We start from the raw sequence: 144,179 nt of genomic DNA on the forward strand, positions 1-144,179 counted from the left end.
TTTAATCGAATCTGAACGTTAAAAATTAAAAAAGTTTGTAGTCCTGATTGCATATTGTGCTCATTAAAATAATCCATATAATAAATATTTTACAAATATATTCTTGCAAAAGCCAGTAAACCAACATTAAAGAAACAGCTGCCTCATTTAAAAAAAATACTTAAAATAAGTGAAATTTGCTTCTAGTAATTCTTTTATTTGCTGTCGTTGGGAAATGGATTATTTCACTTATTTTACTTGATTTTTAGAGTGTAAATCCACCAAACTTTGGACTCATTTTCAACCAGTCTTGTTTGTCTTGAGTGGACGATCTTCTAGTTACGATTATCAAGCACAATTCAAAATTCAACTCTGTTTGGGCAGTCTTTCATTTCCTGTTGATCAACGTAGCGTAACGGAAAGAAAAAGCCATAGAAAAAGCTCTAAAGGATTCGATCTTTTCAATGCTCCCTGATTACGGAAAAAGCGTGAGGTTTTATCACGAAGTGGTTCCACTCTGGAGGTTCTTCTGTCACCGAAACCATTGTTTAAAAATCATCAATAGGAAAAGACTTGATGATGGTTTGTTACCTAGAAAGTGTCATAAACTTTGTTTTTTTTTCTATGAGGAGCGATGAGATGCTTTGAGCGGACTGAGTGCACGAGTGATTGACTCATTCATGCCAATCAATTGAGGTTAATCCGATTTTAGCTTTTGTATGAAAAGCAAATTACAAAGCCTTTTATATGACGGAGCACTTTAGTGTGTTTTGTGCTGAGGAGTGAGACGTTTTTTTTTCATTTGCCGGGAGATTTTTACTTCGAAAATCTGAAAATCGTCGATTTTTCGTGTGCGATTTTAAGTGCCAACGTCAAACATGGGGGGACGACATTCCACTTTTCGGGGTCACACGTACACTTTGAACTCATCATTTAGTGTTTTTGAGAACCCTGTCATGAAAATAAATATACGTCTCTTGATATATAGTCTTTCCAGCTTGAGTTGGGGTTTGTTGTAGCGCCGTCTCGCTGTATTGTAACTTGACACTGACAAGGAAATTCCACTGCTGTTCGTTTGATAAATATGAACTGTGTACAATAGTCTTCAATGAGGACAAATATTTTCGAGGGACGAAAAAAAAAAGCTGATATTTTTTTCGCGTGTGTTTGATGTCGAGTTGACAGTTTGCTGTCATTGTTTTTTATTTGTATTATTTTTCAGGAAAGCTTTTAAGGTGAGCAATAATAGTCCTTGAAAACGAGAGTATGGATTAGGGGTAAAATCTTAAGCCTGGAGCCCAAAATATCTAATTTTACGGTCAGGTTTTCGCCAGGCTTCCCTCTCGCTGACTTTTTATTTTTCAATTATCCACCCTTCGTTGTTCTATGTTTTTCTTTTTGGCGGATCCTGCTATGTATTCACTCCCCCTTCTTACGCCGCAAATATACAAAGAGCAATGACAAGTGGATTGTTAAAACAAAGAAGTCAGCGAGAGAGAAGCTCTCCTGCTCCTGAGCCCTCACAAATAAGATGTGAAAGTTCAAGTTTGCTCCAGGCTCGGTCCCTCAAATCAAGTTAATTTGTTGGGTTTGGTCAGGCTTTAACACCTGCGGGCCTGGGTCAGCTCAGCTAGCATTTTTAAGACCCAATCTTACCTCTAGTAGGGCTAAGTCCCAAGATACTAGAACCTCCAAATTTGATGCGGATCAACACAAAAATATTCTTTATAAAAACTGATTCATATCCTAATTAGATAAACAAGGATCACTGACCATTTCTGAAGCTGATAGATACTTTTTTGTGACTTATTAGCAGAAAGGCTACCAGTTTTTTTCCTAAAATAACACCTTATCATGTAATAACAATGTCATTACTATGTTATTACCACGTGATAACCACTTGCAATTATTAGAGGGGTAAAATAGGTTCAGTCAAGGGCACCGAGTAATTTATATAAATAAGTTCTAGGCTAATTTAAAAGAGAAATTTTGAAGAATTGACTATTGCAATACGCTGAGCATTTCAATGATTTCTCATGCCAGTTAGAAATAAAATACCCTTGAAAATCACAATGACCCATTATTGGTGAGCTATTTTCAAATCAGGTCCGTGGGCTAACCAGGTGTTGTTATAGGGGCAACGTGGCACCTTGTTGGTGACCCCTAGTTTAAAACCTACATGTTACGTTTGTGGATTGGAAATGACAAATGTTTTTAATTTGTGTGACGCTGCCAAAGATCTCATTTGATGGAGATTTTATGCAAAAAATGTGAGACATTCTAAAGATTACTTTTCCATACCCCTGAGACTGAAATAGGAAAGTACGACAAACCTGAACGAGTTTAGATCTGTCACAATGTTCCCTGGTCATGAGAATCATTCGATATCTCGAATCACAGTACCCCGGACAAAGAAAAAGACATGTAGTTTGAGAATTAGAGAGATATTTTTCAATAAGTTGGCATTCCGTGGTTCCGCTTTATCAAGAAACAATCTCATGGAGCCAATTTGGAGGCTGAGAGCCAAAGCGCATCAATTTTTCTGGGCTTCATTTGGAAAATGTGTTGTTTCTCTGTGGATGTTTGGCACCAGAATAAAGGTCACCGTCACAATTTGCCGCCTCTGTCACTTAAATGCAGCGTCGAAATTCTAAACTCGGAAATGTGAACACAAAAAAAGGACATTTTCCACTGACTCATCTTCTATGACGTCGACGGGGATACTTGTTTTTGTACAGGTGCTTAAAATACCTGAAAGAGCTTGCATTTTAATGTGTTTTCAGGGACTGGAAACTGATTAAATTTTGGGTGGAGTGCTTGTAGATGCTTGAAATGGTTGCCCTGTCGGACAACAAGTGACGCCGACACTGCTAGGAGCTTTGGTTTGCCCTAGCATTTCTTCTTCCCGCGTGAGTAACGGCAGCTGGTATTAGTTTGTATGGCATCACCGCTCCCTACATGTTGCGCTCAATAGGTGTATGCTACACCTAAACAGGGATGTATGAAATGTGCATTACTGCAAGGATCTAATATCAATAATGGACATAGAGAGACCCCTCCCTACTTCGCACTTTGGTTATCGCTGGTTCACTCCTTTGCGGATTTTGAATTGAACTGATTTTGTCTTTATTGTCATTGATATGATTGTATCGTGCATTGTGTTCTGTTAAAAAGTAGAGACAGATTAAGGAGGGCACTCTGTGTTGAGTGACTGTACGCGACTGTGATAGGCTGGTTTATGCCGTCAGTCAAACAGCAACTGGGCCACGCCTCTGTAAACACTGCGAAGCATAGTGACTGCTAGCTTTTTGCAACTTGTTACATTAAAAAAAGGTAATAGAGCGCAAAGAAATAATGATCACCAGCGTGTTCATCGTGGATTATTATTGGGTTGACAGAAACTGAGGTGGCGTTGGGAGGCAATTGCGAGGCTGCCGGTCCGGCCTACTGCCACAGGTAAGCTAACAACCCTCACAAGCCACCCTAGCGGACCCTTTATCTCACCAACACCAGCTGCCATAAAACGGATTACCTGAAGCTACGATTCGCGGTAAACCACTGCATTCAGGACAATTTTATTTCAATCAACACGGAGATCTGGCTCAATCCGAGGATACCCGAGGCTAGCGCGGAGCTAGCCAGCCGCTCTCTAAATTGCTTTCTTACACTGAAAGGAGATACCCTGCAATTTCGTTTTACTTTTGTATGACTAAAACTTTTCATTCAACTGCAATTATGTGTTGTGTGTTATTATTTTTAGATCTATAATTACAATTTTGTTAGTTGTATACTCTTAAGTCGGTAATGATGTCATCTTGAGTTAAGTATAACCGTTTGGGGGCTTCTATGAAGATGTGTTTGGTCTAAAACGACCACTGAAGTTTGGGAGAGCTAAGAAATATTGGCTAACCGTAGAAGAAAATGCACCAGGCAAAGACTCAAGTTTTTAAACCAGTTGCAACCGGGGAGATGAGATCTTTCCATACTCTCCCGCTCAAATCTCGATTTCAATCTCGCTCATCCCCCATCTGCCTCTGTTTTATTGAGATAACAAGACATGGAAAAGTCCTGGTATGTTGAGACAAAGACAAAAGACCAATCCCGTGGAAAATACCAACACCTTTAAACAAAGAAAACTATGAGACGCCAAAGGGAACATCAAACTGATTAGAAATACACACCTTGAGCAAATACGTTTAAGCCTACTTTACAAGGTGCGACTCTACTTCTCAGATTTTTTCTTTTCACCGGTGGTTTTGGTTATCAGTAACCGCGAAAGCTGAGGAATCTTTGTAAATTATGGGAAATGGAAAAAATGAAGGTAGCGTTCCCAGTGGTAAATTTAATGGAAAGGACTTCCTGCAACTGAAAATATAAGATACATATTATCCTTTAACCCAGGAGAGAGTTTTAAACACGTACTGCTCAGATCCACAAATATATTCATGATTTACTCAAGAACTAGAAATCCTATGTCTTGATAAATGCAAACTCAAGAACACGTTTCACACTGGATTTCTTTTAATGGTACTGGAGAGATTGAAAAAATAGCCCTGAAAATCCTTAAAAAAATGTGCTTGAATTTGGCCATGAAAAAGGCATACGAATCCTGTCGTGTTTTCATGATCGTGAAAAGTTCATTGATAAATGTTAAATGTTATTTGAAAAAGAATAGTTTATTTCATCTGTAGTAGTACATAATAGAAGATAGCTAAAAGTAGTTTTTCATAGCCTGATTTAATATATATGTATTTTTTCCCTAGACTGCAAAACATTAACAATTCTTGCGGGCAGGGAACTAATTTTAAGGATGATTCTTCCTATTTTATAATATGCCATTCTTGTTTTGCTATTAAAATCAGAAAATAGTTGAGTTATTTTTCATAATTTTATTAAAGGGACAGTGTGTATTATTTGACCACTTGATGTCGCTGTAGTGTAGTAAAGGGATTTCCACCCTTGTTCAAGCTGAGAGCTACTTTTTGTTACTAATTAGCACAAAGGTCACACAGTTTGATATCAATTCCTACTACAAGAATGTTTCATGTTATTACCGTCTTCATTATTGGAAGCAGGGTTGTATAGACCAGTGGTTTTCAACCTGGGTGCCGTGGCAAACGAGTGTGCCGCTGGAATTTGCCCAATTTTATCTTTCCAAAAAAATCAGGCCATTATTCAGTATTTTTGCTGTTGTCAGACGAGGAACTGTAATAGTCATCCATATCAGTAGGTGACAGTAGATTTTTATTTAGTTTTTATATACTTATTATCTGCTCATGAGTTAGCACAGTACATTTAATAACTTAATTTTTTTAACAAAGCTGTTTAAGATTGCACTGTAAAAAAATCAAAACATAAAGCACATCATTGTTTTTTTTATTTTCTTCTTTGTATATACTAATTATCTGCTTATGAGGTAGTACGGTGAAATATTTGTCTTCATTTTCAAAAATTTTCGACAGACTGTGTGCCTCGGAACTTCTTTATAAATAAAAGTGTACCTTGGTTCAAAAAGGGTTGAAAAACACTGGTATAGACATCAGGCAACCACAAAAAAAAACAGTTTACTAGAAAATCACAATGACCCAGCTCTCGTGAACTATTTCCAGAACAGATCCACGGGCACCTCGGCTGTCCTAAGGAGGCACTCTGGTGCCCGCGGCAACCACGTTGGACACCCTGGTGTCGTGCAACTGAAAAGGAGTGCTAAAAAGCACAGGAATAAATGCAAGCCAAGGAGAGTCATTTACCAAAAAGCACCATTTAGCAACGTTTTTGGTCTTTGAAGGTACCCGTAGTAGCAAGATGGTGGGCAACAAGATGAGCCTCAAGTAATGTAAATTAAATGCAGATTTTTCGATCTAGGAGTGTAAAAAAAAATGCACGTTGAACGCAATCAGCGGCTAGCCGTGTTATAAAAGATCTCCTTTATTGAGTCATGAGACAGTATAGTGTGTTTGTTAATAAAACATCTGCAAAAAAATAAAATTGACTCTTCTCTCGCGCCCTTTATTCACATTTTCTTTGAAGTGTATCATCTTTCACCAAACACATTAATCTCTTTTTTTCTTATTTTCTCCCTTGAAACATTCTTTTCAGCTCCTTGCACTGTGTTGCTGTCATTTTTCATATTTACATTGCCGCCTCCAACCTGGTGAAAGCAAACCGAACTGCCGGAGAGGATTTTATTCTAAATTGGTTCGGAGAAGGAATCCATAATGGAGAGTGGACACTGCTTACAGGGCCTTGTAAAAAGTGTTCAATCCCCAAGAATTTTTCGACATCTGGCTATATTTTAGGCTTCAAACTTATGGATGAAAGAATCAACAATCCGGAAAAGAACAGAACGTATTCCATATTTATATTGTGCTAACTCATAAGAAATTGAAAAGTAAGCATTGCAAAATAATGGCTCCCTCTGAGGTAATACTTGGTACAATCTCCTTTGGCTGGGATCACAGACGAGTCTTTTGGGGGAATGTCATAGCAGCCATGTCCAAAGTCCAGCCGGAGGGCCAAATATGGCCTGTGATTAAATATTTATTGGCATGTGGCCTGTGTTTTCAAATGAATATGTGGCACGCCAGTAATGTTGGTTGGGTTGGTGGGTGGATCCCTTAACCACCATGGTTGTTGGGGGCACCATTTATTATGGTGTGTGACTTGGGCAAGAACAGCCTGTTGGTGGCTCGCTCCAGGCCAACAAATCTCACCCAGTCTCAAACCGGGGACCCTTCGTCTATTAGGCAAATGTGCTAACCACAGCACTACGGAAACACCATTAATGTTGACTGCAGGATAAAGTAGATCTGTACCACAAAAAACACAATTACACCAGATGATGGCAGTAGTCCTTTGGCTCCCTTTCCCTTGGTTTTATGTGAGAATTTAAACCCACCCTGTTATCGACCCGACGATTGTAAAAAAAAAAAAAGGAAAGTTGACTGTGAGGGCCTCCGCTTCCAGGCAAAAAATAAATTTAAGTTTTTTTTTTTTGGGACAGACAAAACACGCTGACCATAAAAAAAGTAACTGGAAATGAACACTGCGACAAGGTAAAGCAACTGGAATCTGTTTTAACGGCACTACAGCGCATTTTCACGAGACCCTGCGAGTCAAATAAAAGTGCTACAAAGGCGAGCTACGAGGTCAAGACGCTGATCCCCAAGCCCAGCAAACATTGCATGGGGGGTGAATTTATTAAAGACTGTTCAAAGACTGCCAGGCTCTAGAGTCTAGTTGGTCCTTACACATGTTCAGCTTACCATATCAGGCCTGCTTTCTAAAAAGGTTTGGACACCATTGCTCTAAAGGAACGAGATCTGGACTTTGGCTTGGTCACTCGAACACATTTATATTGTTAATTTTAAACCATTCCATTGAAGATTTTGTTTTGTATTAAGGGTCGTTGTCCTGTTGGAAGGTGATCCTGCGCCCCATTCTCAGATCTCTAGCAGAATCCAACAGACTTTCTGGCAGAATCGCACCGTATTTGGCTCCATTAACTCTTAACGATCTTCCCAGTCTCTGTTAAAGAAAAGCACCCCAAATCATGATGCTGCCACCACCACCATGTTTGATAATAGGGATCGTGTTTTCAGGGTAATGTTCAGTGTTACCTTCCGCTAAACATAACACTTCAGCCCAAGAGTTCAATTTTGGTCTCATCTGACCAGAAAACTTTTTCCATGTGTTATTTATGTCTTCCATGTTACTTGTGGCATATGCCACACAGGCCTTTTTTGGTATTCTTTCATTAATGGTTTCTTGCCGAGTACAACTAATTGTCTTACGCACAGATTGTCCCACTTCATCTTTGAATGCCTGCAGGTCATCCAATGTGATTATGGACCGCTTGGTTGCTCCTCTGATTAGTTTTGGGCCGAATGTTGAGAAAGTCTTGGTAGGTTTGCAGTAGTTTATGCTCTCTCCTTTTTTATATTATTTCTCACACAGTGCTCCGGAAGATGTGTAAATGTTGCAAAATCGTCTTGTATCCCATTCCTGCTTTGAACGTTTCCACATCTATATCCTGGAAATGCCTGATATGTTCTTTGGTCTTCATAATGCTCTCTGTTCTCCAGTGTCTGCTTTCACCGACATCTGAGCCCATCACAGAGCAGGTGCATTGAAACTTATACTTAATGCACTCTTGTCATTGTTAGTCATTTAGTTCGACAATGGATCTTTCAGAAGTCATTGGGGAACTTCTGGAGTCAGTTAACTGAGCTAAGAAAACAGGAGGGCTATGTTTTTGCAACACCTACTTTCCAGTTTTTGTTTTTGTAAACATAATAAAACCTGTTAAAATATGTTTTTTTACTTCTAGATGGTGTCTCACATGCTGTTTATTCTTAAAAAAAAAAGTTTTTTTTAGCTTTAAGTTTGAAGCCTGAAATTTGGCAACGTGATAAAAAAATTCCTGGGGGGCTACAACTTTCACTCGGCACTGTACTGACATTTCCCCCAGAGGCGTAACCTGGTATTTAAAGTTGTTTTTTACAATATTCGCCAGGTTTTCAAAGTTGAGATGAGGCTAATTGTTAATCAATTGGATATAAACCATAACAAGAAATAAAGATAATTGTGTTACTCCAGTAGACCCCCGGGTTACGGTGTTGCTAACTTGTGATATTTCCAGTTTACCATATGGAATATATTGTTCTCTGGGACCCTCGATATAACATTCTCCCCACCTTACAACTTCAAATTCTTTTGCGGACCCCAAAATTCGAACTTTGCAGTGTTTGCGTGTAAGACACCTGACTCCTATTGGTCAAGGCCATGTAAAATGCTGAGATGCTAATTGTGTCACGGCTGCATGAAAATGTCCATGCTTTATTCGCTGAACTCCCTCCCATAATGCTCTGTTCCTTGCTCTTTGTTCAATCTCATGTAAAAGAAACTTTAAATTAGTTAGCTATGGGTCCCAAGACTTGCAGCGGTGCTTAAAGTATAAGCAAAAACATGATAACCATGGAAACAAAACTTGCGAAATAAAGAAATACAAAAAAGGCACCAGTATCTGATTCCTCACTAAGTATCGATCGACGTTTAGGACAGGGTTATTAAGAAAAGGAATCCAGTTAAACTAAGAAAAATCGTTTAAGTTTATGACAGTATTTGCAAGTGGAAGTTGAAACAGTAATAAATTCTCTCTCGCTTTGTCTTCTAAATTCATATTTGGTTTATTTTTCACTCTAGATTTTGCTATAAAAAGCTGAAAGTTCATTCTCATATATCATAAATTGTTGTTGCACTGATTTTTAATTATTTTTTAACTTACTATTTAGTTTTTTTGTATTTTAGGAATTCTGCTGAGTTTTTTTTTTTTATAAAAAGTTGAAAAGGTGAAACTGTGTAATGAAAAAATAAAGGCTATTATAATATAAGAGTATGATACAGTATGAAAATTAAGAATAATCCATTTTGTGCATATTGTTTCATTATTATTGGTAATTAAAGAGTCCTTTGAGACCCGAACCGTAATTGTCATCACCAGTCTGTACCAGCTTGAGTCAGGTCACACCAAAGGTAAGTAAAACTTCATTTACATTTCTTTTTTAAAAATAATCATATTCCATCATATACACATATTTCATACAAAAGTAGTAATTACTAAGTAATATACTCGCATATAAGCAGACTCCCTAAAACTGCTTTAAAAAAAACACATAATGAAACAAATACATATACAAAATATAATAAAATGTGTATAATATTTGTTTTTAAATATGCAGATACTAAAACTCAATATCATGAAAATAAAGATAAAAATAAAACCATCTACTGCACCTTTAAGCAGCACTTATGTCATGGCCGACACCCATACCCGTCAATCTCAGCCAATTGCTCCCCTTATTAAAGATTGCAGGTCGCCTTAAACACAAACCATTAATGTTACAAATACAACGGCACCTATTTACTCATTACAATTCATGTAAAACAAAGATAATTTGCGTAAACGTTATCAAGGATAACATTTGCTAGTGTATATTAGCAATCTACGGTAACTTCGTCTGCTCCCAGTGATCGAAACGATCAAAATTAAGAGCCGTGACGGTCAAGACAAGCTTTTAAAAAATACTCTCTGTATAAAAATTGTTATACAGTGTTTGAAAATTGTATAACATATGGCGAACATTTATACCATGACAGGCGTGTGCGCCATTTTTATCTTTCTCAATCATTTTCTTGTTGAACTTGATCGTTCTCACGGTTTTCCACTTTTCCTTCCCCTTTTGCAAAATGGTCTTGGGACCCATTATTATCGGCAAAAAAGGCAATAAAACCCACTTAATCACAATAAAATGAAATGCGGTGTCTCTTAAACATTATTGTGACGGCGCCGGTCAGACAGGGAGAAGAGATCGGACGAGTTAATTATCTGTTGATGCTGTTTTTCGAGCTTTGCCCTAATAAATTTCATTCATTCATTAATTTGTTTAAAGAGAGAGCATGAGGACAAGGCAGAGAGCCTGATTTGGGTGACCTATTTTACGCCCCTTTTCTATTCATTTTGTTTAATCCGCATATAAACTGAGCCCCTGATTTCAGTGTAGTATTTTTTCGCCTTATATGTGAGTGTATATATATATATGTATATATAGGGTTGGGTAGGGTTACTTTAACTGGATTACTTTCAATTACTTTTGGATTACCCCAATACCAAATATGCTAATAAAAGACAAAAGAAACTAAATATGAATAAAATTACTAAATTTTGTGCAGGCTTGGGGAGTAACGGAATACATGGAACGGCAAAAAACGATGTTGGCAAGCTGTTAGGATTTATTTTCATTTTGTTTCTGTCGCATTTTATGTTAGTTTTGCCGGAGATCAAAGCCAGGAGAGAAAGCTTACCACGTGTTGTGAGTCATAATTTCATTCATATTTAGTTTTTTTTGTCTTTTATTAGCATATTTGGTATTGGAGTAATCCAAAAGTAATTGAAAGTAATCCAGTAAAGTAACCCTACCAAACCCTGTATTTATATATATATATATATATATATATATATATATATATATTTATATATATAAATAAAAGTATATTTTATATGTATATACAATTTAAATGTGTTTTTACCTGGCTATCAGGGGTTTGGAATGCATTAGCTAATTACCGTAGGTTTCTTTCCTCCAGAAAACGTCAATTTCACCTTGCGATTCCCATCTGAAACAAATGAATGTTGAATGTATTGTACCGGAGGTCTACTGTGCTCTTGAAGTATGTGGACAAAAGTATTGGGACGCACAAATTTTGCATGTATATCAAAGTCAAGGCCCACGGGCCACATCCGAAGTTTTTCAACCGTTCTAAGATGATCTTGATACATTATTTGGATATTGTTTTCTTTTGGCTTTATCATTGTATTGTTCTCAGCTCAGGGATGCTGCTGGAAATGTGAATTTCCCTTAGGGGATGAATAAAGTATCTATCTATCTATCTATCTATCTATCTTATTCCATCTTACACCGGGATTTATTGTGTAATTTATTCACTGTACGATGCTTCTCCTTGAATAAAGGGTTGTCCATGGATAATACATTTTAGCACTATATTTGTATTTCAATCCAATTAGATTTAGATTCATCTGCCCCCTTAAAGAACCCTACTAACATTTATGTTTGTGGGACCAAGAATTCAGACTGATTGGAAGGATCAGTGGGGCCTGTTGTTTTGAAGGGTAATGGCAGGTGATCAGGTTTTTCCCAAGGCTGGCCATCCTAAATCATTTTGTCCTGTAGCCTGATGAAGAATTGGTGTAGTATTTTTCGGACTATAAGGTGTGCCCTCAAAAAAGTCCCCTGTAAGCTATTTATTGAATGTATAAGTCGCACCTGACTTTAAAGTGTAGGAAATTAAAAGTAAAGGGTTGCATTTAAATAAACATCAGAAAAAAAATCATAGAATATAAGTATCAGGACATCTGATTTCACAACTAATTTGACCTCAATTTCATTTGTTCATACATGGTTACCGTATGTAAAAGCATTTCATATATTGTTATGCATTTCTGATTGTATTTACTGTATTTCTAGTACCGGATTATAAGGCACACTTTTTAGTTCCTGGCAAATTTTTGTTTTTTAGGTGTGCCTTATAGTCCGGAAAATATGGTAAATTTCAAAAGAATATTTCAGTTGAGTGGATAATGGAAAAACACCATTATGTTTTTTTTTATTAATTCTATTTAGGACACTTGCTAAAAAATCAAGTATAGGCTATTGGTGGCTGAATAATAGCTGCTAGCGTAGTTGATGGAGCTTTTAGCATTAATCTTATAAATTAAAAAACAATGGAAAATTGAAAATGATTCACATAATACACTGCAAGAATAATTAATTGTTTTTGTCATAAGTAGTGGGAAAATATTTAGCTTAATCGGGTACCTGTTAGCTTTAGTATTTGTATTGTCTAGGGCATTGGTTCTTAACTAGTCTGACCCGAGGACCCACCATGCAACCCGGATCAAGAACAAATTTCCACTTCTCAAATATATTCGATGAAAGGATGATGCAGTTAAAAGCAGAGATAGTAGAATATATTCATCTTTTTTTTTTTTTCAAAAAACAAAATGACCAGCAAAACCCCAAAAAGTGCCATTTTACTTGCATTTAAGCGACACCTAAAAACTGCTTGACATAGCCACCTACTAAAAGAAATTAAATTTTAATAAAGAGTTCACCTAAAAAATTATAATTATTTAATGGTGTTTTTAATAAAGATTAATTAATTGGTAAAAAGCCCAAAATATATTTTTTAAACCCTTTACTGTGCCTTCCAGCAGCCCTTTAATGGCAATCGTACACAATTTTCGTATTTTGCAATCGTTTCCTTCTTCGACTCGTTCGATGTTGTCACAGTTTTTTACTTTTCCTTATCACTAACTTTCTTGGAATCCATTATTATAAGAAAAAAGAGGAAATAAAACCAACAAAATCACAATAAAATGAGATGTAGTCCCTCTCAAACTCATGGATTGACTAAACAGGTAGAAGGGGCTGAGCAAGGTATTATCACTATCTACTGTTAAAGTCTAATTGACCCTATGTTTTTACTTCTTCTTTGCAATACTTTGCTAAAACAAAGGCCTGCGACCCACTGAAAAAGGGTCTACGCCCCACTTTTGGGTCCTGACCCACCAGTCTAGAAACACTGGTCTAGGGGTACAAATATTAGCAACCAGCATCAGTTTCGCAGCTGACATATCAGATCTTCTCATTAGCTTTAGGTGTCGTTAGCACAAAATTAGCAACTAGCATTAGCAACTTCTTTCAGTAATTGTTCGTGTTATGTGGATTTTCATACTAAGAAAATTGGTCTTTTTGAAAATTCAACATTAACACAGTGCCATAAGAAAATATTACTCTATTTATCCGATCATATTGCAATATACTTCCCAGGGTTTCGTTAGCGTCAATTAGCTTCAATTGAGAATTTAGAAAATCGTTAACATTCCATTAACTTAGCCAAATTTCAATTCGGCACTCCGTCCATTTGACTTTGAAACCCTTGCGTGACTGTAAACAATCCCAGAGAATCATTTTTTGTGTTTTGGCGAGCGACACTTTTAGCGGCTAGTTAAAACAATGCTAGCAACCTTCATTAAAAAAAACAATAAATCTCCGTTCTTACAAAAGCATGCCTTGCACAACACGCACGTGACTGTTCGCCATTTTATGGCTAACAACCTTCAACAGAAGCTATCCTAATGCTTGGCTAATGAGCAGCACTGCTGCGATTCGTGTTGTGCTAGCCGACAAAAAACAAACTAAATATGGCCAGCAGCGTACTGATACCGGGCACTGCTGTGATTAAATTTATTTACTGCACAGTGAGCATCAACAGAAATCATCCTAGTGCTGTGATAATGATAGCAAACTGAGGAAAAAGGAAAACATTCTCCATTGGCAATGTCATCGTTTCGCACCCCCTAGTGGTTGTTTCACAATTAAAATGTAGAAATTACAAGAAAAATAAATTGCCTTTGACTTGATACAATGTAAATATAAAAATATAGACAGATATCTCATCTCATCTCATTAGCCGTACCGCTTATCCTCATTAGGGTCGCGGGGGGGCTGGAGCCCATCCCAGCCATCTCCAGGCAGTGGGCAGGGGACACCCTGAACTGGTTGCCAGCCAATCGTATTGGGATCAAAATGTATTACTTCAAAAAAAGTTGTACTTTTTGGGGGGCGGGAGGGGAATTTATGTGCTGGGGTTATCCGTCCATTATACTTACTACTAAACGAATGGGTATCGGTTAAAAATTGGCAATCAAACTTCAGTACTAAAATAATTCCTGAAAAATGAAAATAAATTTGAGATAATATTATGAAATCAAATTTTCAGATATATTTTAGAGGTATTTTTTTATAAAATAAGAAAAGTAGAGGCGTAAAGATACTTGTTTTGCTCATTTTGATATTTTATTTGAACTTTTTTTTCTGAAAAAATATATAAATGTGGTAGGATTATCAAAGCATTTGTTCATTTGGAAAAAAAAAAAACATTTTTTCTTAAAATGAGATTATTTAGCTCCCTTTTAAATATCGTTTTCATATTGAAATTGGAAAAAATTATATACCAAAAGAACAACTAAAAAACTACATTTTCGAGTGCATTGCTTGTTCATCTGGCATATGATTTTGTAAAATTTAATAAGAAAAGTAAAATTGAAATAAGCAAATGTATCCGTCACAATTCTTTTTGGTCATTTAAAATATTATTTTGACTTTTTTTTTATTTTTGTAGGAAAAGTAAATTCTGGACTAAAAGCCGCTACTTTTTTCCTACATTTAAAACAATCTGGTACTAAATACAGTGCGGCTTTTTCCCCCTCAGGCAAAGGGTCGCAAGGCTTTCGTTGCTGGCTTAGAATTGGTGCAAACCAGGGGAATCCAACTGTTTAATCAAAACAAAGCATCATGATTTCTGCCAAATGCTTTGAATGTCAAAGTGCAAAAACCCAGTGAAGTCACTATGACTCCTTTCGGTAGCCAAATACCTGATCATCTAATTAGTGACAGGCATGAATTGATGAACAAAATTCCCATTGTCCCTATGGAGGAAAGCAGAACCAGCGGGGAAATGTCAAGGAGAAGTAACACAATGTGCCATAATGAGAAACCCCGCAGCTGTCAATCTCAATCAACTAGCGCAAAAGTTGACATTAATTAAACTGGTATTAACATATGCACAGAAAGGTATAACAAAAATCATTATACATAAATGCTTGGTATCTTTCGAACAAATAGTGTCACCTAATTGAATATATTAGTGTGGCAGCAGGGGACTATTTATTGTGTATATTTTTTGGACTAAAATGTGACATCATATTGGGCAGAACACTTTAATGATATGATTTTTTAATGTATTTTACTCCTTGGTGCCGTGGAGCCCGGCGATGATTTGATCCAGTTTAACGACAACCAATAAAGTTTATTAATCCAAAGCAATCCCAAGACTTTTGTCCACAAATCGAAACCCTCAATAAAAGTTGATATAAAAGCAGCTTTAGTGTATGTGTACACCATATTAATAATGATGCGTTTCCATGGAGCCTTTAATTGCGTCCCAGACAGGCTTTTTTTACACGAGCTGTCAGATGTTCCTCACCAGAAGGTCTTCAACTAAAGCGTCCTCTTCAAAAGAAGTCTTTTTCCTCCTTCCGGTCCGGTGTTTGATGCTACGGTCGCGACCAAAGCTGGGAAAAGTGGCGTCAAGTGTTGTTACATTTGAGTTTTGGGGTGTGCGAGTTGCACGAGATGCTCGCCAGCGAGGGGATAATGGCGTTGGCCCCCGTACCCTGGCACTCCACAAACATGGGGTCCAGGCACGCCACCTTGGCAGCAAAAAAAGCATGGATGCAGTGAAGAACCGCAAACAGGTTAGAGAATTCCAGTTCCTGCAGGAGGAAGCGAGGGGGAGGGTAAGAAATCCACAAATCAGCAAGGAAACAGCAAAAAAGTCTGTTTACAAAATTAAGGAAAATGTGGTAAAAAAGTTTAAAAAAACATCCTGTATCCCTGGCCGTCTTTAACTTCTTTGCATGGCCGCGAAAATGGCAATCCATAGAATGCAACCATTTGAAATATTTACTTCACAATAAATGATAATGCCAACAGATAAATAGGAATCCATAGATCTTATTTTGATAGATTATTTAATTGTATTTCATCAGAATTATTTGATCTTTTTTGATGATTGAAAAACATCCATCCATCCATTATCTGCACCGCTTATCCTTAGTAGGGTCACGGGGGTGCTGGAGCCCATCTCAGCTGTCTTCAGGCAGTGGGCAAGGGACACCCTGGACCGGTTGCCAGCCAGTCATAGGCAAGGTTGCGTAGGATTACTTTAACTTGATTACTTTCAATTACTTTGGGATTACTTCAATACCAAATATGCTAATAAAAGACAAAAGAAACTAAAAATGAATAAAGTTATGACTCACAACACATGGTAAGCATTCTCTCCTGGCTTTGATCTCTTTGATCTCCGGTAAAACTAACATAAAATGCGACAGAAACAAAATGAAAATAAATCCAAACAGCTTGCCAACATCATTTTTGCCGTTCCATGTATTGCATTACTCCCCAAGCCTGCACAAAATTTAGTAATTTTATTCATATTTAGTTTCTTTAATACAAAAGTAATTGAAAGTAATCAAGTTAAAGTAACCCTACCCAACCCTGGTCATAAGGCACACAGAGACTGACAACTCACTAGCCCATTCACACCTAGGGAACAGCCAAATAACCTGACAAACATGTTTATGGAATTTGGGGAGAAACCGGAACACCCGGAGGAAACCCACACAAGCACAGGGAGAACATGCAAACTCCACACAGGAAAGATGGTAGCTGGATGTAATTCCATGACCTCAGAACTCTGCCACGGATTCACTAACCACTCAGCCGCTTTGCCGCCTGTAAATAGGAATCCGCCTTAAACATTTCTGCTTGGACGTTGCTTTCTTGTAATTTGTTCGTTTTGCCGAAAATTACTCCCAATACAGTAGTTAGCACTCCCCTTTCGATTGACACTTTTTCCATGATGAGGGTCTGTTCATGCTTCTTTTATTCAACTTGCGTCTTCCTCGACACATATATTTCAATCTAACCTTTACTACTCAGGCGCCCCTGGCGGCCATTAGGGGAAAAAAATGCATAAATTGTCTGTATCGTTGCATAGGCCGCAGCGTTGAAAGCTTGGGGGAAAGGTTGAGGCTTATAGTCCAAATTTTACTATATTTTATGTTTAATAATCAGGTTGCTGTTTTACTTTTATTCGTATCATTTATTTAGTTATAACAACTACTTATAGATTCATAACTAGTATTTATTTCTTGAGGAATTATTATTTCATATAACTAGTTTTTTTGTTGCCCTACTTTTATCTCATATCTTGTATTTAATACCTTTATTTATAGCTATTATTTATGCATTTATAACTTTTTATTTTATTAAATTCTATTTTTATTATTATAATTATGTTGACATTCCTACCTATTTTGAAATTGACCTTTCATATGTTAAGCATATGTGCTAAACACCGCACTACGGAAACGCTTCTTATCATAATGAATAATTTGCTGTTCTTATGTGATCGGCTGAAATTTCTCCAGTCGTGTATGACATCCTTAGAGTGAAATTATAAATTATTTTATTATTAATTATGAAGTAAAAACAAATTAAATTTATAGTAAAATGAATGAATAAAATAAGAAAAATAATACAGAGAGCTAATTGCTCTGCCAGTGAACCAAAAACAACAGTACTATACCTAAAAGGAGAAAAATCTTTTAAAAAACAAAACAAAAAAACATCAAAATATACATAACTAGAGTGGCCTTGCCTTTGCTTCAATAGATTTGGACTCTTGATTTTGGAAAAGGAACTTGATCTTGCTTTTGCCGTCATCTGATGAGCCTTTCAGCTGAGAAAACTTGTATCTCCACAGGACAGCCTAGAAACAAAAAGTCACAAGACACAAATTATGGATACGGTGCTTGTGCCTTATAATGTTTACACATCATGCGTGGAATAAGGGGCTTTTTAGGCCCATTAGCAACATTTACCCCACTTTATGACAACTACGTTTTTTTGTGCCAATATTTGTTCATTATTTCCTGCCTAAAAAATTAAACTGCGGTTTTGGTGCATATGCTGAGTTACATCTCTAAGATTTTGCTTGTGTCACGGCTTCATTATAGAATAGAATTGTCTTTATTGTCCTTGATAACAATGTAGTGAACATTGTTTACAACGAGAGATGTACAGGGTTCCCCAGGATTTTTCTATTAAAACTTAAGACATTTTAAGACATTTCAAAAACCACATTCAATGAAATTTTAGACCAATTGCACCTATTCTGGCATACGGAGGCGGGAGCTAAGCCGTGACGTACCCGGGGAAGGTTTTAATAGATCCAATAGCTCTTGTTCTCAGCCAAGCTGTCCATCTTTGTATCACAGGTGATTCACACGCTTGTACACTCGTACCTCTACTTGGTCATTTATTTAGTTCTCGGAGTAGCTTTGTAACCTGAAACCTTTGTAAGTAGAGTGTTTTGTATCAAAGAGGGCACTTGCAACATCGATCAGAGGACGATTTGTAGGGGTGAGGTTAGTCCATTTTCCTCAGCCAAAAACTAATTTGGAGAAGTGTTTGAAGTGGATAGAGGCATGCTCAATGTGAAGACGATTGATGGGAACTGGAACAAAGTTATTTGTTCAACAGTTTTTTATTTTTATTAAAATGAAATTTACGCCGCTGTGGGGTCGGTTCTAACATAGCACTCAATGAGCCTCACAGCATGACGTGTTAATGGCACGTTAATTTGGTGTACTACCATGAAATAGAAACCTAGATATGCCTTAAAAAATCTGGAATGGGTTCGTTCTGTCATAGGTTATGAACTTAAAGTTATCTGCAAAGACAGCCTAAAGAAAACATTCCTCCTTAGATGCTCCAAGACACAAGAGCCAGGTGACATCTAAAACTCATGACGTTTTGTTGGAAGGGTAAACAATAAAGCGTACATACCAAGCTTTACATTTGCAGTAATTCTATGTGAAGTTGGTACGGGTTGACTTCCTCATAGATCGCCAACATTGCAAGGTTATTAGCGTCTTTGGACACCTTCATGTCATGAATATATCTCTGTATATAATATTTGAGACCTTTTTACACTGTCTTTTGAGATAAGTTTGCGTAAGCAAGAAGTGATACAGCTATGCTCTCAGGAATAGCGACTAAAGAGTCACTCACTGTTGTTTCAGCCACCTTATTTGATACTGCGTGTGATACAGGGATACCGTAACTATGGTAAGTGTGGCTTAGCCCGCTCTGTCAGATCTATCAATTGCGTACCCGGTGGCTGAGGTTTGGCTTGAAAGGGCAGCCGGACCGTGCTGGCCTCGAAGGAGAAATGGCCCCCGACCGCGGGTAATCCTGGACTAAGGGTGGGACAGGTGGCAGTGAGCAAGAAAGCGCGGGGGTCGGGGATGGGTAAAAACCGAGTATTGGTAAAATTGTAATAGACTTAAAAGAGAAAAATAGGACAACATTTTAATGTTAGAACAAATAATGGTTACAAGTGATTGGCATATGTGTTGTGCAATAACAACATTGCCATTAATATAGTGCAATGATGGTTAGAGAAAAAAAAAATAGAAAATTTAAAAAAATCATTACAATTATAGATATTAGCTTCTACAAATATTTATTCAAGGCAATCAAAAAATAGCAAAAAATGTACTCAAAAAGATTATTCTTTCGCTAATTTTACTACATTTTTTCCTCACTCTTCTAATTAATTTTACCATTATATTTAAAAAAAAATTAATTTACAAAAAAATTGACAAATGATCTGCGTTCATTCAGATAGGAAAATGCGAATCAAAAATGCTGATATGCTATTGGCTGAACTCCACCACACAATGCTCCATTTCTCTCTCTTTGTTCAGTTCAGAATTTCGAATAACAAACTTAATTTGTGTAGTCATGGGTCCTAAAATCTGCAGTGATGCTAAATTCAAAAGCAAAAAGATGACTGAAACGAAGCTTGCGATTATCAAAAAATACTCACTTAGGAATATGGCCGTAAACAATCAACTTTCGGCACAATTATGAATGATGAATAAGGAGTAATTTAATCCAACAAACACTTCCTAGCAATTGAAAGTACTCGGAGGTAGAGGTTTAATTTTAATTTGCTTTCTTTTCTCCCCTGTGCATCCACCCAATACCTCCACTTTACCAGCTCAAGTTCTGACACACCAAAGGTACATAAAATGTCCATTTTCCTTTAGATGTATATTTATCTAAAATGTTATTTAATAATATACGAATACATGTCATTTAAGTAGTGTGTATTATATACAATTTTGTAATTTCAATGTTTTTACCTGGTGTACCGGGTTTCCGGCACACATTAGCTAATTACCATAGGTTTATATCCCTCACCATATGGAAATTTCACTTTACGACCCCCACCCCAGAATGGATTCATGTCGTATCCCCTGGGGTTTACTGTACTTTGTGTTTCTATGAATATTTCATACGTGACTCCACGTGACGCCGCTTGTTGTGTTGCATACATCTCACTAACGCTGCTGCTGGCAAAAAAAAAAATAACAGTGGAATAAAAAGGTCATGAATATGAATGGGTGGGGTTGCTACGCTAATTGTGTGTGTTTGCATAATCTGGAGGCGGGAGTCTCGCAATCAGCTCTGAGGTTTACAAAAAAAACATCAGAATAGGAATGTATCAAATGGGATTGCAAAGCTGGCACTTAAGTAAATGTTCCTTTAATGCAAATCTGGCAATGGACAAAATAAGAACGTCAACTTGTTACAGATTCACTGGGTCTAGATTTTTATTTGAGTCCTCATAAATCATAGGCGGTAAACTGAACGGTTTACTGTTCATATGATGCACTTATCGTGCATCCAGTGTAAGGCATACGTAAGCTTTAAACTGCAATAATTGAAATCAGCATCTGTGCCTCATTTTATGACTGTCTTTGTTCACAGTATTTGTGATATTTTTTAATGTCAAATGGGAAAATGTACTTAAATTAAAGCAGTCTTCTCAGCAGATAGAAGGCAATTTAGCAGATTTTAATGAATAATCCTATAGTAACCAATTCTTAAAATAACAATATTTTTACATCTGTTGTTTTAGACAATTTTACTCCATTTAAGATTTACTTCTCTTATAAATTAAATTTTGTAAAATGAGTACAATAATAAAATGTTTTAAATGATACATTACTTTTGCGTAAATAATTAAGTTCAAATTATATATTAAAACCGTTAAGATAATAACGCATTTGTTCTTGTTTTAAAATGTAAGTTTTAAAAGATAAAAGCATTGTAAAGTAAAAATGAGCAACTTTTTTCTGACAATGGGAAGATTTTATTTTGTTTCTTTGCAAAACAAGTTAAAAATAAGAATGACATCAAATATTTAAAATATTTGAAAAATCTAAAAATTATAAATTGCTGGGAACAATATTCGGGCCTGGCGGCTCTTTTTTGCCATTCTGTCCAACAAAAAGTGAATTGCACTTATTCGGCCACGTTCTGTTATCCCCAATACCATATTGGTGGAAGCTGGGACCAGCAGAGTACACTTTTGTTGCACCTGTCGGATCTTTTTTTGCCGTTACCGTATTTTTAACTAAAATAAACCTTACCCGTGCGTGCACGAACCATGAACCCCAATTGCATATTGTGGCGAGCGCCATTTTTTTTGGGAGGAATGCCATTCGGGCCCACCCTAAAATGAAATGCATGAATGTAGCCACGATTAATTATCTCCGGTTGACAATAGTCGAGAGCAGGGGCCAGCGGAACGCATTTATTTCTGAGATCAGGCAGCGGATGTGTGCCATTTGGGCCCACCTAAAATGAACTGCTCTGCTTTGGTGATTGAATATCACCAGTCGACTATGGGCAGCTCTTTTTTTCTGTTTTTTCCACATAAAATGGACAGCAAATGTGTGGCCATGATCCATTATCACTAATCCCATATTGCCAGGAGCAGGGACCGGTAGAAGGCACTTTAGTTGAGCAGTGTGCGATTCTGGCCTGGTTAAAATGGACTGCACTGTTTTGAGCAAGACTTTTGACTAAAAGTCCAATATTAGCTAACTTGCATGGACTTGAACCCCTCGTATCTCTCTGATTTGATTTCCCCTTGTGTTCCTGCACTGAGCCTCCGCTTGGATAATGTTGGTCTACTTGTGACTCCAAGAGCCAAGAAGAAATCTACACGGCACGTGTAGGTGAGTGATCAGCGTGTCTGCAGCAGAATTCTGAGATCATGGGATCAAATCCAGCTACCAGCCTTCCAGGACGGATTTTGCATGTTCTCCTTGCACTTGCAGGAGTTTCCTCTGAGGACTTATGTTCTCACATTCCAAAAAATATGTGTGTCAGGTAAATAGGCAGGTCCAAATTGTCCCAAGGTGTGAATGAGTGAATGAGTTGTCTGTCTCTCTGTGCTCTGGCAAGCAGTTCAGGGTGTCCACTGCCCATTACCAGACAACTGGGATGGCCTGAGCAAATTCGTGACCTATGAGCGGCCCTTTTTCCACATTCTTTCCACCTAAAATGAACAGCAATTGTGTATCCATGATCCATTATCTCGAATCCCATATTGCTGCGAGCAGGGACCAGTATAAAGCATTTTAGGAGCGCATATTTTTCGGTTCAGGTTGCTGAAGCATGCCATTTGGGCCACCCAAAATGAACTGCACCGGTTTGGTTGCAATCCACTAACCCCAGTTAACCATTGCTGAGAATAGGGGCCGAGAGAGCAAAATTGGTTTATTTACCATTCTTTCTGCCTTAAATGAACAACATTGCACTGCACTGTTTTGCCCATTATTGATTATCCCTAGGTGACTCTTGCTGTGAGTGGTTGCCGGCAGAATGAATGATAAAAATAGCGGGAGAATTGTGGGGTTCATCAGTTTGCTTAAATTTTTTTTCTTTATCTTTAAAAACATGAGCCATCGTGATTTTGTTTACTCAAAATATCCACGTATTTTCTTTTTTCTCTTAAATGTTGATAAATACGCAGCATTGACCTTATTATTGCCAAAATGCCAACCCCCATATTTCACCATTAATTAAAATTCTATGGAGACACATTGGTCCAAGGCATCTGCAAAGCAAAGAGAACTCCCCGGTCCTCCCCAGACATCTGCTGATTCATGTTGAAGCACATATTTTATGTCTGAATTTATTGAATACATCAACACTAAGTGCTCTTGCTCCATTAAGAAGAGTACACTGTTGGCATCGTGCTCATCCAAATAAAAAAAAAACCTGGATTGTGTTTTGCTTTTATTTATCATAAATTACCTTTAAATAAATGTCTTGCCTTATTGCTATTTGTTGTTAACAAGAGGCTGCAGCTGATCAATGAAAATTGAAATTTGAGCGGAATTTGTATACATAATGCTGTTACATGTATTTGGTTACTCCACAACCCTGAAAACAAGGCAGTTAAGCCCAAGTGAGCAGAAATATATTTGTAATCCAACTTATTTCATCATTAGCATTTGCCAGCGAGTTCTGTTCACTTACCTTGGATGCGGCATCAAAGCACACAAAACCCATGCTGAAGTCCACCGTAAGTCCCATCAGGTGGCTCTCCATGATGCAGGCATACGTTTTACACTTCAAAGAAAGGAGATAACGTTAGCTTAGCGGCTAACCTTATCATGAGTCTTACCTTGCCTACCTGTATTCGCTCCACCTCCAGGTAAGTTGCCATCTGGAAGGCTTTTTCCCAAACCAGCAGCTCGGATTCCAGCTCCACGCTGAAGAACATGTCTTCGCCCGTTTCCGTCTGCACGCTGAAGCAATGCCTTCTCTTGTCCACCAGCTCGTTTTCCTGATGACAGAAAGCAGGGCTGTTTTTTGAGTCGCAGGCCACATTGGGTTAAAGAGGGTCGGGAGGAAAAAACAAAACAAAAACCTTTGTGTGAACCAATTCAGTTTTGAACGAGATACCTTACCAAAACATGAGGGGAAAAGATAATGAAGGCCTATCTCTATTTTTGGGCTTTTTAAAAAATGAAGTTTGCATTTTTTGCAAAACTAGGCAAAAACAAAAGACAAAACAATTTAGATTAGTTTTTTTTAGAATAGCATGCACAATTTCAAAATGTCCCTTTTACCCACATGAAATAAAAATATGGTTAAAATATGTAATAAAATACATCAATAAAAATAGTATTTTCAATAAGCAAAACAATTAAATATGCCAACCAAAAATGGTTGCTAACTACCATATCGCATGACGGAATAAATATAAAATAATTGTTTTCCTTCTTTGTTTTAAGATAAAATTAAATAATTCAGTAATTAGTTGAACAGATAATTTGCAAATATTTTTTGCAGATATTTAGTATTTTTTTCATTTAACTCTGTATATTTTGTAATGTTTTGTAGTGCTTATAAACCCCATTTTGACTGAAAGTCCTAGATTTTAAAATATTATTCTTTAGTGCTTGAATTGAAAACAAACACATGAATTTCCTTCCTAATAAACATAATTCAAATTAACCAATACCTTCAAAATCTTGCACATAATTTCATAGACGGTAAAACTTTTCTCTGCTCTTGTCCAGTCCCATGTCGTCACCTGCATAAAGAAGAGACATGAAAAGGGACTAAATGAATGCTTGTTGAACAATGTTATCTCTATAAAGATTGCTACATCCTAAATAATTAAACAACTCTTCTCAAAGCCTTTGCGTTTATTCCCCAATTCACACACATTAGCATATAGTGTTTACATCACTCTTTCCCGCATCTCCATTACCGCGCTTGTCATTATCGCCTTGTGCAAAATGATGAGTTGCTTCTCCTTCAAGGAAGCGCAAAAACTGATAACATTAAAAATAAATGCCTAAACCTACCGGGGGCGCAGAAAACTTGAAAAGAGAGGCCCCCCTCAAAGCCATGAACTTGGGCGAGTACATTCGGTCCTGGACCGAGTCCTGCTCCTTCTCGTCGGCCCATCCCATGTAGATGATCTGCGGGATGGAGGGAAGAGAAAATGGAGGGAAAATTAAAATACAGAGAAACAGCTTTAAAATAATACACCCGTTTCCAAATACCTGCAATCAAAAAAATATATATACTTCATCCTCAAAACAGTTAACAGCGACCAGAACCCTCTCCGATATGCGAAAATCTGGAAAGTAGAACCACCCAGCCTCATTTTTAACATGCGCTCTGCCAGTCCCTGCACACAGTAATAGTCGACCGGCATAATGGATCGCGGCCGCATGGGTGCTGTTCAGTTTAGGTGGGAGGAATGGGGAAAAAAAGAGCCACCACGCATGACACAAATTTGCTCTATGAGCCCTTGATCTCAACAATAGTTGACTGGGGATAGTGGATCACAGCCATAACACTGCGTTTCATCGTAAACAGCCCAACGCATCAGCTGCCTCAACTGCAAAAAAAATGCCAGTGCCAGCCCCCGCTTTCAGCACTTGTCAACCTGGGCAAATAGATCGTGGCAATAACTGCATTTCATTTCCAGAACGGCAGATCTCCCCACAAAAGTGCTTTCTGCTGCTCCCTATCCCCAGCAATATGGGATGGGGAAAATGTAACGCAGCAATGGCAAAAGAATAGCTACCAGGCCTGACAGAAGTGCACTTTGCCGGTCCACACTCACAACAATTATCGATCAGTAATATTAGATCACGGCCATGCGAGTACAGTTTTGTGAAGACAAAATGGCAGAAAGCCAGGCCTGCCGAAAACATGTTTTGAATGCCCCCACGTCAGTAATAAAAGATCACAGATTATTTTTCAAACTGTGATACAGTGAAGAGGTGAAGGGCAAAGTAACAAAGGATTACAGTATATTGCTGCTAAATTTTAAGTATACAATTTCAGAAAACGCAACTCAAATCCATCAGAGAGGCAATGAGTTCCAATGTTGTAAGTCTTAGGTATGACTCGCTTGAACCAGCAATCTCCTAGTCTCGGAGCGGGCGCCCTACCCCCAAGGCCACCAAGCCTTTATATAGTATATATAAAGCAAATAAGAATTAGAAAATTGCATCAATGTCCCCTATAATTTTCATTTTTATCTCCCTCCCCATAGTATAAATCTCTCTCCTAATTGGAATAGCTTAGTGCCATTTTGAAGGTTTATGTGTTTTTAAGAGGAAGCAAAGACACAAAAGAGACCTAATATACTCCAACCCAGGGGTCAGGAACCGTTTTGAACCAAAGAGCAAAGTTATTTTGTAAAAATGTCACAAAATACTGCAAACGAGTATGCCGACGTATTTACCTTCTGCTCAGACGTTGCTCAGCGAGTAGAAATTACTCTGAGTGCCTTAGAGTTTTTGGGTGTTTACAGTTTGTTTTGTGGTTTTTCATCATAAAGTGCTTCAACAGTGAACCATTGTTTAATGAGCTTCCATATAAAGGATTCGATGTACAGCCAAAACGGGGTCTGTTGGTGTGACACCTTGATTGTAAACTGTACTTGAAACTTTGCCCTATACAGTATACAATGGAGATCAAAATTAGAGAACAACTTTTAACAAAATTGAATAATTTGAAATAATACCATCTTGACTGTAACCACACTTTAATTACATTTAGTTGTGTCTATATCATGCTTCCACAACACTTTTTTCACAAAAGGACTGAAGGCATTGCACACAAAAAAATAATTTTCAGAAAACGCACTGATTAAAATTAGAGAACACACCGATCAAATTGACAGCACAATAATGATATTGGCATGGGAAAAAAAATATGGATGTTACAACAGTCAGCAATTAGTCAGAAGAGTACTGGCCTCCTGCTGTAAATGACTTCAGCACATCTGCAGCCACAGGATAGCACTTGTCTCTTACACTGCTCTAGTGCAATTTCAGTCTTCTTCCAGCCTCCTTCACAGTTCGGTGATTATGGTGGGTTTCTTGCCCATGACGTTGTCACCAATGATTTACCAGGGGATCAGCAATCTGGGCAGCCAATGCCATTAATTTGATCTTTTCACCTTCAAGTAAATTCTTTACCCGTTTTGCTGTGTGATGTAGAGCATTTTCCTGCATGAAGACTGCAGGCCGATTGGCCGATGAACGCAAGTGAGGAACCATGTGCTGTTGAAGAAGGTTCTTCACATTTGCATTTAATTGGGCCATGTAGCTATACAAGATCCCCAACTACTGCTGCACAAAACATGCAAACCATGTTCCTCCTCCACCTTTCACTAACCTTTTTACACACAGACAAATAAATTAAATTTATTTTCATCACTGGAGGGAACTCTGGACCACTTCTCATCTGTCCCCACAACATGCTCCTCAGTAAAGCTCGGTGCAGCTTTTTTATTTTATTTTTTTCCAATGAGAGGTTTGGTCACTGCAGGGCGGGCTTTCAGTGCAAACTGTATGGCAAGACAGATCCCTTCCATGTTTAACACTGAACTGGCGAGCAGTTCCAGCTGTAGTGTGGAAACGATTACTCATTGACATCCTCCGCAGTGACCTGTCCTCTCTTGCATTTGTCTTCCGTGGACATCCAGCCTTCTTGGGCAGCTTGAATGAGTTTGTAGTTTTGTGAAGATTCAATATTCTTAAAATCACAGAATTGGAACGATCAACTTGTGTTGCTACGGCTGACAGGGTCATCCCTTTGGTTTCAGGAAGGGAAGGAGCACCAAAGAACAGATTTTTATTCCGCACATCCTATGTGAGAAGTTTCAACAACACCAGATAAACCTCTATTACATTTGTTGATTTCAAGATGGCGTTTGACAAAGTACGTCAAGCCACTTTATGGGCCACCATGCATAAGTCAAACATGGGCAAAAAAATAGTTCAGACCATTGAACAACTGTATGCAGATTCCACTAGTGCAGTACTTGTCATCCGTACCATTGGAGCTGGGTTTTGAACCACAGTGTGAGACAAGGCTGCATTCTCTCTCCAACTTTATTCAATATCTTCCTGGAGAGGATAATGTCCGAAGCTCTGGACACTTGAAGGTACAGTTAGTATTAAGGGACCACCACATCACTAACCTATGTTTTGCAGATTATATTGCCGTATTGGAACTTCAAGACCTGGTCAATCGGCCAGACAAAGCACGAACCCAGTATGGGTTAGAAATCAGCACAGAAAAGAACAAAAGTAATGACCAACAATCCCCAAGGTACCACCACAAACATCACCATCAACCACAGAAAACTAGAACCGGTCGCCAAATTTAAAAAACTTGAAACTGTCTCATCAGAAAAGGTGTCAGAACCAGAAATCATGGCCAGGATAGCTAAAACCAAAGCCGCACTTGTCAGACTAAAACCCATCTGGAGGGACAGGAACATAGCAGTGAAATCAAAGATCAGACTCATGCAAGCTCTGGTTACTTAAGTCTTCCTCTACGCTTGCAAGACAAAGACTCTCTTATCAAAATTGGGGGAAAAAATCCAGGCCATGGAGATGCGACGCTACAGGAAACTTCTAGGCATCAGCTACTTAGTCCATGTGACCAATGAAACTGTGCGCAACACCATCAGAGGGCACATTGGACCCTACGAAGAATTGTTGTCAACTGTGTGCAGACAAAAACTTCAGTCTTATGATCACGTCACAAGATCATCAGGACTGACCTAAATAATTCCCCAGGGCACAGTCCAAGGGAGCAGGAGGGGAGGAAGTCCGAAAAAGAAGTGGGCTGACAACATTAAGGAATGGACCCAACTTTGCCGTCAATGGTGGAGAAGGCTGTTTAGAATTGCATGCTCATTGGTGCCCCGACGACCCATGCAGGTAATGGATCCGTGAAGTAGCATGGTATAGATAAAACAAAATCTCCTTCAACTGTTGAGCAGTAAAGATGGCATTTTTTCAGACATATTCAATTGTTTGTAAATTGTTCTCTAATTTGGATCTCCAATGTATACTGGACCGAACCTCTTACATTTTAACAGTAATGATCGGCTTTGTACCTGGTTAAACTGATTTAGCATGCAGCAATATAGTTAATAGTTATTAGTTATGAATAGTTATGAAATTCTCTTTTATCGCAGAGCCAGATTTACTCACGAAAAGAGCCATAGGTTCCCGACCCCTACTGAGGGCTTTGAAGCATTGCCAAAATTGAGGAGACAGAAAGGACCAGTCCAAGATTATTCATAGTTACAGGCTTAGTCATTGCAAGCAAGCGACAGCTAACAAGTGTGACTTCACACTGTCAATTAGATCTGACAAATGGGTCTGCTATAAAGTTCCAGTGATAGGAAAGGCCGTTGCATGGCAAAAGGTCACAGTAATGCAAAATGCTGTGCAATTGAAATAAGCTTAGTTTAACATCAAATTACCATTGACATTATATATTTCCTTATTGCTGTGCTGTTTTTATATTCTCAGGGCAAAAAGCTGAAAATAGTTTCCACGTAAAAAAAAAATAAACACAATTAGCTGAATCTGTAAGGAATGAATTTTGAATTTGCGCATGATTATAGTTCATTTGAGAGCAGACTTACGGGAGTTGACTCAAAGTTCAAACGCTAATGGTGCGGAAATGCTAATCAGGGCTGTGACAGCCACGAGGAGATGAAGGAGGGAGGTCGGCGGGGGTTTTGCGCTAGACAGACGTGACAAAAAGGATGAGTTGCCGACATCAAGCTAGCATGTTAGTGGCTGTCGCCCGTCGGATAGATGACAGTTTGGTTTGTGTCAAGATCCATGTTACCCGACACAAACAACACGGCAGACTGACTAGAAGTATAATTAAGTTTTGGTTTTTTTGTCTAGCCTCTCCATGGATTATGATGCAAAGACTTAACTCCCGTTGCAATGCGTCTGTGCCAATGAAGCGTGTCCTTTCTCTGACTGGCTGGCCTGCTTAGACTTCTAAATATGTTGTGCATTTAAAAAATGTTCTTTTTACCTGCTGGTTGACTGGAAAATTCCGATTGATCTTCTTCACCTGCAGAAAAAAAAAAACGTGAATGCGTTTACTGTTTTTTTGGGCGTCACCACCAGTGTTGGGCATGTCACTTTACAAAAAACACTGATATTTGCTCACTAATTTTTTCCAACAAATAATTGAATTACTCGTTAGTAAATGTAACCTGTCAACATGGAAAGTAACGCGTTCCGTTACTTAAAGAAAAAGTTGTTGTATGTCAAAGATTTTGCAATTTTCTGAGCAGTATTTGAGTCAGTTAAATAGAGAAGAACAGACAGGAAGTTGGGTTATGGAGCAAGAGATTTATTATACACTTGAAATGCAAAAAAACAAAACAGTAAACAGTAAAAATAAAATGATAATCAGCACAAAAACATGTGTAAACACACACAAAAAAGTACGTGAAAACACACAGTACGTACTCGAAAACGCACAAAAACGTCCATTGTGAATTCCCCTACGGGGATGAATAAAGTATCTATCGATAAAAACGCAGTAAAAGATACGTGACCACAAACAAAAATGTACGTAAAAACCCACAAAAAACGTACTTTGGGTTTACCCGGTTACTGAAAGAAACACCATTGCGTTATTCCTAACACTGGTCACCATAAAGGTGACATAGAATTTTAATATAACTGCAGACAAAACCCTTTTTAAAATGAAAGCATAATGCTAACTTTTGTTGACTGGGTAAGCTAGCATGACTTTAGCTTCTTGTGCTAATTTTGTTTTGTTTTTTACTGTTATGATGTAAATACACGCTGACATTTGACTTTAAAGTTGGTACGATTGTAATAAAAAATATGGAATTGGTTAACATCAAAATCATCGGAAACATCAACATTATCAAACTTTATTATTTGGTCCTGCGTCTCTACTTGACCACCAGGTATTAGGCTGTGTATTCTAAGTTATGCTATTGCTTTAACCGGTTGTTAGCCATTATCTTTGTTGGGAAATGACTAGTTCTGCATGTGTTGCAGGTTTTTTTGGGGGTTCTTTTCATTTTTTGGGTCATTTTCCAGCCGTTTTACAGTTGGGTTTGGTCGTTCAAGCATTTGTTGGGTAGTTTTTTTGGTCAACTTTTTTTTAAGGTTCGTTTTTTGATTACTTTTATTATCATGTCTATTTTCGGGATGTTGGTGCTGTTTTTCTTGTTCTTCAGTCCTTTTGAGTCATATATCACTCTATTTTCCTTTAACGGTTTGTTCTCTGGACAGTTTTCTGGCATTGTCTGTTTTTATTGTCGTTTTTGGTCACTTTTTTGGTCATTTTGTCGTTTTTCATTCATTTTCATAATATATACCGGAGCCATATCCCCTATTGGGAGGTGGCTAGAGTCAAGAACACATTCCTGACTCTTTCTGGGAGATTGATACAGAAGGGGAAGCCCAGGTGAACAAACCCCCCCCAATTCCAACCCCTAATGCCGAGCGCCAAGCAGGGAGGCTATGAGTACCAATGTTGTAAGGCTTAGGTATGACTCGGCCGAGGCTTGAGCCAGCAACCTGCCAGTCTCAGAGCGGGCTCCCTACCCCCAAGGCCACCGACCAAACCGAACTGTAATATACTTTTAAGTAATATGTACTTTCTTCTTTTCAGCACACCTGAGACTTTTCAGCAGTTTTTCATGCTTTCCAGTACCTTTTCATACTGTTTATTTTTGTTTCAGTACTTTTTCCACACTATTCACTAATTATTCACAGCTTGGTCCTTATTCCATATTTTGAGTATGTTTTTAGTTATTCTTTTTAGGACATTGTTTAAATTTCGTTCTTTATGGTACTTTTCAGTTTTTGGATCATTTTCCAGGTTGTTTTTGGGGTCGTTTCGGTCGTCTAATCGAGCAATTTCCAGTGAATTGTTGATCACTTTTTATTATACGATTCATTTTTTTGTAATTCTTTTTCAGGCGTTTAGTGATTGTTTTTGGGTTGTTTTTTTTCTACAGCAAAGAGTTAACAAGAGAAACTATGTTCAGAAAGAGTTAATGTTCACCATTCCATTCATGTTTAGAAAGTCAAAACTTGAAGTACTGTTAATACAGGTAATTAACCTGAATAAATACGATTTTTTTGTAGTCACCAACTATATGTGGTTTCTTCAGTTGTTTCCTGTATTACTGCAATTCATTTATCGATTCCTGATAATTGTATTGTATTCAATCTTTATATATATCTTTCTTTCCGTTTAATCTTATTTTGAGTTAAAAATAAAGATACCAGAGAACTTGGGAATGTTTTTATTTGATCTGATGCGGCCCAGCCTCACCAAGGTAAATTGAGTTTGAGACCCCTGCACTACAGAATTATATATAGTGGTCAAATAATACAAACTGTCCCTTTAATGTTGTACAAAATGTGCCAATTGAATGTTTCTATATTTTCTTGTTCTTTTTCAAGACCCGCCAAAGCTCTTCACTATTTGCTTCACACTTACCCATTCACACACACACACACACACACACACACACACACACATACTCACACATCGATAGCCAGGGGCTGCCATGCAAGGCTCCTACCTATCATTCAGGGGCAATAGGGGTTCAGTGTTTTGCCCAAGGACACATTAACATTTACCTCAGAGGGGCAGGAAATCGAACCTGCATCCTCTCGGTCCCAACCTCCTTAGCTACCGCTGCCCATTTCTATAATTTCTGTATTACTATTTATCTTGAAAAATCAGATCCTTTGGTTGCCAGCACCTCATTTCCTCCCTTTATTTCACACCACTTTAAATCCTCAACAGAGTACTACGTTCCACTTTCAGAAGCGCAGCAATTATGCAAGAATATTTTTTGCTCAATAGCCTTCATCCGTTGCTATTATCTCCACCTACACTTTTTCAATGGTCACCCTGGTACAAATTGCTGTCATCGTGGCAGGGGAACACCCACATGGTTCTCCGTTGCTCTTATAACTGGCCTTTAAATATCGCTGTGCTGCCGCTTATGAACCAGTCCCAGAGGTTTTTTTCTTTTTTATGTTATAATTTCCTTTCAGGTGCACATGGTTTTTGACTCTTTGCACTGAGAATGGAAGATTGTTTTACTTTATGAGTGATGTTAGTAAAGGCTTAATTGATTGATATTCAGGGTTGGGTAGGGTTACTTTAACTTGGTTACTTTCAATTATTTTGGATTACTCCAATACCAAATATGCTAATAAAAGACAAAAGAAACTAAATATGAATATAATTATGACTCACAACACGTGGTAAGCTTTCTCTCCTGGCTTTGATCTCTTTGATCTCCGGCAAAACTAACATAAAATGTGACAGAAACAAAATGAAAATAAATCCAAACAGCTTGCCAACATCATTTTTGCCGTTCCATGTATTCCGTTACTCCCTAAGTCTGCACAAAATTTAGTAATTGTATTCATATTTAGATTCTTTTGTCTTTTATTAGCATATTTTGTATTGGAGTAATCCAAAAGTAATTGAAAGTAATCAAGTTAAAGTAACCATACCCAACCCTGTTGATATTGTTGGTATTAAATATTTCCTTGGCACCAAATATATTACACAAAATTCCTTTTCTAGTAGCGTATTAAAGTACTTTTGCCTCCATATAAAAATTAAAATCACTCAATACTCAACTTGTCAATACAAATGCTCCTTTTTGCTTTGATCAAACAGAACAAAGTTTGATCAATTCTCAGCCAAGTTGGTTTAATTAAGCCAGCTAAAGTGTAGTTTTTTTAAATAATTGACATGTTTTAAGGGGAAAAAATATTCCATATGATAATGAAAATTGAATCAAATACCAAATAAGCTAAAGGCAGAGGGGATCAGGATTTTCCCGTGGTGGGCCCTCCTAAATCGTATTGTTTTATAACTGCGCCCTGAAAGTAGTGGGATGGAGTATTGGGGTGTATGAAAAATGTTTCCCGAAAAGAACATTTTGAATGTGCGCCATATTGTCCAGAAATTATGTTCCTTTTTTTCAAACATTGATTTATTTTGTGGGTAAATTAAATAACCCTGAATTTTTTAATGGCGAATCGTCTTGCGTGGTCAGATAGCAGTCACACTTGGACACCAGTCTTAATCAGTAACCTTTTTCAGAATCAAAACGCTCCTTCCATCGATGTAAAAAACAACCCAAGTGGTCACGATTGAAAATCAACATGGCTCAAGTACAAAACGGAAAAAAATCAATTCCAGCTGGGCAACAACACTCTTGTCGTCATGGCAACGACATTGCCCAATGACAACCTAACATCCTGTCTTTACCTCTTTAAAGGAAAGGGTTACGGCGCGTGTCAGCAGATGTACGAAACGTCGTCCGACCGTAATGGACTCTATTACAGGAGTGTGTTGTGCACTCATCTGGCAGTGAAGCATTTTGCTCACAGAAGGCCACCGGAGCTCTTGATTGCTTGGTGAGTCATCCCCGTTAGTACAGCGTCCATTCCAATTAGGCTATGCTACATTATTTACCAACTGGAGACAACGCACGTACCTGCATACAGGGAGTGCAGAATTATTAGGCAAGTTGTATTTTTGAGGATTAATTTTATTATTGAACAACAATTATGTTCTTAATGAACCCAAAAGTCTCATTAATATCAAAGCTGAATATTTTGGAAGTTGGAGTGGGGCTTTTTTAGCTTTAGCTATTTTAGGAGGATATCTGTGTGTGCAGGTGACTATTACTGTGCGTAATTATTAGGCAACTTAACAAAAAACAAATGTATACCCATTTCAATTATTTATTTTCATCAGGGAAACCAATATAACAGCTCAACATTCACAAATATACATTTCTGACATTCAAAAACAAAACAAAAACAAATCAGTGACCAATATAGCCACCTTTCTTTGCAAGGACACTCAAAAGCCTGCCATCCATGGATTCTGTCAGTGCTTTGATCTGTTTACGATCAACAATGCGTGCAGCAGCAACCACAGCCTCCCAGACACTGTTCAGAGAGGTGTACTGTTTTCCTTCCTTGTAAATCTCACATTTGATGAGGGACCACAGGTTCTCTATGGGGTTCAGATCAGGTGAACAAGGAGGCCATGTCATTAGTTTTTCTTCTTTTAGACCCTTTCTTGCCAGCCACGCTGTGGAGTACTTGGATGCATGTGATGGAGCGTTGTCCTGCATGAAAATCATGTTTTTCTTGAAGGATGCGGACTTCTTCCTGTACCACTGCTTGAAGAAGGTGTCTTCCAGAAACTGGCAGTAGGACTGGGAGTTGAGCTTGAGTCCATCCTCAACCCGAAAAGGCCCCACAAGCTCATCTTTGATGATACCAGCCCATACCAGTACCCCACCTCCACCTTGCTGACGTCTGAGGCGGACTGGAGCTCTCTGCCCTTTACCGATCCAGCCACGGGCCCATCCATCTGGCCCATCAAGACTCACTCTCATTTCATCAGTCCATAAAACCTTAGAAAAATCCGTCTTGAGATTTTTCTTGGCCCAGTCTTGACGTTTCAGCTTGTGTGTCTTGTTCAGTGGTGGTCGTTTTTCAGCCTTTCTTACCTTGACCATGTCTCTGAGTATTGCACACCTTGTGCTTTTGGGCACTCCAGTGATGTTGCAGCTCTGAAATATGGCAAAACTGGTGGCAAGTGGCATCTTGGCAGCTGTACGCTTGACTTTTCTCAGTTCACGGGCAGTTATTTTGCGCCTTGGTTTTTCTACACGCTTCTTGCGACCCTGTTGACTATTTTGAATGTAACGCTTGATTGTTCGATGATCAAGCTTCAAAAGCTTGGCAATTTTAAGAGTGCTGCATCCCTCTGCAAGATATCTCACTATTTTTGACTTTTCAGAGCCTGTCAAGTCCCTCTTCTGACCCATTTTGCCAAAGGAAAGGAAGTTGCCTAATAATTATGCACACCTGATATAGGGTGTTGATGTCATTAGACCACACCCCTTCTCATTACAGAGATGCACATCACCTGATATGCTTAATTGGTAGTAGGCTTTCGAGCCTATACAGCTTGGAGTAAGACAACATGCATAAAGAGGATGATGTGGTCAAAATACTCATTTGCCTAATAATTCTGCACTCCCTGTACACTTGATAATCCCGCGGCTCTAGTTCTAGTTGCAGGTGATGGATTTAATGATCTCCCTCTCACTCAGAAGCAAATAAAAAGTCGGTACACAGATGATGATAAGCAGAAGCAAGGGACATCTACTATTCAATTGGTGCTGCCGTTGTGTCATGCTGACTTGGATTCAGGGGTAAGACCTTAAGCCCAAGCCCGAGTCCAAGCCCAAATGTCAATCATTACGTTTGGGTCGGGCCAGGCTTCTTTCTCGCTGACATTTTATTTAGAATAAATATATGTTTATGAAAATGTGTATCCCAATTCACTAGAAAGGAAACTAGTACACAAGGCACAACCTTTGAGCAAAATTGTGTTCATCATGAATTTGTAAGTGATTTATATTCCTAATAATCTTTGGGTAATCTTTTTGATTAGCAGGCACCATTGAGTTGGAAAATATTTTGCAGAAAGTGGCAGTAGAGGAAAAAAAAAAATTGATATTTTTGTTTAATCTACCAATACAGTCTGCAATATTATATCTTGGCAATACACAAGAAGGAGTATAATGTAACCCTATCCAATTTTTCTGATCCCGCCATTTGAAAAAGACTTAATACATTTTTTGGACCTTTTTTTGGTAAAGATCACATTCATATAAAAAAGAAAAATAAAAAAATGACATAAAAATCCAAATATGTCCTTTGAGAAAGATAGTGAGAAACAAACATGCATACATCTGCATTTTAATCTATAAATAGACCATTTAATCACATTGCTTTTGCTCAGAATCAAAGCAAACACTTCACACCAAATAACGACAGCAACCAGATGATGAATGTGCTGTATCTGAGTCGGTTCAGGAGGATTCTCCTGCCACTGGTATCCATCAAAACCAGTAACATCTGTCTTATGTGGGGGAGCAAACCCCAACCCGAAAAAAACGACCTGGGGAGGGATGGGCACCACCAGGCTGTACTCGCCCAAGACAGAGCACAGGAAGTGGTACCACTACAACACAGGCAGTTAAGGGATCCGAGAACTGTGATACTACAATGATGTGAGGATACTAAACTAAAAAAATATTCAATGTACTAAAATTTTGCACTGTCAATTCAAAGTACTCCTTCCTGTCCATTATCCGTCCGTCATTGTTATTCTTTGTCCCTCCGCCTCTCTCTTTCTTTAAGTGCTGCGCTAAATGACGGACGGCCTTCAAATGTTCCTGTTCTACGGACACATAAAAAATTATGTATATGTTCGGGTTAGGGTTTAACTTCGATTTTATTACAAAAGACAGACTTTAAATTGTTATCGTAAATCACCTATCCATCTCCCAAGTCCTCACAAATAAAAGAAAATTTCGGGTTTACTTTGGACTCAATCTTGCAAATCAAGTTTATTTATCGGGCCTAGGGTACGTAGGGATTTAATACCTGCAGGCCTGGGTGAGGTTGGGCTGTATTTTTGAGGCCCGATCTTATCTCTACTTGGACTTTAGTTGAAATGACTTGCTGAAATTTGCACCGCTTCGGTTTCTAAAGGGTACAGGGAGAGAAAGCCAGGAAGCTCACTCACATTGTGCTTAGTAAGGGCCGAGATGTTGTCGCCGACAGCCTGGAGCCAGTCCAAGCGGTCCTCCTCCGAGGGGAACTGGAGGACGCCGCTGCACACGCCGTCCACAGCGACCACCTGGAAAGCGTTTTTTCTTTGGGAAGGAAAGAAAAGGGATAGGACAAAGTGTAAACGGGGAAATCCTAAACATTTATTCTGAGATTCTGTGAAGCAGTCGAGCAGTGATTTAGTGAGTCAATAATTTTAGTCACTGAAGCAGTGAGCAAACTGTTAGTCATGCAGTCAATGAGGGAGACGGTGAGCTAGTCAGTGAGTCAGTAAATTATTTAGTCAGTCACGTGTTACTTTGGTCAGTGGGTGAATAAATCAGTTAGTAGTTTGTGGATTAGTCAGTCAGTCGGGTGTACAAATAGTCAGTCAATCAGTCAGTGAGCAAATAAGTCAATGACTAATAGCGTCAATGCATAAAACAAGAAACCAGTCAATGAGGTAATACGTTACTAAGGTGGTCAGTCACTCATGCTATTAGTCAGTCAGTGAGGCTGTGTGTGAATCGGTCAGGTAGTAATAGAAACAGTGAGCGAGATAGAAAGCTAGTTAGTGAGCTTTAAACCAAAGCAACCTTCTGTTCAATTCCTGATATGAGGCTTAAAGATTGTTCTTATTTGTTTTGATAAAGTCCAACAAATCCCATGTTGATTAGCAGAACTGGCTTTTAAATAGCAGATGTCCTAGTAGTTTTTAGCTCATTAACCCAAAAGTTTCTACCCAGTTTCATACAGAAAAAATGTCATGCAAATTATCTCCAGCACTTCTATCTTTTCGCACTCGTGTTAATTAAATCCCAGCGCGAGCTTACGGATTGGCTGATGCAATGCTTAGCACATATTTATATAAAACAAACAAGTGGCCTCCATTAAGAGTCAATGCACATCCTTGCAGTGGAGCACTGATAGAAGTGTATCCAAGGACAGTCTAATGGCTCCATAAATCAAGCTGCCTGCATTTAATATGTCCCTCCGGCGGCAGATGGTTACGGTTGATGTCACGTTACTCGGTTTTGCAATGGCGACGTACAGTAACATGAAAAAGTCTAACCTGCACACGTCTGAGCCCGGCAGGTGCTGGGAGAGGCGTGAGTGCAGCAACGGCAGGAGGCGCAGGTCTACCCATCGTTTTTCCCAGCGGAGGCCCGGAGAAGTGGGCCACGACGAACAGGACAGTGTGTCCTGAAAACGCAACCCAGAAAAAAAACAATCGCTGTGAGAAATTTTGGCACACATAGGCAGCTGACTTTTTTATTTCTTTTACTAAACAGAAATAAATCAACCTGATATAGCTTCATTTTGTTAATTTCAAATATCAGATCTTGTTTTACATTTTATTTAAAGTTGGAGCTGCATAATTATGTGAATAATGGTTAACATACACCAATCACATCATTTATTTTCACTTTGTAACTGCCGTAATTTATGTATTCAGAGCTGTGATATATTGAAAATTATATTTAAAAATATGTAAAAAGAGCATTTTTAGATTTGGGTTAAAATAATTCCTTGTTGTATTTACGAGTGCCATTTTTTAGGTTGTTAGTCATTCTTTGACAGTTTTAGCACTTAAAAAAAATCAACATTTTAATACAACAATGAACATTACATGATTTTATTTCAAATGTTGTCAATTTCACAGAAAATTCCTATTTAGTTTGTACATTAGCATAGTAAACTACAGAAGATGCTTGCAAAAACAAGCCACTTCTCGCGCCTGGTGCGGTGGTGTCTGTGTCATCCTCAGACTGGGTCCTCTACCAGAGGCCTGGACGTTTGAGAATTCTGCGCAGTACTCAGTACTGCGCTCTTCTGGACTGAGGTTTCAGATGTTATTACTGGCATCTATTTTAGCCAATCCTCCAGTTTGGGGGTTATTGCCCCGAGTCCACGGGGTCCACGCTGGCCTTGAACTTCCACATCTGTTCCAACTGCTCTTTAAACTCTTGGTACTTTTCCAATTTCTTGTGTTCCTTCTTCTTGATGTTGGCTTCAGCTTAGACGGCCACAACTATTATCACCACCCTCTTCTGCTCTCTGCTCTTTGTCCACCATCACTATGTCTGGTTGGTTAGCCAGGAGCTGACGAAGCTCCTGTCCCAAAGGATCTTGGCCCCATTGTTCTCAGCGACCTTAGTATTTGTTAGTGTGATAGTGTGTTGATATGGGTAATAACTGGACAAATTAGCTGCAAAAATTGATGAAATACTGTTCACTTGTTTTTATGTAATTATCATTTTGCAATATTTCATAGTCCCATGGTTACTTTTGTTCCACTTAGCTCTCCAGAACAGTACAAGGTATTAACCTTTGTTTTTTTTAAATAATCGTATGTAAAAAGTGAAATGGGACTTCTTTTTATGCCAAAAAATGAAAGTGGCTCCATATTTTAAATATTGCAATTGATTTAAGGCATCCAAGCCATAAATCTGCCGAAATCACGAATGGTTTTGAATGTAAAAAAAAAAAAAGTTTAATTTTTGAGGGTGAAACTGTAAAAAATGATGGACAACTGACGCTTCACTTGAGATATTGATTGAGACCTCAAAATCAGGGGTCTCCAACGTGATGCCCGTGGGCACTAGGGCGCCCCCTAAGGACAGCCAATGTAATGTAAGACCTGTTCTGAAAATAGCTGAATATTTTTTTAGCTGTTGATCGTGTCCATTTAACTGTACTTGCAGTAATTATCCTGGTAATAAAATAGTGACAACATAGTAATAAAGGGTATTTATTGAAAAATGCATATCAACCTGGTTTCCTTTTGCCCTAATTAGAAACAAAAAGTAGCTCTACACTTAAAAAAGGTTGGAGACTTCTACTCCAGATGATACTCTTTGTTTAAAGATGCACTGGAAATGCATCGCACCAGCCTTTGTATTTGAACCGAGAGCATCATCTGGAGGAGTAAAAACAAACACACAGTTGGGTTTTTTTCTTCAAATGTTGTAGTTTTCATAAAAAAAAACCTTTTTTGTAATACGTTTTGAACTGGTGTAGTAAACTATGGTACCTCTGTGTATTCAATATTATTTGAAATCAATAATTGATTTAATTACGACTAGTACAAAAAAAGAGCAGAAAATAATCTCAGTGATAAGTCTTCATTCATCTTCCTCCGCACTTTTTAAAATCCACTTTACACCGTCATTTTTGCATTGAGGTGCAGCCCATTTTTGTATGAAATAGGCTTTAAGGATAAACTTCATCGGGCTGCAGTGATCGCCGCTTAGAGGCTGCAGATAAAGACGGACGAGTACCGTGTTATTCGGATGGTAGTTCAAGTGTAGGCCGCTATCACACAAAGGAGACGAGGTCCCACTGCTCTGGTCGCTGGGAATGCCTGCAAGAAAAGACAATAGAGAGGACCGTGAATATTTTTTTCAATGGGAGAACTGCTACCCTTGAATTTGTATGCAATGGAGCTGCCAGTTAACCTGGCCTATATCTGCTTATGAAAAGACTTTTGTAAAGCCTATCAAGTCTTATGGCAGGTTGAGACCTTCTGATGCAAGAGCAAATCAAGCGTGCCTCGTCGCTAGAGGTAAGATCGGGCCTAAAAAAAATTCCAGCCCGACCCGGTCCACGGGTATACAAGCCAAAAACAGCACCAGCCTGACCGAATAACTTAATTTCAGGGACTAAGCCCGAAGTAAACCCGAAGCTGCCAAAGTCCAGCTCCAGTTTTGATTAGCCATTTTGATTTATTCTATAGAGTGAAACTCACTTTATATTGTTTTACAGTTGACCTTTGTTGTGACTAAAATACTTGAAGTATAGTTAGCTATGTCTACATGGTCTCAGGTTATGAGAGTTAGATTTAATTTATTAAACTCACTTTAAACTGTTTACTGCAGATTGTTATTTTATCATATTGTTTACGGTTTATTTCTGTTGCACTTCAAGTTTAGGATTAACCTGTTGCTGGTGAGGTGCAATAAATTTTACAAGGTTCGAAAACACAACTACATGTCTGTTCTTTATTTCACTGACTCAAATACTGTTCAGAAGATGTCGAATTCTACGACATACAACAATATTTTTTAAAGTAACGGAAATAGTTTATTTCCCTGGTCACTAGTTACTTTTACTATAGAGTAATTACAATTACTAACTCAGTTAATTTTGGGAAGAAGTAGTGACCATTAGTGACAGAGTTATGGTCAAGAAACCCATTACAATCACCAAACTGTAGAGGAGGCTGGAAGAAGAATGGACCATAATCACACTCGAGCAGTGTGATGGACTAGTGCTATACTGTGGCCGCGGATGTGCCTGAAGCAGAGGATTGTACACTTCTTACTAATTGCTGATTGTTGTAACCTTCAGAATCATTTGTCTATGACAAAGTCATTGTTTTTCTCTAATTTTGACCAGCGTGTTCTCTAATTATAATCAGCGTGTTTTCTGAAAAATATATTTTTAAATGAAATGCCTTCAGTCATTTTGTGAAAAAAAGTGTTGTAGTGCCATGATGAACAGAATAATGTCATCTAAGTGTTGAACGGTGAAGATGGTATTTCAAAAGTATTCAATTTTGTTCTCTAATTTTGATCTCCTGTGTGATGGAAATTGTATTTATGGGGTCAAATATTTGGGAACACGATGTATAACTAAGCAGCAAGTATAAATTCTCATTACTTGTCATCTGTAGTGGACTTACACATGCAGTCCTCACTGAGAGGCAATTTGAGGAAAGCTGGCGTCTTCTTGAGGAAGGAAACAGTCAGGGTCACTTCTTCCCCGGCGTTCCTCAACACCTGAACCTGCCACACACAGCTCATATTTTTAGATGTGTTGCAGGAATTTGTTTATTTCTCCTTCACGTCACATTCAAAGCCAGCAAATTGTTTTTTCCCAAAAGCGGAAGTTGAGCTAGAATGCAGACAAGGAGTTAAAAAAACTTACCACTTCCTCGTGCCGATAGCTCCTCACGTTGATTCCGTTTATCTGCAAAGGACATCGGCGCGTAAGTGTAAATACAGTCTTATGCACCGTCACCAAAATGATTCATGATGGCAAATGTGTCTTACGCAATACCTGTTGGAAATTACGAGTAGGAAATGTGCATCCTTCAGTAAGGGGACATTTTTATCGCAGCTAAATGATGTATCTCCGGCGTGGAGAGCTTTTCTATTTGGAGGGATGGTAATGGGATCTTACATCAACATTATTGCTATCGGGATTGTTATTCTAGAGTGGCAGACTGCACTTGAACTAGTACTTTGCTTTGCGTCTTGCTATAACCAATTGTTAGCAAGGTAGCATTTGATCAATTCCCAATTGAAATAGTGGCAGAGTGCAGGGCATGATGTAAGAGCCTTATCAATCTGCCTTTGGGCCTTTTAGAGTTGGTTTGCTATCTTTCTATGTGTTAGTGTAACAAATGTGAGGAGTTTAGTATTTTTAAAAATCAATTCAGAAGATTTGGTTTGTTGTTAGTTAGGGCCACCATCTTCATTTGTATACGTTCTTGGCTAATTTCTAACTTCAAACCAAAATAACAAAACATTATCAATTCGTCTTTTGTTGTACAAACAGAGTTGTTCTCAAACTTTTTTTAAGGATGATACTGTCTTTTTTTTTCAGGCAAGTATCACGGCTCCTTTTTTTCTAAATGATAAATATTTTAAAAAATAGTTGTCATAGAGTAATAAACATACTGTTTAGATGTAATAAAACATTAACTAAAATCCGTAAAATGCGCATGATCTGTCATGCTATTTTCTAAGAAATAATTTTAAATTTCAAATACCCCTTAAACCCCTACTTTTGAGTACGTCCATGAATGGACTAGCATATTCTACACATAATATAATTTTGAAAGTTTTTGCTTTTATCATTATCTTTTATAGTGGTTTTACTAATACAGTCATGGTTTTGTGGTTCAGAAAATCAGTTTTAAGGGAGCACCAGCATTTCAGTCATTCTCAGTTTTAAGCGATTGTATTGATTTCCAATCAGGATAAAAAATTATCTGTGTTAGCATGTTATTGGCATTCTATCTTTCAGAGAAAACCTTGGCACTGCAGCGAAAATGTTGTGGAATCTACTTGCTAATTGCGCGTAGTGAAAAACATCGACTCATTTGGAGAAAACACATCCGAAACAGCCCAACTTTGAACAAATGATGTATGACTTCACCAGCTACACACAGCAGCACAACCCGATCAATGGCCACCTCACAAAAGAAACAGAAGTTTATTTTCGAACGCTAACCGACTCACTCAAAGATCTCATCTCGTCTGCTCAAATTTATTTTGACCGGGGTTGATTGTGATAAAGGATCTATTGATTAAAAGGCACAATTCATGGTCTCATCTTCAAAAATTGATGTCAATTGGGGATTTTTTTTAAACGAGAAAAAATGGCTTGACAACTTTCGACCAATCTTGTTCACAGCAACTGCGGAATGACCCACTTTTAGTTGTTGTTAGTTTGGGTGCAATCACATTACCACATGCCATTAAGTTCATCAAATGAGATGCTTCCAATTTGTGCCAATGGTACCTGGAGGATGCTATCGCCAATGAAGAGCAGCCCAGAGAGTTCAGCTGGAAAACAGGAAAAGGGAAAAATAATTAACAACAGCACCTGAAGAGTAAAAGAGATCCGGTTTAAATGAAAAAAAATGTCATTTTAGAACCAACTAGTTACCTTTTTGTTCCTTGGATATTTTGGATATTACCACAGGGATTTTATGCTCGGCACCACCCTGATAAACATAAAATGGGTGTTAACAAAATTGCACCAATGAATATTGTTCCCTTTCTACACACAGCAAAGTAACTGATAGAATAAACAATTAGATACATGAAATTCCCCATTGGGAGATTTGCTAAATTCACTTTTTTTTTTTTATTTCATTTTTTTTCTAGTAAAATGAAAACCCATATCCCTAAAATGAGCAAACTTGTCTGATGTGGTAAATAGTACTGTAAATCATTTTGCCGTTTTTATAATGGTAAAAATATTTCTTAGAATAAGCCAAATTAAATGTCATTTTTTTCTTCTTGTTATATCCAAAAACATCGTAAAGAACCTCAAAAAGAGAATTATTCTTAAAACCTTTTGTTAGAAGTGCAATTGTGTACTTAGGCTCATTCTGTCCGCAGACGACACCAACATGTTTTTTAGTGATGATGATTACACTGAACTAGTAACAACTATTACAACAATTATTATAGAATTGAAATACATTTAATAAAATGAATGTATATGAACAACTTATCATTAAATGTAAACTAGACCAATGTTTTGGGCAATTTTAGAAACAACTTAAAATTACCTATTCTGATTGATGATGTACCAACTGGCAATGTGAGTTTAAATAGATTAAATATGTATATATATATATATATATCTCATCTCATCTCATCATCCGTACCGCTTATCCTCATTAGGGTCGCGGGGGGGCTGGAGCCCATCCCAGCCATCTCCGGGCAGTGGGCAGGGGACACCCTGAACTGGTTGCCAGCCAATCGCAGGGCACACAGGGACAGACAACTCATTCGCTCATTCACACCTAGGGACAATTTGGACCGGCCAATTCACCCGAAATGCATGTTTTTGGAACGTGGGAGGAAACCGGAGTGCCCGGAGGAAACCCACGCAAGCACGGGGAGAACATACAAACTCCGCACAGGATGTCTGGAGCTGGATTTGAACCCACGACAGGTTCCCATGACATGAACTGTGCCGCACAAGCGCTAACCACTGCGCCGCCGTGCTGATATATATATATATATATATATATATATATATATATATATATATATATATATGGCCCTGGGGGCAGGGCGCCCGGGACTGGGAGGTTGCTGGTTCAAGCCTTGGCCGAATCATACCTAAGACTTACAACAATGGTACTCATTGCCTCCCTGCTTGGCGCTCGGCATCAGGGGTTGAAATTGGGGGGTTTGTTCACCGAATGACTCCCAACACATCAGTTGGGTTGAGCGAGGGGGCTGGGTAGCCCCCTCCTTTGTATCAATCTCCCAGAAAGAGTCAGAAATATGAACTTGTTCCTCACTCTAGCCACCTCCCACTAGGGGTATATGGCTCCGATATATATATATATATATACACATACATACATACATATTTCATTCATTGATTCATTATCTGCACCGCTTATCCTCAGTAGGGTCGCGGGGGGTGCCGGAGCCCATCTCAGCTGTCTTCGGGCAGTGGGAAGGGGACACTCTGAACTGGTTGCTAGCCAGTTGCAGGGCACACCGGCAATTCGCTCGCTCATTCACACCTAGGGACAATTTGAACCAGCCAATCAACCTGAAATGCGTGTTTTTGGAATGTGGGGGGAAACCAGAGTGCCCGGAGAAAACCCACGCAAGCACGGGGAGAACATGCAAATTCCACACAGGAGGTTCAGTCTCATGACCTCATAACTGTGCCGCACACGCGCTAACCACTGCGCCTCCGTGCTATATATATATATATATATATATATATATATATATATATATATATATATGCACTGTATGTGATTCACCAGTAGTGGTAACTGAATTCAATACTAGCACTGGAAATAAGAACAGATGGACAATTTCCTTCCAATACAATATCAACAATGTATATATATATATATATATATATATATATATATATATAATTATACATACATACATACACACACACACACACACACACACATGTGTTACTATGTAATATTTTCAGACTGTTACCTGTAACAAAACTATTATTATTACCCCGGATAACCGGAAGATAATGGATGGATAGTTAGATGGAAAGATGGATGAATGGGAAAGATACTTAAAAACATTGTAAAATAAAAGTAATGTTATTTTGACAAAATCTGCCAATAGAGTAAGAAAAAAATCATGTTATCAAAATCATTATCATGATGACAAAATTGACAGTCAGTATAAAGTATTCCTTTCATTCCGTGGTTCAGGAGGTAACACAGGTTATTCATTTTGGTTAATAACTTTGCTGTAGTTGTTTACTGTATTGATAAGTTTTTCAACTTTTACAATTTGTTTGCTATTTTGTTCAAGAAAAATTACAAAAATAACTTAAAATGAGCAGAAATTATGTATCAGTGGAAGATTTGTTTTCATTATTTCTTTTGATCAAAATAACAAAATATGTATAAATAGCAAAGGTATGTCTAAAATGTTTTTTCATTTTAATCTCAAACTGCTTTATCAAAAAGTTATTTATTACATTTCCCTGTAGAGCCTCATGGGCATATAAAAAGGAAAATCAATAGTTATCTACTGCAACCTACAGACATTGATGAATGTTAGTTACGTGGCAGATCACTGAAAAGAGCAAAACTTTAGAACAAATGGCATGCTTTTCTGCTAAGTTAACATTGGGAAATTTCCTGCAGCGGACTGGACAAGGTCTAAAGGCACACTAGGTTGAAAAACACTGGCTTAAGGTACATTTGACCTATTACCAACCGTAATTTGAAGTTTGAAAAGTGTGCCTTATAACCTAGTGAACCTTATGTACAACAGAAAAGGTGGAAAATAATGGAAATGCATATAATACTTATGGGTGTGCATTACCATACAATTGTTTACGGTATGCTGTTGTATTTGCGCAATAGTTGTGTAATTACTGATAAAATCGATAAACATCGCTGACCTCAATCACAAAACATTGGATGCAACGGGAATCGAACCCACGTAGTGGCAGAGCCTACACTGGTACTTTACAACTAGACCATAAATAGTAAAGATAACAAAAAAAGGCAATAGAGCTTATCTCATGATCACACTATTTTTAATCACATTGCAAGAAACATTAATTTGCATAGCACAATCTGGTAGGTCGCTCCGCTTCTTTACCATTGAATGTTATAGAATGGAGAAAACAGAAGGCTTTTCAACAAAACACAGTACAAGCTTTTATTATGGGCTATACAAATAAACATGAGCCGACATACATATACATATCATACTGCAACATTATTGGCAGACAGGTTATTTTTTACCTTTGATGTTCTAGTGGTAAAGTGTCAGTGCTCTCATTTATTGCATTAATATATAAAGTTCTTAAAGATCACACACAGCAGCTTTTTCTGTAGTCTCAATGTCATGTGCCATATAGTCCGGCACAGTGTATGTCTGAAAAATATATGACAAAAGACTATTTTGGGGCCTGTACTTAATAGCCTAATAGTGTGGAAAACATGGTAAAGTGGAACCTCGGTTTTCGAACGCCTCTCAGTTCGAAAAAATCGGTGTCCAACCATAAATTTTGAGAAATTCTTGCTTCACTGTTCGGTCAAAAAATCGGAGTTCGAACGCCGGTAATGCGTGAGTGCGTACGCTAGGGTGCGATGTTGAGCGGCGTACGGGTGTTTTAGCCCCTTATTATGCCTCCGAAGAAAGTCAGTGCGAGCAGCAAAGTTGCTACAGGTGAAAAAGGAAAAGTAGTGCATACAACTATTGCATTTAAGAAAGAAACAATAGCCAAATATGAAGGAGGTGTGCGAGCGCCTTCTGCTGACCACCACAAAGGTAAGAAATCCTATTCATAAAATTACGATAACGCGAACGTACGATTAGCCTGGGTTAGCTTTAAGTTTACGTTAAACATTCAGGGTGTTGGATCGGAGCCCAACATTGAGGGTGTTGGAACGGAGCCCCCTTTCCAATGAACCGCTCACCACTTGTTGTGGAGACCTGGGTGCTAAATGACTTGTAAACGACCTGATTTTTTTATTTTTACACGTTCATGTTAGCGTAATCTTTCGTACGGAAGATTACAAAAACGCGGCCCTACGATTAGCCTGGGTTAGCTTTATGTTTACGTTGAACATTCAGGTAAACATTCAGGGTGTTGGAACGGATTAAAACGATTTACATTATTTTTAATGGGAAAAATGATTTCTGTGATCGAACAAATTGGTTTTCGAACAGGGTTCTGGAACGGATTACGGTCGAGAACCGAGGTTCCACTGTACATGTTTTGATCCACATGCCATCCTAGCGACCAAGCCTTTTGTGTGATTAGAATTGCAACTTTGCTGGGAAGTCAAATTATCATTCCATCTATCTGCACCACTTATCCTCAGTAGGGTCACAGGGGCTAGAGCCCATATCCATTCAAGCAACGGGCAGGGGACACCCTGAAGTGGCTGCCACCCGGTCGCAGGGCACACAATGACAAATAACTCACTTACTCAAACACACCAAAGGACAACTTGGACTGGATAATTAACCTGACATGCATGTATTTGGGATGTGTGAGGAAACCGGAATGCCTGGGGGAAACCCAAGCAAGTACGGGGAGAACATGCAAACTCCAAAGGCTGGCAGCTGGATTTAAACCTGTGACCTCAAAACTGTTCCATGGACGCGCTAACCACTCAGCTGTTGTGCTGTCGGAATCAAATCTTATTAGAATAGCCCATATTCACAAAAAAGTCACAAAAGCTGTACAGACCACTATTACAACATCCCCTGATGTGAAACCTACACAAGGGCAAGGAAAAACTAAAAAAAAAACCTCAGCATGAGGAAAATTAGAGACCTTGAGAAAAGGTCACACAACCAATCCGCTCACATTGAAATTACCTTGATGCTGAGGCCGAAGCCGCCGATGGTCTGTCTCCGGAGGGTTACGGTCCTTTCCTATAAGAAAGAATTGTGAGGTTTAAACATTTCATCACGGTCATTCTTTAAGCATCTCTGTCTCTTCCTCCAGCGATTTATCCATCCACCCTTTCTTTTTTTCAGTTTGTTTTACTGCCATGGTGACACCAACAATGAAAAGCCCGATAAAACAGGAAAACATACGGACAAGGGAGGCGAAATGAGATTGTGCAGTTGTGGCACACTGCACACACTAACAGTTTCTGGAAAGTGGAGAAAAAAATGAAAGAGAAGATAATTGTTTGAAATAAGCGGGAGGCCCATTTTAGCCCGAGGCTGCCAGCACAATTTAATTCCTCCAAGCTGTTGTTACGTGTGTTCTACTTTTCCAGCAATCTTTTTATATTCGGTTCTACATCACAACTACCTGCCAATAAGCAACACGTCAATGAAAATTTGAAACAAGCTCAGTGTGATACCAGTTTTAAAAAATTCCCCACAAACGTGATTTCATTCATTTTATTTCAATTGTGTAACGATAGTTGCAAAGGTTTGAGTGACATATTTCTGGTATTCCCGTTGTAAAGCTTATCAGTGCCGTCTAACGGAAAGCAGAATCTTAACATGCCAGGTCCTCTCAGCTCCTTTCAAATCCACAAATCCCGTCCAGGAATGTGTCACATTGATAAAAATGGAACGGTGCTTGGGGTGTACAACTCCCATTTTGACTAAGATTTTGTGGGATATGTGGAGCTTAGACTGCATCAAGTCTGAAAACGAGAGTGTTACAAATAAGTCGCCTTTCTAGTTTGGTTTAAAAACTGAAATAAATAGAAGTAAATGAAGTGCTCCGGGCGTGAAACAAAAGATGTTTGGCAGTTTTATCATAAGTGGACCACATGGCTTGTGGGTATTTTGTGATGAAAATACTTCTTGATGGAGATGATTTCTGAATACTGTTGCTAGGGGCGACCATTTATTCAATCTTTCTCCTTTGAATTTTTAAGAGAGTGATTGTTGGGTGAGTTGGCAGCAACCTAGACAACTTTTTTCTGGTCTTAATTTTAGACTGACTATATCTTGTTCATCTCATCTCATCTCATTAGCTGCACCGCTTATCCTCAGTAGGGTCGCGGGGGTGCTGGAGCCCATGCCCATCATGCAGTGGGCAGGGGACACCCTGAACTGGTTGCCAGCCAATTGCAGGGCACACAGGGACAGACAACTCGCTCGCTCATTCACACCTAGGGACAATTTGGACTGGCCAATCCACCTGAAATGCATGTCTTTGGAATGTGGGAGGAATCCGGAGTGCCCGGAGGAAACCCACGCAAGCACGGGGAGAACACACAAACTTCGCACAGGAAGTCCGGTTGCTGGATTTGAACCCACACAGGAGGTTCCCGAGACCTTAGAACTGTGCCACACAAGCGCTAACCACTGCGCCGCCGTGCTGCCCTAATGTTATGTTAATGTTATTTTTGTGATTTAATATGTGATTATTTTCAAAATGTTGTACCCTTTTTCCAGTTAAAAGAGCATAAGCTACGAAGCAAAAATTCACTTTTCTCTACTACTATTTTGTAATTTTGTTGTCTTTCAATATTTTTCATTGCACTTTATTTTGATGTACTTGAAACTTTTCCCAGACTCTAAGCAATGCTTTGTAAATACTTTTTATCATGTTTTTTATCTTGTTTTTCTCTTTTAAATATTTCATATTCAATTTTGTGAGTGCCGCGTATGATATCTTTGTGAACAATGTACACTATTTTCTAATCAATGACGTTAAAGGCAATTCTAATTTTAAACATCCATTTTAAATAATGGACCAATAGTACGGACCAGATTTAGCCCGAAATCCAATGTTGAAAAGATCTCTGGTGTTGGGTAGAAAGAATAAAAGTAATCTACATTATTAAATAAAGTATATATTATATCTTATTACCTTTGACCCATGGGATTCAGTTCACTTTATTTTGCCTGTCCTAAGACGTATAAAATTGATACTTTGTGATGTTCATGCTTATGTATAGATACGTCTCTAAGATCCCTGTCTGCTATTGGTCAATGTCATATTAAATGCTGGTCTGCTATTGGGTTTCGTCACAGTATATGTTACTGATCTATATCGCACAATGCCTATCTTTTTATTCAGTTCAGACTTTGCAAATCTGTGATCCAATTCTACATAAGACATAAGACATACGAAGAAGGTACACACATTGCTACATTCGCTTAGTTGCAAGGTGTTAACAATTGATGATTGAAACAATTTTTAAGAATAAGCAGTGGATTAAAACAAAGAAATGACAATTCTCGCAAGTAACAGTTTTGAAATCGCCGTCTCATCCCCTCTCTGCATCCACCTGCAACGCCACTCGACCAGCTGTATAACGTCACACCAAAGATAATTTACACATCATTTTTTTCTTTAAGTGTATATTTATTTATCATGTTATTTAATCATATACACATATACAACACATAATTAGTACTTACATCAGACTATTTTGTTATTTTAGTGTTTTTATGTAGGGTACTGAGAGTTGGGAAGTCATTAGCTAGGTATTACCACCTCAGAACGGAAATCATGTTGTGTACCGCGTTTTTTTTTGTAAGTCAATGCTTAAATGTGTCTTCTTAGGTGTTTTATTTTTTGCTCACAAGTAACTTGGTCTATGTAAAACAGGACGATTTATAGACCCAAACACCGCCTAACTCTTAAACCACGCTCTCTTGAATATGCTAATTTCCCCATTGCATTTGACTATTTGAAGTCGCTTTATTGCTCAGTTTTTGTTTACTTGCTGTAAGTAAGTGTGTGAGTCAGGTTCAGCGCTTACTTACGCTTGAATAGAAAGGTTCCCCTGACACGCAGATGACATCTTGCTCCTGAATGGTCAGAATATCTTTCGACAAGTGCAGTCGGATATTAAAGGGCTCCTCGCTACCTTCTTGCATCAAATAAATCCCAGTCTTTGTCTGCGAACATTGAGAAGGAAAACATCATTCATCAGGGGACAAATGAAGTGACCAAAAAATGAAACGTCGGCAAGGCCACCTTGGTTTTCAAAGTGAGAATAAGATGACTTTGCCATACGGAACCCCAGAAGTGTCACAATGCCAAAACCATTCATAGTATTAAAGCCCAAGTGTGTAATATGTGGCAAATGGATGGCACTGTATTGTCTAATGCAAACGAAAACCAAAGCCAAAAGCACAGCGTAGCAGCAAGATTCCAGACAATCACGGCGGTGACTTCCATAAGAATTCCACTATGTAAAAGAAACACAAATTTCTCGATATTTGAAAATGAAGATTGGTATCATATGTATTTTTGCCTAGTATTAAAATCAATGTTTTTTTTTTTACTGATTGAAAGTTTTGTGTATCCCTAGGAAGCACTAAATTTTACACACTGTCCCTTTAACAATTCCCAACTGAGTTCAAACAGCTCTCCACACAGGAAGATTCAATCCTATGACATCAGAACTGTGCCGCCGACGTGCTAACCATTCAGCCCTATAGATATACCCAATGTTTTTGCCCTACAGTGCGGAATAAGGTTTTTTTGGCCTTTTTTTAATGGCGTTTTCCCCACTAATTGATATCAACAAATTAAATAAAATTCAAACCTTGCAGTGTTTTTGCGCATGTAAAATTGAATCTCTAAAAAGTCTCTCGCAATTGGTCAGCGTCATATGAAATGCTGGGTTGCTATTGGTTTGCATCATGACATCATCAAAATGCCAATATTCCATTGGTTGAACTACCCCCCACATTGGCTTTCTCTTTGTTCAGTTCAGAATTGCATGTGCTTCGAAAAGACTTTGGGAGCCAGCGAGTGAATATATTATTTATTCTACTGTATTTACTATGAGTCATACGCCTTACGATAAGGCTGAAGGGGAAGCAAAAACATGATAACCATAGAAAAGAAACATGCAAATATAAAGAAATACAATGAAGTGACTTCCTACCCTCGTTAAAATGCATGACCGTAACCAAACGACAATCGGAGACTATTATTAAAATTAAAGAGGCTATTCAAACAAGGAAGTGATAAACCTCACAAGATATTGTTTTGAACTTGTTTTCATTTTTAATCTGCGGTCACTGTCTCCTCTCACCTCTGCATCCAGCTGCTACTCCACTAAGTCAAGTCAAGTTTATTTGTATAGCCCTTAATCACAAAGAGTCTCAAAGGGCTGCACAGACCACAGAATATTGCAAATAACAGACTATTATTACACCATCACCTGATCTAAAACCTATATGAGGGCAAATAATACACAGATATTGTCAACATAAAATATAGGTTATTCATATGCCATAGAATAGAAGTGTGATTTAAGCTTAGATTTATACATTTCCACTGAAGTTGCAGATGGAATCTTAGGGGGAAGAGCATTCCACAGCACCAGGGCCCGAATGGAGAACGCTCTCGAACCTGTGGATCTCTTCTTGGCTCTTGGGATCACTCGTAGACCATCATTTTCAGAGCCAAGACTCCGGACCGGAACATAGGGGGAAATTAAATCTGAAAGATATGAGAGAGCAAGTCCTTGCATGATTTTGTATACTACCAACAGAACCTTATACCAATGCAAGTCACGTCACAACAAATGTAAATAACGTTTAACATTTCCTTTACTTGTAAATTGATTCATAGCACTAATGTCAATCATATATATATTATTACACCTAAGTAGTACTCATTTCAACGTTTTTATCTTGTGTACCAGGAATTCGGAATGCATTAGCTATGCATTACCATAGGGTTTTATCCTACACAAGACCTTATATTCCCTTTGTGATCCCCACCTCAGAACAGATTCATTTCATGTCCTGGAGGTTACTTGAAATGACACACTTTCTCTTACAATGAATTGTAACACTTTTTTATAGCAAATTATCGTCCAAATTATTGCATTTTGGCGCTCCAGGGCTTCTGTAGATGATGCACATGAACACAATCCAAAAAAAGCAGACTTGTCACTGCTTGAACGTGAGTAAAGCACCAGCACATTTGAGCAGGTTGTGTTGTCACTTCCGTGAATAACACAAGCAGCATGACTGTGTTTCCTTTCGCGCATTTAAACACGCTTATTTGCATACATTTGCATCCCCCTACCAGGCTAATAAGCGTGTCTGTCTCCCCTTGACTTGAAAGGGTTTAAAATAAAGAGGGCACCTTCACCTGACACGGAGAAAGAGCCATGCGTGTCAGCGTGCTTGTAGCCGGTCATCGCCTAACAAGGCCATGCTCTATGCGTGCAATATGTTAGCGCCGCTGCAGCAGGTCACTTGTATTTCACGGCTAATGAGCAGCGCCGAAGAACTGGTGGGCTCCTCACCTTCCCACCCCAGATGAGGGCTGACGGATGGGTTTAGGGGATGCAGGAGCATGCATGGTCTAGGCTATCTCGGACGGGCGGGTGCGCTAGAGCGCATGGTTAGTAAGACAGAAAGGGAGCAACACTGCACACGGGCGAGGGTCAGAGGACGCCATGCCTGAATCAGCACTGACGACCCGAGTCGGAGTCCGTGTCATTCCTCATTGGCCTCATCTTGCCTTTTAATCCGCCGCCTCGCTAGACCATCATTAGCCACGTGGAACTGTGATCAGGCTTTCTTTTCCTTATTGTATACTGTTCTGCATACAGTACCAGGTTCCTAACCTTTTTTAACAATCAGATGCAATACAAATGATTTCAATTATGACAATTTACTCACGTATAAGCCAAATTTAGAACAACAAAATGGAATACAGTAATCCCTCGCTGTATCGTGGTTTCAATTCTTTGCAGATTTTGACTGAATTTGTCTTTATTGTCATTGACATCAATGTATTGTGCATTGTGTTCTGCAGACAGCACACATCAAATGCCATCACGGGGGCAGTTTTTGTGTGTGTGTGTGTGTGTGTGTGTCAGTCTATGAGCACAACTGTGATAGGCTGGTGTTGTCACAGTCCTGCACAAAGGTTCGTTTCATTTCTCTTCCTCTTGCTCATCCTTACCTTATTTGGCCACTCACTTCCTGGCTCTACTTGTTTTCTCTTCACTAATTGAACCCTCTGTTTCCTCTGCTCTGTGATTGTTCGTTACCTATCTTGTCACTACCTGAGCTCTCTTGTCACCCCTTGGTTTTTCCCAGTGTACTAAACCCTTACCACCTTTCCAGACCACGAGTACTACCTTCCAAACCCTTGGATTGTAGTCTTTGCTAAAGTGAGTTCACCAGATCACCAACCCCTTGCCTGCCTCTCGGACCACGATTGTTGCCTCGCTCCTGACTTTCTGCACACCTGACCCTGTTCAAATAAAGATATACATCGTTGCACTAATCTGTGTTTCACGCTTTTATCCTGCAGAGAAAGCAATAGCAGTGCTATAGGTCCGTCCAACTGCATGGTTATGTTATATGCCACGCCTAGAGGACCTGGAGCCGAAACTTGGGGGAAAATGCTACATTCGTCACGGTTGTGTTTTAACGATTGCAGAGACCTGGCTCAATCAGAGGATACCCGTTGCTTGCGTTTAGCTTGCCAGTCACTTTCAAGATCTTTGTCTTACATTTAAAGGAGAAGCCATCCAATTTCATTGTAGTTTTGCATAACAGCAATAAGGACCATTCATTCTGTTTTTTTGTAGATCTATAGTTGTTATTTTGTTACACTTCAATACTCACAGGGGCAGCACAGCGGCGCGGTGGTTAGCGCGTGTGCGGCACAGTTCTGAGGTCATGGGTTCAAATCCAGTTACCAACCTTCCTGTGTGGGTTTCCTCCGGGTGCTCCGGTTTCCTCCCACATTCCAAAAACATGCATGTCAGGTTAATTGGCTGGTCCAAATTGTCCCTAAGTGTGAACGAGCGAGCGGATTGTCTATCCCTGTGTGCCCTGCGACTGGCTGGCAACCAGTTCAGGGTGTCCCCTGCCCACTGCCCGAAGATGGCTGGGATGGGCTCCAGCACCCCCGCGACCCTACTGAGGATAAGCGGTGCAGATACATTATCATGGATGGATGAATACTCACAGTCAGTCTCGAGATCATTTTGACCTTTAGGGGCTTTTATGAGGGATGTGGCTACTTTACGGATTTTCATGTTTTGTGGAGGATTATTCCGAGCATTAATAGCAATAACCAAGGTAATACTTTACTGTAATCAGGGGGTCAGCTTGATTATGTCGCATGTGGCCCAAGGGTTTTAGTCTGCCCACCCCTGCTAGAGAGTCTCCCAAGGGGGTCTTGTAACTTCTTAAACATCAGCCATATTGGATGACAATTAGTGGGATTGGAAACAGTGATTACATTAATACAGATAATTGTTGTGCTGTTTATGGATTGTTTGCTGGCCTCAATTGCAAAATGTGATAGAGATTTTTCTCATACTGTGAGAAAAACGGACCTCACACATTTCTCGAGATGTTAAAGAGAGCAAGCTCAAGTTCATCTGGGTTTGCTCAGATGACTTTGTATCAGGTAGTACAACAGTGATTAATGATTATTAATTAACTCACACGTCCAAGAACTAAATGATGACCATTGATCTGAGGTGATTTTATTTGTCCCAGCCAGCCACTAACAAACTGGTTATACGCTCTGAGGCTTTTACCGGATCGAAGCTTGTTGTGGGTGTACTGTACGGGCTTGGCCGGTAAATCAAGGATTTACGATGTCCGGGTATGAAATTTCCGGGAAAAACACAGAGATCCGATAACAACTTGGTGTTTTACATAAAACACAGGTCTATGTGGTTACCGTATTTTCCAGACTATAAATTGCTGTTTTTTTCATAGTTTGGCCACCGGTGAGTTATACTCCGGTGAGGCTTACATGTGAAATTATTAACAAATTTTCATATAATTGAGTTTCATTATTTTTACTACCAGTACTGTATATAATTTAATATGTTGTTTTCACACTAAACAACAAGAGGGCGCTCTAGGCCTGTGTTGATATTTTCAACATTGCCCTGTTTATGAGAGGGACCATTTTCGAAGCGGAAGGGGGAAGCGGTTTATCATCTAGCACCTCCCGAGTTGGGGGAGTTGTTTACCGGTAAAAGTGACATGGAGGATGAAAATTTAATTGAATTTATTGATTGGGTATGAAGCTGATAGTTTGGTAAGCACATTCTATTCTATGCTAGAGCTATCTCAATAACTCTTGGTATATTACGTCTGTACTGACATATTTGAAGGTGTTTGAGACATGCACGTACGTGTAACGTTAGTATACTGAGCAATTGTTCAGCATGTTCTCTATTTTTTTTTTTAAATTACCTTTTAAGATTACATTAATGTTTTTGGTGTTTGATTTTATCAAATACATTTCCCCCCCAAAATATAAAATACGAATTGTATACTGTATGTTTTTTTCTTCTTAATTGTGCATTTTATGGCTGGTGCGATGTATACTTTGGAGCGACTTATAAGAAAAATATGGTAACTACTCTAAACTTTCTTTGCAATGTGTAAACTTGTTAGTTGTATCCTCTTACATTACTACCTGTAATCCATTATGGTGGTCGTTTGAAAAGTCACACAACTCTTGCAAGTAAATTGAGATGTGTGTCCATATTAAGTCATGATTGTATAACTTCATTATTTGAATTGAGCTTTGCATCCATATGAGGCCTTGAGCGATATCGAATCAAGGCTAAATAATTTTTGCTAGAACCAGTTTAGACAGAAACTTTATGTATAGTGGAAATTTGCACTGTTTTTGTTTTTTGTTTTGGTATTGGTACATCCCTTTCAATAGATTATATAATAAAGTGATTGTAAGCTCTCTGCATTCTCGCACTTGTGATCTTCTACGACAATTGTCTACAACTCATTTGTCCCCGAAAAGTTCGGTAAATAAAAGCTTTGCTCTAACCCAGGAAAGAATAATAATGCCAGAGCAAATACACAAAACATAGCAAACATTAAAAAAAAAAAAAAAATAACAAAAAAAAACATAGGTGATATATTAAAATGTTTCCACAAAGTGCATGACAGCAGCAACAACAAGAGCCTATAAAATTGGCCAAACATTCGACACAGCTTCCCATCTCCCCGAGTTCTTTTGTAAAAATGTCACCAACGTATTTATCTTCAGTGTAGAGAGCGCTGGGCAAAGGGAAGAAGGAGTCTGCATGCTATGTGCATAGGTCAGGGGTCGGGAACCTATGGCTCGCGAGCCATATATGGCTCTTTCTATGAGTATCTGTGGCTCAGAGACAAATTTGATTGCATGGAAAATTTCTCCATCTTGTTCAAAATTTGAAACGTCTATCCAATTCAGGTCCACGTAAGGCCAAACCAAAGCTAGTTAGCATGAGATTTCTTCGCAGTATATATAGGGCACGTTTTCACTACAATTTACAGTCAAGGTGTCACACAAAAAAAGGGGGGAAAAAAACTCGTTTTGGCAGTACAACGCTAAAGAATCCTTTATATAAAAGTTCACTATATAATCTGTGTTCAGTGTTCAGATACCTTATGATGAATCCACAGAACGGTAAATACGCCAAAACACCGGAAGAGAACTTAGTCATTTAATTGGGTGAGTGGGAGGGATGGGTGGAGCTATGCAAAATGTGCAAGCACTCCCTCCCATCTCTCGCCCTACGCCGTCTGCGCCAAAAGTGAGCTCATCAGGCTCCCTATTTGAAGAATGTTGTGACGTTTTTACACAATAACTGCTTGCATCTGGTTTTGAAACCAATATGTATGAAAAAAAAGGGTAAAAAGGAGTTTAACCGATCTTGAGTAATTGCAAGAAAGAGACAAGTTTAAAGTGGTATGTTTGTTGATTTAGGGACAGGGGCTCTGGCATTATTCTCTTTTCATAATTTTTATCAAATCATCAAAAATAAATGTGCTGAAGACTAAGCTTTTGTCTGGGGCGCGGGTTTAGCAATTTAGTAAATGTGTCTCATAATATATGGTGTGGCTCTTTCCCAAAATAAAATTAATAATTTTTGCTTTTATGGCTCTTTGAGTCAAAAAGGTTCCCGACCCCTGGCATAGGTCCACCCATCCCTACCGCTCACCCAATGGCGAGCTTGGGTGTTTACAGTCTGGGGGTTTTCTATCCATCTATCTATCTATCTATACAGTGCTTCAACAGTAAAAATATTTTATTTAATAAACTTCCAAATAGATGATTCCTTAGCTACGCACAGCCAAAAGGGGGTCTGTTGGTGTGACACTTTGACTGTAAACTGTGGTTGAGACTGTGCCCTTGAGATGCTGGACCGAAACAACAGTCTTATCAGTGTTGCTTTGCCTGTGCATGCACCAAACTCGACTCTGTGATCATCAAGCATACAGTAGAATAGAATAGAATTTACTTTTATTGTCATTCTTTGTAACCATGCACACAGAACGAAATGTCGATACACCTGACCCGTACAGTTAAACTGTAGCAAGCCGATGCAGCCGCAGCCATTTTAGACCCAACTGCTGTGTTGGGAGTCATTAGGTGACCAAACCCCCCAATTCCAACCCTTAATGCTGAGCGCCAAGCAGGGAGGCAATGAGTACCAATGTTGTAAGTCTTAGGTATGACTCGGCCGAGGCTTGAACCAGCAACCTCCCAGTCTCGGAGCGGGCGCCCTACCATCTAGGCTACCAAAAAAAAAAGTAGAGTGTTTCATTTGTATATGTACCATTTCTTATCTAAATCATATGTATTCATTAAAAGAGCTATATCTTGCTCTTGATCCCTAGGTTCATGACCGCTGCTCCAGCCTGTATCTAAATAACCAACCTGCTTGAGACCCGAAATCGAAAAGCACGCTGTGGAAAAAGCGTCCGCCAACGGAAGCCTCTATTCATAATGTAGGACCAAAACCGACCAAATTAGAAATACATAGACGCATGTCAAGTAAAGTCAATTAGTGTTTATTTGTATAGCCTTTCATCACATTTAGATGGGCCAATAACTAACATTCCGGTCTTTTCAGAGTTAAGGCGCAAGAAGTGGAGTGACATCCATTCTTTTATCTCTGTGAGGCAGGCCTCCAAATTTCCACAGTGTAGTGTGGTAGATTCTTCCATCGGAAGATATAGTTGAGTGCCATCTGGGTAGCAATAGAAACGGATATAATACTTGCGAATAATATCACCTAATGGAAGTATTTAAATTCCAAAAAGAAGGGGGCTAAGTACCGAACCCTGCGGAACACCACAGGGAACACTAAGGGGGTCAGATGTAATTTCACATAAATAAAATGTTGATGAAATATTAATTCTGAAATCAAACAATATCATTGAAATAAAAACATACAACAATGAAAAACCAAATAAAATGTAAAAATGTGGTGTTAAATTCAAAGTTAAATACATAAATTCAAGTAAATATCAAGCAGTATATAAATACTTTTGCAGACATGTCAGCATGAAATTCTATGTGTGTCTCTGCCAGTAGGCAATTAGTTCAACACAACTCATACCACCCTCTTACTGCTATTCAATTTATTTCTGTATTCATTTCCAATGTGTATGTGTAAATAATGACATTTTATATTTCTTTTTCTATTTTTGCATTTCTTTTTACATGCATTCTTTAAATATTTCTGTGTTTTACTTAGATTTCTTTTTTTAATCATTCTATTTTTCAAATTGTTCTCTTTTATTTATGGAAATATTGGGCCTTTAGAATTCACTAAGGCGGGGCATGCATTATTTTCTCCTTATTAAGGATGCAAAATAATCATCGGAGAGTCATTTATCTATTAACAGTTGTAAAGAAAAATAATGAAAATAAAATTCAGTAATAAATTCAATAATTAAGTAATAAAAATTGATTCGTAACCCCACGTTTTAATATTCCAAAGATTCCTTTATCTGACCTTTTGTATGTGTTTTTGAAATATAAAGAGAATTTTTTCTGTGTTTTAATTATTAATATATTTTACCATACTATATTTTTAAACAATTTTTCTTGTAAAATTTGAAAAAAATTCCTACAGCACGCAAAATATGTGATATCTGATGGCAAATGAGTTGTCCTCATTTTAAAATATATTTTTAAATTAAGATCTGAAAAAGAATACTTACAAATAGAACAATCATCTCCAGTCTTTAAAACCAGACATTTACACCTTATTTTAAGAGAAAACCATGCTATTAAATATGGTCAAATAAGGACAATAATAATGGATTTTTTCTGCCAATGGAGTAAGATTTGAAGTGTATATACCAGCGTATATACTCGCATGTAAGCCTAAATCAAATATATGCCAAGCCCTTTGAACGGCTTTAAAATCGACACATACTAAAATAAATAGGTACCCAAAATATGTAAAAAAAATGTGTACCTAAACAATAATTATTCAAATGTGTAGATAATCAAGATTAACATACCGGTAATACGGATAACATTTATAACTTACTAAATCTTTAAGCAGTGCTTTGATGGCAGACACTGGTACAGCATTTTCATATTTTGCAATCACATTGACTCATTAGTTGAAGCCACTTTTTTTACACCAAAGCCCCTCCCTCCAGCCCCTTATCACAAACTTCCTGAGATCCATTATAACAGAAGGCAATAAAACACACTTATACAAAATAAAAAGAGACGTGATCCATCTTAAAACAAAATCGGAACGGCACCGATTGCTAAACCAGGAAGAAGAGATTAGGCGAGGTGGGCATGAAGACCGCCTCTTTGTGTTCATTTTTATTTTAGCGCATACAAACAGACCCCCTGATTTCAAAATGGTATTTTATATCTTTAAATTAAGCTTATGTGAGAGTATATGCGTAATGTAAGTTATGTAGTTATTGGAATGAGTCCAGAGAAGCTGGACTCCAGTTAAAGGTATAGGTGGGAAACAAATGAGTTATTTGTGCGGGCTTATTATAAAAAAGAGTAAAGTCTCTTTGCTCCAAAAGCCCTGCTAAACCATTTGGTTAGCGAGATTAAAACAAGCACTTAGATCGGAGTTCCACCCACGCAGCTTGAGGGACTTTTCCTTGAACGATTCGCACAATTCGTTAGTGCAGCAACACACGCAAAATGCTTTCTTGAACCTCTCCATGGAATGCTTGTTAAAGTTCCGGTTCAAATCCTTGGTTCTTTTGTCCTTGAGATTATTACTGTTTCTCTCCTTTTCCTTGCAGCTCCCATGATGGGACCCTTTACTTAGAGACAAATCTCAAGCCTGAGAGTTTTTAAAAGCAGCAAACATAACGTGGTGGACGGCCTTGGCTTTCAAGGCTTATCACCTCCTTGGTTTAGATCAGTTTTCTCAGAAAACCTTCAGTTGTTCTCATGTGGGGGTAGTTCTACCCCTGGAGGTACTTGAAGTACTTGAAATAAATGAATAGATAAAAAACTAAAAAAGTAGAGTAGAATCAATGCAAAATCACAGCATTTGTTTCCTTTTTACCCCAACACTGGGAAAAAGTGTTAGCTGCATTAGCAAATAATTGTTTGTATTAAAAGTGACAATATTCTTCTTTTAGTAGATTATTAAATTGTATTTTATTGTAGATTTATTTGACCTTTTTTAATCATTAAAAAATAATCCTTTAAAATTAGAAAATGAAAGATATATTTTTTTATTTTAAGGACTCATTTCTTTTTATACCCTTGTCTTAATGTTTTTTTTCTATTAAAAAATGTACGTTTGAAATGATTTTAGTTATCATTTTTTCATCTATAAATTGTATTTCAGGATAAATGTATTTAAACCTTTTATAAATGAGTAAGAAATCCTCTTTGGAAACTAACTAAATAAAGTCTTATGGGGTATTTTTCTTAGTTTTAACATTGTTTTTTAATTAAAAACAAAAACATATAATCAAATTAATTTTAAGGAACTTTTACTCAAATATTTTAAAATAAATTTAATATTTTGTATCTGTTCATACTTATTTTATGTAATTATTATTATTATTGTGATTAATTTACTTTATATTAATTCATATTTGAGGGAAATTTAAATTAAAAAAAAAATGTTTCATGCATATTTTCAGAATGGTGCTCTTGGTATTTTCTTATGTTTGCTTTATATATATTTTTTTATTTTCCCCCCCAAAAAAGCTTATTTTACCTAATGTTTTTGTCATTTTTACTGTAAAATTGGAAATACAAAAAAAGATACATGTCTTAAAAAAAACATACTACGCATTTTTAAGAAACACATTTCTAGTGAAATAAAAATATTAACTATTTAAATAAGCAACACTTTAATTTCTAATTGCTTCACTTGATTACCATTTTCTAAGAGAAAAATTACATTCTATTAGAGGTAAGATTTTGGGCCCGGGTGTGGGCTTAAAAAGTCAATCAAGTCGGGCCGTGACGGGCATCTCTCTCTGGCCGTTATTTTTCTATTATTATTAGTATCTTCCTTAGCTGAGGATCTGCACAGCATGCACTTACTTTTACTCATGTAATTATTTTATTTAAGACTGCTTTTTACATATATTTGTGTTTTATTTTTGTGAAGTAACAGTACTTTTACTGGAATAACACTCTTCGACAACATTGTAAGACATTTGTATGGTAAGCTATATGTGTATGTTCAATAAAGCATTATTGAACATAACATTATATATGTTTTTCAAAAACATATATAAAAAATAGATCATTAAAATTGTTTTTTCATCCGCAACAATTATTTGCCAACAGAGCAGGACTTTTTTTCATTTGACTACAATTTTTATCTTTGTTTAGTTTTTATTTATATATTTATTTTTACATATTCTATCTTACACACGGAAGCACTAGTTTTTGCACTACTTGTCTGAATAAAATATTTAATTAGTAGTATATCAACAAAAACGGTTGAGATACACCGGAATGGGGACAATATTTTCACTGTAATGATAACAATATTCAAATGACATGCCTATAGAACATGCTATGACTGGCATGAAAACCAACTGACAGCTTGATCCTGATTCGAATGTCCGCGGTTGTCATGGGAACAAAAGGCATACTCGCCATAAAGTACTGTTTCATATTTCGTCCTCTGTTCGATCCCTAAAAGTCAACTGATTATAGTGAAAGAAGACATAATGCATGCTTTATGTAATAGCTTTTTGTTATTGGGTTATTCTGACAAGAATATGCCATCTGACACCTGTTAAATTGTAAAAAGGATAAAAGCATAATAACCTTTGAAGAATTAATGGCCAAGCTCATTTGAACATCGCTGCTAATTAAAATATTAGCATCTGAGGCACGTCAACACTTTCACAGATAGAGTGTGCCGTAAATGAGCTCGGTGTGCAATATCAAAGCTTTTCGTACGTTCTTAAGATCCAGTCAACTTGCATGTAGTAACTCCATTGAATATTTTTTCATTTTTTAGTACTTTTTGAATCGTTTTAAACACCACTTTTCCTAGACATAAGTTGTAATATAACATTAACACTGACTACATGCAGGCAATAATGGTAAGACCTCCCAAAGGGCTTTACAATGTGCTTCACACTTACCCATTCACACACACACACACACACACACACACACACACACACACACACACACACACACACACACACTAATAGGGAGTCAGCCATGCAAAGCGCCTACCTGCTTATGGGGGCATTAGGGATTCAGTGTCTTGCCCAAAGATATAGAAAATAAATATTGGATACTTGGAAGGATCTGAATTAATTTTGCACTTGCCTAGAGACAAACTAATAACCCCATATATTCTGTGTTTGCAAGTATTCCGATTATAAGGGCAATGCGGGAGCAACGTCAATACCTAAATAGACGTTGTTTCCGTGTTCAACTTCCGACATTGATTTAAGAATGATCTAATTCCCGTTGACCGGCCAAATAAAGAAAGATTTATTTATTGATTTCCACCAAATCTAAAGAAGTACTGTCCTTTTTACCTGTGTGGCTCAAAAGTGATCTCCATTGCTGCATCCTGAGTTTATAAGATGTGCTCGTAGGTGGCTTGCCAAGAGCATGGACTTACACTATATATGGATGGATACAGCTGTAAATATATCGATACACCTATGGCATTTTCAACAAAGCGGATGGGAGGGGGTTATGGTGGGGCAGAAAACAAAAAGAGAAATGTCACTGACGAAAAAAATCAACCAATATACATGAGGCTTTTTTAGGAAGTATCACAGAGTATAGTTGCATCATTCCTCTGCCATGAAAGACCATTTGAGAAGTAAACTTCTCAACTTTGTCTCACATACATCATCATAATCTCAGACATGCACAACTATACTCTCATACGGACACAGTAATACCCATACAAAAACACTGCAATACTCTCTAAAAAGTATCATATATGCCAAATTAGAATGGGGTTTTTGTGAGTAAGAAATAATATAATAGGGTGTGTGGGGGTCCATAGTAGTGTGTGAGGGGTAGTACAGTAGTGTGTGTGTGAGAGTCTATAGTATTTGTATAGTCGTACAGTAGTATGTGTTTTAGAGAGTACCAGAATGTAGTGACGGAGTAGCTAATCGGAAAGAACGATATATTTCCCGAGGGGCCGGCTAATGTCAAGGTACAGAAAAACATTTTTGAACATGTGTCGGTCACTTGCACTAAACCTACTCATGCATTCTTTTTATTAGCTTTTTGGCCAAATTAAGCGCAACAGATGATGTGAGTTTTACCATCAGGGTGAATTCTCCCCTCCCAATTTTGAAGTTGGTTTGGCCCACCACCAGTCTTCTTTTCTCTAGCGCTAAAATGAACACAGAACAGTGCAAATGATATGAAGCAGGTACAATGGAGGGCAAAAAAGTGCTAAGTAGATACGAAAAATCCGGGAAAAGAAAAAGAAACGTGTTAAAACAAGGACTGTAATCATTAAATTCACTCATGTTGCCCTTTTTGCCTGTCAACTTTGTGTCCCCGTGTGTGTGCTGTGCTCCATGTTTGAAGAATTTAGCAATGAAATGCCTTTACCGAGTAAGTAAGTATGTAAGTAAGTAAGCCGTAGTGATGGGATTTCCGTCTCTTTCTCGAGAAGCCTCTCTTTCGGCTGGGCTCACTAAAAAGAGCAGACTGTTTCAGCTCCCAAAAGCCTTTTCACATTGTATTTGTTGCTTTTATCCATTTATTGAAAAAATATTATGTAACAGTATGCACAAAATTACGTTTGGGGGACAAATACATTTTAAAAAGAAAAAACCAACAATTAAAAAAGTAATAAGAGAAGAAAAAAGAGAAGAAAAAAGAAACAATAACAAAGAAAATAAAAGAAATAAAAGGCTAGAAAACTCAAACGAATACAAGGAAAATGGGAAAAAAAGGAAGGAAAAGTAGGAAAAAATAAGAAAAACAGGAAAAATACTAGAAACAAAGCTTAAAACTTGGGGAGTAAAAGAAAAGACAATATAACTTCCTCACAGATACTTACCATGTCATTTGGCCGGCATTCAAGTTCTTGTTGAGCCTTTCCTGTACTTGGGTTGAATGTGAGGAAAGCTTCTCTGCTTTAAAATGTGTGAAAACTAGCCTAAGTAGCTCACTGACTTCATGCTCATGTACACTAAAAAGGACATTCTCATGTCTATAGAAAATTACATTGTCATCAACAAAGTTGCAGAGAGCAGTGCTTGGCACTATTTTGATGTTTTAAGTAGCCAACGATAAATGTGTGTAGTGAAGCTAACTTATAAGAGCTATAAGAGTTTAGTAAAGTCAAGTCTATTATTACACCATCCCTTGACTTGACAAGAGTTTAGTGTACAGCACAACAATCTGTTAGGAAGGCAAATGCAATTTTTATTTAAAATGACCAATATTGTACATAGGTAAATAGATTTTCATCTATATCATAATCATTGAATAATTTTCCTTTGAATTAAAATGGTAGTGTTTAAAGTTTTAAGTCATCAACATATACATAAATTCCCTTCTAATAAAAATGCATCACAAGTGCTTACTGCTGTTCTATTAATTCAAATTTCTCCTCTGTAGCTAAATAGGCCGGTTTTGGGCTGAAAAAGGGGCTCACCCCGGCCCTGACAGAATGCGTGTGATAGCAAAGTCGTGCATGTATAAGAGTATAGTACTATGTGTAAGAGAGTATAGTAGTGTGTGTATGAGATTTTGACTGTATTAGTGAGAGAGTATAGTTGTGTGTATGAGAGAGAAAGGCAGTGTTAGTGCATGGGTATGACTGAGTCGGTATGGGAGGATAGTTGTCCTTGTGTGAGAATGACATTACATGTGATAGGAAGCATGACATACTTCACAAACGGCGTCTTATTCTGTAAATATATCCCAAATTGAGGAAAATACAAATGCACACAAGTAATCAGATTACTTGAATGTTTGTTTGAGGGGTGGGTGTTACTGGGATTTGGATCCAATCCAAGTAAATACAAAATAGCATAGATTGATACCAATCTCAAGAGGTAGAGTGCTTGCCATCGGACGAAGAAGTCGCAGGTTCGATTCCTGGCTCCCGCAAGTTAAATGGCCGCGGGTACATAAGCCTGAACCTGGTTAAACACGACCGATTAACTTGATTTGAGGGAACGAGCCCGAAGTAAACCCTGGTTTTGTTTTCTAATGCTTTATTGAAAATATGCATATAGATTACTGTACAAAATCTTACAATGTTGTGAAAACAAACCAAAATAACTTGGGGCAGAGTTCCTCAAATCAAGTGTGCACTTCGGAGTGCAGCGCCGAATTGAAAACGTAAGTGCAGAAGTGCGCATTTAGGAAAAGCACAGCCAAATGAAACTGAACGGAATGGCACTGAAAAGAAAATCATGTTCTGTGGATTACTAGCTGCAAATAGTAAAATATAAAGCTGAAAAGCAGAAAGAAAGTTTGAAAAAACGACGAGAAAAACCCAGGCCAACCCGACTTAAATTGACACTTTAAGCTGAAATTCAGGGTGGGTTTGGTCCCAGGCCCAAGATCTTACCTCTAGCTTGGTGTTATATCGATGACACTACAATAGTAACACTCAGAAGTACTCACTCACGACCAATAATATCAATAATCGTATCAACCTGCCCACCATTACAATACATGCAAGGGTATTTGAAAAAAAAGTACTTAACCAACCATTGTATCTAAGATACTTGCAGTTAAACCCAGGCCTTGTTTGCATTACTGTGCGTGTTTGGTTTAACATAATTGGAATACTGGCTATATTCAATAAACATATACAAAAATATTAAATAAACAAAAGCCCCCGGCCACTATTTGCTTGAATAAGATATATAAACACTTCCCCGCATTGGTTGCTTGTGCAAATGCAGAAGAAAAAGGTCTACTGGGTTGTGAAATAATGCTCTCTATTGCCAGAGATTGATTAAACATTACCAACCTCTTCATTTGAGGTCTTGAAATCCATGTGCTACCGCGCAGTGAGGGATGCTGCAGAGGAGAGAAACACAACACAGTTATAGAGCGTCTGCAGCAAAATCCCTCAGCCAATTTCAACTAGCTTTGTTACTGGCAACGCTGCTCGCAAAGGAGCCGACACTTTCGTTGAAATGCTACGGAAAATCTCAGGAGGATGTCTGATTCCAGGAGCGGAAAAGGGAAGGATCTTAAAAAGAGTTGCAAAAAGCACAATATTTCCAGGACTCTCTGTCTAAAGATGAAAAAATAGATATACTTTGAAATCTTGTGGTACGCCGCAGTTTATTTATTTATTAGTTGGGATGGCTGAAAGACAGTAGATAGTCGAGCTTCATTTTGTGGTTCAGAGGCTTTTATCTTTTATTTTATTTTCTTCGGCACCGCCTAAAGTTTGAATCACTGATTTTATCGCATTTTATATATAATATTCGTGTGCTTGGTCTACTCATGTTTATTTGTGTAGCCCTTAATCACAAGAAGGTCTCATAGGGCTGCACAGATTACCGACTACCATTACACCATCCGAGCAAAAAGAAGACAAAAAAACAAAATAATGATAATAATAAAAGATCAACAAAGCAACTAAGACAATGTACAGTGCAAGAACAAAATTTGGAACTCTTGATTTTAATATTTGGAATATTCTTAGACTGATTAATTAAGATATGGTAAATTAATTATTTGTCATGTCCTGCACAGTTGTCATGGTGCCCAGCTGGCCCCGCCCCTTGACACCGGCTGACCTGCATTTCTTGATTACTCCTATGGATACTTAAACGTGCCTTTTGGAACTGCCCTTTGCCAGATCGTTGTTTACCCTTGTTGAAAACCTGTTCATGCCTGTTTGATACCCGTTTATTCTTGTTGTGCTTGTTGGACTTTGTTGCACTTCGGTGTACTATTCTGAAAGATTCCTGCAAGTTCTGTTTAATCCCGTTAAATGCCTAGTCTGTAGTTTTGCCTGCATTTGAGCCTGCTTTGTTTTGTTTTTGGTCCGTTTGTGTGTTGGACAACTTTTCTTTCTCAATTAAAGTGTCGGATCGTCTATGCAAATGAGTTCCAACTTCCTGCTTCCCGACCCGTTTCGTGACATTATTAGATTATAAAGATGCCAAGTTAAAATAAAATATACACAATAAATTCTGAACTATAGAAATTTTATTTGCAGGGAAATAGTATTTGATTACATATCTTTTATTACAGGCACATTGTTATTTTTGTTTACCTAACAGAAAAAAAACAACCTTAATTTTTAAAAGAACAGCGAACTATTTTTTTCTATTGAAATACAAGCAAAAATATACAAACTATACAAACATCCATTTTTTAAATGCTTGTAGTTCAATACATTTGCATACAATGAGGCCCATCAGGAGGGGACCAGACACGATTGTACGCCATCTTGATGATATGGCTCCCCCCAAATCCCCAAAACTATGGCTTTGGCATTAATTGTTTTTGTAAAAGATATAACTCAAAAGGCTATAGTCTGTTGGTATTTTCATAGATTTCAGCAACACTTTTGATACAATGTATTATTTTAAACTCTTCAGCAATATGCAAAATGAATAATTTCTCATCACGAGCTAAAACCTTATCTCTAAAATAGATCTCAATATGTACAGATTGGTGACACCAATTCAAGTCTTATGACGATTAGCTGTGGAGTCCGTCAGGGCTCTGTGCTGGGACCTTTGTTGTTTTTATACATTCTAAAGTAGATTGATAAATTAAGAGATTCTTTGGGTATTGTATGTTATACGAGTTATATACTAATACAAGTTTGAAATTTAATTTCTCTGTTTTTATTTTTCCTTTGTGAGGTTTTGTTTTCTTATTTTGATTTTGAATATGTCCTCCTTGCAAGGAATAAAAAAATGGAAGAGGCGTAGACACTTAAAAGCATAGGCTACAGCCTACTTTCGTTGGGCACATGTTTAGGTATTGTGTTATTGTATTGTACAGCTGTTTGTGTGCAAATAGTTTACTGATGCCTTCTGTTAATTCGTATTTTATGCTCTTTGTGTGTGTCCGTGAGTGCGTGTGTGTGTCTGCTTTGCTTTTTTAAAAGACCACATACAAACAAAGAAAAAAGAAGAAAAATATGTGGTTTTGTCACTAGATTATATTCTTCCTTGTAACTCTAATTTTCAGTTGCACCACACAATACAGAAATGTGTGGTGGTCAAATCCGACATACTGTTCTTTCAATTTAATATATATCTGTTTTTATTCATACGTTCTGCCGTGAATGCACCTAGAAGTACTGGTGTTTTCATCTTTGCTAAAACACTGAAGCACGTCTTGTGTTCTTCCAATCAAAAGAGTCGAATGTTTTTCGACGTTGAAAACAAGTGTATTTTATTATCAAAAGTAGCTTATTCTTCCACGCAGAAAATTAGCATCCTCTTCTTGTGAATGAAAAGCTAGCATCATTTTCTGATATGACAAATTATTTATTTTTGACATGAGGATACTGCTGGAAATGTGAATTTCCCTCCGGGGATGGATAAAGTATCTATCTATCTATCTACATTTGTCTTTTTCCCTGCTATTAGGTAGCAGAGTCTTTTTACTTTTTCGATCTAGCAATACTGTTACAGAAGCAGCAATCCTCTATTATAGAAAATAGCTTACTATTCCATGCAGAAAATTAGTATTGTCTTCTTCAATGAGGGAGAGTTAGCATGATTTTTCCTATAACAGATTTACATTTTTCCTTTTCTGTGCCCAAAAGGAATCTTTTTTTTTTTATTCATATTGCTCGGTAGACGGCAATTCTCTTTTATAGAAACTATAGAAGCTTTTTCTTCTGCAGAAAATTACCATTGTCTCCTTCAGCGAAGAAAACTAGCATTGTTCTTTTCATTGCCGGAAATTACCATAGTCTTTTTATTTTTTATCTATTTTTCTATTGTTAGCCAACCAGGAAATACAGCACATCATACTCCAGTGCAACACAAGTAATCTTTTATTATGCATTATTACTAATTATGCATTTTAGGCCAAGTTCGACTTATATTCAGGAGCGACTAATCGTCTTAAATTATGGTTTAATTATTTGAATGGGGTATGAATTTAATCTTTATTTACTACTTTGTCATTTTAAGGATTTCAAGGTTAAAATATGATGTTTGATCTTGACAAATTAAGACAAAACATTTTTCCAGCTCAATTTTGCAATAAATTACTTATCAATAGAAAAAAAGTGTTAAATAGTGCACTCTAGTTGATTGTGGGGGTTACATTCCAAAAAGAACCTGCGATAGGCACAATTAGGGAGGTAAAACTCTTTTTTTAATAATTATCATACAATCAAATACTTTATGATACATAGGAATCCAACGATTAAATCATTTTAAAAGGTTCATGAATTTGTTTAACAAATAAAACTACTGTATAAATGTTTTTGGTTTTTTTTGCATGCAACTAATTTCCTAATCTTATGTTAGCGATCAGGGGGGGAAGAAGCAGTTAAGCGGTTTAGCGAATCAGAATGCAGAACACATTGCATGATGCAAATCACTGAAGTAGCGAGACCGTGAAAAGTGAAATGCGCTATAGTGAGAGTTCACATCAATTTGAGCCAAAAGTGAAGCTTGGAAAACTGATATAAAGTAAAAAAAAAACTGTAAAAATAAAGAAACTTTTTTAAATCTGAAAAAAAAAGATTTGAAACCGTTAAATATATTAAATAAATATAATAATAAGAATGATAAAAAGATGTACTTATGCTGCATAATTCCCAAAGTGAATCAAAGAGACGTTCTTTTAAAAATTTCACACCATTAGTTTTATTTTGGACTAAGTCCTATCGTTTTCAAAATATATGGTTAGTAAAGTAATTTTCTCTTCATTATTCGATTTATTTAGTTGATTTTATTACAATGTATGAAGAAAAACCCATGCATATTCATTATCAATGCATGACAGTATTAGCGGCTTTAGTTTGAGGTATTTCATCCATCCATCCATCCATCCATTTTCTGCACCGCTTGTCCTCACTTGAGTCAAATTTATTGGAATAGTAGCCTACAGAGAAAAAAAAAGTTGAAAAGAAATGATGTTACGTAAAAAACAGGGGGAAAAATGATTTTTTTTTTCCTGGCTTTTTAGACGAAAAGTTGGTGCTAGACGGCCTTCTAAAGGCATACTTTAACAAATATGTGTCAGATTTAAAGATGTTTCGCTTTTGAATTAAATTGCTGAATTCAATTAACCTTTCGAAATACTTCTTCATTGCCGTACCTATAAGAGAATTGAGAGAAATTAAGCTTTTTTTTATAAAATTGATCCAAGTTTGAAGAAGCACTTTATGTCACACGTAATGTTTAAAGGTGGCTGTGTAAATGTAAAAAACTGAGGATGCTGAGTGATTCATTTGATTCAGTTTTTTGTTACCTAGAACAAATTGCAATGAATTTAAAAGCCAAAGTTCTCTGGCTCAGGATCCTCTGGGTCAAAAAAGCTACAAAACATTTTCATCAACACGTTCATTGGCATTAAACGTCAACACTTTTATCTAGACTGACAGTGAACGTGTTAAGTGCACACTCAACTTAGTGTGAAAAGAATAACTAAAGAGAATTAATTGCAGCAGACTGCTGCTCAGACAAGCCAGCGCAACGTTTTGGCGCTAACAAAACAGCTGCTGTTTTAGCATCTTCAAAGCAAATGTAAACCGCCTCCTGATCACAACATCTAATCGTTTGTAGCTCCTCGCCATAAGGCGAAAATAAATGAGCTTGGTCAATGAACTGCATGCTGTTTAGTCAAGATGTCCTTTCATCAAATGTAGCATGTAGGGAGGCTGCTATGTTGCAATTCTCTTACATCCACATATTTTTTTAGGGCTGTCAAAGTCGGTTTGACTCTGGAGTTGATGTATGAACGCTTTGTTGCTTGGGTAGCTTTAAAAGTAATTTAACTCTTAAGTTGGTTTGATACCTGAGTCAAAGCTTTAAAACTATTTTATCTGTACAGTTAAAGCCTTAAAGCTTACGCAATTTTAGAGTTAAATCTTAAAGTTTAAAGCTGGAGCTGTAACTCTGAAATCAAAGCTGCTTAAACTCAGAGTTAAAACCTGAAAGCTGGTTCCTCTTAATTTGAAGCTTTATTGTTGTACATTTAACTCTATAAACCCGCTTTGATTCTGAAGCAATAGTTTTGAAGTTAAAGCTTAAGAGCTACTTTAAAAGTGGAGTCGAATGTTGTAAGCTGCTTTAACTCTAGAGGTCTGGCATTCAAGGCACTTTAAATCTGTATTTAATGGTATTAATCAGCTTTAAATCTGAAGTTTTAACTTTAAATATTTTATCATGGAGCTTAAACCCTGGAGTTGAGGCTCTAGAGCTGCTTAACTTGAAGTCGTGGCACTCTGATTGAAGCTGTAGAGTTACTTACTTTTGAATCGCGTTAACTCTTAAATTGAAGCTTCAAAAGGCACTGTTAAACTGGTCCTAGGGCAATAGAACTCCGTCAACTGTTACTAAGTGCTGCAACTTTCAAGTTAAAACTTTAAAAGCTTCAAAACGTGTAGTTGGATATTTCTAGTCAAGTTTTTAAAACTGTAATAATTCTGTAGAATAAGTTTTAAATCTTTAATAATTAGGCTTTAACTCTGAATTTAAAGCTTAAACATTGCTTAAGTCTGGAGTCATAGCACTAGCGTTTAATTTTAACTTTTTGTCGCTTTAACTCTTGATTTAAAACTTTAATACTGGTAATAAGCTGTACATAAAGCTATTAAGAGGCTTTAACTTTTGAGTCAAACCTTTAAATGTGCTCTAAATCTTTACTTGAGACAATAGTACTCCTTCGGGCTAAAGGTTTTATGCTGTGGCTTTAACTCTTGAGTTAAAGCTTTAAAGCTACTTTAAATTTAGAGATAAGAGTTAAAGCAGCTTGGAAGCTTTGAGTTAAACCTTACCTTTAAAGGCAATTTAAATGTTGATTTAACGTGAGAAAACTCTTTCACCTCTCTATTTACATCTTTAATGTGTGGGCTTTAACACTAAAAGTAAAGGTTTGAAGCTACGTCAACTTTAACTGTTATTTAGAGCCACGTTTAGACTTTAACTGTTATTTAAAGCGGCTTTCAGTCTTTAACTCAGAGTTAAAGCAGCTTTAACTAATAACTGAAGATTAGGACGTTCAACTTTTTTTGGTTTTTCACTTCTTTTTTTGTTCCCCAATGATTTTTTTTATTCACACACACTCAAATTCATGAATAAAAATGTTAAAAATGATATATAGTATATTCTATAAATAGATATATGTCATGTCTACTAATGCGCTTATATTTTATCCCTCTTTGAAAACTTTACTTCCCAGAATGAGCCGCGAGTAACCTCCAGAGAAAAGACGAAGCTGTGAAGCAGCGTAGAATAATTCATGATGGCAAAAGGTGAGGAAAAAGGTATCGTAATAAATGTTTCAATCCATTTCCCTCCATATACAGAAGAGCTTTTCTTCTGAACTCAAGCGAGGATGAAACGCCGCACGGACAGCGTTTCCGAGTCGTGCCTCATTTGCACAAAGCAGTTCACTTTTAATCAGACACGACTGCCACTTGACTCCACAATCAGACGAGCAACATAAAAAGCAAGTCCCGTGGGAGTGCGCTGGAGGGACACTTACTTGACTAGAAAGGCCCCCAAATGTTTTGATGTGGAGATCAGGCCATGGAAGTCCCCGGATGATCCCAGATCAGAGCGGTGCTACTGCGAGGCGGGACGTCTGCATTACCAAGCGGACGTGGTGATCGGGGGGGACGGTGTTCCTCAGGGCGTCATCCTGGGGCCGCCGAGCTACGATGAGAAGCATAATCGGAGGAACAGTCAGATTCTCAAGAGTGAATGTTGCTGATTAAACACTTCAGAGGGGAAGCGATGCAATATGCGCCTTCTATTCCCCGAGCGAACAGAAGATTTGAAAAAAAGGCTTCATTATGGGGAAGAATGTCTGGCTTGTCAAAATGCAATTAGCTCATATTCTTGCATTTTGTGAAGAAAAAGCCGCTTGTAAGGATACGTTTCTGGCTGCAGGCCACCTTTTGATGAGACATGCTGCTGCCACCATCATAACTTGCTCCATGAAATTAAAAAATAAATAACACATACAGTGCCTAGCGGAAGTTTTGCGCCCTTGAGAACTTGTTGTCATATTGCTACAATTCAGGCTTTAAAATTAAAGGTTTGGGATAAAGTTGTGGAAAAGTTCAAAGCAGTCATGGGATGCAAGATTTACACATCTCCTAGGGCACTGAGTGAGCAATAATATAAAAATATAGAGAGCATAAAAGCACTGCAAACCTACCAGGACCTGGCTTTCCCTCTAAACTTTCGGCCCAAACAAGGAGAAAAATAATCAGAGAAGCAACCGAGAGGCCTTTGAACACGCTAGATGACCTGCAAGCATACACAGCTGAAGTGGGACAATCTGTTCATAAAACAATTCGTCGTAACGAAATATATCTGCTCTTTATGTAAGAATACCATAAAAAGGCTGTTTGGCCATTGCAAGACATCACATGGGTGACACACATAACATGTGGAACAAGGTGCTCCCATCAGATGATACCAAAATTGAACTTTTATGGCTGAATGCAAGGCGTTTCGTTTGGTGTAAGAGTAAAACTGAACATCACCCTGAAAACACCATCCCTACTGTCAAACATAGTGGTGGCAGCATCATGCTCTGGGGTTGCTTTGTTTCAGCAGGGGCCGGGAAGATTAATGGAGCCAAACACGACGATTCGGACAGAAAAATCTGTTGGAGTCTACAAGAGACCTGAGAATAGGGTGCAGGTCCATGTTTCCAACAGTACAAAAAGCCTTAACATAAAGCAACATCGACAATGGAATGGTTTAAAACTAACAACAAAAAGGCGTTTGGATGGCCAAACCAAAGTCTAGACCTCAATCTTAAAAGTCATTTTAGGAAAGATCTGAAAAACGCTCTGCACAAACACTAACCATCAAACCTTAAGGAACTATATTTGTGTTTCAAAACTTATTGTAACAAATCCAAAAATACTTGTAGATGTGAGCACAGCAAAAGGAGGGCGGACAAAGTAATAACGCAAAGGGGGACAATGTTTTTGCAATGCCTACTTTTCAATTTTTATTGTTGGCACTGTAAAAAACGTTGGATAAATTTGGTTTCTTTTCACGATGGTGTCTCACATGTTGATGATTCATAGAGCTTTTTTTATCTATAAGTTTGAAGCCTAGAAATACAGCAATTTGTCAAACAAATGTTGGGGGGGCATTACGTTTGCAAGGCACTGTATACACCATTTGGGTCCTAGCTGAATTCCATGCATAAATGATGGACCCCGGATTATTATACAGAATTTTTAAAATGTATGTAGATATGTGAGTCTCATCAGCAAGGGATCTGAGGAGAATAAATGCTGCAATGTAAAGCAATGACCTTCGAAAAATTGCCCGCGGAGGCAATCAAATATTAATCGAATGTTGGTGTCAAATTTGAAAGCTTTCTTAAAGGGGGGTTCTATCTTTGCTCTTCTGCTAGAAAAAGTATCGCTTGCAGTAAAACTTAAGTAGGACTTTTGGTCATCCAGTTATTTGGCTTGCTCTTTTGAAAATGACCCCTCAATAATGATAGTAATTCTCAGTATTAAGAGATAATAAACCTTACAAAAACCACGGGTTGACTGTTTATTCGCAGCAAGACAGACAACGTAGTGTAAAGAAGTTTTTTTTTTTTACCAATTCATTGTTTCAGCATTTTATTTAGTTCTTTGCCCAAATGCAGTAAATTTCGTGTTGCATACTATAGGACAGTGGTTTTCAACGCGTGGGGGGCACGAGGCTCAGTCAGGGGGGGGCACAAGTGCATGCGATTGCACCTCCACTACACTAGGGCGCAGTGGCGTTCTCTTTAGCAGTGTTTAGTTTACAATTAGCCCCCACTCAGTGCATTAAGCGCAGAGTATTAGCTTTTAGTATGAAGAGTGATGCCCTCAGGTGACCTCATATTTCTGAGGCATCTTGCTGCTACACCATACTCCTTTGGCATTTGGTATTTTTTTCTTATTTGATTAAGAAAAAAAGAAAATATTGTCGGATCTCTGTAGCTTTATTTTGCCCAGAATGTTCGGTAATAAAAACCTCAATGGAACTACTCATCTCGAGCTCTTATTTTGATGTACCTTTCGTCTTGTAACTTGGATATAAAAACAAACATGCAGGAGAAGAAAAGCCGATTCTTTCCACTTCTTAAAATTAGAAAAACTAGCATTACATTTTGTACAAATGGTGTATGATTTTATATTTTGAAGTGTGTTGTTTGAAAGTTAATGATGATTCAAAATAATTCTTATGTCATGATTATTATTTCTATTATATTACTACATTTTTCACCAGTTTTCTAGTAAAATAATTATAATTATACTTGAAAACGGTAAAAGTCCCGTAATCAGAAATCAAGCCCGATTAAATGGTTAGCAGCTCAATTGGTGTCGGGGGCTGTCTCCAAATCAGGACCCTGGAGACTCACTTTCTTTTACAACTTTTGGGGATCACAAGCTCCTCAACATGTGTTTTTCCGGAACGAATGTGGAGCAGTTTCTGCATGGATATAAATAAATAATAAATCAATCCAGAATATACTCAAAAAAATAAAGGTCGTGTATCGGGACTCAGTATCAATTTTAGTTTTAAACAAAATGACTTGGCATATAAAACTCCTGATCGTTTATTTTCCAATTTTACACAGCACCTTTAGTGGCATTGTTTATGTAATAAAGGTGCTATGGTAATACATTTAAAAGGAATTAAATTGAATTAATCCAAATCAAATTACTGGCTCTAACCTGATTTAAGGCATTGGAAAAATAATACTCCTGCGTCATAGTGAGCCCCCATGAGTTTTACATGGAAAATGTTTTACGATATAAAAGCCCAAAAAGTAATTTGTTGTGATCCTGCCAAAACCAAACCTTCGAATGCTACGGTCCTTGCGTGGACTCAGCCGCTCAATAATTGTATTGCGTCGGCTGCAGATGGTGCAGCAAAAAATAAATAAATAAATGGTGTATAATGGTTTATTGATCCAAGTATTGATTATTGAATTGCTGTAGGCAAACCTGGCAGCTAAATCAATAACTGAGATCTTGCTCCCTTGTAGTAGAAGCGGTGTCATGCCGATATAGACAATCGGTGGTGCTTGGGCACCTGCGCCTTTTCTATTCCTTAACGTATTGCTTTTTTTAGTTTATGTTTCTATTTTTTTTACAATGATTGGTTTAGGCCTGAAAATTCCCACATCCCCCAAATAATTTTCACCGAAAATTGTCTGTGATTGAGGTGTATGGTTTAGTTCCTGCTCTCGTGAAATAAAAATCACTGACGCGCCAAAATAGACAATAGGTGGTGCTTGTGAACCTGCATCTTTGCTAACTCCAAAAAAATGCTCTCCCTATAAGTATTTTCATCTCAAAATATCTGTGATTATAACTTATAATTAAATCCCTGCTCTCTTGGAGTAGAAGCAGTGTCATGCCGAAATTGACAATATGTGGTGCTTGTGTGACTCTGCCTTTGCTATCGCTTAAAAATGTCTCTTTTAAAGATTTTATTTTAATTTCTATCAATTATTTAAGTTTACGGAGGCCTGAAACACACCTTTGTTTTTCTGTGAGCATTCCTAAATAAACATTTCAGTGATTGTATTATATAACTGACTTCCAGCTCTTGTGGAGTAAATCATCGGCATGTCATAATAGACAATAGGTGGTGCTTGGGCACCTACACCTTTACTCCTTAAGGGACTTTTCATTTTAATTCTTGCAACTCAAATGTATGTGTATAACCGAGTTCCTGGTTTTGTTAGGTAGACTCATTGGCAAGCCAAAATAGACAACAGGTGGTGTTTGTACACTGTGGCTATCTTTTTAAAAATGCCCCTTTTTTTTATATTTTAATTCTTGCAACCCAAACGTCTGTGTTTTATTTTTGTTTCTGATGATTATTATACAATTTTTTGAGGTCCAAGCACCATTCCTTCCATTTATTTGATTATAACTTATTACTGAGTTCCTGCTCTCTTGGAGCCGAAATGTTGGTGTACCATAATAGTCAATAGGTGGTGCTTGTGTATGTGCACCTTTGCCATCTCTTTTTGATTTTTTAACATTTCTTTATACATTTTATTAAGGCAACATTCCCTTCCCTTTAAGTCAGCCATGTCCAAAGTCCTGTCCGGGGGCCAGTTACGGCCTGTGATCTCATGTTTACTGGCCCACGGACTTTGTCGTAAGATTAAAAATATGTTGCCAGCCAGCAAAGTTGACCGCAGTAAAAATTGTATCTGTACAAAAGGAAAAAAAATTAAAAAGAAAATATCACAATTTCACCAGGGGATAACAGGAGACCTTTAGCCACCTTGCCCTTGGCTTTCTGTGAAAATTTTAGCCTAGCCCATTTCCAACATGATGACTGTAAATAAAAAAGGAAAGTTGACTGTGAGGACCGCCGCTTCCAGGACAAGTGGAAATTTGAATATTTTTTCACCCAAATCCGAAATGTCTGTGTCTGCCTAATTTGCCAAGAGATTGTGGCTGTTTTCAAAGAACGTAATATCAATGGACACTGCCAGACGAAACGTGCTGACTACAAAATGCTAACTGGAAACGAATGCAGTGAAAAGGTGAAGCAACTGTGGACAGATTTTTCACGAGACCCCGCAGGTAAAGAAAAATGCTACAAAGGCTTGTTACAAGGTTGCGACGCTGATCGCCAAGTACTGCAAAACTTTTGGTGAGGGCAAATTGATTTAAGACTGTTCAAATAATGTCTAGCTGAATAGTAGCTCCTCACTCGCTATCAGCTTACCAATTCTGAAGTGCTTTTGAAAACTTTGGACACCCCTGCTTTAAGTATTTCCAGGCAAAAAATGTATGTGATTGTAATGTATAACAGAGTTTCTGCCCTCGAGTAGTAGAATCGCTGCCGTGCAAAAATTGACAATAGTTGGTTCTGATGCACCTGCACCATTGTGATCTTTAATTTTTGTTTTGTTTTTTTGTTTTTGTTTTTCAAATTATAAACAATTTACTGAGGTCTGAACTGTGTTGGAAATAACGGCGTTTTAAGTAACGCTTTAAAATAACGGCGTTATTTTTCTTAGTAACAGGGTAATCTAACTGATTACTTTTTATGCCGTTACAACGTCATTATCATTACTGACGGTCAAAAGCGATGGGTTACTTTGGCTGCAGAACTCCAGCGACGGCATATCCCCGCACACCTGACGCTATTTTATCTGCGCTTTTTTTTTGCTCTCTTCAGAGTTCTGGGATCATGTCACCATTCAAAATAGCGACTATAGATAGATAGATAGATAGATAGATAGATACTTTGTTCATCCCCGAAGGGAAATTCACATTTCCAGCAGCATCCCTGAGCTGAGAACAATCGAGAACAATCGAAAATAACACGGGAGCTGCTGGAGTGGCTGCCATTCGTGACGGCGCCGGAAGAAAAGATTCAATTTGAATCATGTACAAACAAACAAACAATTGAATCATGTACAAACAAACAAACAAACAAAATATTCATGTTTCAAATGGACAACTTTTTAAACGGTTCTCTAAAAATAGTCGGAATACCCAGCTCAACAACGGACCATTTGAGTTAGATATGATTTATTTAACGCACTTAAAATTGTTTACTGTTGATTGTTATTTTATTTTATTGTTAACTGTTACTTTTTGTTGCACTACAAGTGTAGGATAAATCTGTTGCTGTGGTGAAATGCAATAAATATTACAATGTTCTATAACACAACTACCTGTCTGTTCTTCTCTATTCAACTGACTCAAATAATGTTCATAAAATGCCATATTATTTGATATGTGTGTCACATGTGTCACATTTGACCCCAATCTGTCCTTCCAAACACACCTAGTCAAGTCAAGTCAAGTCATTTTTATTTGTATAGCCCTTAATCACAATTAGTCTCTAAGGGCTTCACAAGTTATTACATATAAGAAGATTAGGTTATTCGTATGCTATAGAGTAGAAGTGAGTTTTAAGCCTAGATTTAAACATTTCCACCGAGGTTGCAGATCGGATATCAGGGGGGAGAGCATTCCACAACACCGGTGCCCGGATGGAGAACGCTCTCGAACCAGCGGAACACTTCTTGGCTCTTGGGATCACCAGGAGACCGGCGCTCTCGGAACGAAGGCTTCGGGCCGGGACATAAGGGCAGATCAGATCTTAAGGATATTTCGAGAACAGGTTTTTTTCCATCTTCGCAACATTGCTAAAATTCGCCCTAGGCTGTACCAGTCGGATGCGGTGATTATAATTCATATTCATATTACCTCCTGTCTCAATTACTGTCATGTACTACTCTCCGGTCTCCCGAAGTCCGAAATCAATAGCCTGCATCTGGTACAAAATGCTGGAGCAAGGCTTTTAACTGAGACAAGAATGTTTGATGTCATTACCACGGTTTTAGCTAACCTGCATTGGCTCCCTGTTAGCTTAAGATGTGATTTTAAGGTTCTGTTAGTATTATACAAAATACTGCATGGACTTGCCCCCTCATATCTTTCAGATTTAATTTCCCTCTATAATCCGGTCCGGAGCCTTCACTCTGAAAATGCTGGTCTACCTGTGATCCCAAGAGCCAAGAAGAGAACCGCAGGCCCCTATGTTGTGGAATGCTCTGCCCCCCTGACATTCGATCTGCAAACTCAGGGAACTGTTCAAATCTATAGCTTATTAATGACCTATATTTACTGTTGATGATATGATATCTGTGTATTAATTGTTATTGCAACATCTCGTCATGACAGCCTGGTCATCCTGGAAGGGGGATTACCTCATGTGCAGTCCCTTCTCAACGTTTCTCATGTTGAGGTTTTTGAGTTTTTCCTTGCCCTCATGTAGGTTTTAGATCAGGGGATGGGGTAATAATAATCTGTAGTTTGCAATAATCTGTGGTCTGTGCTTCCCTTTGAGACTCCTTATGATTAAGGGCTATACAAATAAACATGACTTGACATACAACTTTTTTCAGTCACGGAAATAGTTAGTTTCCCTGGTAAGTAGTTTATTTTACTACAGAGTAACTCACTTACTAACTTGCTCACTTACTTTTTGGAAGAAAATAGTGAGTAACTTTATCTAATTACTTTTTAAAGTAACGTGCCCAACACTGGGTCTGAAGACTCTTTCTCTTTCAGCACTTGCCCCCTTAAATCTGTTCTTATAAAGTAGAGTCAACAGCGATGAGTAAGACTGTGATGTGAGAAATGTGAGAGGAATCTCATATAAAAATCAATTTCTCATGTTTTAAGTTGAAAGCTTAAACACACCTTTGTTGCCTTTTGAGTTGAGTCAGCTGTTTTGTTTTTCTTCCAACAAGCCCTGCCTCAGATATTGAGCAGCTCCACCAACTTTGTGGGACACAATGGAGACGATATTGTGTGAATGAGGCAAAGACGGAATACGAAACATCTCCATCTCCGAGACTTGCTGATGAATGGCTGCTGAGCGCTGAGACGAAGCAGCTTGCCTGCTCCTGGAAATCGAGTTTGGACGCAAAATGGATGCTAGCGTCACTATGTTCTACTTCCGAGGAACAAACTGTCCCTGCTATACAGAAAGCAATTTCGGCTCTAAAAGCAATGAGCTTATTTGGGTATTATGGAAGGGTGATAGACGTATCCAATTTTTTAGATGTACAATAGGAAAATGGCGGCGAATAAATTAGATATTAACGATAAGGAATACGGGGGTAATGTGAGTTGTACAAAAATGGAAGCTACGGGGGACATGAGGCACTTTACTAACAATATCAGTTTGTATATTCCCTCACTAGTTTAAACACAGCGTTGGGAATAATATTACATACAAAGAATAAGAGTAAACATCCAATACCTGTCTTATTTTCCATCCTCGGGGGAGACATTTTGAAAGTTGATGCCAAGTAATGATTTCATTGATTATATCCAGGGCTTAGCTTTCAACCAATCAAGGCTCACCTCATTTCTGAGGCTGAGCTGTGATTAGTCGCTCACTAAACATGCATCTCCCCCCAAATATTAATTGACAACTGTTAATTTTTTAATTTTTTTTACGTAATTCATATTAAATAATAAAAATTCATACCTGACAACCTGTACGTTTTTGCCGTACAAAGTACGTTTATTATGCATTTTAAGACGTGTACGACGTACAAGAAAATTTGTACGGAAAAACGCAAATTTGTCAATTATGGGTACCATCCGGTATACACCGACTATCATAAAACGGCAAATCAATCAAGTCAAACGAGTTCGCCGCAGTAGCCTCTATCTTGGTATCATTTTTTTTTCGTTGCAAACGAAGCGAGCGGTTAAATGCCACTGTGCGCATGCATCTGCCGCCTCGGATTTCATGTGGTAGTTGTGTAGTGAAGGGAAGTCCGTCTCTTTTTAGATAACTTTTTTTTTCGGCTCAACTCATTAAAGAGAGCCGTCTCTCAAACGGCTCACTTGCGTTGATGCATTATATTACGAATCATTATGTTGTATAAAGAAGTTAAGAAAAAAAGGAAGTATAAAAGGAGAAAATGAAATCAGTATATTACCAATAATGATTTAATGCAGAAAATGAATTAATAATTTGAATAAGAAAATGTATTATTCTACTTTATTACATTTGCATGTATTTTTTCCTTCTACAGTGAACGTCCAAGCTACTTAATTTTTTAACTTTCTTATAATAAACCTCATTCATGTCGAGCAACTCAGTATCTTACAACAAAATGTTCATTAACAATAAATATGATATAACGAAACACATGTACAATATAACATGTTAAACTACATAAATAAACACGTTTGAAAAAAAATATGGTGTAAGATTATTTTGTAATGGAAAATACAATATTTTGTAAGGGCATGGAACCGTGGAGGTTGACCGGTATGCATGATAAAAATTATACAAATACAACTATTTTAAAACTAGAAGGCAATCATACACTGCGAATAATTTTATAGAAATAAATACCGTAAATTCCGGACTATAAGCCGCTACTTGTTTGCCAAATGTTCAGCCCTGCGGCTTATTCAGTGAAGCAGCCAATTTATGTAATTTTTCTAACGGCCACCAGCGGCACTACAGTAGAGTACAAAAGGTAACATTTAGACTGGTGGAATTGTGCGCCGAGGTAGACTGCATTCTTTTAGTTTTTGTTCGAATTGTCCGTATGACAGAGGACAGAGGTTCATTCCGATTATGAGGAAGACGCCCTTGATGGCGACAGTTATGAGGAGAAAGACGAGGACGGTTTACCGTGAATTTCGCAATTGCGGTACGGCATTTCTTAACAGCTGCGCTTTGTGCATGTTAGGAGTAGCGTGGTGGTACCTTTCACAGGCACGGTTTGGGATGAAGGTTATATTATGATTATAAAAGCTTTGAAAACTCTCTCGGTGTACCGTCTTTCTTTGTAAATATGTGTAACCATGTATAATATGTATTTGCAACTGTATATTTTTGTAATGTATTTATTTTAGAGACTTATTGTGATATGTTTTCTACGAGTGAATCAAAAAAAAGGGGCGGAGCAAACACGGGTTGACGGGAAGTGGGGTAAAGCTGAGTTAAATCTCTTTGTTGTTGCAGCGGACAATAGTGGATATATAGTTTTCCCTCCCTTAACTTTGGAAATATACATTTTTTTCGTTGGATTACCTTTAACGGGACCTGGACTTTAAAGGTTTGCATAAAATTATAACTACCGGTATCATTTTCGGTTCATGTTGCTGATTGTGGTGGATGGATTGTGTACTACCTGGCAGGGGAGATACCATGATCATGAGAGCTGGGGTCTTCAAACTGTGCAGTGGTCTTTATGCTGGTTTTTAAACTGCACAGCTGAGTCACATCAGTAATCATGACAATTACTATATTTTATAACATTGTTTTCATACAATAGGTTTTTTTGTTCTAAATTCTTAAAGAATACGTGCATTTAAAATGTCTTGATGACTGCTTAGGGCCCCGCGACCCTAACAAGGATAAGCAGTGCAGAAAATGGATGGATGGATGGATGGATTCCTTTAGGCAGAACTTCAGATATAACGCTTTGGCTTGGCTTTGCATGTATCTTAATGTGTTGGTCAGGTCAGGGGTTCTGAATTTGTATACAATGTGACGATTGATTTTTGCAATCCGGAGATGGAATAAGAGCTTGCTCTGTCCACTCCACGCATCGGCCCGGTATTGCAGTACCTCCGGGAACGGTGCATTCGCAATGATGTCAGCAATGCTTTAGGGCTAGGACCTTAGCTTGGCCTTTTGGCTGAGAGTAAGTGTCCCGGCTCCTAGGCTTTGTAGCGTATTATGAACTGACCGATAACGGATAATGGATAATGAATAACGAAGATAGAACAATAACCCTTAAAAACCCCAAACCCCACAGTTACAACTGTGGCTCTTCAGATCAGGTTTGAGATAAACTTATGGCTGTATTACATGTTTAAATGGTGGCGCATGTGGCTTATATACAGGTGCGGCTTGTGTGAGGACAAAACCAATAATGTTAGCAAAATGTGGTGCGTGCGGCCTATAATCAGGTGTGCTCTATAGTCCGGATTTTACGGTACATTTATTAAAACAATATGAATGAAATGAATAAATAGATACATATAAATCTTCAAAAACTAATTTTACTTATTAAGTCAAGTCATGTTTATTTGTTTAGCCCTTAATCACAAGGAGTCTTAAAGGGCTTCACACACCACAGGCTATTATTACACCATCCCCTGATCTAAAACCTACATGAGGGCAAGGATAGTACTTCTTTTAGACCGGAGAGTAGTACATTAATCAAGACGGGAGGTAACAAACACATGATTTATTATCTTCTCATCCGACTGGGACAGCATAGGGTGAATTTTAGCAATGTTGCGAAGTTGGAAAAAAAGCTGTTCTAGTAATATTCTTAACATGTGTTTGGAATGACAGATTGGGATCAAATGTGACACCTTCATTTTTGACACTCTGGGTGATATTACATTAGTTAATATTCAGAGCAGTATTGAGAACGAGTCACGAAATATAGATGGACTAATGATTAACATTATGGTCTTTTCAAAGTTAAGGTACAAGAAGTAGAGTGACATCCATCTTTTTATCTCAGTGAAGCAAACCTCCGAATTTCCACAGTGTGGAAAGATATAGTTGAGTGTCATTTGGAAGAGCGTAAATCCTGAAAAGAAGGAGGCCAAGTACTGAACCCTGCGGAACACCACAGGTAACACTAAAGGCTTCAGGTGTCATTTCACCATATTTAACACAATGCATCCTATCTGAGAGGTAGGATCTGAACCATGTATTGTATCTGAGGCTGAGAGACCAAACTTTTACGAACCGTCAAAAATATAATATTTTTTTCTTCTAGCTGTTTTCAATTGGAATTTTACCAAAAAAACTGAATAAAATAATGCCTGGTATTTTGACGGTTTCAAGTATTTTTTTCGCATTCAAGAAAATTCTTATATTGAATTAAATGGAATTCTTATATGATTTTTATATTAATTTAGTACAAATCATTCTTAACACCAGCAATCCTAAATTATTTTATTTAAATTTGAATTAAATCTAATAATTGATTAATACAACAGAATTCCAGGCTTTTCGATCAAATAATGACAATATAAGAAGGGAATATTGATGACTTACCTTAATAATAGCTTGAGACTTTTACTTTTTGTGTGTGTGTGAGATTTATAATGAATATACATCGTACAATAGGAAAATAATGTCTAAAAGCAACAAATTGATTTGCCAAACAAACCAGATTTACGATATGTATTTATTTATATATTGATTTATTTTGCATATTTCAAGGAAAAATGTCTTAGGTTCAACTTCAGTGAAGACCATGGAACCTGAGAAGCCTGGTACCAAATAATGAGGTAATGATTACTTGACTCATCCCATCACTGATCTTTTTGTTAATATACAATTTGGTACTTGAAAATATAATATTTTTTACTTTTAATTCAATTTGTAAGAAAAAAATGATTGGATTGTATTTGCCTTCTTTAGAAATGACAGTAGACCATCAGGGTAGGGCATCCCCGCTTGATGAAGTTTTCCTTTTACAGTGTGCAATTAAAAAAATCAATATTAAACTATTTTACATACTGAAAACTTCTAAAATAAAGATTTTAGTGTGTAAGTATGACTGTGCATCATACTTCTCTAAAATGCCTATCAGCCTTTTACATCATATAAAATACATATCTGCATTTGGTTGCGTCACGATGTCGCGAAAATGCTGATAGGCTGAACTATATCCCACAATACCTTTCCCTCACTTCATGCATCTTGTTTGCTTCGTAAAAACGTTGCGAGTCAGAGCAATGAAGTATTATACTTAATAAGTTATGCAATATAGGTCCTAAGGCTTGTATCGTTGCTAAAGGGTGAAACAAAAACATGATAATCATGGAAAAGAGGCTTTGGATTATCAAGAAACATAAGGAAAGGCTGACTCATTATTACCCTCACTAAGTTGCTCAGCAGTAACCAATCGATGATTGCGACTATTATTAAAAAAAAGGAGGCGATTAAACCAAGGAAATCTTCTAAGTGCATGGAAATTCTTACGAGTGAACGTATTAAAATCTGTTTATGCTCTTCCCCCTGAGATTCGATCTGCAACCTCAGTGGAAATGTTTAAATCTAAACTTAAAACTCACTTCTACTCCATTGCATACGAATAACCTACTCCTCTTGTCGGTTGAAAATAGTTTGTGTAATATAGTGTAACAATCTGTGAAGCCCTTTGAGACTCTTCGTGATTTAGGGCTATACAAATAAAAATGACTTGACTTGACTTGAAAACCGCTGTCATCTCTGCATCCAACCTTTACTCCACTCAACCACCTTGAGTTACGTTACACCTTAGGTAAATAAAATTTCGGAAAGCCATAGCTGATAGCTGCAGGTTTCTGTCCCCCGCTACACAAATTTCAGTTTGCGATCCCTACATTAGAGTGCCTTAATGTTGTATCCTTGGGGTGTATTGTATCTGAGGCTGATCAAATTGGTATCAATGACTCATTAAGATACTACAATACTGGACTGCCATCCAGCTGGTAAAATACTATACGTAGCCAATTACAATACAACTTTATTTATATCTGTACATTCAAGGAAACTGTGGGGGTCAGATGCATCGACATTTCGTTCTGTATACACGTGTACTAGAATGACAATAAAGTAGATCTGAATCTGAATCTGAATCTGAATCTAAAAGAACAATTTTATTGACACTTTTAACAGCAATTAAACACATTCACAATTTCATTATATCATATTCTAACAATATGAGGTTTGAACAATTTTTATCAACACTTTTAACAGCAATTAAACACATTCACAATTTCACCATATCATATTCTAACAAGGTTTCTGGAGGTAAAGTGAAAGTGTGACATTCTGCCTTTGCTCTTTATTTCCGCCAAAGCTTTTAGTTCTTGTTTGATCGCGTCCTTCTTTCATCACAGTGCTCCCCTTTATGATGAGTTGAGGGTTGTTTATTGAAATGGCCACCCCATCGTCTCGGTCCTCACCCAAGTCACTCCACAATGAAGGGCACGGCCAAATTTCTTCCCACTGTTCATAACCTTCCAAAAAGGGGGTGCAGCATTCATTGATAGTAGAGACAGTAAAGTTCATAGGTGTTGTTGAAGTATTCAAATTACTTAATCAAAACCGGGGGTCCGAGTCCATTCTCTGGGGGTCATTGAGAGCGTTACCTGTGTCTGACTCTGGTATCTCATTTGGAGACCCACTGAAGAAAACTCTGGAGTCCTCTAGATACTGTTCGAATACCAATTGACTATGTTTTCCATGTGAAATATATCAGTAAAACCATTCATTGGTGAGGTGATGTAAGCACGACTCTTTGTTTGCATCTTCAAAGCGAGAGTCATCATGTTTCTGCACGCATTGTTTAAAATAGGACATCGCCATATTCATCTTATTGAAAAGGTATTAATAAGTACTTGAAGGTTGTGTGATTCAACAGAAAGGAATGATCGTCTGATGCTGTTTTACGGCATTCAGGGTTTTCTATGTGCTAGAATTCTCTTTGCAAAATAACGGCATTGTTAGTTGAGAAAAATAGACAATTATAACAGAGGGCATGGAGCAAGGGTTTCTTTTATGGTCAAAGTGTGAAACTGCCACACTTGTGCGGTTGCAGCCAAACAAAAGCACTCTGTGGACATAAGGGGTGTCCTAACTAGGGCGGGAGCTATCTGTGGCTCGTACAACAATTTTCAGCAGTGCATAGCATTCAATAAAAACTGCATATTTTCTCCTATATATTGCTCCTGGGGTGGCACGGCGACTGAGTGGTTAGCGTCCGTGGCACAGTTCTAAGATCATGCGATCAAATCCAGCTACCAGCCTTCCTGTGTAGAGTTTACATGTTCTCCCCGTGCTTGCGTGGGTTTCCTCCAGGTACTCGGGTTTCCTCCCACATTCCAAAAAACATGCACGTCAGATTAATCAGAGTGCAGGTAAAAAAAATAATCTGAAAAATATTAACCTCACCCAAGTTTCGCTAGTGTTAGGGTTAGAGCGGCAGGGTTAAGAAACCCTAAACCGCAAAGCTTTAAGGTTAGGATTATCCTGAACTTTAAACCCTTGCAGTTAAGGTTAAGCCATCCCTAAACAATTAACCATTAGGGTTGTAGTGAGGCTAACTTAAAACTGTGCAACCTTAGTGTTGGGTCTAGGGTGAGGCTAACCTTAAACCGTGAACAGTTACAACTAGGCTAAACTGTAAACTTTAAACCCTTTAGGTTAGGGTTAAGCTAACAATAACCCAAACCAACCTTTATGGTTAAGGCTCAGGCAAGGGTTTGGCTGAGCAGTGAACTTTAGTTTAAATTCTAAACCGTATACCGTAAACCTAAACTGTGAACACTTACAGTCTAATCCTCACACATAAACTTTAGGGTTCACAGTTATGGTTAGGAAACTGTAATCCTTTGGGTTAGGTTAGTGATAGAGTTACGCTAATCCTGGCCGGACTCATTTGATTTGTATCTATTCTCCCAAAATTATATGGTAAAATGTGAAAAATAATCCTTATAATGAGCATTGCCAATGAAACAATATGTTGTCTTTGTTTGTTGCAGTCTATGACAAACAATTCAATATCTATCATACATGTGTGTACCATATGTCAGGACACTTTGCTTTTATGACATTTCATAGTGTGTACGTATTCTGAAATAATTTAAAATATAAGATTGCACTTAACATCACATTTTGGCTAGTAAATGTAAAAAAATTACCATGTAAAAGATTCACTAATTTTTCCTTTCATTTTTTTTTATGTCACGACTAGGACGGAAGTAGGACCCAGATGCCTAATGTAATCGCAAGTTTATTGAGATATAGAGGAAAGGCAGTGCCCGCGATCTGGTGCTGGGTGGACGCGGGAAGCAAGCCGCTCACAGAATCGGAACGTGTTCCGAATGCGGGAGTGGATCTTCCGCAGCGGGGGTTCGTAGGGTAGTTGACGGAAAAACAGGTCGTTAGCCGGGACGGGAGAGCAAACGTGGTCGGGGTCAAAAAACAGGTCGTAGCCAGAAATAAACAGGGAAATCAGGAATGGACAGGTGGAAACCGGGTGAAAAACAGGACCGACGGGAGTCAGAGTCAAAAATGCTTGCCTTGTGAGAACATAGGTTTGCTGACGGACTGACAACAGGCAAGTGAAAGGACTGAGCTTAAGTAGAACAAGGAACCAATCAGGAAGCCAGCAGCGTCTGGCGCCAAACGAGCGGGCACAGGTGAAATTAATCAGTCATCTTGACATTTTAATTAACTTTTTGGTTTCCCTTTTTTTTCCATCCATGCATTAGTTATTGCTAGCTATTGAAATGATTATCCGAATTATCCGAATATTTTTTATCAGTCTGGATCCAGATTTTTTTTAATTTCCTTAATTTAAGTTCAATTGAATCTAATACTTATTTGTGTAAATATTATTTTAATGGAAAACCCATTGATAAATATCACAAACGTGAAAAAAACTTACATTTTTTCCAACAAAAATAAACAAAGAAAACAAACAAAATAATGAAGAATAAGAACCCAAATGTATTATGTTGGACCTTATTTAAAAAGGCCTCATCGTCCACGGTGCATACCTGAGCACAGACCAAGCACACACCAAGCATGAAGTGAAAGAAATTGTCTTGCGGACCCCCGGGAAAGGTTCCTCGGAAGGGGAACGAAAAGATTGCGCTCCTTTGAGCTTCCCAAGAGCTTTAAGAGACCTTCGGGAAGGATGGCCGTCCCTGCTCCAGTCTCCCAATTAGTTTGTAAAGAATTTGAAAGAACCCAAAAAGTTTTAAATGTCATTATGGAGTCAGGGTGGGTTTCTAGATGCAAGTGGATCTAAATTGTTTCTTTTTTTCCTAAGACTGTTAAAATGTCATCATTTGTCCTCATTCGTAGAAGAGATAATGAAGCTCAAGGGATTGCTCGGCTGAGGTCCGCGTTGTTCTCGGTTTCATTTTAGCTGTAGGAACATGGTACAGTTTGCAAATATAGCTGGAAATTGTCCCTTTTTTCCCCTTCTATTTCCGTCTCGATAGCTTTGTGGTGCGAGATACAGGTGGCACATTTGATGCAAATGACAAAAGACGAAAGAACAATGACAGAATAACACAGCGAGCGTTGACATTTGAAGGCACCATGGGGCTTTCATCTCAAATATTGAATGTTGAGAGACGGCAAATTGCCATCCGTTTTCTTTCGCTAGTGCAAAACAAACAATGGATGCAACTGGATTTGGGACTTTTTGAACAAATAATGAGGACTTCTGATAAGAATTTAACAGAGAAAAAGGTTGCATTCAAAATGGAATTGTGATGATGCACTGCTTTTGTGAGGAAAAACTGTTATAAATATTAAACTCCACAGATTTTTCTTATTTCATTTGAAACTTTGTACAGTGACTTCCATTTTTTTCTTGGGCTATTAATTGACATTGAGACCATTTATTTCTATTGGAGTCAGATTTTTTATTCTGATTTAATTAATTTCACTTCTAAACCAATATTGATTTACTACAATCCCTCAATACTCGGCATTTCTTATTCCGCAGCTTAAGTGAATCGCGGCTTGAAAACACCGCAAATGGGATTCCTGACCAAGTATTGAGTGCATAACTGAACAAATTATTTGAAGGTTGACTTTAAAAAAAAAAATAGAAACACTTTTTATAATTGTCAGATGAAATATGCTAATTATTTGAGATAGGGACTATTTTTTTCTGAAATCATCAATATTACAACAATAAAAGGCTTGATCTACTTCAGTTTTGGGTAATGGATCTAGAATAAATGAAAGACATTACAGAAAATGATGAACTATATCACAATATGCTAATTACCATAGGTTGTTATTTGTTGTATCCCTTTGTTGGGTCTCTCGTAGTACAGTACAGTATTTATATGTTCCAGTTGATGTTTAAAGTCAAAATTGTGACCAATCTAAACAAATGCAAGGGGACTGATACTTTTGCTAGCCACTGTAAATATATAAATTGACTAAATCGGGTTATAACCTTATCCTCCTTGTTTTAAAACCTTATAATAATAATAATAATAATAATAATTTCCTTGTATTGTCATTCTGTGTAACAATGTACACAGAACGAAATGTCGATTGCACCTGACCCGTTGTAGCGAGCCGATGCAGCCGCAGCCAACAGAGGGCGCCGCCGACCACTTATCTTCTCTGTTGGGGCGGTAGTAGCTCAGGAGATAGAGAGCTCGTCTTGGGATCAAGGGATCCCTGTTCGAATCCCGTCTCGTCCGTGTTACATGTCGAAGTGTCCTTGGGTAAGACACTGAACCCCCAATAAGCAGGTTAGCGTCTAAAATGGCTGCAATACAAGGCCGCTATTGGGAAATGTGGAGCACATTGTAAAGCGCTTTGGGAAGTCATTGACTTGAAAAGCGCTATATAAAAATGCAGATCAGATCATTCCAAGTTCCTTTATCTTCTTGTTTTTTTTACCTCACTGTGAATGTGTGAACCTGGAGTGTCATGCCCAATTTCATTGTCAAAATATGTAAACCCATTTTGTAACAATGACAATAAAGGTATATTCTATTATCTTCTATTCTATTCTATTCTATTCTATGTTTCAAACTCACACACATTTTTTAGTTTACCCGCTTTTCATCCCACCCCGTGTTGCCTCACACGTGTCTCTCCGCCCCACGATTGCCGCCGGGATCGATCTATCGCCTCCGCTGAAACATCTCGGCGTGTTTTCGATCCTCTGAGAACATTTGTCAAAACGGGCTTGTGTCATGAAGCTCCTCCGTCGCACCCCCAGGCTCCGAGAACACGATGAGTGATGGGCAGAGTAGTAAATTAGTGCACTCATTTATAGGCTGAGCTCTTGGCCTTCGTGACTGTGATGCATGTCCTCCGCCAGAAGATATCAACTCGACACAGAAGGTGAGGACAATCCGAGTCAGCACTTCTCCCATAAGACATCAGCTTTCGGGGTTTTTTTTTCCATCTTGGTTTTATTCCAAGACGCAACTAGAGCGTCTTTGCGTGATTCCAAATGGCCTCGTTCATCTTACCGCGTGGCCTTTTTATGTAGGGCTTCTCCATGCAATTTTAAACTCTGCGTACTTTGTTTAGATTGGTCAGCAAAGCGCTCAAATCGAAGGCTTAGTGTTTGAGAGTGACTCACCATGACAGTTTGAGGATATAAGGAAGCGATTATATTAAATTAAAGCTTTTACAGGGTAGGAGATGTAATTTAACACAATTACAGCAGACTCGGGATATTTTATTGTGCAGCTCGTAGACAAGAACAACTGCTTTTATTGTGTTTGTTTGGTTAGCATTTTTTCACAAAAAATTAAACGAAAGAACAAAGGACATTGTTGACACAATAACTCGCGGTGGTAGGGAGGGGTAGGGTGAAGAAATTCTGTAGCAGGAATGAAAGTACTGATCAATAAACCCAATATTAAGATAATCAACTCATTTTAATGATCAGGATTTATGGTCTAGCGGGGCAAAAGCCAAACAGGCAACAGTGTTCAAAAGGAAGCGTGTGAAAAAAAGTAGAAGAGAGCCGTTCGCGCCTGGGCTTTTAAATGCGGCTGATGTCAGTCACCGGAGGCATGTACTGTGACCGGTTAGAATTTCTGTTGATGCTTTTCAATATAAAGTTCTACAATTGGCTGATTACAATAATTTTGGTAAATTTCCTTTCGGATACGCAATTAAATAAATCCCTGGCCCGAAACATGACACACGTATGCAAATCATCAACCTTTTGATTACAAACGAACACTCTTGAGGTTCAAAAGGTCTGGTCACTTTATGTAGATGTAGGGCCCTGGTGTGCACTTTAGGAAAAAGGAAAGGCCTTGTGACGAATGGTGGGTCTTTTGTTGTGTTGGCTGGAAATGGATTTGTGGCAGTTTAGTTCCTCTACATTGTGTTCTTGTCTGACTTTTTTCCAGACTTTACATTACAATAGAAACACGTACTCCATCAATCAAAAATTTAGTCATTATCAAAGTAACCTCCTACTAACTATTATACTTGTTTATCGTTAGGTTTATAATTTAACATACACTCAAACCAAAAAAAAGATTTGAATGAATGTTGAGTTTCCAAGGAGAACAATGGAGGACTGTACAAAAATATGTACACTATACAGTCCGTCCCATAGGCCCTCCCATGGGGCCTTTCTTTTTATCGAAAATAAGAAATGTCCAGCCAGTGGAGGTAGGTGGGTTTATGCCTAACCTGTCGTTATGGTAAGACAAAAAAAATAAATCTTAAATGTTTATTTTTTCAGTGCTAAAGTTCTTTCTGATATAACTTTACAATTTGTCTTTTTTTTTTTTCAAAAACTCTACTCATAATTCCTAGCTAGTTAACACCTCTACATCATATTTTTGAGGTAAGGCTGAGGATACCTAACTTGCATTGTAATGATACCAAGCACTTACTACAAAACATCCCATAATTCGGTCAAATCATTTTATATTTTATTTCGAATAAGGAAAGGCGCTTCTATACCCCGGCAGTCAGCTGCATTCCATTCCACAATGAGAGACAATGGCGCAAAACCACAAAAGGAAAAAGACAAAAGAAAGTGCAATATGTTGTCCTTTACCCAATCTACATACACAGGAGCAACTGACAAATGATGTCCCGTAGCTAACAGGATTGAACGACTTAATCATGTTATCAGACACAAATGAGCACAGAGTCCTTTAATGTGCTTTTAAATAGCATCGTAATTAACACACAGCATCGTACAAGCAGATCTTGAGGCTATGTACCGCCGAGGAGGGCTTGGAAAGAATAGCAAAGCCTAAAGGCGACACAAGAGCTCAGGGATACATGTGCTAAGCCTCGAATTATATTCGGCAACCTTCAACATACTCTCAATTGATCCTCCAATTATTTAAGAAGTAAAAACGTGTGACGAGTTAGCCGACAGATGACATAGCTAAATGCACGTTTTATTGATGATTGAAACAGCTGGCGTGAAGTCGGACCATTTATTTCTCGTATCTGTAGCGCTAAAGAGCTAGCGGTGAGTGGCTGTAACTTTTCACTCCCAGCAGAGCCATTTTCGTTCATTTATATTTTACAGTATAGCATGAATACTTAACTCTGATTTGGAGATTAGATCTAGTGCAGAGAAAGCTCGAAAATTGAAAAATCTTGCAGTAGGAGGAGTCTAGCTTTGAAAAATATCTGAAAGTTTCATTGTATCCATCCATCCATCCATTATCTGCACCGCTTATCCTCAGTAGGGTCGCGGGGGTGCTGGAGCCCATCCCAGCCGTCTTCGGGCAGTGGGCAGCGGACAACCTGAACTGGTTGCCAGCCAGTCGCAGGGCACACAGGGACAGACAATTCGCTCGCTCATTCACACCTAGGGACAAATTGGGACCGGCCATTTAACCTGATATGCATGTTTTTTGGAATGTGGGAGGAACCGGAGTGGCCGGAGGAAACCCACGCAAGCACGGGGAGAACATGCAAACTCCGCACAGGAAGGTTGGTAACTGGATTTGAACCCATGACCTCAGAACTGTGCCGCACACGCGCTAACCACCGCGCCGCCATGCTGCCCAGTTTCATTGTATCTCTCATCTCATCTCATCAGCTGTACCGCTTATCCTTATTAGGGTCGCGGGGGGCTGGAGCCCATCTCAGCCATCTCCGGGCAGTGGGCAGGGGACACCCTGAACTGGTTGCCAGCCAATCACAGGGCACACGGGGCCAGACAGCTCACTCGCTCATTCACACCTAGGGACAACTTGGACCGGCCATTTCACCTGAAATGTATGTTTTTGGAATGTGGGAAGAAACCGGAGTGCCCGGAGGAAACCCACGCAAGCACGGGGAGAACATACAAACTCCGCACAGGAAGTCTGGAGCTGGATTTGAACCCACGCAGGAGGTTCCCATGACATGAACTGTGCCGCACATGCGCTAACCACTGCGCCGCCGTGCTGCCAGTTTCATTGTATATTTCTATGATTTTGCTGCAATGAGAGTTTTGTTTTTAAATATATCATTACATTTGTTGGCCTGGAGAGGGATGGGCACCACCAGGCTGTTCTTGCCCAGGAAACACCACAGGAAATGGTGTCCCTACAACCCTGGTGGTTAAATTGATCCAACCATAACATTAGATAATGTTATTTTTAGTTTTTCTTTTAGATTTTACTAAATTGCTTGCCTTTATTTTTATTTATTTTTTAAAAGGTCATCAAAATACCTACAAAAATATATATCTTATTTTTTTGTTTGCTTTTACTATTTATACGTTATTTATCTATTTTTTTTTTCTATTTCACTGTATGTTTCAATTGATGTTTTGTAACATAAAGAATCCTGCTCACAAATTATTATGAGCCAAAAATGTCTTCTACAACACATAATTTACAAAGTTTCTAATTTACAAAAATTTGTTTCTTATTTAACAAAAAAAATATTAAAATGAAGGGGCAGCACGGCGGCGCAGTGGTTAGCGCTTGTGCGGCACAGTTCATGTCATGGGAACCTGTCGTGGGTTCAAATCCAGCTCCAGACTTCCTGTGCGGAGTTTGTATGTTCTCCCCGTGCCTGCGTGGGTTTCCTCCGGGCACTCCGGTTTCCTCCCACGTTCCAAAAACATGCATTTCAGGTGAATTGGCCGGTCCAAATTGTCCCTAGGTGTGAATGAGCGAATGAGTTGTCTGTCCCTGTGTGCCCTGCGATTGGCTGGCAACCAGTTCAGGGTGTCCCCTGCCCACTGCCCGGAGATGGCTGGGATGGGCTCCAGCCCCCCCGCGACCGCTGCGGGCTTCCTGATTGGTTCCCCGTCCTACATAAGCTCAGTCCTTTCACTCGCCTGTTGTCAGTCCATCAGCGAACCTCTGTTTCTACAAGGCAAGCACTTTGACTCTGACTCCCGTCGGTCCCGCTTTTTGCCCCCATTTTTCCCACCCGTCCGTTCCCGGCTTACGACCCGTTTTGATCCCGACCACGTTTTTGCTCTCCTGTCCTGGCTACCGACAGTTTTTCAGAATAGAAGAGTAGTAAATAATCTTAGTTTTATATTTCATTTTTCTGATTTTACTAATGATTAAAATAATTTTGTAAAACAATGCTCAAATTAGGGCAACATATCTTCTAGTAGAATAATATATTTTACCATTTATGTTTTTAGTTTATTATAAGTATTTTCTTTTATCACTTATTTACTTAAAAAAAATCTTGCTTAAGTTATATAGTTATTTTAAATCAATCATTTTAAAATATGTTTAAAATAAATATTGAATAAGAGATAATGTCCTCTTTTGCAGAAAGTTTAGTTTTTTAACTTAAAAATATATAATAATGATTGTCCTTAATGAAAAAAATATTTAAATGAACAATACTCCTCCGGGTTAAACAACCCTAATGCTAGTTTTATATTCGTTTTTTTATTTTGATAGAATAAAAGTTTTGTAAGGTGAAATATTAAATAATGTTGCTTAATATATCTTTTAGATTTTATTAAATACAAAAAAGGAAGAAAAAGAAAAACAATATGATCAAACGATCTACCAGTAAGACATTATGTATTATGGATTTTTCTTTTCAATTATTTATCCTGTTTTTTTTCCCGATAAAAAAATATTTTTTGAATTTGCTAAAATAATGGTTTAAAATGGAATTCAAGTATATTATTAATTAATCATATTTTTATAGTTGCTTTCTTTTAAACTATAGTAGCAAAAGACCCAGCAATTGAACAATTTTATTGTATTATTTATTGGGGGGTTTTCAGCGTTTTTTTTCACTGCCATTGAAATGTGATACGATACTTCACAATACAAGTTTGATGAAAAATATGTGGCAAGTGGGAATATACCCATCACATTTTTTCTTAGGGGTGTATTCACTTTTATTGCCAGGGTCTTAACTTTTGCCTCCTTTAGTGTGAAAAAAAAACAACACCCTTGGTCTCTTTTATAGGCTGTACAGTGTACACTAAATTCTGTGCTGTCTTGTAAAAAGAGACAATCGAACGCCTGCAAAAATGTGACAGCCTTGCATTTCACTTTTGTTTGAGGCTTATGACCGAGAATGGATCTGAAACGAGGTCCGTGAAACTTCTTCAGTTACCAAGAGGCATCCGAGCCTTTCTGAGAATCTCTCCGGCTCCATTACCCCCCACATTGTACTTGGTGCATAAACTGGCCTTTCATCAAACAAAGCATTCACTCGACTGGGCACACACAAACTGCGTTCCGCCATCATAAGCACAATAGCAATCTAGGTTAATTGCTGCCAGGGGCAATTTCAATTCTCACAGGTTGAGTGAATTGACAAAGTAGTCTGGAGGCGAGAGAGAAGCACAATTGACAGGGCGTTCTACTCATTTCCAGTGAAGTGGCGAGTGGGATGGGCTATTTTTCCAAACGTACTTTTAACTCTTGCAGCTTTTGTTTGAATTGAGCTGACCGGGACTACATTTACATAGTCTGGGATCATGAGTCGGCGGCATGGTGGGGCAGTGGTTAGTGCGCAACCCCATGGTGCAGAGGTTCAGGCTTCAAGTTTAGCTACTGCAACCTCCCCGTGTGGAGTTTGCATGTTCTCCGCGTGCCTGCGTGGGGTTTCCTTCAGGCACCCCAGGTTTCCTCCCACATTCTGAAAACATGCATGTCAGGTTAATTGGCCGGTCCAAATTGTCCATAGGTGTGAATAAGCGAGTGAATTGTTTTCTCTCTGTGTGCCCTGTGACTGGCTGGTGACCTGTTCAAGGTGTCCCCTGCCTGCTGCCCAAAGACAGCTGGGATGGGGTCCAGCATCCCCACAACCCTACTGAGGATAAGTGGTGCAGATAATGGGTTGATAGATGGATGGATCATGAGTCACATTTTTGGAGCAATCCAAATTAATCGTTTATATGTGTCACGATTCTGTCACTTGCCTGGTAATTGCCCTCATCTGTTCACTCTTTCATACCCAGCTGCCACCCGTTCCCTGACAAGCCCTCTCCCTAATTAGGCACGTCATTCTCGTTCACTCCTTGTCAGTCCGTCAGCAACCCTCAGCGTATGCAAGGCAAGCACTTTGACTCTGTTCCTGTATCCTACCCGTCCCCTGTTTCCTGTATCGATCGCCGATCCACGCTCTGTTCTCTTGTCCCGGCTACCGACTTGTTACGCTCTCTGACCACGCTCCGTTCTCCTGTTCTGGCTACCCGACTTGTCCAATCCACGACCACACTTAGTTCTCCTGTCCCCGCTACCCGACTTGCTTCTTTTTCCTCTCGCACTGACATCCCCCATCCCTTAATAAAGCATCATGTGAAACGTTACGCATTTGGGTCCACTGCTTGTTCCGGTTGTGGCAATATGCCTTGAGACTGGAGATTGACCGAAACCGTTTTTTCAGGACCGTTTATTAGTATTAGTATTAAGAGTAGGCAGATAACTGATATTTGGAGCCAATATTCATTTGCTATAAAAGCTTAAAAATTGACATGAGAAAACTTTAATATTTTATTCTATTCTATGAGACAAAGAGCATTTCTTATAAATTCGAATAAAACTTTAGTAGCTCTCCGAAACCTTTTACAGTAAATATATGCAGATTTCTAAACAACTACCATGACTAATCTTTCACTTAAACCAAAAACTAACAGTGCAGAACATACAATTTGGCTTAGCAGCAACTCATATAAAGGTACACGAAAACTTGAATACCACCCAGATTTTTTTTACTACAGATAAATAAAAATGTCAATAGAACCAACATGACTTAAACTAGCTTATAAGAAAAAATGCAATGGAATTTTAACAGAGTTCGCAAATTAAAAAGTGTGGGCACTTCTGTTTTAAAGCCGGATTCAAGAATTAATATTTGCAGCTAATCGCTCAGCCTTCCATTTTAGCGTGCTTTTTATGATCCGTCACAAATACACATGCTTGATTGACGAACTAATATTATGGCAGGCCGGGGTGAGACCCTGTTTCAGCCCAAGAGTTTTATACCCAAAGCCGGCCCACTTAGCTATGGAGGGGGAATATGAATGAGTGGAACAGCAGCGAGCTTTATGATGCTCTTTCATTGGGAAGAAATTCTAAAATATGTAAAAAATAGAACAGAAAACAGTTAACTATTTTAATTCCAAGGAAAATGATATGGATGTTTACCTATGTACTTTATCAGTCATTTGGAATCTATATTGTTTTTGCCTTCCCAACAGATTGCTAGGTTTGCACTAAACTCGTATAACTCTTATGAAGTAGCTTGGCTATTTTAAGTTGGCTACTTAAAACATAAAAAAAATCCTCCTAAGCAAAGGTTTCTGCTACTTGGTTGGTGACAATGACTTTGAGAATTTCCTTTTCAGTGTACATCAGCATGAACGCCTACAAAAGTTCCTGAGACAGTGAGCTTCTTAGCCTAATTTTCACACATTTTAAATAGTTTTACATTGAAAGAGGGCCACTTTTTTTTCTTATTTTTCATCAATTTTCTTTTTTCTTTTTTTTTTGTTTTCTTCCTTCCCCTAGGCTTTTTTTTCTTCTTTTCTTTCTCCTGTTTTTTCCATCCCTTTTCTCATTTTCTTTGTATTCTTTTTATTCTTCTAGCCTTTTACTTATTTTTTCTTCCTTTATTATTGTTTTTCCTTTTTCTCTCTTTTTGCCTTTATTTCATTTTTTTCTTCTGTAGTTTCTTTTTTCATTGTTGTTTTTTTATTGTTTGAGCTTTATTTGCCTCCCAAAAGTAATCTTGTGCATAAAATAAACCAAAAACCTGAAAAGGCTTTTGGAGTCTTTGTCTTTTTAGACCAAAAGACCAAGAGGTCGCGATTGACGTGGATGGATGGTGTTATGAGTGCACTGCAAGACAGAGGTTTAAATATAGTGAAAGCTAGAGCTCTTGTTGGTAATAGGAATGAGTGGAGAGGTGTCGTGAAAGGAGAGTGGGATGTTTAGACGTGTTCTAAGTGATGGGCAGTGCACCTGTATGATGCGGAAGGGGTAAACCAGTGAAAGCTGTCGGGCCATGCTGTTGAACAGAAGAGTGTGTTCTGTCACCCTGTCCCGAGTGACATGGCCGCTTTCTTGTGTCCCGTTTCATCTGGAAGGACAAAAGCATGACCAACTTGGGTGACGAGGTGCTTAACTTGTTTGGGTGTTTGGGCATTTGGGTTTTCTATGGTCCCCAAAAAAATGTGTGTGAGTTTTTTGCTACTTTTTCCCTTTTTTAATTTTTTTAAAAATGTTTTTGTATGTGTTTGTCTTGCTGTCGGTCACCCCCCCGATAGAGTCTTTTTTGTGAGCCAAAACCGAAACAACGGGTTCTCGAAAACGAGACAAAATTCACATCACTAGAGTTAATTTAGGGCAGTTAAATTCTAAATTCTGCAAAGACGCAAAATGAGGGAAATTAATGATACTATTCCTTATTTTAACATGTTTAATTCTCGTTTCCTGGCTTTTTCTTATATATTTTCTTATCACGTGTTAATCTGTATTCAGAGAGGTAAAGGACAAACCTATCCAATACAGTTGAAGTCAGATTAAGGTCTTTAACTGGATTTCTGTGTCCGTTTACATGGCCTTACATACATCAATCGGGAAGCTGGCGATGGTCCATTTCAATCGGATTATTGCCTGCATGTAAACAAGGTCCACAAGTAGCGCTAATTTGATCTAAATTTAGCTACTTGACCTGAGGTTTGTTGATTAATTCCAATAATTTTTTCGCTTCGAACCCCTGGTGATATATACATTTTTTTTTTAATTCTTATTTTTTTTTTAAATTCTGCAGCCCCACAGTGCAGAGGTTCAGGGTTCAAGTCCAGCGACCGCAGCCTTCCCGTGTGGAGTTTGCATGTTCTCCCCATGCTTGCGTGGGTTTCCTTCGGGCACTCCGGTTTCCTCCCACATCCCAAACACATGCATGTCAGGTTAATTGGCCAAACCAAATTGTCCCTAGGTGTGAATGAGCGAGTGAGTTGTCTGTCTCTGTGTGCCCTGCGACTGGCTGGCAACCAGTTCAGGGTGTCCACTGCCCACTGCCCGAGGATGGCTGGACTGGGCTCCAGCAGCCCCGCGACCCCAGTGAGGATAAGCGGTGCAGATAATGGATACATGTCATTATCGTTCTGTTTCTTCAATATAAGATCAAGAAAGGTGTCCGGATCGAGATAAGCCTCAGCTTTTTGCACTCAGCCCTTGTTGTCTTTCGGTTTTCATTTCAATTGTATTGTAACCTTGTTTCTGGGATGAAAAAAGAGAACAAATAAAATGTCAACAACAACCTATTTCACCTCAACACGTGTCTTGTGTTTTTCAAGACCAAAAAAATTGTGCTGACCTTTGTAATTCTATGAATGTGCACACCCCAACATCCAACACTCCTTTGCACACCAATGAGTCAAATATGACTCAGTCTTTATGTATTTTTCCTTATGGTGTTGAAAATAAGAATCGGTATTTGTGTGGCACGCTCGAGCAAGTGTGTATAATCCATCCCTTAATTGCTTCCTACATTGCTACTGTGCACCCCCAAATCAGCGGCGGCACGCCGGGCGAATGCAAATGAGACTGGCGCCTTCATCGGGTTTGCCGCTTCCGCTTCATTAGCCGTCGCTCCCCGCTAAGCCGGGCTAATGGCTTCCAGGTCGCCTAAATTTTGCAGCCACGGGCCAGCGACCCACACGTGTATCGGTGCCGCTTTGTGTACCTGCTACTAATTCTGACGCAGTGATCAACAATTAACGTCTTTTCTTCGTATTCAGCAAAAAATGGAACAGAAGTTTTTGATGTTTAGTGACACAGTGCAGAGGATACTAGCATAATGTATCACAGTGTGGTATGCTTGGTACATGGCAAAATGCAGGAGAGCCTCAAAGAACGTCATTAACACAGCCCAAAAAATCACCGGCTGCTCTCTGCTCAGTCTGGAGGACATTTCTGGTTCTCTCTACCACAACATTATTAACTTATTATTTACCTCTCTTACCTCTTAGACCAGGGGTGTCAAACTCAATTTAACCCGGGGGCCACACGAGAAAACAAACATTCTCTCGGGGGCCGGAATAGTAGATTAGAGAGAACGAAAAAGGAGAAAAAGAAATAAGAGAAAGAGAGGGAGAGAATAGTAGAAAGGGTGGGACAAAGAAGGAGAGAAAGGGAGAAAGAGAGAGAAAAGAAAGAGAGAGCAAGCGTGAGAAGCAAAATAGATAAAAAGAGAAATAGTGAGAGAGGGGTAAGAAAGAGAGAGAGAGAACAAAATCTAAAGAGAAATAGAAAGAGACAAGGAGAGAAAAGAGAAGGAGAGAAAGAGAGAAGGGGAAAGCAAGAGAGAGATAAATAGAGAGAAAAGGAAGTTAGAGTGAAATAAGGTAAAAATACAGAGACAAAGAGGAACAAAGAAAGAGAAAAAGAGAGACGGGGCTAGTGAAAGAGAGAGATAAAGAGTGGAAGGAAGATTGAGAGAGAGAGAGAGAAAGAGAGATACAAGTACAGCGTTTGTGAGAGGCACCTGGCTTTGGCAACATTAAGTGGATATATTTCAACCTGCAGCTCATTTTTCTCTTGCACTTCTCCGAGCGCTGACTCGCGGGCCGGATTTTGTCCCATAGCGGGCCTGATCCGGCCCGCGGGCCGCCCGTTTGACACCCCTGTCTTAGACCATCTGCTGTGTGGCAGATGCTACAGATCCCTTAAAACAAAGACTTACAGGCTCAGAGACAATTTCTTCCCCAGGGCCATCACGACCCTAAACCAGTGCACACAACTATGAAAAAGTATATAAAATATAATAATATGATACAGAATATGATATAGTAATAATATATAATAATTAAAATGGATCGTACCCACATCCAAAAATATATATATTTGTATTATTTTTCTTATTTTTGTAAAATGTTGCTACTATTTTCTACTTTACGCTTAACAGCTTTAGTGCATCATGGGTCAAAAAATATTCCATGATCTATTATCCCTAAGCACATGTTGCTGCAAGCAGTTGTCACCTGAGTACTTAATTTTGTACGGCCTGGGGGCGCTTTGTAACTGTTCTGGCCACCAAAAAGTGAACTGCGCTTGTGTGGCAACGATCCATTACACCCAAACGCATGTTGCGGTGACCGCAGACCGACAGAGTGCAGTTTTGTTCGGCCAGGTAGCTTTTTTTTCCATTACTGTGTTTCCGCGTGAAATTATCTGACCTCGTGCGACTACAGTCCATCATCCCCATTCACATATTGCTGTGAGCAGAGAGCAACAGTAAACAGAAAATCTGGCCTGCCAAAATTGAAATGCTGGACTGTGGCCGCAATCCATTATCCCCGGTCGATTATTGCTGAGAGCAGGGACCAACAGAGCGCTTTTTTTTTGTGGCCACTGAATGAACTGACTGTTTTGTCCGCGATCTATTATCCCAAGTCGGCTTTTGCTTAAAGAACGGGCCAAAAGAGCAAATATATGTCATGCGCAGCGGCTCTATTTGTTCTGTTCTCTCTGCCTGGATTTAACAGCACTTGTGTGGTTGCGATCCATCAACACCGGAGCACATTTTAAAAATGGCGGAGAGGGCTATTTTGCTGATTTTCAATTGATTTTATCTTTTCAATTTTCTATTGCATGTTAATCCTAGAGTGCCACATCGAATCTTGTTGTAAAGACTGTCGACTAATCTGTAATTAATGACGATGAACACAATTCTATTCTATCCTTTTTTTATTCACCACACCAAGACATTTTTCTCACAGCATTGTGGTAAAACTTTCAGAAAGACCCATAAAAGTCCATAAAAGTGCAATTAGTCGGCATTGGTGAGGGAAAAGCTCATCAAACACCTCCAAGTGAAGTGAAGTGCGCCATAATCAGGAAGCCGTTATGACTCCTGAGGGGGTAACAACCACAAAAAGGGGGGACGCCCCAACAAAACTACAACTCCTGCTTACAAATGGTATGGAATAAAATAGTTTAGGTCACGGTGAAAAAAAATATTGTCACGTCCTGCTGCAAAAGAGGGAAAGCTGGCTGGTTTTATATGGGCAAAGAAAGTTTTTTTTCAGGCAAAAACAAAAATCATACCCCAATGGCAGAAAATGTTCTCTATTTTAAGTGTAATTTTATAGATTCAAGAAAATACAGTATTACTTGTTTTATGGCAAACTACAGTATTCCGCTTGAGGTTTACTTTTTGCCGTTTTGCTACGTTACGGATTATTAGCGTTCAATGTGTTCTGCATTCTGATTGGCTAATGGTCAGTCACTCCTGCCTTATACCTGTGCTTCATTGATTATCTTCACTTTGACATTAGGAGCACTGGGCAGAAATCATATCATGTCACCCGTCACAACATGAAGCGCCGTGCGCTTCAATATTCGCCGACGTCACTTAGCGCACCATCACCCCTATAACAATTTCTAAATTAGGGATTTTGACCATTCGGGGTCTTTTTTGGAACAAAACCCATTCAAAAGACAAGGGAATGCGGTGTATACCTAAGATAGGCAAACATATGTGAAAATACGTACTGTAGCACGTCTCCACTTCCGTTTTCAACAGGTGCCCTGCCGGCCTTCACAAGCAGCAGTAGATGAATAGAGATAATTGATCATAGCTGCACAGGTGCTGCTCATTTTAGATGGAAAGAACAGAAAAAAGCCGCCATGCAAGATACAAGTTTGCTCTCTCAGCTCCCACTTTCAGCAATAGTCAACTGTGGATAATGGATTGCAGCCAAAACAGTGCAGTTTATTTTAGGCAGGACACAATGACATGCTCTAGCGGAGGGGTTTTTTAATCTATTGCTCACGAGCCATACAGTATATGGCTCTTTTCATGAGTACGTACGGCTCAAAGACAAAATTGATTCCATGCAAATGTTCTCCGTTTCGTTTCAAATTTGCGTAAGAACACTAAGCCGAACCCACCCTGGGATTGATGATGGTACTGTCCAGTATGTATAGCCTATATTTTAATTACAGTTTATAGTCAAGGTCTCACACCAAAAAAAAACGCATGTTGGATGTACATCGCTAACAAATCCTTTATATCTAAGCTCATTAGACAACCCCTGTTTACTGTTTAGACACCTTTTGATAAAAATCTACAGAACAAAATGTAAATACACCAAAAACGGCACCAGAGCATCCAGGACATTTTTAATTGGGTGAGCGGTGGGGATGGAGATATGCAATGAGTGCAAGCACTCCCATCAGTCTCTCGCCTTGTGCCGTCTGCCCCGAAGGTTAACACATCGGAATTCTTGTTTGCAGAATTTTGTGACATTTTTACGAAGTAACTCCTTCTTTTCAAAAGATTTTTTATGAAAAAAAATGAAGTTCAAAATGAGCCTCAACGATCTTAGGAATTGCAGGAGGGAGAGACAAGTTTAAAGTTGTACATTTTTTATATTTGGGACAGGCTCTGGCACTATTCTTATTTCATAAGTTTTATCAAATCATCTAACATCACACAGTGAAATAAAACGTGCTGAAGAATACGTTCTTTTTATGAAGTGGGTTTAGCGTATTTGTAGAATTTTGTTTTTATGGCTCTTTGAGTCAAAAAGATTCCTGACCCCTGCTTAAGCAGCTAGAACGAGAAAAAATGGTCCCTGCCGACCTCAGCAATGGTTAACTGGGGATAATGAATCGTGGCCACAACTGTTCATTTCATTCTGTAGCTCAGGAGGAAGAGTGTTCGTCTTGGGATCAAGGGATTCCAGTTCGAATCCCGGCTCGTCCGTGTTACATGTCGAAGTGTCCTTGGGTAAGACACTGAACCCCTAATACCCCCAATAAGCAGGTTAGCGCCTTATATGGCTGCAAGGCCGCTATTGGGAAATGTGGAGCACATTGTAAAGCGCTTTGGGAAGTCATTGACTTGAAAAGCGCTATATGAATGCAGATCATTTCATTTCACACCTCCTGACAAAGTCTTTCGATCCCCACTAGGACCAATATGCAGTGTTGGGAATAACACCGTTATAAAGAAGCGGTGTTTATTTTTTTATTTCCTATTTAAACACGTCATTCTCATTCCCTCCTTGTCAGTCCGTCAGCAAACCTCCGCACATGCAAGGCAAACATTTTTGACTCTGGCTCCCATTCCCAACCTGTTCCTGTTTTCTGCTCATCTGTCCCTGGCTTCCCGATGGTTTCCGGTTACCTGACTTGTCCCGATCTCCAACCACGCTCTGTCTCCCGTCCCGGCTGCCCGACTTGCTTCCAATCTACGACTATGCTTCGTTCCCGAGGGCTTCCTGCTCCTCCTGCCCATCGAGCACCAGGTTGCTGTTTTTTTTCCCCTCGCCTGACTTCCTCAGTTTCCCAATAAAGCATTGTGTGAAACATTACGAATTTGGGTCCACTGCCTGTTCCGGTCGTGACAGAGCTAAGCCCAAAAAGCCGGCTCTCTAAAAAGAGTCAGAATTCCAATTTCTACAACGTGCCAGTCGAGTGAAATTTAATTCATTAAACTCACTTTATATTGTTTTCTGCTGATTATTTCATTATATCATTAACGTTTATTTTTGTTGCACTTCAATTGAAGGATAAATGTGTTGTAGGTGTCATGCAATAAATATTACAAGGTTCTATTACACAACTCCCTGTCTGTTCTTCTCTGTCAAACTGACTAGAATACTGCTCATAAAATTTCAAATTCTTTGACATACAACTTATTTTCAAATGAACAGGATTAGTTACTTTCCCTGGTAAGTAGTTACTTTTACAATAAATTAGCTCACTTACTAATTCAGTTACTTTTTGGAAGAAGTAGTGAGTAACTATAACTAATTACTTTTTAAAGTAACATGCCAAACACTGCAAATATGGAATTGGGTACAATGGATCACTCCTGCACGAGTGCAGTTCATTGAAATACAGTACTGTAACACCCCCTCAAAAGAGCCACCAGGTCCAACAAAAGTGTGCTCTAGTGATCCCCGCTTGCAACAATATGCGATTTGGGATAATGGATTGCGACCGCATGAGTACAGTTCACTTTTTGGTGCACAGAACTGCCAGACATGAAAAAAATGCGCTCTGCAGCATAATGCCATCAAGGATAATGGATGGCAAAAAATTATTCAACCAGCGATTCACGACCCGCAAAGTAGCAAAGGATTATAGTTCTGTGTCTCTTCCGATTTGAAAAAAAAAAATGTGTCCACGCAAAAGCATAAACAGTGTAAAAGGCAATACATCTGCTTTCAAATATTGACCGAACTGAGTCATCAGATGGATTCTTCAACGAAGAGGCGTCAGGCAGGAAGTGGCGACGCAGTTTAAGGTATCATTAACTTCAAGTACATTATTTGCTGTTAGACGAGATAAGGTCCAAAATTGCCTCTGATTGGCTGCACTTAAATGTCATTTTCTCCCGGATGACACACTCTTGTGGGGCCAGGATAATCCAACATTTCGATTATCTCCGATTTATCATCGGGATGTCCAAAATGGAATTCTGAGCGGCCAACTTGCGGTAAAATAATCATTTAAGATTAGCTTTTGGAAGTTCCTACGACTTGACGCGTCCTTAAAGGAGTCATATCAATACGAATCACTCTTGGGGAGTTTCGGGCTATTTAAATTCCAATTCCTTCTCCATTCCTTCTTTCGCTACATTCTCTCATCCATGAGAGTTCCATTATATTATTGTGCCTCCTCCTATCTCATGGAAATGCCTCGTGGGTGTGTACAGTTGTTACTGTAACTTTGTTTTCACGGCATACTCCATGATAGTGATACAATTAGCGTTTATCAATTACAGTTCATTAGAAAAACATATGTAAATAAGTTCTTAAACTTTAAACGTCGGGGGAAAAAATAGATGAACTTTAAACCTAAGAGTGTCATGATGCACCTGTGACCGCTCCTTTGGCGCCAACTGTCCCAGACTCTGATTGGCTCCCTGTCACGATTCAAACCCACGTCTATCTGTCACCGGTGGTCTGTCCATCCGCGAACCTCAGTGTACTCTAGGCAAGCTTTTTCGACCCTGACTCCCACCTGCTTCTGCTCCTGTTTGTTTCCTGGCTTCGACCCGTTTTTTGATCCTGACCACGTCTACTCTCCTCTCCTGGCTTTTGACTCGTTTCTGATCCCGACCACGTTTTTGCTCTCCTGCCCCGGCTACTGACCCATTTTTTCCTGTTCCCGACGCCGCCATTGCTCGCCACGGAAGAACGTCTTCCGCATTCAGAGCGCCCTGCTTCCCGCGTTTAGCGATTACCGGAACATGGGTCCAACCCTTTCCTTTCTTCTAATAAAAATGAGAGAAACGCAAGTGGGTCCTGTTCTGGTCGTGACAAAGAGCTTTATCTTAAAAGACTTCTGAAGGAACGTTTAGTCTTTCAATACACATGAATCCGGTGGAAGGGACATGTTTTTTTGTCACGAAACAGTCTTACTTCTACAAGATAATTGTCTCCTTTTTTAAATTTCATAACAAAATGCATCATTAGAGTGTCAAATGGGAGAAAGAATCAGATGAATGCCTTTGTCTGGTTTGGTGGTTGGCAACAAGCGGCTGTGGAGCCGCAAGGCTCTTTGGCGCTACCTAGTGGCTCATCCAATGTTTTCTCACAATTTTTTGATAATGGAAAATGATATGGTTTCAGTACATATATACAAACCCCTGGTCTAGTTTGCTGAGTAAACAAAACTTCAATTTATTTGATTTTTTTCTAATATACGCTTGTGGACATTTTTACCCTGAATTGCATTTTCAAAATCTCCATTGAAGCATAATGTAAAGCAGTTTCCGCTGACATCTTTGATTAAATTCTGACTTTTTCAAGCCAGTTTTCTCAATTCTTTTAGAGCAGACAGGTAGCCAGTGAACCAGTTCTGAAGAATAGCTCACCGGTGATGGGTCATTGTGATTTTCTCTGAAATTTGATTTCAAACTAGCAAGCTGTTTCAGTGGTTGACTGAGCCAATTGAAAACCTTACTTATAGTAATGGCAACCTGATGATAACAAAAATGATGATAATGTAGTATCAACTAAGTTAGACATTAACTTGTTTTTGAAAGAAATGCCTATTCAACTGATAGCCATTTGCGCTAATGAGTAACAAAAAAGCATATCTCGGCTTGAAAACAATTTATGACCCATGTTTTAGAGTTACCCAACTCATTGATTCTCTTAGATTTTGGGTTGATGTGAATGGGCTGAAGCCATGCCTATTGTAAAATAATATCTACGTTACTTTTCTAAAAACAGTCTCGTTTTCTCAATGATCTTTTTAATTCAAAAGCTGGGACGTACTCAATAATCGGCTGCCAATCAAGATCGGCCGATTATGACCCTTCGAATATAGGCCCCAAAGAAACTGAAATGTTTCATCTTTTAAAGAAAGAAAACCCCTGGTTACTGACTCTCTAAAAGCACCTTGAATGCATCATTTTGCATCTGTTTTTTTTCTTATTCTAAAATAATATTCAGAATAATCGTTATTCTAGGATTAACTGGGGCCAAAGAACAGTATTGGCACCGGCTGCATACTTTTTTAAAAAATCCATATCGGTCTGACTTTATTTAAAAGCAACCACTCCTGAGGCCTGGCGTCCATCTCAATGTATTGCCTGAGGTGGGCAACGCCAGGAAAAGGCACCCATCCATAATTAATGCTTAGCCTCCCCCCACTTCCTCCTGTGCCCCCACTAGACAACCCATCCCGCTTGTATCTTTAAGGCGATTAACGTAGACGGAATTTTTAACGAGTCGGGAGGATGCGACGGAGGCAACGAGAGACTATCGATCCCACGAGTTGCAAAAGATAGATAGGGCTGAGGAGATCTTCTATGGAGTCTGTTCTTTTATCTCAGGAGTCAGAAGGGGGAAGTTTGTGGCCCCCTACTTAGAATAATTTACATCAAATTGGCACCGTAACAAAATCCAAACAAGACATCTAATTTTTTACTTATCCAAAGTGATTTTTGGACTTAAGTCAATCATACCTGGGTGGCAAAGTCATACATTGCAAGACCTTTGGTCAGGCACACGGATTTTTGTTTTGACCTCTCAGCGGTGGTAGGAAAAAAAATAGAATTTGGGACTCACACAGGGGGTCTTACGGCAGAAACCCTGCCAGGATCCATCGCGGATACGGACGAGCGAAGGGTATTTCGCAGAGTCTCTCACCCAACACAAATCATTTGACACACTACAGATTTCAGCAGCTTTGGACCATACATCAATCCTACCGAGACACACACACATACTGAAACATTGCTTTGCAGGGAAGCTCCAAAATCCACAACCCACAGCAAAACCGTGAAGTCCAATTTAGTGTTTTTTTTAAAGAAAGCTATATACTCAGTCTTTAATTTTGGGGGGTTTACCTGATGGAAAAGGTGCCGCCTTCCCGTTGGACTGCTTTCCCTCCTCACATCAACGCATGCAACGGGTGTTACGGAGCATCTCAGCCGAGCCACAATGATTCCCTTGTGGCAGCATCGCCCACATCCCGCCTCAGCCTCCGAACACAACACGAGCGGTGCAAGGACGGGGAAAAAGGAAAGGTTGCAACCTGCGCGCCGGATCCGATTTTAAAGCATCCCCGTCGGCTTTGAAAGCGCTCTGGCGATAACTGCGCTCGCCGCCACCCTTGCGTCGCTCACGCCGCCAGCTGGCGACTCAAGCCGGGGGTGGTGGGGGGCCGTCCGTCCGTTCGGTTGCTCCTTTGCTTAATCGCGTCGGTTTAATTACGCGGCTCCACTTTCCGAGCGAGTCCTCTTCTCTTCTTGTGTAATCCAGCGTAGTTTGGGGACGTTTGGCACTCGTCCCGCATCACAAGCGCACTGAAGGCGCGCAAGGATCTCAAAACGCGCATGCACACATGCACGCACCCGCGCGCACTTCTTGTGCGCACACTGCGGCTATGTGTGTGAGCGTGTGCGTTAGAGCCACTGTAGAATAGAATCCACCCATTAGTCCGTCCATCCATCTATCTATTGGTAAATCCACCCATCCATTGGTCCATCCATCCATCATCCATCCATCCATCCATCCATCCATCCATCCATCCATCCATCCATCCATCCATCCATCCATGCATGCATACTGTTCAAAAGTTTATTTTGGATGCAAACCCCTTTTATCAATAAAGATAAGGCAAGGCAAGTTTATTTGTATAGCACAATTCATACACAAGGCAATTCAAAGTGCTTTACAGAAATGGCAAAGAGACAGGTTAAAAACACACAATTTCAGTTAAAACATAAAAGAAAAGACATTGAAAATTTAAAATGTGGTTTGTAAAATGCATTCAAACCACAGATGAAACATAATAAAAATCAATGAATTGAAATAAAGTAAAAGTGAAGAGTGCAGATAGAACCCTTTCAGTTGTATGCACAGTTGAACAGAGCTGTTTTCAGCCTGGACTTAAACACTGTCAGAGTAGACGCCTGTCTGACATCATCAGGAAGACTATTCCAGAGTTTAGCTGCATAGAACTGAAACTCAGCTTCACCCTGTTTAGTCCTGGCTAACATACCCCATAAATTATTAACGTGGTAAATGACCATTTTAGCTGCAAATATCTGGTTTTAATATTAAGTCAGTTCAAGTCATGTTTATTTGTATAGCCCTTAATCACAAAGAGTCTCAAAGGGCTGCGCGGACCACAGATTATTGCAACCCACAGACTATGTATCCAAGCCCATTTTCAGCAACCAGCACTCCAGTGTTCTAATTGTAAATTGTTTTTGCTAATTGTGTCAGAAGGTTAATGGATGATTAGAAAACCCTTGTGGGATGATGTTCGCACATCTGAAAACAAATTAGCTGGTTATAGAAAAGCTATAAAACTGACCTTCCTCTGAGCTTGTCGAGTATCTGGAGCATCACATTTGCAGGTGTGATTAGACTTTCAGATTGGCCATCAGAAAAAGAAAACATTTAATGGAGCCCACCAGAGCAAATTATTTTCGCAAAACACATAAATTACAAACCATTATTCGAACAACAGTTAGGATGAAAATAACCCAATATGGGTCAAAGGGGTGAATGATCAATCACCTGGGTAATTTGGTCCATGGAATGTTATAAAGAGAAAATGATACATCACAAAGTTGGTTTATTTTTTACCAAGAAGAAGGTATGTTTTGTTTAAATTATCTCCCACAATCAACTTTTTTTGGGGTTAATAAAAAATAAACTAAAATATTTGAGTCATATATTACAATCCAACTGTAAAATAACCCTTTTAAAAGCCCCCAACAAAATTTGTTTCCTACAAAAAAACTGAGCAATATTTGTTTTTTAAATCAATGAATGGTTTTTACCACTAGGAGATGCTATACAATACACACTGTTCCTTTAAGTTACTTGCCAAAATTATTCAATTTCTGTAAAACAATTTAAAAAATGTCGTGTAAAAACCAACCCCCAAAAAACTGTTCTTAGTCCCCAAAAAACCCCTACAAATTAGGTAGTATTGAACAAAACTGATTACAAAAAAAAACATCTGATGTTTATTCGGACATTAGTGCTGACTGGGAGGTCGGTGGTTCGCGCCCCGGCCGAGTCATTCCTAAGACTTAAAAAGTGGTCGGCGGCGCCCTCTGTTGGCTGCGGCTGCATCGGCTCGCTACAACGGGTCAGGTGCAATCGACATTTCGTTCTGTGTACATTGTTACACAGAATGACAATACAAGGAAATTATTATTATTATCATATTATTATTATTCCGCTTACTTACAATGAAGAATGTTGCTCTTTTTTGACAATTGAACACCTGCAACGAAGATGGTGTAGGATGTCAGGGTTGGATTAGTTTGGCATTTATTGAGAACTGCTTTTCATTATTTTGACTTATATTGCGCACTATATTTTGTTATTTTGACTGTTGTTGAGAGCTTGTTACATCATTGTCACTTTTGCCAATCATGTCGTTGGTCTTTGATTTTAGACCCTTAAGGGTTGTTATCTGCCTTTTGTGTCCTAGGACATTTAACAAAAAGAAAGGGCTCAGGGGAGGACATTTATAACAGGTTGAATGTTTACATTTTAAGGGATTTGTATGGTCCTTTCTTGTTGCAAGCTCAAAATTATTTGATAACGTCTCTCCCTATTATGAGTGTCTGTTAAACTATTAACCAGAAAGTTTGATTGAATTGATCCAAGAAATAATTTATTCCATTTGGGACTATTTATTGGGTTATTCTTGGCCCAAGGATTTTTTAAGTCAAGTCAGGTCATGTTTATTTGTATAGCTCTTAATCACAAGGAGTCTCAAGTGGCTGCACAGACCACATATTATTCAGACTACAAAACAAAACTGAAAGTGTTACATAAAATCGTACAAAGAAAATCCTCAAACTATCCTCTACTACTTTATTTGTATTGATTGGTGATTTATTTCACAATTGAGCTGCAAAAATAATGTTCTATCCTGATGCACTAAGAGCCACCATCATTGTGTAGTGACCTTGAAATCCAAAGTAGTAAATATAGATGTTTATTTGTAAAGTCATGTTTTTTGCATAGCCCTTAATCACAAGGAGTCTCAAAGGGCTGCAAAGACCACAGACTATTGCAAACTACAGACTATTATTACACCATCCCCTGATCTAAAACCTACATGAGGGCAAGGAAAAACTCAAAACTTCAAAATGAGGTAAATGAAGAAACCTTTACAAGGGACGGCACATCAGGTAATCCTGCTTCCAGGATGTCCAGGCTACAACGGATGTTGCAATAACAAACAATGCATAGTTATCGTCAACATGAAATATAAGTCATTCACAAACTATAGAATATATGTGTGTTTTAAGCCTAGATTTCAACAGTTCCACTGACGTTGCAATTTGAATCTCACAGCAAAGTGATCCGTTTCCCTTTTTATGACATGAATATATCCAGCAATGGTTAAGCAATCAGCAAAACATCTGCACACAAGGTTTGACCCAACAATCAAATTGCCATTTTAATGTTCCCCCTCCATGTTTAGCTTCCGAACAACATGTTTGCTGACACCAGCACATCCTCGTTTGACTCTGAAGGGCAATTTTGTATTTTACGAACCAGAGACGGCTATTGTATGTGTAGTGTGTTTGTACTTTTCTGGCCAGTGAGCCAGAAAAGTACATATTTTTAAATAATTGAAATTGAAAAACAATTATATGATTAAAATACATATAGTCTTTGATTACAAATACATAAACAAAGAAAATATGTAAATGAATAAATGCACTAATAAATAAACACTACAGTAGCTGAGTGCTGACTGACTGATGATAAAGACATCCATTTGAAGCAGGGATCACCAAAATTTATTGAAGCGAGGACTGTCTTTTTTAACTGATAAGCAAAAAAAAGGCTACTAGTGTAATATGTGTCTCTAATATAGCAAGTTATCGTATTATTGCTGTTTTATTATTCTATTATCAAGTTATTACCACGTTCTGATAATACAAGTATGGATTTAAATCGGCCCAATTATATACTGAAACATTATGCAAGTTCAAAATCAAATTTCCTAGATCACAATGACCGATCATTGGTGAGCTTTTTTCAGTACTGGTCCGCAGGCTACTCTTGGTGAAGACAATCTATGTCACGCGGCATGTTTATCCTCCAGGATTCAGACCGAGTATTGGGACAAAGAAAAAAAACGAAGAGAGCAGTTCAGTTGAGCACTTTTATTACCAACGTACAAAATGAAAATCAAACAGAGTATGGCCAGGGCCTGTGAATAGGATACAGTCATCCCTTAGACAAGCATCGAAAAATGTCTCGTCCCTGTCTTATAGGAAATGGGCTTCAATTTTACAAAATGTAAAATGAAACTTAACGAGGATGGGTTTTTCCAGAAAAACACTGGACCCAAATAGATTTTCAAGGTTTTATGAGATAAGGGCAGACTGATCAGAAAACCACTACGAAATATTGCTTGGGAAAGTACTGAATGAACACCACATTGAAACATCATATGAAAACAGTGAGTAAATACTTCATTCAAATATGAGGATAAGCACATGGTCGATTTATAATAACCAAATGAATAGTATGATTATCAAGGTAATGATGTGATGGTTAAATAATAAAACTACCGTATTTTCCGCACTATAAGGCGCACCGGGTTATAGGGCGCACCCCCAAAGAATAGTTTTTGGTCCTATATTTTCCATACATAAGGTGCACCGGATTATAAGGCGCTACAATGGGAACGTCAGCAAAACAGTCAGATAGTTCAGTCAACCGTATTACCCTCTTAACATTCCGAAAGCTTGCAAAGAAGCAAATACGTGTCGTAGACACGTAAGGATGCGATGTCCGTACGATGTCACCAAACAAACATTTCTTAATTTCCATTTTATTTTTTGCTGGCAACTGTGTGGACAGCAAAGTAAGAATTTTATTGTGTAGGGAAACGGGGTTCTTTACTGTGCATATGACAATAAACACTTTGAATTGAATTTAGTTTAAAAATAGACTCATCACAGAAACATCAAGATCGTTCTAAAACAAGATACCGGGAAGATATAAATCCGCATAGCTCACCTAAGTTCTCTTGCAGCCTTCACGTAACCATGGTCCTCTTAATACCGTGAGTGTAGTAAATCCAGGAGAGTAAAATATTTACAAATACAGAATAATAAAAATGTTTTCTCTATGCCGTAGTGCAACCGTTGCAACATGTGATTCACATTCATCTTTTTCGGCCAATTGCAGGCTTTGTTTCGCCCCTTTAGCCTATGCGAGCCTGTAAATGATAAAAAGGATCCGCCCTCTTTACCTCCGAATAACTTTAACCACTAGTGACTGATTCAAATGATGATTTGACACATTGGTTAGGAAATGAAACGCTGGTATATAAATCCCAGCATACACCGCGGACGACTTCGCCTTCGGGGGAAAATCTAGTCGGCGGCTGCTTGCTTTAGTTGCAAGACTTTGCGACTTAATATTGATCCATATATAAGGCGCACTGTATTATAAGGCACATTGTCAGCATTTGAAAAAAATAAAGGCTTTTAGGTGCGCCTTATAGTGCGGAAAATACGGTAATATAACTGGAACACTCGTGCAATTATGATTTCACAATCAACCTTTATGTGTTCTTCAGAATTTATCTTCTGTCCATGGGCAAGCCGTTGGTGACCCCTATACCCATTAATCTAAATAAACTTCCCCCAAAATATATACAAAAAGACTAGATATAATCCACACAATAGTCAACATAAATCCCCGAACAAAGTATCCAACAGTACATTTTTCTTTGTGCACTAAACGTCAACCTGAAATAAACTTCAAGTTAAAGTTTGTCGGAAAACTCCACTAAAATGTCAGAGTAGTTTACACTCTCCTTTTTATAGTACCCAACTCATAAAGCAGACTTTTGTTTGCCAAATTTAGCCATAAACAATGATGATTATGATTTTAAACAATATGTTTATGCTTAATGATCATTTAGGGGATTTACGCGAGGATGTCGGAAGACATTTAAAGCAGGCATCTAGTGAAAAAGGGTGGATAGGTTTACAACATTTATGTTGCATAAAATGAGAGGAAACTTTTAAATAACTGCCATAACTTTGTGGATTATTCCTATTTTTTTTATTTCCATCGTGCAAGGTGGTTGTCATTGAAACAGGTGGAATGACTCATCTCTTATTGTGTTTTTTTTTTATTTTTACACTGCAGTTTATGCGCTCGATATTGTGATTTGACTAAGGATATTTAAGAATGCTTGTCTAGCAAGCGACAGTGTATCCTTGAGCGGCCAAGAGAATCTTGAAAGTCTACTATTTTCTGTTCAGCTAACTGTCTTTTTTTTTTTTTGAAAGACTTGAAAAAAAAATGTTTTTAGTTTTTTTTTCACATAACTGCAACTTTATCCTACAAAAACAAATAAGAGCTTATTGACACTATTGACCTAACCGTGTGACGACACCATGACGGATGGCAGTAAACCATAGTAAACAGTGGGTGAGGCCAGTAAACGGGAGACAACAACAACAAAAACAGCTATACTATTTAACACCGTGGGCCATGACTAGTCAAACAAATATTGTGCAGCTGTCAGATGGATGAGGTGCCTCGAATGTCAAAAAGCACAAGCTCTATTTAGAGAAATCTAGGCTAGCATTAACAATGCTAGCTTCCGACCTATGCAGTCTTCCTCCTGACATTTTCACACATCTAACCAAATTCTCTAGTCTGCCTGACTTCAGTCCACACGATCTGTACTACTATATTGTAAATGGAGTATCCCCATACACCAGTGACGACCTAAAAGCTTATAAAAGTCTGGATGCTAACCAGTTTTTCGTAGCTGGTACGTGTTGCTGCATCCCTGGCGTGAATTGTCCACCTCAGGCAAACGTTACTAAAATGACTTTGTATCTAAATTTTTGGGGAATTTAATGGAACATTGAAGCACGATCATTTGCACCTTAAAAATAACTCACTTTTGAGCTTGATGAAAATATATAGCATGGCAAAATGACGTCTTATCTTCTAAACATACAATTCCCGTTTTATCCCCTGGTAATTAGACAGTTCCTTTCTGCGTAATAAGCTTTATGGTGGAGCAGATAACAGTTTTCAATACATGTAATATTTGAAAAATTACAGTTTTGAATCCTTGGTAAATCACAATAAAAGCAGGTCATTTACGTAATAAAAATGGCAACAGTAAGACAGTAAGGTAGCTAGTTAGCACTAGCTAATTTATTTTATTGAGTGTCTTAGACATGACCCGTACCTACTTAACATGAAATTGCTTGGTAATACATCAAACGTACCATGTAAAAGATGTTCGATGCAAATCCTGGAATACTAAAGAGCTGCGAGAGACAGTGTGATTCACAAAGGACAAAAAAAATGATCTAGACAAGTTTTGGCCAGGTTTCTTTTCCCTCCCGGAAAAATTCCTTGATTCTTTGGAAGATTGGAAATCTCGGTAATGTGAGAGACGAGCTACCTCAGACAAAGAATTTAACAAGCATCTAATGCATTATAGAGCTTCACACCAAGAATTCCCTGAATTGGAGAACATTTGAATTGTGTTTTTCTTTTATTATTCTATGAATGTTCTTGACATTTGAAGTGTATCATTTTGTGACTTTAAATTCTGACATGAAAACAGGTTTAGGTTGATCTATTGGTGTCAGCACCAGAACGGAAACCGGACCCACTTGCGTAGCGTTTCTCACAAGTTTTATTAGAAGAAAGTAAAGGGATTGCACCCACGATCCGGTGATCGCTGGACGCGGGAACTAAGTCGCTCTGAACGCGTAAGTGGGACTTCCGTGGCGAGCGATGGCGGTGTTGGGAACGGAAAAAACGGGTCAGTAGCTGGGACAGAAGAGCAAAAACGTGGTAGGGATCGGAAACGAGTTGAAAGCCAGGAGAGGAGAGTAGACGTGGTCAGGATAAAAAAACGGGTCGAAGCCAGGGAACAGACGGGAGTATAAACAGGTGGGAGTCAGGGTTGAAAAAGCTTGCCTAGACTACATTGAGGTTCACAGATGGACTGACAACAGGTGACGGATAGACGTGGGTTTAAATAGTGACAGGCAGCCAATCAGAGTCCGAGGCAGTTGGCGCCAAAGGAGCGGGCACAGGTACTTCACATCAGTAATCATGACAATTGGTGGCCATAAAAGTACATTTTTCGGCTAATGGTATTTATTAAACTGAGATAGAAATAAAAAATAATTATTTAAAGATTTACAAGACTTAGACGTGCTCATCCAACACCGAAAACCAAGTAAGAGTGTTATTTTATTATTTGTTTTCCATTATTCATTAAATTGTTCAAATTGATATTTGTGTTTCCTCTATTAATCTTACCACTCATCAAATGGGAGGTCGGTGGTTCGCGCCCCGGCCGAGTCATTCCTAAGACTTAAAAAGTGGTCGGCGGCGCCCTCTGTTGGCTGCGGCTGCATCGGCTCGCTACTACGGGTCAGGTGCAATCGACATTTCGTTCTGTGTACATTGTTACACAGAATGACAATACAAGGAAATTATTATTATATTATTATTATCTAGAACTAGTACAATAACTTTCCTTTGTTTTGCCAAACAGCATAGGTGCTACATGGTTGGTTGGTTGTTTGGCTGGTTGGTTGGTTGGTTGGTTGGTTGGTTGGTTGGTTGGTTGGTTGGTTGGTTGGTTGGTTGGTTGGTTGGTTGGTTGGTTGGTTGGTTGGTTGGTTGGTTGGTTGGATCCCTTAACCACTAGGGTTGCATGGGCAGCATTTCCTGTGGTGTGTCTTGGGTAGGAAAGGCCTAGTGGGCTCAAAAGCTATTGTTATTGTACTAGTTCTATGTTTTATGAGTCATGAGATTAATAAATAAAACACCAGAGTCAAAAGTATATTGAAAAAAATCGATGAAGAACGAAAAACTTTACCATTAATTATAGTAAAATAACACTCTTACTTGGTTTGAGGTGTTGGATGAAAACTTCTAAGTGTTGTAAATCTTGGTCCAATGACGCGGTTTTGTTTCTACCTCAGTTTGATGATTATTAGTAAAAAAATGTACTCTAATGTTCACCAATAGATCAATCTAAACCTGTTTTTCTGTCAGAATTTAAAGTTACAATATTGTTAGCCCCTTTTGAAAATGCAATAGAAGAGACCAAGGGCTATTGCCCCTCTCCTGTGTTGTGATGTCTCAAAATGTTGTTAGTATTTGTAGAGGTCTGCACAGACTACCATTAAACGATCCCCTGATCTGACATGAGAGCAATGAAAAATAACCCAAAATACCTGTTCAACACTGTAGCAGCTCTCACTATGCCAGATAAATAAGAACAAACACTATTTAATACAATCTTCTGTTTCTTGTTGTACTGTATTTAATCTATTCTAGTGAAGTTCTTAATTATATATCTTTTATAAACGTATTTTTCCAGTAAAATTAAGAAAATAATATTTAAACAAAGCATTTTTTATATATTTTATTTGTTTTGCAAGTGAAATACTAGCAGACTTAAAAACCTTCTTACTCCTACGCATGGACAATATTGATTTCCGGGCCGCCAGTGGAAGCCCGGCGTTATTACACACCGATAACCTTTCCTCAACTCGTTCATGCAAGGCACAAAGAAACTATTTGTGATGTGCAATTAGGTCGGGAAGATGGAGATAATGCTCACAATTAACTCTAGGTGACATGGAGGCTTTGCATATCTGCAAGATCACAAGATTCTCCACATGTGCAGCGCTCAGATGGCCCCGCCCCCTCCAATGTTCTTGAAATGCCCCCAGAAGTTGAACACAAGGGGGCGTCGACTGCCAACTTTGCTCCACTTTTGTCTTCATTTATTGCAAGTGGGAAAATGTCATTATCACGACCAACCTTGAAGAACAAAGGGGCACCTTTATTATTCTTTTTTTCTTCACATTTGCATATCAAGGGGCAAACGTATTGTTGCATTAGCGGCTTGGGAATGTGCAGCATGAGTTGAGGGCCTCCATTACGACACTTTATGACAATGTGGATGACGCAGACGTGCAAAATTGCACGAAGCTGATGACACTTCAAAGCACACAGATTTTTGTACGGTACGCTAATATATGCATTAAAAATGTCTTTAGAATAGAGCAAACATCGTTCAGAGGTGGACTTCGGCTCAGATGTAGTATCAATACTTTGAATGCAAAGTACATACCACAATTACTTTTGATGAAAATATATATATTTTTCAGATGTCAAATGTCAAAATGTGTCATTTTTGAATCATATTTAACAAGCACATGTGTTTTTTTTTAAAGCTGGAAGTCAACTAAAAAAGATTTCCGAACAATATTATGTTATATACGCTTCTACTGATCTAAACATATTCAAACATAGTTTTTTTTGTTCTTAATGTATGAATTTAGATATGATATCAAGCGTTTTTTAATCTTTCTCCAAGTGTTGCCAGTCTGACTGAAAATGACATCATGGAGGCTTAGCAAGCGAGTGAATTCTGATAGTGTCATGATTTGCCCATTGCCCTCACCTGTGCCCGCTCGTTTGGCTCCAGCTGCTGCTCGTTTCCTGATTGGTTCCCCTTCTATTTAAACCAAATGCGCTCATTATCTCCTTGTCAGTCCCTCTGCGAACCTCAGCGCATGCAGGGCAAGCACTTTTGACTCTGGCTCACGTTTTTGATCCCGACCTGCTACCTGTATCGATCCCTGAACCAAGCTCTGTTCTCCTGTCCCGGCTACCCGTAACCTGATTCTGTTGCCTGTATCAATCCAAGCTCTGTTCTCCTATCCGGGCTACTCGTATCCTGATTCTGTTTCTTGTGTCGATCCCCGATCCAAGCTGCCTTCTCCTCCCGGTTACCCGTGTCCTGATTCTGTTTCCTGTATCGATCCCCAATCCAACCTCTGTTCTCCTGTCCCGCCTACCTGTATCCTGATTTTGTTTCCTGTTTCAATCTCCGATCCAAGCTCCGTTCTCCTGTCCCGGCTACCCGTATTCTGATTCTGTTTCATGTATCGATCCAAGTTCCATTCTCGTGTCCCGGCTACCCGTATTCTGATTCGGTTTCCTGTATCGATCCCCGATCCAACCTCCGTTCGCCTGTCCCGCCTACCCGTACCCTGATTCTGTTTCCTGTATCGATCCTCGATACAAGCTCCGTTCTCCTGTCCTGGCTCCCTGTATCCCGATTGTTTCCTGTTTCGATCTCCAATCCAAGTTCCATTTTCGTGTCCCGGCTACCCGTATTCTGATTCTGTTTCCTGTATCGATCCTCGATACAAGCTCCGTTCTCCTGTCCTGGCTCCCTGTATCCCGATTGTTTCCTGTTTCGATCTCCAATCCAAGTTCCATTTTCGTGTCCCGGCTACCCGTATTCTGATTCTGTTTCCTGTATCGATCCTCGATACAAGCTCTGTTCTCCTGTCCCGGTTCCCTGTATTCTGATTCTGTTTCCTGTATCGATCCTCAATCCAAGCTTCGTTCTCCTGTCCCGGTTATCCGTATCCTGATTCTGTTTCCTGTATCGATCTCTGACTTCCCACTCATCCTGGCTACCCGACTTGTTCTAATCACCGACCACGCTCCGTCTCCCGTCCCAGCTGCTCGACTTGTTCCGATCTCCGACCACGCTTCGTTCGCGCAAGCTTCCCGCCCCTCCTGCCCAGCGAGCACCAGATTGCTGTCTTTTTCCTCTCGCCCTGACTTCCCCGGTCCCTTAATAAAGCATTGAGTGAAATTTTACACATTTGGGTCCCCTACCTGTACTGGTTGTTAACATTTGTGGTGTCATCTTCACGTGACGGTGTTCTCAAAACGGCCACTGCCGGCAAGGGATAAACACAAGTGGATTTTGCCTTTTAACTCATATTGAATAGAAAGGAAGTAAATTTTCTTCTTTGTCATTGGTTACAATAAAGTGTGCATTGTTTACAGTGAGTCTATACTCAAAGGGAAAAAAATAAGATAGAAATGGGCAATATTCACAAGTCAAAAATCATGGCCAGGATAGCTCAAACCACACCCGCACTTGCCAGACTCAAACCCATGTGGAGGGACAAGAACATAACATTGAAATCAAAGCTCAGACTCATGCAAGCCCTGGTTACTTAGAACTTCCTCTAAGCTTGTGAGACATAGACTCTTGTCAAAATTGGAAAAGAAAATCCAGGTCATGGAGATGCGATGCTACAGGAAATTTCTAGGCATCAGTTACTTAGCCCATGTGACAAACGAAACGGTGCACAACACCATCACAGGGCACAATGAACCCTACGAAGAACCCTGTGAAGAACTTCAGTGGTATGATCATTTCACAAGATCATCAGGACTGACCATGATAATTCTCCAGGACACAGTCAAAGGAGGAGAGAAAACCCTCCCAAAAAACTGGGCCAACGGCATCAAGGAATGGACTGATGCCAACTTTGCCAAGACCCGAAAACAGGCTAGGGACCATCAACATCGGAGAAAGCTGTCCAGTCTTCCTAGTGCCCCGACGACCCGTGCAGTTGAGGATCCAAAGGGTTCTTTTAGAAAAAAAGAGTACAGACTCTTTTTCTAATTATTCAAATCACTATTGCTTTTTCTATGAATGTTTTTTTAACCTCTAAGAGGCGCTAAATAATACAGTGTCCCCTTTGAGTTGATATTAATTAGTAAAGAAAAAGCTATTTTAAAATGGAGCAACATGAGAAAACGTTTAAATGGTTGGGCGATACTGGAAATTTTGGTATGGATCCGATCCAAGTAAATACAGGGTCTTATCAAACGATACTGATCCGATACCGATTATTTTTGCCTGGAAATGTCATGATCATTGGATATATGAGCCTTCTTGTGTTAGTTTATCATTATGATGAACACAGCACAAATATTCCAGGCACTAAAATGTTTTAACTTTTATTGAAGAGCTACAATGTAATATAAAAATATATTGATAAGTCAAAAGAGTACAACTACCAAAAAAGCAGCAGAGTAAAAAAACAAACAAATGTAACTATGTCAACATGAATACTGTACTACTTCCTATTGCAGATTTTTCAAAATAAAGCCCGACAGTGCACATTGTCATGAACCAGAACGGGATCAGTACCCAAACGCGTGACGTTCTCACACAAGCCTTTTATTTTACGGGAAATTGGGAGTCATGCACGTTAGGCAGCAGTCTGACGTGAAATGACAGGAAGCCATAGGCAGACAAAAACGATACCAATTGGATAGGACGGGACAGACATGATAGATAAAGAAACAGGCTATCGAAAATAAACAGGACAAAAAAGACGGGAACAAAAACTGGAGAAAATAATAAATAGGCAAAAACAAAACTGAAAACCGAAATTAAACAGGACAAAATAAACGGTAACAATACCGGACAGGATATACCAACAGGAACCGGACCGAGTCGAAAACCCACGTCTTGCGGGGCAGCAGTTTGTTGACGGACTGACAAAAGGTGATCGAGAGCACTGAGCTTAAGTAGAAGGAAAGCCAATCCATCAACGAGCCGCAGCTGGCGCCACAAGTGCAGGGCAATTAGGCGCCATGGCAACCGTGACACACATAGTGTAAAAATACAATATAATAACACATTAACACTATAAAAAATTGAATACCTTTACTATTCAACTATGTCAGAACAAAAGTCAAGAGAACTAAACAAAAAAAAAACACGTCAATTTAACGAAAATATAAATATTGTATGAAATGTCATCAACTAAAATGATTACATTACACAATGCCTCACCTTTTAATTTTATCTCGTTTAGTGTCGCCCGACATAAAAGCCGCCACGGGTCAAACTTACCTCGAGAGGGCGTCATTACTGACTGAAAGTTTACAACAATCCAAAACTGAATTATCAGAATCATTTTCCAAAAGTATAACAAAATTGGAGGGCTTCTCCTCTCATTGTAAGAAAGTGATTTAGAGAGAGGCTGGCTAGCTACACGCTAGAATCAGGTAACCGCGACTTTAGCCAGGTCTCTGCGATGATTAAAATACAGGAGTCACTAATGTGCCAGTTTCCCACGAGTTTTAGCTCCATGTCATCCATTTCATGGTGAGATAGAGACTCGGTAGGGGTAGCTGAAGAAAGTTGTTAGCCTAGCTGTAGCAGTAGGCTGGACCTCTAGCCTCACGATTGGCTTCTTTCCAGATGCCACCTCAGTCGCTTCCTGGACCCAGTAACAATCCACAGTGCACCTGCCAGTGAATAGCCTTTTCTCTGCACTCAGAATCCAATTTTATTAAACACAAATGGATCCAATTTGAAGTGTATATTGTATGTATAAATCTACAAGCTACTATTATAGTGTTGGTTAAAATTGGAAGATGGTATCAAATCTTAGTAATTTTCCAATCAGAATACTTGTGCAGTCCATACCTGTCAACTTGTACGTTTTTCCCGTACGAAATACGTTTCTTATGCATTTTAAGACGTGTACGACGTACAAAAAAATCTGTACGGAAAAACGCAAATTTGTCAATTATGGGTTCCATCCGGTATACACCGACTATCACAAAACAGCAAATCAATCAAGTCAAACGAGTTCGCCACGGAAGCCTCTATCTCTGTATCGTTTTTTTTCATTGCAAACGAAGCGAGCGGTTTGATGCTACTGTGCGCATGCTTCTGCCGCCTGGGGATTTCCCATCATGCCTCATTCCGTGGTAGTTGTGTAGTGAAAGAAAGTCCCTCTCTTTTAAGAGAACAGGCTTTTTCAGCTCAACTCTTAAAGAGAGCCGGCTCTCAAACGACTCACTTGCTTTGTTGCATGATATTACGAATTATTATATTGTATAAAGAAGTTAAGTAAAAAAGGAAGTATAAAAGGAGAAAATGAAAAAAGACAGGTTTGTGGTTATACCTTTTTTACAGTATATTACCAACAACAATTTAATGCAGAAAATGAATTAATAATTTGAATAAGAAAATGTAATATTCTACTTAATTATATTTGCATGAATTTTTCCTTCTACGGTGAACGTCCAAGCTACTTAATTTTTGAACTTTTTTTTATAATAAACCTCATTCATGTCGAGCAACTCAGAATCTCACAATGAAATGTTAATTAACAATACATATGATATAACTAAACACATGTACAATATAACATGTTAAACTTCATAAGAAAATATGGTGTAAGATTATTTTGTATTTTGTAAGGGAAAATACAATATTTTGTAAGGGCATGGAGCCTTGGAGGTTAACAGGTATGGTCTTCTATTATTAAAAGCACAACATGATAAAAATGTAAAAACATAAAATGGTTTAAAACCACCGAAATGTAACTTTAAAAAAGTTTAAAATCACTTTCCTTACATTTTGAACGATGCACCTGTTTCTCTTCACTAATCCCCGCCCACCTCCTTATATGGTGCGCCGAGCCCCTTTCACGCGCTCGTCTTTTAATTGGTCGACAAAGCGTGCTATGTAAATGAGCACTCTTAGGCCCCGCCCCCGCACCTGATTTTAAGAACTCCTAACTTGTGTTAAGCGCAACTCTCTGCACTGCACTCCAACATGACTCTCCTCCGCTGGACTTGAGCAAACAGGATTTCCGCTTCAAAACCTCAAAACGACTTCTCTAACGTCTGCTTCACACTTGTCTGTTTCGCGCACGAGTGGGAGGATTACGAAAAAAAAGTTGAAAATGCCGCGCTCCTTTCTGGTTAAGAAGCATATCAACTCCGCTAAGAAGCCCAACTACAGTGAGCTGGAGGGTCCAACAGGTAGGAAAGAAAACGTTCAATTGAGAAAAGTTGAAATGCTAACTGCATAACTTTCCGTATAGCCTATTCGTTTTTCCCATTTGTTTTAAAATCAAAATCAAATTTTGTAGTCTGTAACACAATGTTGTACAGGGAGAAAGAAAAAACACCAAATAAAATAAAACTCTTATTTTTTGTTAGACTAATCTTGTTTTGTCCATTTTGCTCTAGGCCAGATCGTCTCAGTCACTGGTAGCAAAATACAACGTCATGGTAGATTGCTAATAAACACTTATTTAAATGAAAAGGTGCAAATGTGCAAGATTGTTTTCCATTAACGAGAGATTTACAAAGTTCTGCTCTGCTTTCCTCACTCTAATGCTTACAGTGAGAGAGTTTTCATCCATGTGAGGAAAGTACTTGCAAAGCATAGGAAGGCAATAGAAACTGTTACTATGTCATATTTGTTGCAAAGTAAACTCAATTGTGAGGAAAAAACATGAACATTGTATTTTCTTTTTGTATATATAAATTTCATTTTATTATTGTTTTCCTGTTTTAACTTCCCTTGTCAACACTGTACAGTGAACATTCCAGTGGCATTTTAAGTGAATGACAATAAAGAATATCTTGAATATTCTATTACAGAGTAAATCCATCAGTGGAAAACTTGCTAATATACAGGTATTTATAATAAGCAACACAAAATGGAGTGGGTGGGGGGTACTAGGAAATATTGCTGTGATATGTACCAGTGTTTATTTGGTGAATAAAATAAACCTGTTTACACAAATTATTGTTGCTTTAATTCTACATAGTCTTTCTTGATGTGAGTAAATAGATGCTGCATTGTTTTTGTAAGGTTCAATCTTGAACAATTTTAATAGTCGACTTGTCAGCAACTATTAAAATGATTGGTCAAATAATCGGATGATTGTTGTTGTTTATTTCTTACAATAAGGATGGATTTTATTTAATTGTGCGGCAAATCATAAACACAATGAAAATGGGTACAATGATAAATACAACATTGCAGATTCAAAATATAAAATCGATTAGGCACAGTGCTCTGTCGGAAGGGCCTAAATCCATTATTAAACCTCTGTCCATATTTGAGGGAAATGCAAATGAATAATGAATTAGAACCAACTAAACATGTTTTGATCTCTCTAAATCAAGAACAGGCTCATTAGCACCATTGGAACAGTAAATAAATCGAATATGATATCCATTTTGTGACGCACTGTACATTCAGTGGTCAACTGTAAAGTCCGGAACAAAAGTGTTCAATGATTCTCAACAGTTTGAAATCGAACAGTTTGAACAACTGACATTTGTTCTTCAGACTGCATGCATTTAATTTCAAATACGCCAGGCACAGTCTGGCATAACGCTCATGGTCTCTTATAGCTAATTATGTGCGTATAAAATGTACAATGAATGTAATCAAAACCATATTGGCTTTAATGTTACTTCATACTTACCGAGGCGAGTCAGACTCTGTTTTGTCTGATTGCAAACTTTGTAAGTACTCTTTTTATTTGCGGTATGCAGGCTAAAATGCTGCCCAACTTCAAAAGTTTCAGTAAGTGTATTTGATGTTGAGGCCGCCATTCCTGTATGTTTATGTTGACGCTATTGCGCACGTGCGACTCATCAGAGATTATTTTCATGAAAAGATGCTTCAATCTGTTGGGATAATGCATCTGGGGACAATAGTTGACAAATCATTCTATTCTAGACTATTTCTACTATCGATTTTTATCAACAACGTTGACTAATTGTTGCAGCCCGATATGTGACTGGTGTGTTTTACTCCGTTTTAGTGCTCATCATGCCTCACTTGTGCAAGGCCCTCCCGCTGCCCGTCATCCCCCAGCCGGAGTTCCTGAGTCCGGCCGCCTACAGCCCCATCACGGTTTGGACTACCAGCAGCCTCCCTCTCTCCCCTCTATCCGGATACCCTTCCTCGCTCTCCTCGTCCTCATCTAAGGACCTCAGCGGCTCGGAAAGCCCGCGTAGCGACGAAGAGGAGCCGGTCCCGACGCAGGCAGACGTGGACAAGTTCGGGTGCGTGCAGTGCGCCAAGTCCTACTCGACCTACTCGGGACTCGTCAAGCACAAGCAGTTGCACTGCGATGCAATCCAGGCCCGAAAGTGTTTCACGTGCAAATACTGCGAGAAGGAGTACGTCAGCCTGGGAGCACTCAAGATGCACATCAGGACTCACACGTTGCCGTGCGTGTGCAAAATCTGTGGGAAAGCTTTCTCCAGGCCATGGTTGCTGCAGGGACACATCAGGACGCATACCGGTGAGTTGAGGCCTCTTTGAAGTCTGAACGGTATTGCCCCGTAATGATGGGGTTCCATCAGTTCTGAAATTCTGTGTATGTACAAAACGACATTCCATTAGTGCCAAAACTCTGCCGATGTGTAGTTTGACGATGTTATTGCCGCGTGTCGTTGTTCTAGTGCAGGGGTCGGGAACATATAGCTCGCAGGCCATGCATGGCTCTTTTTATGAGCACATCTGTCTAAGCTATAAAAATCAACGCCATAGTAATCTTCTCTGGGACTTTCTCATTTTAAAGTATGAAAAGCCAAAGCAACACAAAAAGCCATTGGTCCGGTCCAAAATATAAAAGGCAAAGTTTCAACTACAGTTTTCAATGCCATGTTATGCCCACAGATCCCATTTGGGCTGTATGTCTTTAAGGAATCCTTTACATGGAAGCTCATTAAAAAATGTATGTTCAAGGTAACACTTTATAATGAAAACCCACATAACAAACTGTAAACACCCCAAAACGGCAGCCAAGGACCCAGAGCAATTTGATTTGATGAGGGCAGGGTTGGGTGGATCTCGGCATTCTAAGGGGTATATTTGTTCATATAAAAGACAGGCTCTGCCATTATTGTTATTTTTTCAAAGATTTTATCAGATCATCAAATATCACACAGTGAAGTAAAATGTCCTGACTAATTAGCTTTTGTCTGTAGAGCGGGTTTGACGGCTATGTTGAATTTTGTCCATAAAATATGGTGTGACTCTCATTAGAAAATATATATTACATTGCTCTCATGGTTCTTTGAGTCAAAAAGGTTCCCGATCCTTGCTGTAGTGCATTTATCAAGTGCTGTTGCTCAAGTCGATGTTAATTTTTGTTGTACTGTGTTCGCAATTCGTGTGACATCGATACTTGACATTTGCACAACAGCAATGGCATGCAACAATCACGGACGCCACATGGCATTGTTAAACTACTCATCGGCAGAATTTTGGCACTAATGGAACCCCATACATAATAACCCAAACTAGGTCAAAGAGAAACTGCTGTGTTTATTTACGAAAAATGAATCTGCTACAAAACAACATGTTTGCTCTTATAGCCCTTCATCACAAGGAGTCTCAAAGGGCTGCACAGATCACAGTGTATTGCTACGACAGACTATTATTACACCATCTGATCTAAAACTGACATGAGGGCAAAGGAAAACTCAAAAACGTCATAATGATGAAAATGAAGAAACCTTGAGAAGGGGTCGCACATGAGGTAATCCCACTGCCTGGATAACCAGGCTGCAATGGATGTAGCATTAACAAACAATAAAATTAAAAATGAAATCCAAAATAAGTAAAGTATAACATAAAATAAAAAAATATGAAATAAAAAGGATGACCAAGTTGTAATGAGTGTAGCATTAACAAACAATACACAGATATGGTCAACATGAAATATTGGTCACTCATAAGCTCTAAGCCCGAATAGAGGGCTCTCTCAAACCTGCGGATCTTTTCTTGGATCTTGGGATCACTAGTAGACCAGCATTTCCGGAGCAAAGGCTCCGGAGAGTGTTTTTTGTTTTTTTTTAAGTATTGCTCCAGTTTTCTTTTGGATGATAAAATTCAACTTAAATCTGGTTCAGTCCATTTTAGAGAGGATTTAGTCAAATTGGCATCCAAAATTGGGTGGGACGGCGGGGCTAGGTGGTTAGTACGCAGCCCTACAGTGCGGAGTTTCAGGTTTCAAGTCAAGCTACTGTAGTCTCCCCGTGTGGAGTTTGCATCTTCTCCCCATGCCTGCGTGGGTTATCTCCGGGCACTCCAGTTTCCTCCCACATTCTAAAAACATGTATGCCAGGTGAATTGGCCGGTCCCAAGGTGTGAGTGAGTGAGCGAGCGAGTTGTCTGTCCCTGTGTGCCCTGCGACTGGCTTGCAACTAGTTCAGGGTGTCCCCTGCCCACTGCCCGATGATTGCTGGGATGGGCTCCGGCACCCCTGCGACCCTACTGAGGATAAGCTGTGCAGATAATGGATGGATGAGGGTCCAATATTGTGTTAAGTCGATCCGACATCACCCAAATTTGGTCCATATGGGTGTGTCTATCTTGTCCACTGTGGTTAAAATATAGTCTTCTAAGAGTACTTCAAAGAGTTTTCAACAAATTTTCAACCAGTCTTCACAATATTTGTTTTGTCAAATGAATACGTAACTAACTCCCAAAACTGAATTTTGTGCAAAACTCCACAAATTTGGATTATTTTATGTTTTTCGTCATCTAACCTTTTGGATTACACGTAAAGCAAAAAAGTTGGGTCCATTTAATAAGCTACAAATTACCTTCTAAATTGGACTGGTTGTTACATGGAAAAGCTCCCAAACTGGGTTTTTTGGGGGGGTTATTTGTTTGATGCAGAGAACCGCAAGTTCAAGAGCATTTTCTTGCCCTCATGTAGGTTTTAGATCAGGGGATGGTGTAATAATAGTCTGTGGTCTATGCAGCCCTTTGAGACTCCTTGTGATTAAGGGCTATACAAATAAACATGACTTGACTTGATGCAACCCATATTTTAATTATTTGATAACTTCAAAAGTATATGGGATTAGGTTACAAAAACAACTTTTTTCTTTTGTACAGCGCTTCCTTATTTGGATTGCTATGAATGTATTTTTGGATTCAATTAAGAACCCTAAATGTGGATTCCAATGAAAAAGCTACAAAACAACTTTCTAAACTTTTTTACAAAGCTCTACAAAATTTGATTGTTTTGTGAGTGTTTTATGTGGGTTAAATTAAAAAAATAGATATATTTAGTAATCTACAAATTAACCTCTTAATTGCATTAGTTTGTCCATATAACAATCCCCAAATTGGTATATTCCTTTGGGTAATACGTTTGATCCAACAATTTTTGTGTTATTGATAACCTCAAAAATTGTGTTTTTAAGATAAAGTCATGAAAAGATTGGTACAGATATCCCTGAATTGCATTGCTTTAGATGGCTTTTGGGGTTTGAATTAAACCCAAAACAGTTGGCTGAAATTGAAAATCCACAAAGATACTTGTACAAATTGGGTTGTTTTGTGGCTTATTCATTTGACCCAAAATAGTTTTGTTTCATCGATGACCCAAAAAGTTGAGTGAAAGTAATAAGTTACCCAAAACTCTCAAAAATGAATGATTTAATACATTAAAATGTTGTTGTCTTGCGGGTTATTCCTTCTATTGGAACATTTCAGGTTACATTTTTACTTGTTTTGGTCTTAAACTCTCAATAAGGTCATTTTGTATGCCTCTTTTGAACCTGATCTAGGTTATTTCTGACCCAGCTGACCAGAAAGGGCTGCTTTCAGTTTGCTTGCAGATTTTTTTTCTCACACAACCAACCATAGGTGCACCATCAGTATACATTTAAATGTGATACAAGTAATAAAAAGACCTCTTACAACTTTATTGTCCAGAAATTGTATTTCAAAGAGTTGAAACTGTTTTTGACATCCAGACAGTGCTAGTAAGCTCCTTCAGTCTACCAAAAAGTATTATAGTTAATGGTTAAATGTTAGAATCGGCAATACATATACAGTACATGTAGTAGTTGGTGCACACCTTTTAATGATTTGTCTTTGCAGACTTTGATGATCAGAGTGGTGTATCCCCTTAAAAGACTCGCACATAACTATCAAAGGTATCCTTTGATTATGATAGAATAAGGGCCAATGTTTGATTTTTCAAGTAGCCAAGCAGAGCATCTCTTTTTGAATACTACCAAGGGTTGCACACCCATTATGACTTGCTCTAATCTTTATACTAATGGAGACCCTTTTTCCCCCAGAATATTTTTTTCCGGCCCTGCTCTATTTTTTGTTAACAATGAACACTTCTTTGTTCATGTTTTATGATCAATATCATCAAGTAACCTTTCCAAATTGTTTCTGGTTGCACCCCCTTTGGCTGTTCCAGTTTTGTTGAATGTCATAACATAGCTCACCTAATATGAATCATGGGATCCTCTTGCTTTATGCATCATATTAAAAAAAAGAAAGAACTCCATGTCTCACAACGTAATGAAGTTTGCACACACAAGCAATTGATAGCTTGTTTTTTATGTTTTGTTTTCCTTAAAATCACTCGATTATTTGTTTAGCGCTATTTTCATTTTTTTTTTTCCAGAACCATACTCAAACCAATACCCAAGTCCAAAGTAGTCAGCGATACCATATAGTGATACCATCTGTCTGAAAATTCCAATCCTTTTGCAAGAAAAATTCTCTATCTATCTATCTATCTATCTATCTATCTATCTATCTATCTATCTATCTATCTATCTATCTATCTATCTATCTATCTATCTATCTATCTATCTATCTATCTATCTATCTATCTATCTATCTATCTATCTATCTATCTATCTATCTATCTATCTATCTATCTATCTATCTATCTATCTATCTATCTATCTATCTATCTATCTATCTATCTATCTATCTATCTATCTATCTATCTATCTATCTATCTATCTATCTATCTATCTATCTATCTATCTATCTATCTATCTATCTATCTATCTATCTATCTATCTATCTATCTATCTATCTATCTATCTATCTATCTATCTATCTATCTATCTATCTATCTATCTATCTATCTATCTATCTATCTATCTATCTATCTATCTATCTATCTATCTATCTATCTATCTATCTATCTATCTATCTATCTATCTATCTATCTATCTATCTATCTATCTATCTATCTATCTATCTATCTATCTATCTATCTATCTATCTATCTATCTATCTATCTATCTATCTATCTATCTATCTGAGTAACCATCCCAACAAAATATTTTTGATTATGGTTTAAGTTCTTTTCAATGATATTTTCATACAGATTGTTAAATTTGGTTACCAGATTGATGGCCATTAGCAGGAAGCCATTGCTGGTATCAGCTAGTATCATACGCTGAAATCGGCACTGATAACAATCCCTATCATCACAAAAAATATATTAAATTCTATTTATATAGCATTTTTCAGACTACAAAACAAAATTGAAAGTGTTGCATAAAATATTCATTGTACAAAGAAAATCCTCAAACAATCCTCTAATACTATTTGTATTGATTGGTGATTTATTTCACAATCGAGCTGCAAAAAAAATGTTCTATCATGATGCACTAAGAGCCACCATCATAGTGTATTGACCTTGAAATCCAAAGTAGTAAATATAGATGTTTATTTGTATAGTCATGTTTTTTGCATAGCCCTTAATCACAAGTGGTCTCAAAGGGCTGCAAAGACCACTGACTATTGCAAACTACAGACTATTTACTACACCAACCCCTGATCTAAAACCTTCTTGAGGGCAAGGAAAAACTCAAAAACCCCAGCATGAAGAAAATGAAGAAACCTTGAGAAGGGATTGCACAAGAGGTAATCCCCCTTCTAGGATGACCAGGCTGCACTGAATGTTGCATTAACAAACAATAAATCAAAACATATCCAGTTTAATTTATTTTACTGTATAAAATGCAAACCTAGATTGATAAAAGCATACATACTGTACATTGCAATGGGGTATAAATCCTGTTTGTTGCAGAAAAAGGTTAATACTTCACTGATTTCACCAATAACTCAGGGGATTTCCTTGAACATGACCGTGGGGGATAAAATTGTTTACTGTAATTTGTTTTTATGATTGCACGGGGAGACGTAGCAAATGGTTTGCCATACTGATGTTGCCCACGTTGTGTTTGTGTTAGTGTTAAAATACACCCTAATGTTTTTCGTGCTACTTGTTGTGCAGGCGAGAAGCCCTTCTCATGCCCTCACTGCAAGCGGGCCTTCGCTGACCGCTCCAACCTCAGGGCTCACCTGCAGACCCACTCGGATGTGAAAAAGTACCAATGCAAGAACTGTTCCAAAACCTTCTCCAGGATGTCGCTGCTGCACAAGCACGAGGAATCCGCCTGCTGCATCGCACGCTGACTCCTTTCAATCCCAGTATTTTTTCCTCCGTTTTTATTCTGAAACCAGATTTCCAGAATCATCAGGGAATATTTCTGCCTGGGCAAGAGGTCCGTTTCAACATGCTGGCCTACCTGTGCTATTCATGCACTTTTTTTTTTTTGCATGTCTACGTCTCCTTGTGCATTTGCTTTAGCTCGGACGCGTCAAGTTCAAAGGAATACTGAAGCCATTTTTACTCCGGAGGAACTTTTTTTGCACAGACACGATTGCCAGCACTCCTTTCAAAGTGCCTCAGTTTTTACTCAGCAATAATATGAGGTTTTTTTTGCCCATTTATAATATTTTTATACTAAACTGAATGTAAACGTGACTGCGATGATTGTATATTAAAAACTGCAATGCAGGTTTGTTGTCATACTTGGGTAATAAAAGTCTCATGGCATTTTTTTTTCTAGACAAGGTGTCCACAGTGGTTTGTTTTTTTTAAGACCGCGAGTCAGCTTCCAAAGTCAAGCCTGAACCCGTTTCCCGGGGCCAGCACACATCAAACCGTGTTGAAATGTCACACGTAGCAGCGATATTGATCGGCACTCACTTGCGAGAGCCTTTGAGGGCCAGACAGGCTTCCGTGGGCCTGACTGGCAGCAATGTCGACCCCCACCTGGCCGAATATAAATACATCTTGTCCATTAACAGAGTAGGTTTTCTCCATGTTTTCTATTGTACAGTATTCCCTCGTTATATGGTTTTATCCGTTCCATAACCACCATATTAAATGAACTCCCATGAAGTAGGAACAGTATATCTATTGTAAAATAACACAATGAATTAGTTAATTTACTGCAATATACGTGTATTTTGATCCCGCAAAGCACTGTCGTAACTGGGTTCATACGGGTGCTTGAAATACTTGAAAATGCTTTCAGGCTTGAAAAATGCTTGAATTTTGGGTGAAGTTCTTGTAACTGCTTGAAATTGTTTCCCAACAAGTCTGCTTTAATATAACTCCGACACTGCTCTCTAGTGGCTTTGCTTTGCCATTGCATTTATTCTTCCTCTAGCTCAGGGATGTAAAACTCAATTGCACAAGGGGCCAAAATTCAAAACACACTTAAGATCGCGGGCCAACCAGGATAAACATTTATTGAACCCACTTAAACTGAATGTTTTTGGAACATAAATATGAATAAAAACAGACAAGAATATTACATTTAAACCTTAAATCACTTATACAGTATTTATTATTTTGATGTAAATAAAAATATATTGTTATATTATACAACTTAGAACTTAACTTAAACAACTTAACATTAAAATAACATTCCAATTCCTTTACTCCTATGTCAATGTATATATTAAAAAAACTTAAATATTCCAAAAGATTTTGCTCTCCTTAGTATATCTCCTGTCAAAAGTAGAAATATGAAAATGCTACACAAATTATTTTGTAAAAACGTCACAACATTCTGAGAACAGGGAGCCTGATGTGTTTACCTTTGGCGCAGACGGAGTAGGGCGAGTGATGGGAGGGAGTGCTTGCACTTTTTCCATAGCTCCACCCATTCCTCCCACTCACCCAATCAAATAACTTTAACTTCTCTTCCGGTGTTTTGGCGTATTTACAATTTGTTCCGTGGATTCAGCAAAATGTATCTGAACACTGAACACAGATTATACAGTGAGCTTTTATATAAAGGATTCTTTAGCGTTGTACAGCCAAAACGAGTTTTTTTTTGTGTGACACCTTGTCTGTAAATCGTAGTGAAAACGTGCCCAATATAACGAGATGGAGAAAATTTGCATGCAATTAAATTTGTCTCTGACCCCTGGGTATATAGTATAGTACAGTATACGTCATATATCAAGGAATAGATACAGTGAACAAAACGTCAGAATATGATATCCAGGGATGAGACGGCGTTGTTCATATTGACGGCCCATTAATAACAATAATATAAAATGGTCTTGCGGGCCGGATATAATTACACGGCGGGCCGGACGTGGCCCGCGGGCCGGGAGTTTGACACATGTGCTCTAGCTGATGAACTGCATCAGTCATTAGTTTCTACAACATTGTTCAATGATGAGTAATCGCCCCTCACGGGTTGTGCCCAAGAGGACAGGTGCATGCTACACTTAAACAGGACAGCATAAAATGTGTATTTGTGCAAGTATTATGAATCAACTATGGACATATATTATGCACCATGCAAAAAGTAAGGTAGCATTTCCCAGTGGTAAATTGTAATGGGAAAAACTCCCTTTAACTAAAATTCTAAGCTACATATTACGGTCATTCTTTTTCAACACCTGCTTGCAAAGAGATTTGTTCCAAATCAGATATACAGTATTTGCGATTTACTCAGTATCTAAAAATCCGATCTCTTGATAAATGCACACGCAAGATTAAATACAAATCGCATATATATTTATAGCTCTGCAAAATACATGATTCACACCAGATTTTTTTTTTTCAATGCTACTGGAGAAATTGGAAAATTGGCTTTGAAAGTCTTGTAGAAGTGCTTGAATTTGGCCATGGAAAAGGTGTACGAACGCTGTAGGGAATATACAAAGAATACACTCGCTAAAAACCCTCATGTGTGATTGTTAATTTCTCTAGGACATTTCCTTTCTATTTTCTGACCTCACGGTGAAAAGGCCACAGTTCTATCCATCTGTTTTTAGTGTAAGTCGATGCTTCTGCCAAGCCATGTACGAGCATAGCTTGGAATCAGACTGCGGCGGATAAGCACACTTTTGGACCAAACAATTACGGTACTTCATAGGTTTTAGTGAGAAATATAAAAGAAATTATTTTATTTAATGGAAAAAGTCAAGAGCTAAAACATCTATTGGCATGATGACGTCACTCCTGCTTGATGCCTGATTGGTTTTCTCACAAAGGCCACTTAAACAGGATTATTTGTTTGTTCCTAGGCATGTAAAGAAATACGAGTGTGCCCTTGAAACAAAAGACAGTTTTCAGATTCGGGTGTACTCGCGCTTGAAAAGTGAGGATTTGATTCTACAATGCACGTATTTATCAGTGGAACCTATTAAAAGAGAAACCATGATGCACTAAGGACGCAATAGTCCAAATGCAAAATGCAAAATGGCAAGGGTTAGGGGAATTGTCTTATTCTAACTGGGCAGGCAACGTTTAAACAATGTTGTCTCTTGTTTAAAACGTATTAAACGAGACTCAAAAAATGTACACTGCATTAACATTTTCCACTTGCCGATGATTTTGCTCATTTTAAGTATTGTCTAATTTTACGATACTTGATCTACCATTTTTAGTTTTACTCCTATCCCCCTCTTGAGGGCTATGACCAAGGGATATGACCAAGGTAGATAGATACTCCTATTTTACAGCTTTTTTCAAAAGTCTTTATCAAGTAAATTGTGAAATATATTTCTTAAAACGAGCAACATTTTTATTTGATTTTACAAAAAACAAAAAAAAGAGTAATGTGAGAAAAATAATAGTTACTAGAGAAACATATGAAAATAGAATAACATAAGAATTTAATTATTGAAATATCTTCAATTTTTCCATACAAAATAACCATGAGAATTATTTTCTTATTCGAAATACAAAACATAATCCATAAATATGTAAAATTATCTGATATGGCAAGTTTATCTGATATATTATTTTTCTTGCCATACCAGATGATTTTACATACTTAAAGTATTATTTTAAATTAAATTATTATTTTCCATATTGTAAAATAAAAATAATACTTAAAATAAGCAACATGATCTGATAAGGCAAGAAAATTAATGCTTTAAATGTGCTTGAATGTCTACCATTTTAGTTTAAAATAAGAAGTATTAAGAATTTCCTTTTTCATAAAACTATCTTTTTGTTTGTTTGTTTTTTTGTAAAATGAGAAAAATAATACTATAAATGACCATAATTATCAGATAATTTGGCTTATTTCAATTTTATTTTTTCTAATTGTTTTGTTACCATTTAATCCATTCGTTATCAGTACCGCTTATCCCCAACAGGATCACAGGTGTGACTAAACCCATCTGAGTTATCTTCCGGTAGTGGGCAGGGGACACCCTGAACTTGTTCAGACATCTCACTCGCTCATTCACACCTAGGGACAATTTGGACCAACCAATTAACCTGACATGCATGTTTTTGGAATGTAGGAGGAAACCGGAGGAAACCCACGCAAGCACGGGGAGAACATGCAAACTCCGCACAGGAAGGCTGGTAGCTGGATTTGATCCCATGACCTCTGAACTGCTGTAACAAAATACATTTCCCCATTGTGAGACGAATAAAGGATTATCTTAGCTTAACCATTCAGCCGCCTTGCCTCCCATGTTTTGTTACCATATTATTATTTTTTTATTCGACCATTTTTAACATGACTTTTTGTCATGCATTTTTTAAAGAATCATTCCCCAACGTGATTTGAGGTGAACAAATTGATACAAATAAGCAGGGTTGAGTAGGGTTACTTTAACTTGATTACTTTCGATTACTTTTGGATTACACCAATACCAAATATGCTAATAAAAGACAAAATAAACTAAATATGAATACAATTACTAAATTTTGTGCAGGCTTGGGGAGTAACGGAACACATGGATCGGCAAAAATGATGTTGGCAAGCTGTTTGGATTTATTTTCATTTTGTTTCTGTCGCATTTTATGTTAGTTTTGCCGGGGATCAAAGAGATCAAAGCCAGGAGAGAAAGGTTACCACGTGTTGTGAGTCATAATTGTATTCATATTTACTTTATTTTGTTTTTTATGAGCATATTTGGTATTGGAGTAATCCAAAAGCAATTGAAAGTAATCAAGTTAAAGTAACCCTACCCAACCTTGCAAATAAGGCCATTAATTGATCCCCTCATCCAAGCCCGAAGAAACATTTTGGAATAAAGAAGCTATATACAGTTAAATCAGAGTAAAAATAATCATTTAAATAACCAACAGTTGTTATAAAAACATTTAATTATCAAAAAAATCCCTTTGGAGTCAGTTATAATGTCCCGTGAATACTCCCGAGAAAAGACACCTCATTTGAAAAGTCCAGGCATAAGCGTGGTTCCGCTTCACCGGCCTTCTTATGAGGCCATCAAACAAGTTATCACTGCAGGGGGGTCGACTGGTGCTGAAGCCGTTTCGACTTTGACAATCTGTTTGAAATGCTCAAATGTTTGCAACAAGTATTAAATGGGTGTCCTCGGGCTACGCGGCGTCTCGCGGCGTATGCTAATCGCCTGGGGAATGCTGTTTAGTTTCAAAGGATGCCACCAAACGCACCCGCTGAGTGTTCTTGTGTGTGTAGTTCTTCGTGGCCGGGCAAACTACTGACCTGAGACCGAGATCCGACACTTTCAGGTCACCGCAAAGCTTTTCAAGGTGCTCCACAGCCAGGTAGTTCATCCCTCCTGTGGTGAGCTCTTCTGGTACTCTTCTGGTCACATCACAGAGATAGTCAAGTGGGACCAAAAGTGATAGGTTTATAGTTTAATGGACACTCAAAGTAAGGAGAGAAGACGTCAATGGATTTTGGAGAAGACCATACAAACTCTTAAAATGTAAAAATACAACCTTTTCCGAACGTCCTCCTCTAAGACCTTTTTTTTTTATTATTCAAATGTCTTAGATTACAAAAAGGAAAGCAATCTTTGAGGGTGTTAAAATAAAAAAGCAGCAACATGATTGGTCCAACTATGCAACAGTGCACAAGCTCTCAATAATAATTAAATTTAAAAAAAACTAGTTTGGAATAGTGGTCAAAATAAACCAACCCTTGCATTCTTCCTAATTTTCTTTGGTTATTGGCAAACAGAGACAATGATGCAACAGTGCTGAAGTGCTACATAATAGTCAAAATAAAGAACAACATTGCACAAAAAAGTAGTTAAAATAACCCAAACCTAGCATTATAAACAATCTTCTTTGGAGGTGTTCAAAGTCAAAATAGAACTACATTATTAGTTTGACATTATAGAAAAATGTCAAACTAATTCCAAATAAACATTAAATAAGTTTCTTATAATTTACCCCCTATTATTCACAGAAACAGAAAATAACCCAACCCTGGCATTATAATACAGAGCCGATCAGTATCCAAAAGAGAACCACATTCTTCATTGTAAAAAAGTGGAATACAAGTTTTCTTAACATTGTCCCCCAAACTCTTTTGTTTTACAGAAACAAAGAAATAAACCTGGCCTGACACTTTTGCCAAATTTTCTAACCCAATGCGGCCCATAATTCAAAAAGTATGCCCTCTGATGCGATTTTCAGTGGACAGTAAGTGGCAACATGCGATGAATGAAACTGGATAAATGTTGTCACTTTATTCATTTTATACTGATTTTTACTGCTTTCTTTCCAGCCTGGTCATCCCGGAAGGACAATCACCTCATATGCGATCCCTTCTCAAGGTTTCCTCATTTTCCTCGTGCTGAGGTTTTGGAGTTTTTCCTTACCCTCATGTAGGTTTCAGATCAGGGGATGGTGTAATAATAGTCTGTTTGCAATTATCTGTGGTCTATGCAGCCCTTTGAGACTCCTTGTTATTAAGGGCTGTACATCAAACATCACTCGACTGTTTAAAAAGAAAAAAAACAATTGGATTTAGCTAACAAAAAATAGTTTACATCAACAACCAATGGAGTTTCTGCCTTCTTGTGCACTCCAAAATGTAAAACACTTGACAGTTTGATTTCTCTCAAACGCATGAATACACAATCACTCCTTTCACTCAGTCACATGTGTCCTCACATGGCACTTAGAAGAGACTGCGAGGGCCTTGGGGGGAGATTTGTGAGTAAAAGGGGTCATCGGAGGAAAAGCCCTCCCGCTGGTCGGACGAAGAATCGGAAAGTGTGATTCCTCCACAAGCGTCAAACAGAGCAAATACAATTAAAGTGGTCGTCAAAGCTATGATTGTCCTGATCTCTCGTTCATCCCTTCCAGCTAAAGCTCCATCTTCCTGTTGTTAGCACATCAGAAAGGACACAAATGGCCTATTGCAAGGAGCACCCTGAGGAATTTGCCTTGTTAGCGCCGACCTTATTACATTTGAGATATTTCACACATGAGGCTAATTGTGTCGCGTTCCTTACAATGCCGTTCCCTTTTGTGAATAATCTGGATGCAGCTGTATGATTTCATTGATTTTCATTAAGGTGTCTGGCCACCAAATAACGGACATTTGATGTTAAGGGGATTTGGATACAGGAGGGAAATTTAGACTCATAAATATGTATTCTTGCTTACAGTTATTATGTTGCCCCTACGGCAGCTGTTTTTTTAAATAAGATACGGTGTTTAAAATGTTAAACAAAACGCAAGTAACTTCATTTATAAGGTTTACATAGACACAGTAGTTTGTGTTTATTTGAGCTTCAATTGGAAAGATATATTGAAAACAATACAACAAAGACCACCTCGCTACTTCAAGCTTTGGTTAGCACTACTTTGCAGATTTTTAATTGAATCGTCTTTATTGTCATTGATATCAATGTATCGTGCATTGTGTTTCTAATAGACAGGAGACAGGGAGACAGATGCCCTCAGAAAAACCAGGAAGCAAAGCGACCTCTAGCTTTTAGCGTCTCATTGCATTGCAAAGGAATTCATCTAAAGAAGAG

The 144,179-nt window shown here is 38.4% G+C and overlaps 2 protein-coding genes and 1 pseudogene across 5 annotated transcripts; 2 read left to right on the forward strand and 1 right to left on the reverse strand.

Annotated features, from left to right (window-relative positions):
* Nucleotides 1-10,972: 10,972 nt before the first annotated feature.
* Nucleotides 10,973-112,961, reverse strand: sntg1 (syntrophin, gamma 1). 4 transcript variants are annotated; one of them, XM_088347414.1, is made up of 19 exons: nt 112,662-112,961; nt 75,170-75,339; nt 68,493-68,542; nt 52,048-52,182; nt 49,180-49,236; nt 44,264-44,321; nt 44,117-44,160; nt 42,515-42,556; nt 42,270-42,372; nt 40,867-40,949; nt 38,658-38,788; nt 37,563-37,692; nt 29,949-29,987; nt 24,935-25,051; nt 24,586-24,657; nt 23,752-23,904; nt 23,595-23,687; nt 17,848-17,958; nt 10,973-15,895 (listed from the first exon to the last, which is right to left on the reverse strand). In XM_088347414.1, the coding sequence occupies exons 3-19, from the start codon at nt 68,517-68,519 to the stop codon at nt 15,710-15,712; spliced, it is 1,581 nt and encodes a 526-aa protein (XP_088203540.1). In that variant the 5' UTR covers nt 68,520-68,542; nt 75,170-75,339; nt 112,662-112,961; the 3' UTR covers nt 10,973-15,709. The 4 variants fall into 4 exon arrangements, with proteins under 4 accessions (XP_088203540.1, XP_088203525.1, XP_088203532.1 ...); XM_088347399.1 differs by having other exon boundaries at nt 112,474-112,961; XM_088347406.1 differs by lacking the exon at nt 112,662-112,961 and adding an exon at nt 83,452-83,506.
* Nucleotides 85,717-85,806, forward strand: LOC148376468 (U2 spliceosomal RNA; annotated as a pseudogene).
* A 15,079-nt stretch (nt 112,962-128,040) lies between the features above and the next one.
* snai2 (snail family zinc finger 2) lies at nt 128,041-136,988 on the forward strand. The gene is made up of 3 exons (XM_088319957.1): nt 128,041-128,305; nt 130,111-130,596; nt 136,375-136,988. The coding sequence occupies exons 1-3, from the start codon at nt 128,227-128,229 to the stop codon at nt 136,554-136,556; spliced, it is 747 nt and encodes a 248-aa protein (XP_088176083.1). The 5' UTR covers nt 128,041-128,226; the 3' UTR covers nt 136,557-136,988.
* The last annotated feature ends 7,191 nt before the right edge of the window (nt 136,989-144,179 follow it).

This window comes from Urocampus carinirostris, chromosome 1 (assembly GCF_059441175.1).
Source record: "Urocampus carinirostris isolate Australia breed hairy pipefish chromosome 1, RoL_Ucar_1.0, whole genome shotgun sequence".
Taxonomy (NCBI): domain Eukaryota; kingdom Metazoa; phylum Chordata; class Actinopteri; order Syngnathiformes; family Syngnathidae; genus Urocampus; species Urocampus carinirostris.

Bases quoted from the DNA above. Each gene is read 5' to 3' on its own strand.
- snai2 (XM_088319957.1), top strand. From the start codon at position 128,227: ATGCCGCGCTCCTTTCTGGTTAAGAAGCATATCAACTCCGCTAAGAAG. The intron at 128,306-130,110 runs GTAGGAAAGAAA...ACTCCGTTTTAG, and splicing joins TGAGCTGGAGGGTCCAACAG to TGCTCATCATGCCTCACTTG. The intron at 130,597-136,374 runs GTGAGTTGAGGC...CTTGTTGTGCAG, and splicing joins ACACATCAGGACGCATACCG to GCGAGAAGCCCTTCTCATGC.
- sntg1 (XM_088347414.1), bottom strand. From the start codon at position 68,519: ATGGATTTCAAGACCTCAAATGAAGAG. The intron at 29,988-37,562 runs GTGAGTGAGCTT...TTTTTTCTGCAG, and splicing joins CGGCCCTTACTAAGCACAAT to GTGAAGAAGATCAATCGGAA. The intron at 25,052-29,948 runs GTAAAAAGAACA...TCCATCCCGCAG, and splicing joins ATTTTCCAGTCAACCAGCAG to ATCATCTACATGGGATGGGC.